Source organism: Paralichthys olivaceus, chromosome 13, assembly GCF_024713975.1.
Source record: "Paralichthys olivaceus isolate ysfri-2021 chromosome 13, ASM2471397v2, whole genome shotgun sequence".
Taxonomy (NCBI): domain Eukaryota; kingdom Metazoa; phylum Chordata; class Actinopteri; order Pleuronectiformes; family Paralichthyidae; genus Paralichthys; species Paralichthys olivaceus.
Window position 1 is genome coordinate 13477976 of NC_091105.1, and position 144179 is coordinate 13622154.

The 144179-nt window shown below is 41.4% G+C and overlaps 5 protein-coding genes across 21 annotated transcripts; 3 read left to right on the forward strand and 2 right to left on the reverse strand.

Annotated features, from left to right (window-relative positions):
- The first annotated feature begins 3657 nt into the window (after positions 1 to 3657).
- Positions 3658 to 7015, forward strand: LOC138413511 (endothelin-2). Its single transcript, XM_069537298.1, has 5 exons — positions 3658 to 3818; positions 4576 to 4732; positions 4983 to 5096; positions 5696 to 5752; positions 6346 to 7015. The coding sequence occupies exons 1-5, from the start codon at positions 3761 to 3763 to the stop codon at positions 6428 to 6430; spliced, it is 471 nt and encodes a 156-aa protein (XP_069393399.1). The 5' UTR covers positions 3658 to 3760; the 3' UTR covers positions 6431 to 7015.
- Positions 7016 to 15933: 8918 nt separating this feature from the next.
- Positions 15934 to 46512, forward strand: phactr4b (phosphatase and actin regulator 4b). 10 transcript variants are annotated; one of them, XM_069537490.1, is made up of 16 exons: positions 15934 to 15952; positions 25227 to 25321; positions 26287 to 26331; positions 33840 to 34010; positions 34822 to 34902; positions 35784 to 36305; positions 37511 to 37849; positions 39465 to 39596; positions 41169 to 41703; positions 42043 to 42341; positions 42494 to 42692; positions 43757 to 43812; positions 44200 to 44261; positions 44355 to 44492; positions 44660 to 44736; positions 44970 to 46512. In XM_069537490.1, exons 3-16 carry the CDS (start codon positions 26319 to 26321, stop codon positions 44983 to 44985), a joined length of 2640 nt encoding a protein of 879 aa, XP_069393591.1. In that variant the 5' UTR covers positions 15934 to 15952; positions 25227 to 25321; positions 26287 to 26318; the 3' UTR covers positions 44986 to 46512. The 10 variants fall into 10 exon arrangements, with proteins under 10 accessions (XP_069393591.1, XP_069393592.1, XP_069393588.1 ...); XM_069537491.1 differs by having other exon boundaries at positions 15951 to 16089; positions 25227 to 25325; XM_069537487.1 differs by having other exon boundaries at positions 15951 to 16089.
- A 1795-nt stretch (positions 46513 to 48307) lies between these two features.
- Positions 48308 to 55655, forward strand: rcc1 (regulator of chromosome condensation 1). 2 transcript variants are annotated; one of them, XM_020093481.2, is made up of 10 exons: positions 48308 to 48441; positions 49966 to 50051; positions 50303 to 50490; positions 50600 to 50779; positions 53188 to 53284; positions 53377 to 53499; positions 53652 to 53792; positions 53968 to 54087; positions 54374 to 54526; positions 54900 to 55655. In XM_020093481.2, exons 2-10 carry the CDS (start codon positions 49976 to 49978, stop codon positions 55073 to 55075), a joined length of 1254 nt encoding a protein of 417 aa, XP_019949040.2. In that variant the 5' UTR covers positions 48308 to 48441; positions 49966 to 49975; the 3' UTR covers positions 55076 to 55655. The 2 variants fall into 2 exon arrangements, with proteins under 2 accessions (XP_019949040.2, XP_019949041.2); XM_020093482.2 differs by having other exon boundaries at positions 48334 to 48471.
- Positions 55656 to 63057: 7402 nt separating this feature from the next.
- Positions 63058 to 73681, reverse strand: oprd1b (opioid receptor, delta 1b). Of its 2 annotated transcripts, XM_069537706.1 has the most exons (4): positions 73562 to 73681; positions 68397 to 68659; positions 66681 to 67036; positions 63058 to 66511 (listed from the first exon to the last, which is right to left on the reverse strand). In XM_069537706.1, the coding sequence occupies exons 2-4, from the start codon at positions 68645 to 68647 to the stop codon at positions 65982 to 65984; spliced, it is 1137 nt and encodes a 378-aa protein (XP_069393807.1). In that variant the 5' UTR covers positions 68648 to 68659; positions 73562 to 73681; the 3' UTR covers positions 63058 to 65981. The 2 variants fall into 2 exon arrangements, with proteins under 2 accessions (XP_069393807.1, XP_069393806.1); XM_069537705.1 differs by lacking the exon at positions 73562 to 73681 and having other exon boundaries at positions 68397 to 68850.
- Positions 73682 to 87157: 13476 nt separating this feature from the next.
- Positions 87158 to 95545, reverse strand: tcea3 (transcription elongation factor A (SII), 3). 6 transcript variants are annotated; one of them, XM_069537618.1, is made up of 21 exons: positions 95288 to 95512; positions 94161 to 94223; positions 93869 to 93974; positions 93653 to 93758; positions 91815 to 92318; positions 91609 to 91731; positions 91264 to 91362; positions 91098 to 91166; positions 90884 to 90994; positions 90717 to 90782; positions 90324 to 90383; positions 90137 to 90208; positions 89872 to 89940; positions 89724 to 89786; positions 89566 to 89640; positions 88754 to 88914; positions 88544 to 88605; positions 88255 to 88404; positions 87973 to 88119; positions 87634 to 87705; positions 87158 to 87522 (listed from the first exon to the last, which is right to left on the reverse strand). In XM_069537618.1, exons 1-21 carry the CDS (start codon positions 95354 to 95356, stop codon positions 87514 to 87516), a joined length of 2256 nt encoding a protein of 751 aa, XP_069393719.1. In that variant the 5' UTR covers positions 95357 to 95512; the 3' UTR covers positions 87158 to 87513. The 6 variants fall into 6 exon arrangements, with proteins under 6 accessions (XP_069393719.1, XP_019948099.1, XP_069393717.1 ...); XM_020092540.2 differs by having other exon boundaries at positions 88255 to 88409; positions 88549 to 88605; positions 90717 to 90785; XM_069537616.1 differs by having other exon boundaries at positions 90717 to 90785.
- Between the last annotated feature and the right edge of the window lie 48634 nt (positions 95546 to 144179).

Genomic DNA, 144179 nt, shown 5'->3' on the forward strand with positions numbered 1-144179 from the left:
TAAGACAATGCATGCTAAGAGAAAGAAAAGAAACTGAAACAACAAAAAAGCACTAAACCATAAAAAAATTCCATAACAGGCCTTATATTGTAATATGAGGTGATTAGCAGCTACAGAGCATTTAAAGTATATATGTCCTGTCTTAAAGAAAATTGCTTTTTTACTATTTTTTTTGTTCAATAACAAGTTGTTTTTGTAAGAATTATAAATGTGTCTTTTCTGTAATATTTCTAAGTATTGGATTCTTCAGTAAATGCACTTTAAGGTCAGATCAAATCTCTGTGGAGAGATATCGTAAAATCTATTGTGACAGAGAAGCAGTTACAAACAATTTCATGTTTCTATTGAGCTGCCACAAGTTGTCAGACCAATTGATACTCCCAAAAATTGTCTTATACGTATAACACTTCACCCTCTGAAGTTTTGATGAGTGTTACATCCATAGCACATGATTTCCATGTCACCAAAATATTATCTGACCCCTCATTGAATCATCTGTATCCATTTGCATACTTCTTTCTGTAATGTCTCACCTGTATATAAGCCTATATACAAACCAGCAATACATAATAATCATACTGAAATACTGACTTTCTTGTGTGAGCAACGATCTGTGTGTGCCTATGACCACTAGGTGTCCTCACTGAGTCAGGTCTTGATCAACAGTGCATTTCTCATCTACACTGTTAAGATGTTAGAAATAATATGTTCTTAAGTCTATAGATGTTTCCTAAGAGGACACACACACCTTTCAGAGGGAATTCATCTTATCACCTGTGACGCAACATCAACATCTAACAAAAATGTCTGTGGATTCCAGGAGCTGTAGTTACCTGTGTGAGTTCACAGTGGATTCATTCTGTAACTTGGCTTCTTGAACACACACACCTGTATAGTGCAGACAGATCATTTATCACCTCTAAAGGTTTACTCTGATTGGACAGGGATTACTCTGTAGGTATTGTACTATCTCATATTAATCATTTAGAGGCCTTTCTCTTTTTTGTCGATTTAAAGGCTCCAGTCACGTTGCAACACTTTGCAGGGCATAAAACAATATCAGCACATAAAACTCTGCTCACATAAAGTGAATACTTCCCCTTGCATCAGTGATTCTGTTTCCTCCTCACATGTCCTTGGCTCAACAATGTTTTACTGCACAGCGAGACGTGGATTATGTAAAGCTTACTCAAGCGCAGCAGGCCGAGTGTGTTGTTGTGACTCAAAGGAGCACGTTACAAAAGGAGGCAGATAGTAGTTTCAGACAGCGACTGTATACCACAAGTATTTTGCAGTGAGTGATTCTTCCCCCTCCAGAGCCCAGAACATGCTGACAGCCGCAGAGCCAGAAGGGTTTGACGAGGTTATATGTTATTAAGGAGGCATCTGAGGAGGAGACGTTGCTAATTAAAAATAAACATGTGGAGAGAAGTCAACAAAGACATTGAAGTGTAGTTGAGTAGAAAGAGACGCTCTGGCTTTTCCTTCCACGTGCATCAATGTTACTTTCTAATAATTTGTACTAAAGACGTCTGATGTGATGTAACGCCTGTGCAGAGGGACACATCTGTGCTCCTGAGGGAACTGAACTTATACCCTCTGGTGCAAGAATGTTTTGAAAAATCTAGGCGCTCATGATGCGGCGTGTGTGCACATTCCACACGTCTTCACATGTGAGGGAAGCGTTGTCGCCTACAGAAGTCTGGAAGATGTGAATTAGAAATGGAAAAATCCAAAGTGGCTGATTGTTTTCTATATGTTCAGGTGTCAGGTTTCATGGAAAATACATTAGAGGAACTCAAAGTCAACTCCTTCTGTTGATGGATTCATTACAAATGATTGTGTGGAAAATACATATTATCAGCCTTTATGTAATAACTGTGCTGCTCTTGCATTGTCTGGCTCTTTTCTTCTCATGTGTTGGCTCATGTTGCTGTAGGATGATCCTCTATTAATTTGACTTTTTCTCATCATTCTGATAGATAAAGTTCCTCTACCTGCTGTCCTGCCTTTGTATTGAGAGTATGTTAAAAATTGTCCTTAAAAGCTTAATTTACTTAACTGATTTTTCACTTTCTGGTAAAAAATATTTTTACCTTTAATCTCCCTTTGATTTAGAATTTTTGATTTTGGTTCAATTTCAATAAAAAGAGAATATATAAGTTATGTTCAGGTTAATTTTATCCATTTACCTGCCATTATGTAATCACAACAAACAAACAAAACTGACAATTTAAAGTGATTACAAATCAATCTATGATAAATATTGTTCTCCGATACTCGTCCTGCTTGACATGATTTGGACGTGAAGTCATCAAAGGTTAGAGAGTTGAAAAAAAGACATGATACTCCACATTTTCATAATCCATTGTCCAACATCTAATATCAGCTACTGTTGAATGACCACAGCAGTGAAGATAAAATGCAGGCCACTAATCTGAACATACTGTATTTACATGGGTAAAGGCTGCCATTTGGTTATCTGCATGACACTGGCATGGCTGAAACTGCACCCTGGGGACCATGTGGGTGGGACATGACTAAAGGAGCGCTGTTATCAGTGGGTAGGAAGGAGCAGTCTTATCTGTGTGTGTGTGTGTGTGTGTGTGTGTGTGTGTGTGTGTGTGTGTGTGTGTGTGTGTGTGTGTGTGTGTGTGTGTGTGTGTGTGTGTGTGTGTGCGTGTGTGTGTGAGTGTGTGTGTGTGTGTGTGTGTGTGTTTGGTCCTTCACCAGTCTAAATCAAGGCATCAGTTCAGTAAACTCTAAAATTTTGTGCGTGACAACTGATCATCAAACAAAATAACAACAAGAATGAATGTCAGAAGAGCAAAGGCCAAACATCCCCTAAATACATGTGATTCTTACAATGCAGATTATCATAATGTCCATTGTGGTAGAATGTTAGATTGATAACAATACAAACCAAATAATTCAGAGTATTTAAAATAAAACAGTATTTATTCACAATATAATAACACACCAACTGCTTTAAAATATTGATTACAGCTGCTTTAAAAGTTTATTCATTGCATGAGCATCTAACAACCAAATTGTATCATTTATCTTGAAAAGTCATAAAGAAAAGCAACATTTCTATCATTACAGTGCACTCGTTGAAACTTTATTCAGCTGTTATTGCTCAAAATAAGAGTCTATACCATACATTCCAACTTGTCACAATGTATATTAAAGGTCACGATCACATACCATAATGTTTGTCTTTGGATCAGGAGCCTAACATGTTGGTTTGATCCTTAAAATTAAAAATATCTTCATCTGGATATCAGTCATTAACCTTGATTTTGTTTTATATCATATACATTTATTTTGCACCAGAGGAGAAACCTCTGCTTTGGAATAATCCACACTGAATTGATCTCGTTGACATACCACATGTCCTCCATCACTCTTTAGAACATATTCAGGATTCATTAGCCTCATGCATTGCCAGAGGAAACAGACTATTTCTTATTCGGAGACAAACTGCAGACATAAATATTACTCAGCAGGTGTCAGCAGAGTCACTGAGAGGATACAGAGATATTCTTGGAATGTGTCCCAGGTACCAACACCCTGGGGTTTGACCGTTTGGCTCCATGGCGAGCAGTCGTGGGTGGGGCTTCCATCGTGACATCATGGGAGATAGAGGCGAGGAATACGTTTAAGAGGCAGAGCTCAGGCACCTGCAGCACATTAACAACACAGCTGTAAGAGAACAGAGAAGAGACACTCCGAGTGCTCCATCCATCTGCTGTCAGCTATGTCTGCTCACACCAGCGTTCTTCTTTTCATCTCACTCTGGGCCTCCATGCAGGATGGTGAGTCTAATTTTGAAATACTGTGGAGTGTTATGAACAAAACAGCCACTTTATATTCTTGTCTCGGAGGGTGCATGAGTTTAGGAGCAGGCTCATGAATCTATATGTCAGCCTAAAAAAACTTTCTTGGTTGTGCTGAAAGAGAATTTACAGAAGCAATTCAATTTTGGTTTCTGTTCAACATATTGTTCACAGTGGCGCACATATTGTATTTTGTTATGTTGTGTTTTGACAAGCTCAGAAGTAGACATAGGATGTATTTTAACGTAATAATAGTTCATATGATCTCAAGATGATTTTTACTCTCCCTAAATCTTGGTATGCATTCTGAAATTAATTTCTGTCATAAAAGTAGAAGGAAAATGGAAACAATTCTTTCTTGTTTTTGTTTGTTTTAATCCAAAACAATAAAGAAGAAATATAGAATTTGTTTGTGTGACTTTGATACCAACAATAATTGTTAAGAATTTTTATTATGTAAGCTTTTTTGAAGAACACAATGTGAACACTTTTCAATTAAAGGATGTGTGGCTAAGGAATGACTTAAGACTGAAGAATTGGCCCCTCTGTGTAAATTGTGGCACCTTTAAGGCCCCCGATTTAGAAAAATCCTGGATTTTATATACTGTCTCAATTCTATGTCTTTAGTATTGAAAAAGTGCAGAGTAGTTATAGTGAGACAGAGCCACTGAGGAGCTGGTTTGGTTTTATCAGGTGTTGATGTTCACGGAGCGAGTGGCTCTTTGTGTTCAAACAGGTTTGAGTCTTCCTGTAAACAAGCAGCTGAAAGAGGAGGCTGCCGATTGGATCCCAACACAAAGACTAAGGACCAGGCGCTGTGCCTGCAGCAGCCTGCTGGACTCAGAGTGCCACTACTTCTGCCACCTGGATATCATCTGGGTCAATACGCCCAGGTGAGCAAGAGAACACACACACACACACACACACACACACACACACACACACACACACACACACAGATATATTCATATTTTGGACAATCAGCCAAATCTGGGTAATAATTCAAGTCTCAGCACAAAGGTTCATTGTGCATTTAACTCAGTATCTGCAAGTCAAACAGGCTATCATTATATATAACAGCATGAAGTATCAAAGACCAAAGTCTGCAGTGTGTTTATACTGAGTCGCTCCTTCTCTCTGCAGTAAGACGACAGTTTATGGTCTCGGCAGCGCTCTGTCCCGGCGCCGGAGGTCCACTGGCCGCTGCAGCTGTGCCAAACCTGATGATCAATCCTGTACCAACTTCTGCAGTCACAGGTGAGTCATGGGGGGGTTCAAGCATTCCATGCAGAACCAAAGCCACACTGTCGAGCATTAGTCACAGGCCAATGTGAGTTAAGAGCTGTTTGCAGAGCCAGGTGTTGATGCCCTTTGAAGAGGATGAGGAGTGGTTCAGTCTGAGGACAATCAAATTTCACTGCAGTGCAAACCGTGTGTGTGGGATCCTCAAAATAATAAAGCAAGGTTCAGAACACCTGATTCTGACTGGTTGCAAAGACTAAACAGTAAATTTGACAGTGGTCTGGAGCCAAGTCAAGCATTCATGTTTCCTAAAAATGACAAACAAATAATGTCACCACAGAGAAACAGGGCATACTGTGGTGACAAGGGCTTCATGGTTAAACCTCTTCAGGAATGAAAACTGCTGAGTGGGTGGGTTCAGTTTTCTTGCAACATAGTGAGCCTGTAAAGATAAGAGTTGTTTTAGGATACTGAGAGTAAAACAGTAACTATGTTGGATGCTCTCATGCCAGTGGTGGTTTCTTTTAACTAAAACAATATCAATAAAGCATTTAGAGTGACTTTGAAGTAATTTAGGTCGATCTTTCATAACCATACAATTTACTCTTTTGCAGCCCTGAAATTAAATCTGAGAAGAGACGTCTGCTCAGCAACACACTCCGAATTCTCAGGTGAGTTTTGAATCACTCAAATGTTTATGAGTAGGACAAACATCTTGAGATAAATGATCTCGATCCCAAAGGCGTTCTTTAGAAAAAAAAATACATAAGACAAATCATAGGAAAACACTTTGAGATAAAACACCCACAAGTTCCTCAGTGATGATGAGTTATACACAATGAATATACATACATATAAAGCTTTCTGTATACGTTAACAAGGGATATGCACCTGTATATTAGGAATAAATACGAAAAAATCTTAATACACAGAATAGAAGTGGTAGATTATTACGAGAGGCAAGAGCAGGTTGTTTAAAGATAAATAAAAAGAGATTATTAAAATGAATAAAAAGAGGTTATAGATCTGAGAGAGATTTAAGTTTAATGGCTCATCACTCAATTTTTGGAGAAATATTTGTAACAAACAAAAGGTTTTTAGACTATATATTGATCTATATTGAATTTCATGTAAGAAGGATAGACGATACACTTTAAAATAAATTGATGCTGTCGAAATTGTCTTCTAGATTTAGGTGTAAACCAATCTCCTTTACATTTTAATTATGTTTTTGATCATGTGACCAATGTTTTTCGTCCCACAGAGCTTTGGCCAGCAGGCCCAAGAAAACTGCTCCGTCAAACAGAGGCGGATCTCCAGAGGCTCAGAGTCGAAAAACTAAACGCTAAACAAAAACAAAGAAGCTGTTGAGCAGCAAGTGTAGGAGAGAAAGAGTGCGGCGTGCACCTGGACACATGTCACTCCTTTGATAGAGAGAGGAGGGAAAGAAAGGGCCGCTGACAGACGTGTCTGATGCGGGAAGGCCGAAATGCCACAAAGACGTCAGTTTGTACCAGAAAACAGACGGTGGAAAACACAGCAGAGCTCTGCAGGACGCAGCATGCACACTAGAAGTGATGGATACTAATACTGTATCAGGACATGAGTGCTGTGCCTGCCTGAGTGGGACTGTCAGGTCGGCAGGAGGTGTGCAGACGGACCAGCAGCACTGATGAAACAGAGAGAAAAAGACATGCACACTGTGCATTAATGTACATACTTACATTGCATCATTCTATTATCAAATAATTCTTGTATTCATTGTTTTATAGATCACACATTTACTATTTTAGAATTTGGAAATGTATTATTGCATGGGAGACATATGAGACTGTTAAATGAATGTGGGAATTATGTGTCATCAAGAGTTACAACACCTTTAAATCTGTATCAAGCATTTATTGTTTGCGAATTAAATCTGATTCACCACAACCTTCACCTCTTTCATTCGTATCTGTCCATCAATGAAATATTTTCAGTTGTAAAGATAAACGACAATAGACTTCCATGTTATAAATCTTTAAAACAAAGACAAATTCTGTCCCTTATCGATTTTTGTTGCACACTTCAAATGCACGGCCTTCTCTGTTTGCATTGCTAAAGTGCACTGTGTAAATAGAGCGGCCACTGTAAAGAGACTGAATACAGAGAGTGATTTGAGGGAAAATGAATCCTCTTAGGGGACATGTGTGAAGTGTCAAGCAAACACATTTCTGAGTTCAAAGGAGCGGCCCGAGATGGATGAATGGTCCAGGAATTCAAGGCTCTCCAAAATAATAAGTTCACCTGGTATTCAAAGGCAGCACGGCCTGTGTTATCACAGGGATCTGTGGAAAGAATGCAGCTTTTTGTAACTTTGCTCAAGGGGAAAGAGAGAGGTGCAAAATGCCCTGTCACCCTGTGTTCCTTTCTCGCTGCTTGCACTGTACATACCGTCCACACGCACCTCAATATGCAAAGAGAAGGCGGTAGACAGGGGCTGGAGCTGAAGGAAACAATCGCTGCACAAGATTCAATGACTAATGATAAATGATGTGGTGGTGAGCTGACCTGCTTTTGTTTCGTCAGATCAAATAACTCTGATGAATGCATGAGAACACTCAAGTGTTAATGTGGCTCTAATTTCATTCTGTAGGTTTCTCTGCTCCGTTGCAGTTCATTTCATTCCTGTCATGCTTCTCTTTTTTTTAATGGAGCGACCCCCCTGCAGCCATCTTTCCAAACAGGCCCGAGCATGGACAGATACACAAATTGTTCAGATAGTGTAAGGAAGAAATCATCTCCCCCACAGGGATAAATGTAAAGCAGCTGTTACTGCATGTAGAGGAGTTCTAACACTATGATTGATTGAGAAATTGACTTTTGACTATTACACCCAGTATTAGTCATAACAGGAGAGAGGGTGTGGGAATTTGCACAATTTAGAAACTGAAACCTAATGTAGCTACACTTTACTTTAATTCCCCTATTTAGCATTTATAAAAAGCATATAAAGATTTAATAAAGGGTTTATAACACACGGAAATGTAGTTGCAAGCAGATATATGGACATTTTAGGCGAAACAGCTCAGTTATAATGTGTTATAATCAATTTATTAGATTTTTATGTATTGATTAGAAATGCTGCATAGTGAGACTCAAAATCAACAAGTCAAGTCTTAACTACTACTTGTAGAAATAAACAGTTGTTCTACTATATAAACTACACTGAAAATAATAACATAACTAAATGTCTTATTTCCCTCCTTGTTTTTTGTCCTACACAGTATTTCATTATCACACTGATTTGAATGACTGAACCTTGTCATTGAATTTAGTTGGAATTAATTATTGCCTTGAAAACAATTAATCCTTTTGATTGATATGGAAGCATGATTCACACATTTGTGTTTCAGAGGGTTCTGTAAAGTATTGATTTTTCTCATGTCAGCATACAGTATCTGAGAACATTAAAACAATGCTCAGAATCACTGACATACTGTTATTCCCATTCATGTAACTCCCCTCCTTTGATCTGTTCTTTGGTTTTAAATGGTCATCTGTCGTCACCGGAATTCATATTGACATCAACAATATAATGATTTTATTTAACTTTACTTCCAAACCTCCAGTTTCAATAGCAGCACTTAACAATAAAACTGACTATTCTGGAAAACATTTTATTGACAAAGATCACATATTAAAAAAACGTACAAATTCTGATCAATGATTAGCTGATTTATGATTCTGTCTGCACACCAGTGTGTCAGCCGGCCTTCGAGAAACCACAACACCAGAGGCAGAACTCTGTCCATGGTGCTGGAGCAGGACATATCCCAGTGACCCACTTCCCTGTTCCAACCAGGGAGTGTTTTCAGAAAATCTCTAGTCAGCTGTGAGTCAGTTCTCACCTTGTATTTACAAAGACTGACTCCCAGTGAATAAATGTTAAACCCATTGATCACTGCCAAAAATGAAATGCCAATAAATCATAATGAAATGTTATTGCAAGTTTCAGAACAATTTCCTCCAAATATCACGTTACATTGGACATTAATCTAAGTTCTGCAGTTAAAAACAAAGTCGTTTTGAAATGTAAAGTTGCACGGTAGTCTGTGAACCATATGGTGACAGTGATATCTCGTAACTATTGGTGGTAATGCACCTGCTAATAAATTAACAGAGGGGCTGTGTAACATTGCTGAGTGTATAGATTGTGTTTTTACTAACACATTTTCTACTTTATAAAATGAAAATGATGGAGTTCTAGTGTATACCTCCTTTCAACTTCACAAACCTTCTGACCAAGCTATTGTGTCCACTTCAGTCGACTCAGCTTCAAAAACAGGAAGTTCCTCTTCCCCAAACAAACAAACTCTCACCTTTTCTCCTGCTCCTTCTCCTGGATGAGTTCCCCTCTCCGCCATTGTCCAACAAACTCTATCCCCCCCTTAACTCTCCTGGGGCTTGTTGTGTTGTGTCTGGCATTGTGTCGTTTGGCGGCTCCAGTGGCCTTACGTGACTGCAGACTTGATCCGTTGGGACTGACAGTTAAAAGTTAATGTTCCAGTGACTGATAAAGGAAGAAGAAATGATCTGATAAGAAACTGAGTAGTTACTGTAAAATTAACAGGTAACACTAACTATGATGTTTCTGTTGTCACAGGAAAACCTCACTACTTCAGGTTTGGTTTGAATTTCATATAAATGATTATGATGCTATGAAAAAACTTTCAAAACAAAGATTGCATTACTTTGTTTTCACACCTTTTCTTAAAGGCCACGATATAGTGAAATACCTGATTGTGACCACAAATTATTTTTTTTTTTGATGAAAAACAGTTTTCTTTTGTTAAGTATATACAAGTTTCGTTTCCACAGCAGGAGTGGTATCACTTAAAAGTGTTGCCATTGTAATGGTCACATGGGTCATAAAGATCAACACTGAAAAGCAACCTGATTTAGGTTTGAAGACTCAAGACTGGGGCCTCTCCCCATGTCTGTGAGGGGTTTCTCCAGGTGCTCCAGCTTCCTCCCACAGTCCAAAGACAGGCAGATTGAGGTTAGGTTAATTGGAGACTCTAAATTGGCCATAGTAGTGATTGTGAGTTAGAACTGTTTAATCTGTATGTGATATACTGCTGTCCTGTCCAGGGTGGATGGACTCATTTGACAATCCAAAGATTCAACTCAGTAATGTTTAACCTGGCAGCGTCCTCTGGGTCCAGTGATTGCGATACACACTTTGAATGTTTCAAATTTGATTCCACCTCATGTTCAGACCTTTGCAGTCTTAAAGCAGAGGCCAAACAATCCCTTCATGTGTGAGAATGTGGCCATTTGGAGTCTGTGTGGAAAAATTACACAAACCAAATACATAACATGTTGAATTTACATGCACAGTACAGCAGCTTCCTGCATTAAAGGCATATTTTATCTTACAATTGACTTTCGTGTTCATCTGCTCCCCTAATCTTATCATATGAGATGCTATCATTACACACTGATGATTTATTAAGTCACAGCTCAATATCTATGAGAATAAATGCTTCAATAAATGACACTCAGTAGAGTACATACTTCCGCCAAGGCACAACAACCCCCGCACAAAACAACATTTAAATACATAGATCCAGATTTTTATTTGGATCTGCACACTCATGAATATTATTCCTCTAAAAATGTTGAAAAATTCCCCTTTTTTTAAATATAAAGAAGAGGAAAAAAATCCTGTATACTGTATTGCACCAAGTTTAATAGCAGATCAGGGATATGGGGCACATCTTTATGTGTAGGTACGTGCTCCAGGAGCAATTATTTAGTGTGAAGTTTTCTACTACAACTGATATCAGTCATGTGGTTCTTTGCATTGAAACACATAGGTTTCACCTGGCAGCGCTCCAAATATTATGTTATGCAACAAGCAGACTTAAATACATTGTAGTTGGGAGGTCATGCAGAGATTTGTTTTTCAGTGAAGCAGACAGATGGCAGACACTGGCCCTGAAATCATCTCTGATGATGCAGGTGCAGGATCAGCAACATCTGGTGCTGATGTGATATATCTAGTGTGTGTGTGTGTGTATCTGTGTGTATTTTTTCATTAGGAGGAAGTCACCATGCTCTAATTGGCATCTGTTCCTCCAAAACCCAGGTGGGGGGAGAGTGGATAATGCTCTTATGCTCTGGTATTCATAATCTCATTTATGCACATAGTGAGTGTGACACAGTTAAACAGCACCAAATCCTTTAAATAACTCATATACCATATCAGCACTGACCCTGGTGGTATATTTAGCTTCAGGTGGTCACATCACATTAGACACAACCCATACTGTTTCAACACATTCCTAAAATGCTTTAAGAGTCTGTGTTCTCATTTGCAAAAGGAATGTATGGGTCACAGTCAGTCTGCATTGATTGTTATTAGTAACAGCGTGTTCCCTCTCTTAGACGTGTTCTATATCATACATCTTGTCAGCGTCACAGAGGAAAAGAGCTCAGCAAACAAACAAGACAAATGATGATGCACAGTGTCAAGTCTACAGAATAACTACTTCCACTCATAAATTAATACAAATAATTTGGTCTCCTTGAGTCGCAGGTTGCCTTTCTGTCTATTTACAATTGTTGGTAATTGGATGACAGCGATTAATGAATCCAGAAAAAATTCAAAAGCGGCTGATCAAAGGCGACTCAGTTTGAGAAATGTGTCAAAGCAAAGACGTGGATCTGCTGTTAAAACAACCCTGATGCAGCCAGTGGTCCAATACTCCACAGCTGTTCCCCAAGAATGTGCAGTACTGCAAGAGCCCAGTGTCCTTACACAAACACACACACACACACACAGAACCTTGTATTTCTATTTTAGTGAGGACACTCATCGGAGGCATAATGCATTCCCTGGCCCCTTACCCTAACCTTAATTATCACAACTGCATGCCTAACCCTATCCTTATCCAAACCCATATTCTAACCCTGACAGCTGAGTCTCTATGACTTCACAGGGCATTACATTAACTTACATTGATTTTCTGGAGACTTGTTAGAACTAGCCTACCCATAACTTTTAACCTAATGTAACCTTAAAACATGTTATCACCTTAAAATGTAAAGCACACATGCCCTCATAATGTGACTTTGTAAACAGATATAGGTAATACCTGGACTACACACAGACACACAGACACACACACACACACAGACACACACACACACACAGACACACACACACACACACACACACACACACACACACACGGGCATACACAAGGTTAGGTCTAGTTGGGACACTGCAGTGTGAACAGATTAACCAAAAACATATCTCTAGCCTCATCGATGACCAGTTAATTTCTAACCCTGACCTGAACCACGATTCACATCTTAATCCTCAACCTCAACTATAGTACCTCAGAAATGATGTCTCATGAGGGCCTCACTTTGGTCGCCATGAGTGTAAATGTTGGAGAAGGTCCTATACTGAGGCAACAAAAACAAGTGTACACACACACGCACACACACTCACTGTATCCACTTAAACACACACGCGATCATTCGAAGACCAGCAGACATTGACGTCAAAAACATAAACCAACCCTTCGAGCGGAACAAGTGTGTGTTCTACCCTCTACTGTGCATTGCATTGATACTTTACCACCAAGGCACAGGATCATGTTTCTTTACGTAGGCGGAGACAGCTGCCTGTCCTCCACTCATGTCAACATCCAAACCACTGCACCCAACAGGCCATACTGTGCAGCACTGTGTGGGCACCAGCTGTTTTTGCCAACTGAGTGAAGAGCCATGAGTAACAAAGTATAGGACAAAGTGCAGATGCTCATAATATAACCCATGACGACTATCACTGTGATGGGGACATATATCAAAAACACATTGAAGAACACCCTCTTGAAGCAGAGTGACTTTGTTTCTGAGGAAAGGGCAGAATATGTACGTTTATGGTCATTTTATTACTCATTATCAAATTCTGTCAAAGATATCAGCCATGCTTTCGCAATATCTTTTGATAAAAGAACATAAAAAAAATCACTGTATAACCATTACCCCTCATATCCTGCATTTGGCATTTTCTTCTTCTATTAATTATTGAACTCTATCAAGGGGGTTTCACCTGTGTCTCTTTGTCAATTGTTCCAGCAGCATTATACACTCGTGTAGTGATGGGGCCTGAAAGGAAACCATAAAAAAGTTTGTGCTGATAATGAAGAAAGGGAGGATGTAGGATTTCTTCAACTTTCTTAAACGATGTTTTATGACAATTACATAATTTAGGTCATCAGACCACCTCCTTATTTATTTTTTATACCTACTATGAGAACTAGGCAAGTGTGTGTATTGTAGGATTGTTCAACCTAAGCAGATATGTATATTAAGTCAGAGTATCTTATCCCAAGCTGCATTTGATTCTCCTCATCTCAGTTATTATTTGAATATGTTTTATCTTTTCAGACTTCTGGTGTTACGGTGATGTCTGTTTTCTCTATTTACAAAGTTGTTTTTTATCAAACAAGAACTGTAATCATCATGAAGCAATCGTTAGATATCTACGTACCTAGTACCATCCCAGATATATGTGGTACCTTGAGGGCCTGGGTTTTATCTGCTACGGCTTTGTATCTCAGACATAAGGCAATTGTGGATTACTGGTGTCTGATAAACTTTTGAACCAGGAAGATTAAAGATATGCTGCTGTTTGAATATGGCATCAGCTTGTTTTTGTTCCATCAAATGCTTCCTTGTGTGTTATGATATCTGAAAAAACCTTGTTGTTATTATGCAGCTGGTTATTTTCATCGTGAAAATAATTCCCAAATCCAGATTCTATAATTGCACAGAGAAAGTATGGTTTTGGAGCTAAATCCCTCCTTCCTCTGATATCAACTTGCTGTCACTCTAGTTGACCAGTAGGTGGCCCCTGACTACCATAAACTCAAACTACAGGAGGCTACAGAGTCATTGAGCTAAAAAGTTCAGCCTGATGACGTCATTGATCCATGAGCCATGAGCCATATATTATACACACAACATTACCTCAAGTCTAATTTACATCTGTGAGAAACTATAATTTAGAATATTCAATATCCATTTTTTTGGGCTTAAAGTAAAAAAAAGCTGCTCACAGAATCAACAATCAAACATTTTACCAATAATGCTATCAATAAGACTTTCAGTGTTGAGTATCAGAGGTTTCATTCACCGGTGCCATGACACACTCCTCTTACCCAGTTTCAAACACTTGACATGGCACATTGAAAATACACAACAATCTCTGCAAGTATAGTTTTCTAAAAGAACTAACAATATATAAAGATTTTTTTAATTGTTGTGACTTTGAATTTTAAGAGAGGAACAGCTGCTGGAGTAACTGCAGATTTAACTGGTGTATTAGAAACAACAGTGTCAATATGTGGAGGCTTTGACAGGGAAATCTTTGGTGATGTGTGAGTAATGATTCAGAAACTTGACGTGAAAAGAAAACACAGTGTGACAATCTTTGATATCATTTTCTGTTCATGTACATTTGTAGCCGCCCTAGAGCTTTGGAGAAGTTTATCGTATTTATCACTGAAGTGCTCCCCTTAAAGACTCATGTTCTCCTGGGATTTTGAATGTCCTTAAGTTGTTTATGTCCACATTATAGCATTTTATTGTATTCTATTTTATGATTGTCCATGTTATTTTAATTTTTTGTATGCTATTTGCTATTGTGGTTTCATTTTACATAAAAATAAACTTTGCCTGACTGGACTTTGAAATCAAAAGGTTTTCTTGATTTATTTATTTCAAAGTTAATTTATTTCCACATGCGTTAACTTTAACTTTCCTGATTGTTTGAAACAGGTTTTTGTTCTTTATAAACCTCAATAAGAGGCTTTGATCAGACCCTCTTTATTTTCCCATTTATATCTAAAGACGTTGGTTAGAAGTTGGGAATTCAGGCTCCTTCTGGAATAAACTTTACATAACCTTTAAATACCCGCTCTGTGTCATTATTCATCTTTTTCAAGAATGTTTTGTTTTCTCATTTCAAACCCAATTGCTGGTGTTTTTCAGTGATGATGTCACTGCTACATTCCTTATTTTTTGACTTTATCAGTCTAAAGTTTTACATTTAGTCTTTTTGTTTCTTTCTGTCCACACTTTATTTTCTTGTTTATTTGTTTTCTAACTGTTGTCATCTATATTATTGTCTCTTTTACTGTTTAGTTTGAAAACATCTGTGACCCCATCGAAAACAAGATGAATCATATCAGGGGGGTTTATCTCATGACAGTAAACGTTTTACTACAATCTTTTATGTCCCTTTATTGTTAATAATTGAACACTATTAATTCATAAAACTGAAAAAGTTGTACATTGATGCCACTATGTGCTTTTCTATATGTGCAAAAGTGAATCCACTGAGACCTAGTAATATAAAAATCATGTGGAGAAATATTTTAAAGAAAATATAGCAACAATTTGAGCTGCATCTTTGAATGTGACCCTGTTCAAACATCATTTATGACTGTGATTTATGACTTTATCAATAGTGTCACGTGGGATGAATCATGATAACAAACCCATCACTATCTGGAAGATATCTTTTTTATTGCTCATTGATTCAATAATAAATTTAAAAAAACATTCTATACAATCTACATCATCAGAAGCTGCATAACAGAACGGCGTGCACTCCCCACCCCTCACCCCCAACACCCCCCACCCCTCCTCCTGCGCACCCCTGATCAATGCACTGCAAAGCCTGATGGGTATTGAAGTCTTCACCACACAAAGAGGGGCCGTGTTTGCAGCGCCCACAAAGGGGCTGCAGCTTCAACAGAGAACTACCGGTACCGAGATGCCCGCGGACCCGGTGATGTTGGTTTCCGGTAAGTGCGTAAAAATGTGTTTGGAGCCCGGCGCTGCCGGACGGAGAAGAGAGTGATGAGAGGAGAGGAGGAGATGACCGGGCTGCTATTCTTACATCTGCTGTATCAGATCTGAGAGGAGGAGGCAGAGGAGGAGGGTAAGTCAGAGGGGAGGAGGGGTGAGCTCATGTGGGAGAGAGAACCAGAGTTTGGAGGGAAGGAGATCCGTGCGCACACAATGCGCTGAAGTTGCGCTCTAACTTGGCTGCTGCAGGGAGCAGATATCACCACTGATGTGCACGGTTACGATGCTGTGTCTGAATATGTTGGATCCTCCGCTGATCCTCTGCTGCGTGTTTCTGCTGCATGTGTCTGCGGAATCACTGCAGCTGCTTCTCCACCTGGAAACTCCATTTTCCACGGATGCTCTGCAGCAGCAGAGGCGTCCACGCACAACAAAGGATGCGTGTGACATCCGGGATGTAGCTGGTGTGTGTCGATGTTTGCACCTCCAGGCTATATGTCGATTTTCCTCTACTAGTGCGTGTTACATGTCATTATGCGAACGTATTCTCCAAACCTTTACACGAACCAGCTGCTCTGTACATGTCATGTGATCTGTAGTTGTCAGATGATGATGCTGATTGCATCTGAAAAAACTATGAGTTTCTGTACATGTTGAATTTGTACTTTTGAATGATCCTACCAGAGGCGGATCCAGGGAAGGACAGGATGCACTGGCCCCATCTGATTGGCCCCTGAAGTGCCCCTGTCCTATCAGTAGTCTTTTGTTAGTCACTTACTAACAAGACTAACATTAAATAGGACAATTTGTTAAGATTTTTTATTTTCCAAGCTTTTTTAAAGTACACAATGTGCTTGAACAGAGAACAATGTTCAATATATTCATATATGTATATATATCTATATGTTTATATATGACTACTTTTTAGTTTAAAATTGCATCAGCTCTGCAACAGATTTGTCTGGCATCCATACCACTCCGGAGTTTTTGAGATGCTAAAACAGAGAAGTTTAGAAAAGCTGCTATGGCTGCGTTTTAGTCTGGACGGGCAGAAACTGACATGTTTGGAAACAATGATGTTGACACTCTCTTACTTATTGGGTTTTCTCACCCACGTCGTACCCTTTGCTGATTCATCAAGGTCCTATCGTGACCCCTTTCCAAAAGAAGACAACCAGCATTAGCCTCGCTGACCAGTGTAAAAATGCAACATGGATAATCAAGTACAAGCTATTGTGCAGTTAAAGTCTACATTTTACGGTTATACAACTGCTTACGTGAGGAGGAGACTGTTATTCAAGTAATTCCTGTGTACACATGCCCATACCTTCCAGTTTACACTGGTACAAGCATGCCTAGTGTACGTGAGTTGTCATGTGAAGGTGTGTTAGTATGGACTAAATATGTATGGAGCGGGATTAAAACTGATATGGAGCCAAAATGGTTGTATTAACAGAGATTGTTAAAGTTTGAAAATGATGTGGCCATATAATTAGCATCCTTATCTGACGACAGATGGGACCTCTATACGTTTATGGTCCCTGATTTATAAAAATCCTTGAACTCCCACTGAATACTGCTATTTGAATTGAAGTTTTAGAGCTTTATTTTTAGGTGTAGAGTTTTTCACATGCCTTCATTTAAAGAAAGCCACTAAAACCATCTGCTGGAAAGTAATAACTATCTAATTAGGCATGAACTTTGTGGTTTTAAATGCGTGCAGCTAGGTTGTGTGACCCATCAGCAACAATGATAGAGCCATGTATAGGAAACACCATTTTATTTACTTTAGGAGACCACTCCAGATTTGTCTTAAATCTGCATCTCTACAAAGCTGCTTTCACACATGCACAGAACTCAAGATAATCTTCTGACATTCCCCAGAGTTTCTCCTGCCAGCCCATTAGGAAAAACTCCTCCGGAGGATTCACTGCAGGCGACTGGGCTTGTTGATGATGGTTTTAACATGCGACGGATGCAAAACTGAAAAAAAGCCTTTTAAGAGTACAATTATCCCAGGGTGAAAAGCAGTGCTATACACGTAGAAGATATCGACGTAGATGTCAACTTGAAAGATTTGAGAGCTTTTCGTGGGCCGACACTAGTGTTGTTATCCTGTGAACCAAAACTGGTGATTGCAGTAGAATTTTGCATATGTAGCCCATTCACACATGCAAATATTTCAGAGGGGAACCTTTGCCTCCTGCTCAGTTCCAAGGGAGGTGATTAAAACATTCACCACCTATGGTGAGTCAAATCGCAGGGTGGCTTTGCATAGAGTTCAACTCGTTGAACTTTGACCTTCGTGCTGGCTTCACGTTTACGTTTGTGTTACCGTACCTCATATGTTACATCCTGCCACTGCCTGCTGCACCATCCCTCACATGCAACACTGGAAAACGACTGTGTTGTTGTGAACACAGAGAATCCCCTGCTGCGTTGTTCATGTGTGAAAGGCGAGAAAGTGCGAACCCAGTCCTCTTGAGTTCGTGTCTGAAAGCAGCTCGTGTGTGGCAGCCATTTCATCCCAGGATTTGTTGAATGTGGGAGAAAAGTTAAGAAATGTCGGTAGTTTAACTAATTGAACAAAATGTTAGAATGTATTTCAACTCGTGCCTATACAACGAAAAGCAGAGTTATTATTATCATCATCAATTTATAATAACAATAATAATCATCACCGTCACAATAAACAGAGAAATTGATAATCCCGCTCATATTCTTTTCCTTAGCTGTACGTTTGACCGTGCTTTTATTTTGAAATTTGTAACCGGAAGGTGTCTTGTCCACCGAGGCTGACTTTACGGGGGTCTCCCGTTCACTCAGAAGCATCTTGAGTCTGTCCGGAGGTAGAGAGACATAGAGACACACAGTGACAGAGAGAGAGAGAGGTCTCCTGCACCGGGACTATAACGACTCTTTTATTCTGGAGCTCTTCTCGCCGTAGGTTCGAGTCCAGCTCGCAGGTAAATGTTGTCTCACCTCAGCGCAGAGCGGGCGGAGTCACAGTAAATCAGTGTGATCCGGGCGGTACCGTTAATATAAACCAGCGCTCCTTCTAGATCTAATAATTAGGACGTGTAGGGTTGTTGGGGCAAAGATGGAAGACGTGATTGTCTCTGATCCGCCTGCTCCTCTTCTCTCTGCGCCTGCATGGCTCTGCTGCTGAAGTGTCAAAAGAGAGATGGTGAACGTTTCTTATTCATTATAAGAGAATATCATTTTTTAATTGAAGATGCTATAGAGATAAACAGTCATTCATTTAGTGTCAATTAAAGAGCAGTTTCTGTGATGAAGCTTTTCAACAGGCAAAACAAGTCAAAGGCAAAAATTATATTTCTTATATTCACATTATAAATTATTATGATTTATTTTTGAATCAGCAGAAAATCATATTTGATGAACATGTGATAATTCAGTAAAAGTGTCAGTTAAAGAGCAATTTCTGTCTGAAAACCGATGAGAGCTCTTTATCCAACAGGCATCAAAAGTGTTCATCTCTTATTAATATCTCATCTCTTTTTTATTGTTGTTTCGTGTTTATTCTATTAACACTAATTATCTTGTATCCCCTCCTATACCATAACTTGTATTTCTTCTGCTTCCATCAGCCCCAGCATGGGCCGGTGGTGTAACCCCCCCCCCCCCCCCGAAGTTAATTTTCTCCTCTGGTTAAAAAGGGCAAATAAAAACGCTGCCTCACGTTTCCTCTTCCCATTGGAAGCCTCCCCCTCCTCTTTAATGGGCCATTAGGAGGCAACCAGGATGGTTAAGCTGTCAGCCGGGCCTGATTGATTTGGTCAGACCACAGATGAGACTGATCTGCGCCTGAGATTCCTCCGGTGCTCTCTGCCTAAACCGTTCCTCCTCCACCCCCCACCCTCCCTCAGGCGGGGGAGGTCAGAGGTGGGCATCCTTGCTTCCTCAGAGCTGGAGGTGCTGAATGTAAAGCGTGTGGTGTGGTGAGGTGAAGCTGCACTGTGTTGCAGTGCAGTCCTGCTCACACAGGTGGTGGAAGAGAAAAAGTTTAGCAAAGGCGAGGAGGAGCGTGTTTTGGGCTCCTTTTTTGTAAAAGTGGGCCACTGGTCCCTGCGGTGAGTGGTGCTTTTCTGGGGCAGGCTCGGTGATGACGATCACCCGGCCCGGATTGGAGACACACACCCTCGTCCGTCCATTTCTGAGAGTGGGTGCAGAAACTGTGCAGCTCGGATACAAACGGCACAAAGCAAACTAACAGTGCTCGTCTGACTTCTGAATCTCTCAGTGGGTCCTCTCTGGAGCAGGCAAGTATGGTTCAGCTCCGTCCACTCAGTAAATCACCATTTGTCTTCGTAAGAACTTTAATTGTAAGGAAGTCAGTTTCAGACAGAGCTCTCGAGTGTTGGTTGATGATTTTTTATCCACTTCCTTGGCAGCTTTCTGTGCCCAAATCCAGGCGCTAGCCTGAGTCAGGAGCGAACTGCTATTTAAAGATGGCATAACCCAGCCAGCTGCTGCCGTTTCCACTCCCGTTGTAATTGAATCAGCGCTAGTTGTGCTGTGCCAGTGCGGAGGGTGTGTTTGCGCGTCCCACAGAAGATTATACAGTCGGGACTTGTCGGCGGACTGTAACGGCCACTCTCACGTACCTGATTGGTGGCTCCTATTCCTGGTGAGTGCTAGTCTGTGTGACAGGAAGCCGGGAAAGGAGAGAACATTCCAGCCGGTATCATCCGTCCTCAAACTATCATCCAGGAGGATGTGGGATCTTTATGTGAGTTTCTAACAAGGTGGTTTGTGCTGATTGTAGAGTTGTGACGAGACAATAGTATGTGTAGTGACGGCTGAAACTGAGGTTACTTATGGCTTTGTCTCTACGTTGAAGCTCTAACCTGGTGTTTTGGTTTTTAATGGCTTGTGTTTGCTCAGGACAATGAAGGTGACAGAGGTCCTGCACAGTTTGGACAGACTCATCACTACCGTATTGACCCGCTCCGCTCTGCAGGGAGAGGGTTAACAACTCAAAAAGGGAACTAGGCCATCAACGTCCTTTTTTCACGGGCACATTCTGAGACTGGCTGCGAGCCTGACACTAACAGCAAGTCAAACAGAGCAATATTTGATTGTGGAATGCATCTGCTCTAGCCAGCTCTTCTTTTTTTCTTCTCCTTCCCCTCCCCTTTTGACCATGTGTGTTGTAGTTGACATGCAGCGAGGCAAGCAAGTGTTGCGCATACATAACGTGTGACGCTGCGGCTGAAGCGGTGGAAAATTCTCTGTGTTTGCAGCTCTGCCCCCTCGCTGCCTCAGAAATCTGCTCGTATATACCTTTTAGACGCTGAAGATATTTTCTCCTCCCGCTCGGCTCGATTATTTTTCAGTCATGCAGCCAAGGCTGTGGCGGGAGTGTAAAAAAATTCATCTCCAACCACATACATCTGACTCCTCTCAGCGGTGCAAGGGTTTTCCTCCAGTCGGTTTATTCTTGCACAAAAAATGACAACGCTTTAAAGGCCATTTCTATGTGGCTGTAGGCAGCTTTGTTGACCCAAGTGTCGTTATTCATGCTTCTTCTTTTGATAGGGAAGTTCACCTTTGACCCTGCCAGTAAATTGCCCTGCAAGAGGAACATAGAAGAATACAGAAAAGCTGAAAATGATTGTACGGTTAGGAAATCATTTCTGAGTTTTACACGCCTGGCTTGTGTATGACAATGCTGTACAAAAACACATGTGACAGATGGCGGGATATTGATCACATCAACAGTTCAGTGATGGGGCCTCCCTTGGCTTCAACTTTGAAACCATCACAGAGTCTACAGGGCTGCTGCTCTTGTCTCCTATCTCTTATCTCTTGGAAACAACATTAGCCTGCAAGACGCTGCAGTTAGTTCGACTTTAATTCACTGTAATGTCAGATGATACATATGGAGCTCTGGCAGAAGGATTACTTAGTGATGAAATCCATCAGAGAGAGAGGAACTGGAGGAATTCAGTGGTGTCGTTAATGGTTGGGGTTTGGGTCACTTATTTATTTTTTACTGGTGCATTAAACAGCATTTTCTTTTTTCTCACAAATCTCTGCTTGTTTTTCAACTGCACCAAAAGATCTGGTTTTCATTGTGTGGCATTTTATTGTAAACAATGGATCATTTGCTGTCCAGTGTGTAATGATGCTGGTGAGCGTAGAATTTAGAGCTGCAACTAGTAATTATTTTAATTAAATTGTCTTTCATTTGATTTATTTTTATTAAGGGATTCATATTTTCTGTAAATGAATAGTAAGTAAGAGTACAGTCAAATCCATACAATTCCCTTGAGCCTAAAGCCTAGTTTATGCTTCTGCGTCACGTCGACGCCGTACCTACGCCGTAGGTCGTTGAGCATTCGAAGTTCTGCGTCGAGGGAACGCGTTGCTCTGCAATTCACCGCCATGCCGCTAGGGGGTGTGGCGGTGTGTTTGTGTGGTTATAGCCGAATCCTCGCTTTTTCTTCCGTAAAGTAAACAACAGTAAACAATGGCGACTGAGGTGGAGCAGCTGTATTTGTTGTTGGAGCTCATCAATATTGAAGAACAAATGCTTATATTGCAAATGTTGAAGCGCAAGCTACAAAGAAAACGTTTGCGGAGTTGGTTTTTACGACGAGGAAGAAAGACCGGAAAAGCAACTGCCGGAACTTACGTTCTGAGCGGACCAATCACAGCGCTTACGGTCCCCGTCGACGTCCGCGTAGTTAGGATTTTTGGGAGGCGCACGTCAAGCTACGGCGTGCTACGGCGTCGACGTGACGCAGAAGCATAAACTAGGCTTAAGTTGCTAAACAATCATTTTACAGTGATGTAAAAGCTTAGACTGTAAAAAGATTGACAACCCCCTGGTGGCTGGTATAGGTATAGCTCAGGTCAGTATAGTAATGATCCTAAACCCAGTGTCCTCCATCTCAGTGGTTAAGTTAAAGTATGGCGAACAGGTTTAAAATAGTAATTAGGTGCTTTAAAAATAGTGTCATTATAGACAGCTAAGACTGATTCTTGATTGGTCGAGTGCGTATATAGGCGGGACCTTCACACCAAGGTTCACTGCTGCGTAGACTCCAGCTCCAAATGACAAGACCACAAGAACAAGACGGCAGCACACTTATCTAGGATATTTTGGCCTAATGTTTGTGCAAGTGGAGATGTATTGTCAACAGAAAGACAGCAGATATGATAACTGTACATTTCGTCATTTGACAGATGCTTTTATCCAAAGCGACTAAAGGACAAGAATTTCAAAAAGGGTATCAACTAAGGGAATCAGCTAGAGCAGGAAATAATGCTTATTTTCATTAATTGTCTTTATTGATTATCTTTAAGTTGTAATGAGACATCTTTACATGTCCTGTTTTTTATTCTCATCAGCAGTCACAAAACAAGCAGACAGACATTTAGTTTCAAATCATGAATGGCAAAGAAATGCCAAGAAAATCTTTAGTTTTCTTAAAAATAACGAAAACATTTATAATAACTGCAGTCAACTGATTAATAAATGAGTTTGAGGTTTCAACACTACAAGAAATGGCTCATTCACTGCTTTCAGTTGTCTTTCCATCCGACCTCATTAAAATTCATAACCCTTCTTTTTCTTTAGAAATGAGCAGAGCAGATATTGATATTTCCATCCTTTAAAATGAAGTAGGTCCAATATGTGCTGCATGAATTAAAGTCTGAAAGTTTCTCTGTTTCTTTTATGAGAACCTTTCTGTGTTCCATTCTAAGATGGGCACTGGAAGTTCTGCTCATAAAAGCGTCTGTCTGTTGGTGCCAACCTCGGTCTCGTCTCTGAACTGAGTCAAATCACAGCTGACTCTGTTTCCTCCTGCCCGGCTGCTGTCTGCCCCGGGGCTCTCAGTCTGCCCTGACTTTCTGACACTGCCGTCCAAACACAGGAAAATCATCTGCCTCCGTTTTAACCTGTAGTCAATTAATTTAAGTATTTGTGAGGAGCATTTAACCGATCTTTGGTTCCTGCAACATAGCCTAGTTCCACTTTAATCCCAAATGAAAACTCCTTATCTTATAATCCTTATTTATTGAAAAACCAGATATGGTGCATTTGTATGGTGTTTCTCCACATCTAACACAAGCAAAGTTCACCCATAGCTTCTCTATGCAGCACTTTTTCTATACACACCTTCATATACTGTCGACACAGCCTTCAGGGGCAATTTGGGGTTCAGCTTCTTGCAGTTGTTACAATTGTCCAATAGTTGTCAGTTGTGGTGGTAGATTCTGCACGGTTAAGAGTTACAGTTGTCCTGATTTAGTTTGAAAGAGTAAAGGTAGAGGTGATGCAGAAAAAGATGTAGCATGAACTCTGTCCTCATACCTGTAAAATAATGACATCACCAGTTTACTTTGAAGGAGATTGAATCAAAGCTGCGGGTCAATATCACATCAGCATGTTTCCAATGAATTCCTTTATTATTTCTCAGTAGTAAACCCAGTTTCTAAGGAATTTTCTTTACCAGAATAGTCGATATAACTGAAGTAATAAATAAATGATCCACTTCAGATTTTTAAAAGGTTTAGTCTGTGGTTATGAAGTGATGCAGTTAATTATGTTGCTGAAGTGTTTCGAGGAGAGTGCTTCAACGTTTTTCAGTAGTTCAGCACCAGCATGATGTCCTTTATTGTCCCTCAAGAAATGAAATATCGTTACACCAGACCTGTTCAAGGTAGTGACACTTAAAAGAAGTAGCGAGTGTGTTCACGTTAGTTTCCGAAGGTTTGATTTTGTCCCTCTGGCTGTGACACCCATACACAGCGCAGTCGTAACACGGCGGCTCTGCTACATGACAGATAGAGAGGCTGGAGGGTTTTGTTAGCATCTTAAACTGAGGCTTGATGTCATCATTGTGCTGCAGGCTTTTATAGCCCATTTACACCTTGTAGTATGCGCTATAAAAACAATAATAATAATACATTGCATTTATATAGCTCATTTCAAAATTCTCAAAGATGCTTTACATATTGAAGGATAAAATAAGGAAACAGTCAATATCTTTAAAACAAAGAAACAGATGAGAATGACTCATTCACTGCATCGTACATGTCACACTTGACTTGGTTTAAATGGGGTCTTAGTCTTCAAGCCAAGACCTTATCATTGAGATATGTTGGTGGGTTTTATTTCAGCAGGGATTCATCCAGGTTTCTGGGAATCCATGGTTCCCCATTACCCTTTAATCTTCTTCTTGGCAGTGCTCATGACTAACTATGAGCTCATCTCTTTTTGTTTTTCTTCTCTAGAGGGGTCAAGATGGAGGGAGCTGCCGTCATCAGGAGACCTGAATGAGTACTGCTATACCGCTACCACCCCCGCCCCATCCATGACTTTCTACTGTGTATGTATGCACTTTAAATATATATAAATATATATATAGATAGATATACTTCCAAAAACCTTTCCTGGTGCTATGGTTATTTATGATTTCAGAATAGGGATGGTCGATACAACTATATCAACAACTGTCACAATATCATTTTCATCAGTTGCAACATAACAAAAGTCCAAATATATATGGATAGTATCTTATGCATTGTATGGTTGCTGTGGTAGCCAGTGTTACCGGTGTTAGATAGTGTTCAGGCACATACTGATTACATAGACTTTTTTATAGTCTGGCACTGCAGTTATAAAGCTGTAAAGTCAAAGCTAAACTCACTCAGGAGCAAAAATCTGTCTTATAATAATGCGACATTTATAGTGATAATTATCGATACCGACTGATATGAACATTTTTATTCTTGATTTCATTTTTGGTCATATTGTCGAGCCTTCTGTCCCAAACCCTGACTGTAAAATTACCTTTACTCAAGTCAAAAAAAAAACATGTGCATCACTTACATCTCTCTATTACAATCTCTCTCTCATAACCACAGTCGTGAATTTATCGAAATTGACATAAACTGTATAAGTTATTCCAATTATCAGCTAGTGTCAAAAGGCCAATGGAGCAGTTAATCTAGTATAATAAGAAAATGGGATTTCTTCAGCTAAATAATAAAATGACCAGTGTGGTTTGACTTTTAATTTAACTTGAGAATTCCTGGGTTTATCTTTGAATGGTTCACATGCTTTTATACATGGGGAAGATTAATTAGGGTTTTCAAGGAATTTTGAAAACATTAAGCAGTAAATATCTCAACTCGGCACCACAGAGTTGATGTTTTTTTCTTTTTGAAGCATTACTTGCAAAAAAGAGCCTCAGTAAAAACCAACTGACCACTGCGACTCCACTGGTTTAACAGAAAGTGTCTCCACTCTCACTCTGAACTGGTGCTGATTTCTCAAACTGTTGTTTTTCAGGAACCGTCGACTTGTGTGCCTCAAACTCTGTAATGGAAAATCGTGGTGAGTACCAAGTTGCTCGTTGTGGTTTGTTAAGTGCAGTGTTAATGCTGCGGGCAGAGCTGTAGATCCACTCATCTCGCTGTACATTTCACTGTGTTTATGAGAGCTCTGTCTGGCCTCGCACGGTTTATGAGCCACTCAGGACTACAGCCATACACATATCTTCTCAATCCTGAGTCTGACTGAGGATCAGTTTCCCCCACTTGCCGCTCGGCTTAGCGTGTGTGTATATATAAATGTTTTTTAATCATTTTTTTAATGATTGACGTTTTTATATAACTGTAAAATATCAAGCCGCAATTGCATTTCTTTGTCTTACGGACTTGAAAACGACATCTTTTAATATATTGACCATCTGTATCAGAAATGTCTTACTACCTATTATAGGCATTAATAACCCATATTGGTCTGGCTCTAGTTTCTGGTTAAAACCACCTGCAGCTCCTCAGTGAGAAAGTTTCCTTTTGTAAAAATGTATCTGCCAAAATGTGTTTTACGTTAAGCCATTCATTGTGGTTGTCACTATCACTCACAATACTTCCTGTGGCTTCTTCACAATAAAAGCCTTACACAATGCTAAACACTACAAAGCTGTGAAAAACATCTACATCTACTTCAACATGTTGTAAAAGTGTGGGAATTGCACCAGCAGAATGTGGCAAGTGTGTGAATGTACCACTTATCTGCTTTGCTACCAAAAACCGGCGATGACTGGCAGCTCTACAGCTCGCTGTCACACTTTTTGATCCATTATATTTATTGTATTTTAATAAAATGTCCTTGAACAACATACTTAAGAAATAACTGATTGTTCTCTCTCAGGTCCGTACTCACTTCATCCTTTGATGCTTTAGCACAATCAGAAAATGCCCGTATACATATTAAAACTCTCAGCCTATACAGAAATATGTATCATTCTGTATTGATAAAACATGTTTGAAAAAGGCTTGATTTTCTGCCATGAGTGAGACTCATGTCTGGCATGGCCGCGTATGTGCACATACGTTCATGTGCACCTGGCTCAGCTTGTCTGCCTGCTGAAGTGGCCTGGCCCAGTCTCTTATCCAGGTCAGGCCAACAGGTTCTGGACTCATGTGGATTGGCTCCGCTCTCTTTGGAAGGCGGCCCGATTTGAAGGCTGTATGTGGGGCAAGGGGAAGAGGAAAAGGAACGCTGCCGAACCCACAAGCACACACAAGCTCTCCGTCTTTGTAAACAGATTGAGATGCAGCCAAATGCTCGGAAAACTCTGATCTATCCAGGCGTAATGACAAAGCTTGATTCTGTGGATTCCTCTGAAGCAGAGTCTGACAAGGATTTCTGAAGAAGCTCAAGACCGCAAAAAAAAAGCTTTTATTCAGGGGTCCAGGACACACACTGCTGGTCTCGCTTTTAGTTTCTTGCTTTGCCGTTTTAAATAGGGTCAGCTTTCCTTGGCAAACATGTTTCAAAGTCATGCTAATGATACCAAACACCCCTCATATTGTGATAAGCGGCTTGGAGATGTGCATAAAATGATGTCTGGAGGCATGAAGGGATGTGAGCAGCATGATAAACACTGAAAAACACTAGTGGTACTAATATTGACGTGCATACAGGACATAGAAACGCCAGATTGACTTGTGATCCTTCTTTTCTCTTTTTAAGTTGTCATCGTAGCAGCTGTATTGCTGCGGTTGATCCATGTTTGTTGTTCACGCTGACATGTAGCGATGGGGAAGCATCTCAGCCACACTTGACCTTTATGCTGCTCAGACAAAAGGTCACTTCTCCGATCTCGTGTACTATTTCTCCTGATTGAGGCTGTTGATTGAAATCTCTCCAGTTATTTTTCTCTATCCTTCACAATCTTCACTTATTTAAGAGTGAATTCTTTAGATGCCATCTATAGATCTATCATCTGTTCTCCTTGTCAGCTCTAAGAAGAGAATAGATGCTGTTAACAGTGTGTTAGACACAAAAGGTTTCAGTCCAAACAATGTGGTCTCAGTTCTGGTTTTTAGTCTGCTTTTTTTCAGAGGTGGTTTTGTCCTTCTATTGTTTTTCTCGTTTGGCCTGAATCATTGTTGTGATCATGTAACCCTGTGTTCTCCAGAGACCGCGCCATCATAGCACGCATCACATCATACATATATTATTGGACGTGCACATTGCACCACATGCCGCAGTAAACGCATGAAATTGAAAACATACTGTATCTCGTCTTTCTCCCTGGAATGGTAGGCATCCCTCTCTCTGTGAACGCTGACCTGTGCTGTGAGCCAAGGAGGGAGGGTCGGGGAGAGAGGGGGAGCGGGAGTCCTGCTCCTAGAGAGGGAGGGAAGGTCTTAAGGAGATTGCGAGAGGGAGGGACCGAGGAAGGTCTGAAGTGAAAAGCGTAGAAGAAGGACAGACGAGAGGAGAGGAGAAGAAGAAAGACAGGAGATCGGGGGACAGTGTAGAAGGAGGAGGAGGGCAGGTGTTGCTGCTGATCCGCCCAGTGTAGTGTGCACATATTTGGGTGCAGGACAGGTCGAGGCCCCACAGGGGCTGGATCATGGGACAGAGCCTTCGTGTGGAGACTCCAGCTCAGGACCCACAGAAACACAACGATGGCGGTGAGTTTCTGGACTCACTCTTGCACGTATTGTGTACTGTGCACACTTATGCATTCCATTCTTATTAATTGTTAGCTTTTCGGGGCATTTTAACTTAAAGGAGAAATCAGGTTTTGGAGATTATATAATCAACTTTGCACAGTCTCCTCTCCCACACTCTACCCCCTTCACTTTCACCACCACAAGGAATGTTAAATCACCAGGATCACGTGGATGAATCTCAGCTGTGTTTTCACACTCTCGTGCTCTTATTTTCTTATCTTAATGCACAGGAAGGTGGATTTAGATGTTGATATATATTTTATATAAGGTAATTTGTGGATCAGTTTGGATCCACTTAAGTATTCCCCCTTTTAATTATTACAGTTTCAAGTTGTAAACAGACCCGATTCATCTTTGATCAGAGGTCATCACTTTGAACATGCAGAAAGTAGTGAATTCAAAATGTTTTTACATTAAGTAACATACTATAATTGGATTTATTTGACTTAGTGGTCAATGATTGACTGATTTTCGGCCTACAAGATTCCACAAGAACCAATCACTCAGATTATAAATACTCTGTACAGTCAATTAAATGGATTAAATTTCATAATCTGCCTAAGATTAAGGTTATAATAGGATGTGTTTCCCAACCATTGCACCCCATGGAAGCAGGTTTCTTATGTAAGTGATCGGGATTGGGACGGCATGGCTCGCATATTGGATAAAAGCCGGGGTCCTTTTTAAAACAACAGTTTTCTTTGACCACGTGCTCACCTGACCACGCAGCCGGGACTCACTGAGTCATGAGGTCAGAGGTGAATCTGGCCTCTCTGGGACGTGCACGAGAGGGTGAAAGGTGGGCGTGGCTTCAGGATGAGGCTACGTCAGAGGAACACACGAGCACAGTGTCACACACACCCCTGTGTTTCCTGACTGGTATGCCTTATCTTGGCAGGCCTCCTGATTACAGAGCATGACTCCTGGAAATCTGGTTGTGGAATTGTTCTGAATGGAAACTTGTTTCATCATCAGTGAGAATATGATTCAGTCTCTGAGGTGTTTCAGTGTTGTACCCTTCAGCACCATGTTTCCACAAGCTGTACAGTTGACTGTGTTATTGAGGGGAAGAGGCTGTCTTTGTTCTCGGTCACAGTATCAGGGTGGAGTGCTGTTTCCTCCCTGTGTTTCCAGCCCCCCCCCCCCCCCCCCCCCCACTTCCATAAGCCCTGTACTTTTTCCACTCTTTTCTAGTTTTTTTTTTTTTTTTTACCCCTTTCCCACAGTCACACACAGCTGTAGTGCCACCACACACCAGACCTCCTCTCACCACAGCTGAAACAATGACATGTTGGAGAGCGTGTATCTGTGAAGAATTGTTTTCAGTGGATCCACAGCTCTGTTGAACGTGATAATTGAGTTGGATGCACTGTACTTAGTGACTGTGTGTGTGTCTGTCGGATGATTGACATGTTTTACAATCGGACAACCCTGGCTAATGTACAAATCTTCTGAGGATACGTCCAGTCATCTTTTCAAGCGGACGCCTGCTGCATGGGCCGAGCCTGCTGCGATCATCATCTCTGCAGTGCCTCTCGGAGCGTGCGGGCCTGGCACAGTCGGCTCTTATCCTGCTTCACTGGCTTCAGCTGAGCCGCAGTCTGCTGTGTGAGAACCTCAGACTCTGGATCGCCGGGAAGCTGTTTTAAAGCAACGTTTAATCTGGATGTTATGGCAGCTGGTCTGAATCCTCAGATCTATACGTTGCCAAGATAAGCTGGATTTCCATGGTGCGGACTTGTTTCTTGAACCCGGACCCTTTCTGTTGTCGTTTCCTGCAACTCGAACCCTTCTGGGATTTCTCTTCCTTGTTGATTTGATTGTTGGGATTTACTGTATACAGGACAGTTGGTTATTTGGGGTTGACAAATGCTCCCTGCTTCCCCATGGCATGCTGCTTCAAGTCCCACCACCATGCAAGCTGGACGCTTAACACCCCCCTTCCAGGTAGATGAGTGGTTTTTGAAACTTTTCAGGTATTTCAGAGAAAAACTGGAAGCGCTGCATGAACTTGTGTATTGGAGGTTTTAGAGACGGTCGGGTTTTTAAACACTATGTAAACATTTAGGTCAAATTTGACCCTGCCTGCAGCTCTGAGGTAGTCATGTGCAGAAGCGGTAAAAGACTCAGTCCTGCAGCTGCAAAAATAGATTTGAATCCAGTGTCAGCTGCCATCCACCAGGCTGAAAAGTCCCCCAGCGAGATACTGTAACCCTGCCCACTCTAACTTCCTCTGTGTGAGTCAAACAAAGAGTCAGGACCAGGAATGATTATGTGTTCCTGTGTTCTTTATTGCACTGCTAAATAAGCTGTATCAGTATTGTAAGCACTGTGTGAAGACAATATTGTGGAGAAGACGTGTGTGTGTGTGTGTGTGTGTGTGTGTGTGTGTGTGTGTGTGTGTGTGTGTGTGTGTGTGTGTGTGTGTGTGTGTGTGTGTGTGTGTGTGTTCCAGGTATTGTTGCTTTTGTGAGGACCTAGGTCTGTGAGGTTGGGTTGAAGTTCAGGTTTATGTTAAGATTAGTTTAGGTTGAAAACCTGACTGAAAAACAAATGAATATATATGGATGAGATAATACAATGTTTAATATTTGTGAACATCATATTACATATATGCATAACATCACATATACAGTATATAACATTTTCATGTCCTCCTCTCAGACATGATTTCATGCAGGAGGAGCACAGGTGAACAACTATCTGGTGTGAATCAGTTGTTAGGTTCAGTGTCTTATTGCCTCCTCCTCCTCAGTCCCAGACACCGTCTGATTTTTTTCCAGATTGAACATTTCTTCTTTTTGGGCGTCTCGTCAGACACCTCAGCCTCCACAGGTTCTGGAGCAGGGAGAGCATCAGAGAGGGACTCTTCCTGCTTCTTCTGCTTCTCCTGCTCTTCCTCCCCCTCTTTCTCCTCTTGCTTCTCCTCCTTTTCATTCTGCCACTCCTGATGCTTGACATCCTCTCTCTTCTCCAGTGAGAGTTGAGAAGTCATTTCCTCCACTTCTTTCTGCAGAAGCATTTTCTCCTCTGCAACATTTTTGTGGAGACATCTCATCTCTTCCATGATCCTTGTACGGACGAGGTTCTGCTCAGCCTGGAAGATGTCCATCTGAGACCTAACTGTTTTCTCAAACTCAGCCGTCATGTTGGTGACCTGCTGTTTGGCTCGGAGTTCGTCAGCTAAAAACTTTTCACTGATGTCCTTGTTTGAAGCTCTCAGTTTCTCCACCTCATCCAGGAGAGCCTTAGTTTTGCTCCTCTCAGCCAGCAGATCAACAGCCAACCTCTGCTGGTTGATTGTATGAGATTCATTCTCTCTCTCCATCAGTGAGAGTTGAGATGTCAGCTCCTCCACTTCTTTCTGCAGAAGCATTTTCTCCTCTGCAGCTTTTTTGCGGAGACATCTCATCTCCTCCATGATCCGTGTACGGATGAGGTTCTGCTCAGCCTGGAAGGTGTCCATCTGAGACCTAACTCCTTTCTCAAGCTCAGCCCTCATGTGGGTGACCTGCTGCTTGGCTCGGAGGTTGTCAACTTCATACTTTTCAATGACCTCTTTGTTTGAAGCTCTCAGTTTCTCCAGTTCATGTATGAGAGCCTCATTTTTGCTCCTCTCAGCCTGCAGCTCCACAGCAAACCTCTGCTGGTTGAATCTTTGAGCCTCCTGCAGCTCCTTGTAACATCTGTGGAGGTCGGTCTCCTGGTTCTGCTTGGTGGTCTCAGTGAGGATCTCTGCGGTGCTGAGGGCCTCCTTGTATTCGTCCCAAACCTCAGACTGGTGCATTTTGTCATTGAAGTCACCCTCCTCAGGCTGCCATGTATCTTCATCCCTGTCACAGTTGTTTTGTTCCCGAGGATGCACTTTGGCCAACTTTGCATTGGCCTCATCTAGCGCCTCGCAAAGAGTGAGTCTCAACTGTCGTTGTTGGCGACCACGGGCCCTCTCCTTGTCCAACAGTCAGCGTTCAGGTTTATGTTAAGATTAGTTTAGGTTGAAAACCTGACTGAAAAACAAATGAACTGTTACTAAATGAAGCAATATATATGGATGAGATAATACAATGTTTAATATTTGTGAACATCATATTACATATATGCATAACATCACATATACAGTATATAACATTTTCATGTCCTCCTCTTTTTTCATGTGTGTTTAATCTGACCCTTCTCTCCCTCCACTGGTAAATATTATGTCTGCAGAACACAGCAACTGCAGCCTGGAGAAAAAGAGCTAATGTTTGAAACTCTGAGCTCAGCACCCTGTCTGTTGGCCTGTCAATTACATAACCAGGAATAAGCAACCACCCCTGCCAATTTAATGTAGTACTTCAGGTCAGAATGGCGTCTTATAATGATCAGGGTTTTTTAAAAGGTTCTGCTACACACTTGTTAGCCGTATGCATGTAACGTGACTGACAGTTTTTTCCTCCCGCTGTGTGATTGCATTTGTGTGTGTATGTGTGTGTGCCTCCTCTCCTCTTTGAGCTGAATGGCTGATAAGGCACTAGTCTCCATCCAGCCAAGGAATGTGAGCACTTGACAGAGAGAGTGAGAGAGAAGGAGAGAGCTAGATCGTGGCTTGACGCCAGCGTCAGACCTCTCCTGTTAACTGTGGATATGTGGAGGAGTCCATGAGCTCTCAGCATCACCCTGCTAAAGCACACTCAATCCCAGAGAACTGATGTCTAAAGATAATAACAGCCGTAATGAGCATGGCACCTCTTTTCAAAGGCGGCAGATGAGCTCAGTTAGAACAGAAAGGCCTCCGTCAGACTATTGTGACAGCCAATGGATCTATGCTCTTTCTTCCCAGGCTCCTGTGTCTCTATTTGAAAATGTTTATAATGTTCTCTCTTTCTTTAGATGATGAAGCTGAGCAGCACCACGGCACAATGGTGGGAGAGGGGGGCAGCACGGTGGACAGCACCCCTCCCCCAAAGCGTAAGGGCAAGTTCTCTACCCTTGGCAAAATCTTCAAGCCGTGGAAGTGGCGGAAGAAGAAAAGCAGCGACAAGTTCCAGGAAACTTCGGAAGGTTTGTGATTTGAACCCATTCTTCACCTCACCTCGACTCATATCAGTTACATTCAGCTTTCAAGGAATTCTGTCCTTGATGCTTGTGTTCCCACCTGAATGTTACAGGCCTCTTTGTTTCTCTGCAAAAACTCTTCAACTGTCGTAAAAGAATTTTACATATAAAAGGCCTTAATAAGTATTTCAACGTCTTTCTACTTCTGATTTCAGTACCACCAATTTCAATGCGAAAATGTCTGTATTCCGCCAGACCAAAGAATAATTATTAGTTCTGGTATGCATTGGGCCATCAGTGTGTTTCTGGTCAAGTTTATAAATTTAACTAATACCTTCCTTTTCAGCTGCTGGCTCGTTCATGAACTTAGGGTTAATGCAAGTTTAAATATAAGTGGCTTGAGAATGACGAGATCTTGTGGTGGTTAAAGCCAGTTCCTGTAAGAGCTTATGAAAAGAGCACTGTGTGTCGAAATTTTTTCCAACTTTGAACAATGGGGATCAAGTTGGTGAAGTCTAACACATAATGTGTTTATAATAAAGGATATTTCACTATTGGTGTGTATTTGTATTTCAAGTCAGTCTTAACTGTACTTTCAAGTGGTATTGGAAAGGTCTTTTAAAGTATTACTAAACATGTGTATAGTTGTAGACTACCTGTATATTCACACTTCAGTAAAACTAAGTTGCTGATAAAACATCTCTAAACTTCCATTTTTGAATTGTGGAGCATGAGGTCACACGTGATTTTAACTTTTATTTTTCCTTGTGGAGATCTTGAAACTTTGCATGTAACTGAAATTCTTTATGTGTGACAGAGCTGGAGAGAAAGATGTCGACGAGGCGCACGCGGCAGGAGCTCATAGAGCAGGGCGTGCTGAAAGAGGTCCCGGACAACGGTAAGAGCGCTCCTGTGATACATCTGATCTCTCTGCACAACAGCTTCGCATCTTGACACTAGCAGCAGCAGCAGCCCTGAGGCTGTCACACCCACACAGACAGTACAGTTAAGTCATCAGTACATTATGGCAGGAACACTGTTCAGCACCAGTCTCAGACATGTTACTTTAAAAAAGGTACATTTACTTTCACCTTCATTACAGTAATGTAATATCTGTTTAAAATGGCATGCAACTCTCCAGAGCTGAGGGAAAGTGGAACGAATTGTGCCCTGCAGCAAAACAGCTTTGAGAGGGTGTGTGCATGTGTTCTGCAGCCGGCCCCGCTGTCGCAGGAGCCTATTTATTAAATCTACAGCTGCTCCTTCATCACACCAACAAACACAGACTCTGTCTACAGGGCTGGAGTTCAGGGCATCTTTCTTTTTTACCAGGGTACAGGCCTGGTGCTTATCACATTATCTCAGGGCCCAAATAATCAGCTTGTTAGACAGAAACCAAAATGTGTTCAGTTTGAATGAAGATAAACCAGTGGCTACAAATCCTCATATTCTTCAAGTGAATATGTCTTTTTCACTAAACAAAACCCAAAACATGAACCAGTCAGCATCAAAATTGTTCCTAATTTTTTGTCAATCAAATAGTGGATTAATCCACTAATCTTAATGTGAATCAGATCTAGGTTCAGTGAGGGAATGAAGAGTAAAAATCATGAATATTCTACATCATCGAACATGATGCTGCCAATGTTAAACATGAATATTTTAGTGAGTGGAGGTTTAGTGTCTCATTTCCAACTTAGTGAGTGAGAATAGTGTTGGATCCACTCAGTTTTATATTTGTTCACCAAAGACTTATGTTCTTTTGTCCAAACTTTCAAGACACAGATACACACAACCTTAAGCAGCCCTATGTGAAAAACGGCCACACTCTGCCTGTGAGTGCCGGGGTTGGAGGTGGAGGCGCGGGAGTCGTCAGCAGCGCCAGGAGCCCATGCAACCAGGGCAAACTCCCCCCTGAGTCAGACTTTAGGATGAACCAGGCCTGGCTCGCCCAGCCGGACGACCGCAGGGTCCGCCCTCCCTCCTCAGACGGAGATCGCCGGGGAGCTCCATGTTCGAGGGGTACAGGACTGCATGAGGACGTGCGTAGAGGTGTAGGGATGGGTCCACGTGTGCACGTTGAGGGCGAGTGGAAGCCTAACATGGTCTGGCAGGGCCAGATTCACGGACAGATGGAGGAGTGCAGACGTGGAGGCCGACTTCATCCTGATGACGGGCAGAGGAGGCCTGGGCTGCAGAAGGCCCCCTCGGAGGACGGCAGGCGGAGCAAGCCTGTGGAAGCGGACTGGAAACCAGCTCTCCCTCGACATGCATCAGCTGAGGAGGGAAGGGCCCACAGAGGTGAGTCACCTGAGATCTTCCACCAACTGCTGTGATCATAACATCCCTGTATGTTGCATGTTACTTAATGAATAAGCGTAGGTAATAAGTGTGTCTTCAGTCCATGTATTTTTTTCTCTCTCTCTTGCTGTCACTTTCCTGCTTGTGTGCTGTCCTCCCAGATATAGACAGGCTCCTGGCGGCTCCCAAGGGCCCTGCTCCAGCTCCGCTTCTTATTCAGGCACATGAGGGAATAGCTCGTCCTCTCTTCTCCTCTCCTAATTAATGTGTCACGATCGCTAAACCCATTATTGCCCTTTACTGCTAACACTGTCACTTCACTGATAATTGGTGAAGAGCCACAGCTCACTGACTCCACTGAGCACTGAGAAATAATAGTGTTTTGTGCTCTTTTCAGACTTTAAATTGTCCATTATGTCTGACACATGACCCACTGTCATATTGAAAACACCATATTTTCTCCTGTGCATCGCTTCTTTGCTCTTTTCTTTCTCTCTCTCACTCTCATGTTTTTCTTATTTCCTTCTCTGATGCTGCTTTTCTCTCCCACTCTCTTTCTATCTTTATCCTGCTCTCTGTCCTCCTTTTCTATCTCTACCTCTGTCCTCGCTGATGTTCAGACTCACTTCCTCCTCCCCTCTTGATTGTTTCCTCTTTGGCCATGTGACGTCACCATGTTAAAGGCTTGGCTGTAAATAAATAACCCTAAATTTCAGAGCTGCAGCTTTGAGGAATGGCGTGGGAGCAGCAAAAGCAGCTGTAGCAGTGGAGGCAGCGTGGGGGCCGCCCGGGGGTGTGGTGCAGTGGGGTGGGCAGAGGGAGGGTGGGTCTTTGGTGGTAATTGCAGCCGCCTACTCTGTTTATCTTCACAGCTGATCCCTAGATAAAACAATTCTCAAACAAGTGCTATCACAGAGATCACTTGGAGTGGTGAAGCGGCAGAAATTGGCTTAGTGCTCTGTGCAGGAGTTGAAACATTTATAAAGATGTTTTTCATAATGAGATGTGGCTAATTCAACAAAGAAAAAGATAAACACACTCTTTGTAAATGCTTGCTGTATAGAGCATTTTATATGCACTACAGTTGGACACTGATTTATAAGTGTCCCTGGCATTTTTGTTTAATTTCTCAATCTCAGTCGATTGCTTAGCTGTAGTTTTGAAATAATTAAACTAGAATAAACTTGTTTAAAACTGTGTTTCAGAGTCAGAGTGCCATTTTGTCCCTGATGCTGAAGCCCTGCGGAACACCCTGCGTGAACCTCTGCCACCCAAACAGCCAGTCATGGCTCCAAAGTGGCTGATGAGCTCCACCCCTGAACCCGACAGCGAAGGTTCGCCCCGCACCCCGTGCAACCACCCTGCATCCCAGTACTCCTCTCCCGCCGCCCCCCCGGCTGCAGCACCCAAGCCCGTGCGGTGCGTCTCCTCTGCCGGTGTGTCCACTCAGCAGTCTGCGGCACCAGCCTCCACCTCTCAGGGCACCAAGCAGCCGCCTCTGCCTCCGCCCAAGCCTGTGAACAGGAACAACACCGCCATGCTCGGTAGGTTCTGGGTAGGATGGAGGGAGTGTACCATGCATCAGCAGTCACAAATGTGCATTAAGAACACAACACTGAAATGTCTGCTCAGTTAACTTGGCATTTTCCCACTGGTGAGTTCAGTGTGTACATTTATGAGTCAGTGCACAAGCGATGGTGAAGAGAAGCCTTCAACAGACACATTCACACACACATTCTGGTAATGATGTTATCTGAACAGCTTGTGCAGCTTTCCCCAGCTAATTACTTATGACGCCTGGACTGTTCTAGCTGCCACTTTTCCAGCATTTTGGACTCTGAAGATAACAGGGACTCTTGTGACTGCGGGCCACTGCTCACACAGACGCAGTGTAGTGGTTGTTGTTGTTGTTTACTGTGGGCCTGTCTCATCTGGGATCTTGACTTAATTGCCACTCGGCAAAGCTTTCTTAGTTTTATCTTATCAGCAGAGCCAATGACTTTGGAACCGTACAAGTTGTGATTGCATTATGCAAAGTTTATTTTGGTAATGATATGAAGTGTGAGGGGTTTTCTATGTCTCCCGTGTTTATCAGTCATGTAGTCAAATGTGGAAAAGAGAAGACCTGTTTGTGGTCTCTTGAAGTTATTTTGGTTATTTGCATTCAGAGCACGTATAAATAGAAAGCAGCGCAACTCACTTGGAAATTAACAGCAGTTTTAGCCTCACAAAATTTGGCCTGTTAAGAGTAGGCCAACCAGAAATGGAACAAAAACCTGTTGATGCTCTTGTTGTGAGTTTATTGTAGCCGTCCTATAAAGTCGAACTGCAGCTGTTTTCAGACATGAAAGGTTGCAGACATTTTCTGGACTTTACCTTTCATATTGCAGAACTATGCTGCTGGAGATTTTCAGTCAGAGATGTAGGTAAAACCAACCGAAATCACCAAAAGCCCTTCTTAGTGTATGACACCTCTTTTTTATCCTCTTTAGATATTTGTATTGTTTCTGTTTTTCCTGCTTTGAGTCCGTCATGTGTTGGAAACATTATCAACGTAGAACGTACCCTCTTTTGCTTGTGGTGAATTCTCTGGACATAATCCTGCTTCTCAAACTGGCTCACCTGGACTTTCTCTGCAGTTTTTACCAAGGGGCTGTTGGGAAAAACTCCAGAGATGTCCACAGCAACTGACTCATGTCTGAAAGCAACTTAAATGTTTTTGAGTTAATATTCTGACAATTTGGAGATACTTTTGCATCCTTGTTGAGAAATTGAACACCGCTCTCAGATCTGTCTGTTAAATATAAAGCTAAAACCTTGAGACACTTTGGTTTTGTACATATATCCCATCAGACGGTCTCCCCCTCCTCCCAGTCCTAAGACATAAGCTCCTCCTGGTTGTATCATTATATTTAACACACATACATGAGCGTTGTGTTAATCTTCTAATCCAACTCTCAGCACCAAAAGAAATAAGCATATTTCCCACAATGTGGAACTATTCCTTTGCTAGTAGAAAACAAGTTCAAGTATGGATAAAATTGCCGTGAATAAATGACAAAACGAGCATTTAGCATTTAGCATAAGTACCCCAGAGTAGACCATGTACCCTCATTCATTAAACACACCAGCTGAAGGCCTCCGTCTCCTCCCTGTTAGTCTCCGCCCTGCAGGGGGGAGAGAACGCTCAGCTTCCTCTCTACTGGTCCTGCTGGAAGCGAGAGTGCGACTATGACGTCTACCTATCCCTGCCCGTCTACCTGTGCCGACGGGCTGGAGGCCTGCGCTCAGGTAAAAAGAGGCCCTCTGGTTACCTCTGCTGCCAGGGTGCCCGTGTGTGGAATGCCCTCCTTCAGCGCCTGCGTTCTTCATCTTGTCGTGTCCTTTTTAAGTCGCCACCACATTTCCCGCCCATTCAGATGCCTTTATCCTGCTGATTGGCCTTGATTGCTTCTCTTTGGGTGTGGTATATAAGAGTCGCATGAACATTAACGAGCTGATAATGAGTGCGCTGGGTGCTTTGTGAGTAAGGGAGACAACATCTCTGTGTGTGTGAGTGTTTTCAGTCCTGTTCTCTCCTGTTTGGCATGTGAATGAGGAAGAGGCTTTTGCGGGCTCCAGCTGTGGCCTGCAGTGCATCCAGTGAATTTTACAGCGCTAATCCACTCAGCTTCTGCTCAACAGGGATGGATGGATGAATCCGTCTGGATGAGTGGAAGATGTGAAAGGGTCCTAACATCAGGGCTGGACTTAATTTAGAGAAGAAGATGTAAACTAGTTCAGTGAAGTCCACTGCATGGCAACACTGATCTCTTCTTACACCTCTATAGCACGGCTGTGGCTCTTAAGATGAATGTTTTAAGAATTTTAAGGCAAATATCCAAATGTGCATGCAAATTGACTGAAGGTTTGTGTATGAGCTTTTTGTTTAGGAGCTTTCTGCACCAATAAGAGAAACAGCAGGTTTAGAAGCTGGCTGTGTAGAGCATGTAGAGACTGAATCTCTGTGACCCGAAGCACATGCTGCACACTAGTTTGTGCATTCATGTTGAAACGATCATGTGATCCAACTCACTGTATGTGCTCAATGATGCTCGGTCAGACATGTAATCCCAGTATTTATATTTGTTCATGTGTGTTCTGTCATGGTGGGTACATCATACATGTATGGCTGATGTATTATGGGTCTCGTTTTCCTATCTTCATTTGAGAGCAGGAATTATTGATTTCACACACACAGAACGCTTTAACTCAAAACCCTGCGCTTGCACTCAAATAGCCCCTGCTTAGATTTCTTGCGCTCCAGCTTCAGCTCTTATCCTGCTGATGCTGCTTATGTAAACACGTGAAATGTCTGTAGAGGTGGTGTAGTGGTGACAATTGAAATTGTCCCGTCCTCATTGTGAGTGCATTGTGTTCCTGCAACTTAAAAAACATACTTGTGTTGCTTGAATCTGCTGCTCCATGTAAACCAGGATAGATCTGCTGGACTCGCCGTTATTCCCTCAAACACACCGACAGGAAGCAGGTGTGATAACAAAGCCATGGAGAGCAGGAGTGCATGAACCCAGTTAATGTAACCGCACATACAAGACTCACAAACATGTAAAGCCAACGCACTCAAACTGAGGGCGGGACAGTTTTATTTGTCAACACTACAGGCTTTTGAGTGAAAGTGTTTCAAAATCTGAATGTGAAAACAATCAGCAAGTCCTGCTCCTGAATAAAGAAATGAAAAAAACCTTCAAAATGTATGTGGAAAACTAGAGTGTACTGTTAAAGCTCCTGGTAGCAGCTCACTCTCTAATCTTCCACTTTTTACCTTTGTGATTGGATGAATTAACTGAATTAATTCATTTGCAGGTGACTTCACTCAAGCCACCGGGGGTGCTAGTCTTGTGCCGGCCAAGCCGTCTCCGCCCATGCCCCCCAAGAGGACCACCCCAGTCACCAAACGCACCCCAGAGGAGTCTTCAGCTTCAAGCCATCCAATCAACCCCTCGCCTCTCTCTCTGGACGACCACAGCAGCCTCTCCGTGGGCTTTCAGCTGCCTCCCCCACCTCCCTCTCCTCCCCTCCCAACTCACATCCCACCCTCTCCGCCCCGCCAACACATCCACACTCACCACCTCCACCATCAGCACTCCTACCCCCACCCGCTGCCCCAACCCATACCAATGCTGTTTGACCCGCCAAGCCCGATCAACGAGTCTCCCCAGCGGCCGGCTCCCATCCCGCTGCACATCATGATCCAGAGAGCCTTGTCCAGTCCTGGCCCAGCTCAACCTCATCCAGACGGGTCACAGCGTGCTCACGCACTGCTTTTTGAAACCCCTCCAGAATACCAAGGAGGAGAACGTAGTCGCCCCTTGCCCGTCAGCATCCAACCACTAAAGCTGTGAGTCCCTCTGCACATTATAAAAGCAGAACTGTTCTGTTGAAACCAAATTATATGTTAGTACAAGAAAAGGCAAGGTTAGCAGGCAAAAGACAGAAATATTTCTGTAGTATTTATATCTACAAGAGAGCTGGCTTTGTATGTGACCTCGAGTGGCCTTAACGTCCATTTTGAAGCCTTGTGCATGTTTTATTTGATTCAGTTTAAATCTGGAGAATAGCATATCTTCATCAATGCAAGTCAACTACAGCTTAAAGGTTGAGAGGAGAATGTGTCTCCAAGTACATGCTTTATCTTTTTCTAATATGTATATATTTATTTGTTTTCTCTTTCCATTAGATCTGAAGATGATTACTCAGAGGAGGAAGAGTTAGAGGAGGAAGATGATGAAGAAGAGGAAGAATACGATGGGGAGATCCCCCAACCGGAGCTGGAGCCGCGAAGTCGGCGATGCTTGGTTGGTGATGCTGGGGTTGGTGGTATCCCAGGAGGAAACAGCAGTGAAGAGGAGGAAGAAGACGAAGAAGAGGATGACGATGAAGAGTATAACATGCACAGGGAGGACAGCGATTCAGACGGTCCTGTGCTTCATAAAGATGAAGACTCGGATGATGACGAAGAGGACGAGCCCCCTCTAAGTGAGCACAACCTAAGATTATGAAAACGTTTAAACATAATTTTTTTATAATTTGCCCTCCGGGGACAAATACAGTTGATTTAAATTTGAATTTGACTGTACCTTCAGTGATTTGTAAACCCGATTAAATCTGTCTGCTTGGATTTTATCCAGGTGCCCTCGCCAGCAGGGTGAAAAGGAAGGACACCCTGGCTCTGAAGCTGAGCAACCGTCCCTCTGCTCCAAACAGGGAGCGGTTTACACAGGATAGGAGCTGCCGAGACGACCTGCCCCCAGGACAGACCGGTCTCACCTGGCAGAGCAGGGAGCAGTGGGAGGCCATACGCACACAGATCGGCACTGCACTCACAAGGTAGTGCGACACACAGGATTTACACTGTGGATTAAAAATCCACTCTGCTACCAGAAACAACAATCTCCCAGCTACACACTGAAAATTGAGGGTTTGAGGAAGAGTTGGATTATGCAGTCGCATACACTGCTTTCAGACACCAACTGAACTCCAGGTATTTTCCTGAAATTTTAGGAGGGGCTGTATGTGAGAATGAAAATGTCACAGTCCATTGCTCCAGAAATATTTCCTGCCAACGCCCGAGTAAAACATGCAGGATATGTCTGATTGAGCCCATGTGAGAATACAGCAGAAAAATGTCCAGAAAATTCACATATTGCGAGCGTCTGGACATTTCAAACACACATGACGGATGCAAAACTGGAAAAATTCATAAAGAAATCTCGAAATAAGACATCAATTTGGAGAGACGACGAGAATCGAGGGCCAACATGAATGTTGATTTGCTATAAAGAAAAAACAGTTGATTTTAAATCCTGCCTCCAGGTGCAACCCCTCACGTGAATGTTCTGGGCATTTTCCTGTTGTTGTGAACATGTCTGACTCGGACAATCGCCTGCTGCGTTTATCATATGTGAAAGTCAACCCTTTCTGGACAATTTCCGGAGTTCATGTCTGAAAACAGCTGTCAACATAAATGTTTATTTTTAAGTCATTTTCTTTGTGGGGAATTTTCATCTTTTATTTGATTTTAATTTAACTTTAATGACAGCGATTGCCTCCCCAGGGGCAAATGTTCCACCAAAATAAATTACCCCCTGCTTGACACTGTTTTCCATCCTGGACTCTGTGGCGCCCGAGTCGATTTAAGAAATTAAAACGAGCAATAGCGTTTTCTTTTCCCTACAGCAGAAACCGTTCTCCGGTGCTGACACACGACATCATGTCTTACTTGTGTTCATGTTCCATCACCTTTTTTATCCTTGAAAATGATGAAGAGTGAATGTGCATTTCCTGAAGAAAGCAGGTGATCGTTTCTTAGATCTTTGTCCTACTTATTGCCTGAACGACAAAGTGATGGAACAGTGTAAAAATAGTGCTGCTCTTCTTTTTTTTTTATTCAGACGACTGAGCCAGAGACCCACAGCTGAGGAGCTGGAGCAAAGAAACATCCTTCAGCGTCAGTATCAAGTCTTTCCTTCCTTTTCTCCTTTTTTATTCATTACTAAATCTAACGATGCCACCACTGAAATTTAAATCAATAACTCCTTAATAGAGACATGAACAAAAACCACATCTCAGTTCAATAGTGATTCATAATTTTAGTAAAATAAAGCCAGCTTTAAAATTCTTGAGCCATCTGAATGTTTGTGAAAATCCGATCTACACACACCGATGACAAGAGTTTACACTTGAAAAGATTTGTCTGAAACATGGATCACACTTAAGATGTCTAATTTTGGAAACAGCTTTACTCTACTTTTCCTGCATATCAAACCAGGCTTTCAAACCTGAGTCTAAATAAAGCTCTTCTGATTTTTTTTCACCTCCTTCATTCTTTCTTCAGCCAAAAACCAGGCTGACAGACAAGCGGAGGTTCGTGAGATCAAGCGGCGATTGACCAGGAAGGTGAGGCCTCGTATCCTGCAAAGACATCCAAGTGTCAAAGCATCATGTATTTTCAGAATATGAAACTGAAACATAAACTCATGTTTATTGCAGCTGAGTCAAAGACCCACAGTCGCAGAACTACAGGCAAGAAAAATCCTGCGGTTTCACGAGTACGTGGAAGTTACAGACGCCCAAGACTACGACCGGAGAGCAGAAAAGCCGTGGACGAAGCTGACGCCTGCTGACAAGGTACGCATTCAAAAGGTCTTCTCCAACGACCCAGTAGACGCACCCAACTACAGTCCATATAAATAAAACTGCTCAACATCATATTAACTTAGCAACATGAAGGTGAGGATGTCTTTCCCTTAAAATTAATTTTATCTGACAATCTCTTTCCTGTTGTTTTTGTCTAGGCGGCGATCCGGAAGGAGCTCAACGATTATAAGAGCACTGAAATGGAGGTTCATGAAGAGAGCAGAATTTACACGAGGTAGCAGTTGGTTCATTCAACAACACTCCTGGTTGATTTGGTGACACCTGCGTTCCCAGTGCAGTTTAACACTACATTAAATACACCTTGTTACTACAGGCTGCACCAAATGTCACACACAAATTTGGAACATAAATAGCAACAAAACCAGAGTGTGATCTAAAGAATTATTCCTTTAAAAAGAAAGTGATCTTTTGTTTATACCTCATGTTCTCTCTCTTTGTTTCGATCAGGTTTCATCGGCCTTAGCGTCTCCCCCCTCTGTGGATGATGAAGCACTTACGAGCTCAGTGGCAGGAGGCTGCTTCCTATGCAGACTGACGGCCCTTTATGTTTCCTGAATGTACTGTACAGATAATCAGGGAAAGCCTGGAACTGACTCTGAACAAGAATGCTTGGCGCTTGCCCTCCATCGCCCTCTCACTACATTGCTTTTTCACTAAACCGAGGTGGTGGAGGGCGCCGGGCCAGATGCAGTATTTCTCCCAGACGGCAGGGGGAACCACGTGCCAATGAGGCGGCGAAGTGGTGGCGGACCTACAGGGCTTACTCTCATTCTGCTGTTCTGTGGTACCCCTCAGGGACTCGGAGCTAGTTACAACCTTTAACGCGGCCTCATTCTGTGTTGCCTTTTTTTCTCCTTTACCGCATATGGAAAAGCTAATTCATCCTGTTAATGTAATAACATACAATAATAACAGTAATAATAATGATGACGACGTATAATTCTCCACACAGTAATAATAGACAATAGAGACGAATGGCGGGTGCAGGCTGGAGGATGAAGACTGGGAGATTCTGTTGTATGACTGGACATCTCTGGGATATTGTATGTGTTTTATATTAACTGTGTACAGACTGCTATTGTGATACCTTAGAATGAAACCTGGAGAGATCTAATTACAAAAATAATCTGGAATGCACAAGATATTTTATATCGTAATTTGATCACATGAGTAGTGACAGCTTTTATTTGTTTTTATTCGGCTTGCCTGTATTTATGGTTGTGACGTGAGGTGGCCATTTAAGCGTCAATCTAGATTTAGAAAAAGTTGCAAATCGGGAGCCTGTTTTTATTTTTTTATTTTTTTGTTCGTGCCAATATACCCAATGCCCAAAGGACTATAGGATGCTGGTTTTCATATCACTTGATTTCTGCAATCCACTGCATGAGCCAACGCCGAATCCAGCGCACTGGATCTGGATGATCTCTCTTCATTTATACGTTTTTTTAATGAGTTTTTGTACTTCCCTTTAAAGATCAAACATGCAATGCATTCTGTAGCCATTCTGAATAAGGTCATGCTAGTAGTGTCTATACTAAGAGTTTAAATGTAAGTTGCTGTGAGTGTAGATCAGGGATTTATCAAAAAATCTGAAAATGTATAAACGGTCAACAGGGAGTCACTTTGGCTGGAGCCTTCTGGAAACGCAGAAGTGTTTTTATCTCGTATTGTCGTCTGGCCAGTAGCTTACAGGGTTCTCTATGCTGTGTACAGGTTGAAATACCGTAGGATTAACTGATGCTTGTGTATATCTTGTCTTCCTTTTAATTTGAAAAGAAATTTTAAATATAAAAGTTATTATAGGTTGCTATTTTTTTAAGCACAGAATATTAGTTAATGATTAAATGCAACAAGAATGGGAATATGAAGGTGTACCTTTCCTGTAAAACTAAGGTCATTTTTAATTGAATGTGGAATTGTATGGACAGACAGGTCTTTCTTTTAAATTGTAAATAGCTGCCTCTGGATCAAATTAAATCTCTTGCAATTCCTTGAACTGTCTGTCTTTGACTCTGCCTAACATCAAATGATCTATCTTACCTGTTGACCTTTGGGGGACAATTTAAACTAACTTCCCTTGCTAGGGGCCACTCAATCAAAATGATAACAGAAGACCTGGTTTGATGATGCCATGAAGCAGTGTGGGATCATGGGACTTGTGTTCACCACCATTGCCCTTTTCAGACATGAATTCCAGAAACTGTCCTGAAAATTGGGTCAGCTCACATCGGCACAGCTCTCAAAACTTGTTGACTTTTCAATTTGATATTTTTATCAGTATCTTCTATGTGAATGGAAAAAATTCTGAATTTTTAATTTTATCTGCATCATCATACATTTTTCTCTGAGAAAAACACAAAATCTGAAGAAGAAAAGATGATGTTGAAGGCATGGATACTGTATATGTGGCTGGGATGTTTTAACTTTGCGTCATTCCTTTTACTCTGCTGAGGATTATGTGCAGTACTACTTAATGGTGTTTATCTCTGATACTGATGCATACCCTAAATTTTGTATTGTATGAAACAAAACAAAGATTGAGGTTTACATATAAACAATAATAGATAATATTAAAACCCTATACAGATAATATATCATGATGAAAACATGATTTTTACTACATTACTGATGCTGTTGAAGTAAAGGGGGAAGTGGGCTGATAACATGGAAACCACACATCTGAGGCTCTGTCTTACTGATGGTATTTGGAACACATTCATTTCAGGTATCTCATATTTCCTCTACATGACTGCAGTGACACCTAGTGGCAGGTAACTGTTAAGTCGATTATCTTGAGAAACAGACCTGGATATATGGCTTTAGATGCAATATGCATAATGAAGGTGTATATCTGAAACTTCTGGTATAAACCAGAGGTTTAAAGTAATACATGTCATAAAGAGTGAAGGCACAATTTTATCAGTAATGCCATGATGAGGCAAGATAGGAGGGTGATGGAGTAGTGCAGCAGCAGAATGGATTTGTCTCTTATTACTTCTTCCAGACTCTTTTTCTAGTACTTTAACCTCTGAACACTTCTTCCACACTGGTTTATACTACTTTTACTTCAGAGCATGATATGAGAACTGCTTCCACACTGGTATATAGTTCTTTTACTTCAGTAAATGGTATCAGTAATTCCTCCTCACAGGATCACAGTACTTTTACTTCAGTACATGATATCAGTAATTCCTCCTCACAGGATCAGAGTAGTTTTACTTCAGTACATGGTATCAGTAATTCCTCCTCACAGGATCACAGTACTTTTACTTCAGTACATGATATCAGTAATTCCTCCTCACAGGATCACAGTACTTTTACTTCAGTACATGATATCAGTATTTGCTCCTCACAGGATCACAGTACTTTTACTTCAGTACATGATATCAGTAATTCCTCCTCACAGGATCACAGTACTTTTACTTCAGTACATGGTATCAGTATTTCCTCCTTACAGGATCACAGTACTTTTACTTCAGTACATGGTATCAGTATTTGCTCCTCACAGGATCACAGTACTTTTACTTCAGTACATGATATCAGTAATTCCTCCTCACAGGATCACAGTACTTTTACTTCAGTACATGGTATCAGTATTTCCTCCTTACAGGATCACAGTACTTTTACTTCAGTACATGGTATCAGTATTTGCTCCTCACAGGATCACAGTACTTTTACTTCAGTACATGATATCAGTATTTGCTCCTCACAGGATCACAGTACTTTTACTTCAGTGCATGATATCAGTATTTGCTCCTCACAGGATCACAGTACTTTCACTATCGTTCCCTTGGTCTGAGGGCTCCTGTCTCTTTAAGGTCCCACATGTTGTGACGTCACGCGCTTGGAGCGTGCTGAAGACCGGGAACAGACGGAGCTCGTTGACTTCCAGCAAACTACAGACTTCTGCTTCTCTCAGGTTCGTGCGTCACCAGCTCATAAACACCTGGTAAATACTCATCCAGTGATCAGTGCTACTTCATCCACGTGTTGGCGGTTCATTCAACACACTGTGTCATCGTGGCTCATTCATTTAGTGTCATGTTAGCGCCGTTAGCTCGTTAGCTAGCTCACGTTCCGTGTGTGGACTAGTTGTACATGGACGCGAGGCTGCTAACATTGAGTGTGTGCCAGCAAACTCGAGTTGTGTACGTGTTATGTTTACTCTGTGTTAGCAGCCACACGTGTCACGTTCATTTGCGAAGAAGAGTTAGACTGAATAGCAGCAGCCTGATGCTAACGCTCGGGAACATGGTGCATGTTAGCAAGGACACATGGGGACAGGCAGCGGTGGCTCAGGGTGCTTATTTTAAACTGTGCGTCCAGGCTAAATGTCAACGCAGCGACACCTCCCTCCAAACGTGGCGGTTCGAGCGCAGTTTGGATCGTAGCACAAGTGTCCACTTCCATGCCAGCTATGCTGCTACAGTTGCCTGTAGTGATGGAGCCTCACACGGTGCCAGCCATTCAAACGAGCCTCTGACAGCTGTTCACCTCAACAGCTTCTGCTCAGTCAAAATACAGATTCATCCATTCAAGCGTTTGTCCACTTGTGTCCTTGTGAGTTTATGAGGATGTCCATTACTTGACGTAGGTTACAGCTGCATTCAAGGCCACACGACGTTGTTGTTCAAAAAATATTTGAAGTGGTGCATTAGTTTTTATCTTTCTTATTAACTTTGATGAGATAATGTTGTTAAATCTTTCTCCCTAACAGTTCAGAATATTTGGATGTCATCACAAGTTGACGGTTTTAATGATCAGATACTCTGATTAACTTTAAACTGTAAAATAGCACCTTAGTAAAAACTACCATTCAAAACTTCCAGGGACTTTTTTTCAGACTGCTCATTTTGTTTTACAAATCCTGAAAGTTAGGGGTTGTCAAGTAAACCTCATGTTTTATATGATAGAACCAGTAAAATTACATGTTTGCTTTGATAAATCAATCATCAAAATGTTGAAAAGTTTGATAAGTTCTCTCTGGATTAATTTTTTTGGAGCACTAATTCACTTTGTTTGTGCAGAGGCTTCGACTTGTCACATCAGAAAAAGCACAGTTACAGTAATCATTCATGGTGGTTCTGTTCTCCTGTATACATGTTGAAATATCCGCTATGAAAAGTACGTATTCTGTGCATCAATGAGCAGTATTTCTGCTGCTCCACAGGCCACACCTGTTAAAGACCAGACTGTCACTAGCTGCCAATACATTACAGATCATCTTTTACTTTTCGCCTGCAAACTGACATGTGTTGAAAGCATCTATTGCTTCCCCCCCCCCAGTGTTTGTTTAGACTAAGCCATAGACATTATCATGAAGTTATGTTTTATTTGAGACTTCAGTGTGGCTTTTAATACCACCAGCATCCCAGCTCAGTGACTCATACCCATCTTTCATTATTAAAATCTTACACCAATATTTTCAAATGTTTTTCAAAAGTGTTTCTGTCATGCCTGCAAAAAAGACCGCCACCAAGAGGAGGTCCGAGGCTGTTGTGGAGGATGTAGATGCCAAGAAAGCAAAAGGCAAGTTCATTTCTCTTTTAATAATGACACGATAATGGCTTGAGTTGACCCATGACAACAAAACTGTGTCTTTTGTGTGTCTTTATAAATAGTTAACTTGAGACTACAGCTTAGATTCAGTTTAAAATACTACAGGTGTATTTTTGTACATGAAGAATCAAATAAAATGTTAAGACAATAATATTTACCGTACTGGCAATGATCATCATCTCACCAACAATTTATTGTGTATGTGTGTGTATTTGTACCAGTTTCCCACAGGAGTCATGGTAAGGAGGCAGGACAGGTTCTCGTCCTGGGCCAGGGGGACGTTGGACAGTTGGGTTTAGGGGAGAACGTCATCGAGAGAAAGAAACCTGCCCTTGTGACCTTGCCAGACAAAACTGTGCAAGTGATAGCCGGAGGCATGCACACAGTGTGTCTCAGCGACACTGGCCATGTAAGTGAACTGAATCCTTTGTTTCTTTTTAAATTGTTTTCTTCTAACATCGTTACTACATGTCTTTAGTTTCCCAACTAAACAGATTTGTTGTTTCTTGTCCCCTCAGGTCTACACGTTTGGCTGTAATGACGAAGGGGCACTTGGTCGTGACACAACAGAGGAGGGGTCTGAGATGGTTCCAGAAAAGGTGGCACTGGATGAGAAGGTGGTGCAGGTGTCGGCAGGTGATAGCCACACAGCCGCACTCACAGAGGATGGAACAGTTTACATCTGGGGCTCTTTCAGGGTGAGTTTGCTTCTGTTTTCAGCCACATACACATGAGTGTGTATGTTTGTGTGAGTATTTCCTTCGTAACATTTTTAACACACAGAAACTCTAGCTCTGGATGTAATCTAGTATTTTGGCCTGCATGCCTTCACAATGTAGAATTATTAGCTGTTGGTACAATCATGTTTCAAATGCTTATTTGAATCTTAAATTTTGTACCAAATGAAAAGGTGTTTTTTTAGTCCTCAATCGTATTCAAGCTATTTAGTCAGTGTCATAAAAGCCTTTTCTCTATTACTTTCCTCCCTGTTAATGTTTTGATTGTTTTTAGGTAATTTGTTCTATCCCAGTTGTATTATGAGGCTCATTTCCTTTTAGCCCCATTTGATTTGAGATCCAACATAAAATATAATTTAAAAGCTATTCACAATTACTCTTGACTGGAATTCAAGCAAATCACAGAACATCCCGCTGATAAAATAAATTTATTTAAACACTCAAAGGCTCATTAACACAGAGCTCAAGTCAGAACAAAATAATATTTCCCACGGTTTGTTAATCTCGACTCTGTACAATGTCAACAATACAGCAAACGTAGTTGTGTTTTTATTCACTCTTCCTGCTGGCACCAAGAAAAATAAGGATTACTGTTTGATCTAACCCGATAAAATCTTTTTGTTTTGCTTTCTTTCTTTCTCTGATTTCCAACTCATTGTTTTTCCAACATTAAGGTTATTTTATACAAACATATATTCTCTACCTTTTCATTTTACCAGTATGTTTCTTTTTCCTTTTTGTCCACCATTGTAACTCATGAAAGAAAAAAGTGAATGCATTCTGCTATAGTTACAAGAGTTTTCATAAAGGCAGCCCTCACAGTTTCCTCTCTAAGCACTTATCACTCCTGCTGCCACAGTACTCATCAGTTTGTCATTATTAATACGCAATGGCGCACTGGCAATTACCGCTCTATTACCTCTGGCTACCTTCTACATCCCCACTTGATTTTTGATGGTGCTGATGTTAGATGTGTGAAACAATATGTAACCACTGCTTCAAAAAATATCCCATGTTTTTATTGTTATTTCGGATCTCATTAATATGTTGAATGTTTTCTTTATGGTTATTTCACATCCCAATAACTAATTTATGTACTTGAACAATTTGGGAAATTTAATTTTGCACTGTTTTAACTCTGTAGTATCTCTTTATCTGTTTACCTATGGAGAAAGTCCAGTTTTTTTATTGTTATCATCAATAGAACTCAAGTCAATTATCAATTAGAACTAAGGTATAGCTTGCCAAATACAAAATCATCCAAAGTCCCAAGTCACAAATAAAACATGATTGAAATGGTACTGAAACGGGTCCAACGCAGTCAAAGTAAGGTTAGGATAGTTATGCCTTTTAGAAAAGTTTGTGAGTAAGCATAGATAAACCAGCCAACAACACCCAGCTACAGGTCAAACGTATCTGCTGCTTCATGTTTAGCTGCTTCATGTTTGCTCAGAGTCCTCGTTAATTAAAGGTTGAGTGTGTAAGATTTAGGTGTAAGGGATCTGTTGGCAGAAATTGAATATAAAATTGTGTTCAAAAAAATGTTTTCACTAGGGTGTTTCATCAAAATTGTAAGAATTGTTGTTTTTTTTACCCTAGAATTAGCCCTTTATATTTAAATACTTTATATATACAGGGACCCGATCCTTTCTATGGATGCCGCCATGTTTTATTTACAGTAGCCCAACCTTGACAAACTAAACACCACTTGAGTTTTTATAACAACTGAAGGCTGCCACAGGTTATCCTTCATGTTTAGAAGGGGAGAGGGAGGTGAGTGGTATTCAGCTGCAACATGTAGCGTCACCACTAGATGTCACTAAATTACTACACACGAACCTTTAAGACAAGATATTCACTTAAATGTTTAGTGGGTAGAATTTAGCGACATGAAAACTCAAAAGGTTTTAGTTTGTACAGTTTCGACGACAGTAAAAAAACATTGTGGCCTCCGCAGACAGGACCCTCCTCCATTTAAATCTAAAGTTTCTAAATATAAAGGGCCCATTCTATGGTAAAGAAAACAACAATTCATATATTTATAATTAGACACCAATGAAAACATCACTGGGATTATTTTATGTTCAATTTCTGCCAAAAATCCCTTTCACATAAATCTTACACACTGAACCCTTAAGATATACCTGCAACCAACCAGCACCTGGTCTGAAATACTGGCTGTGCATAGGGAGCTATGTAAACAGGCACTAAAGTGTAAAGGTTGTATGTGATTACAGAATACATAGTCAGATTTCCCTCAACACAAATTGCATTAATGCACTACTCATCTACCTCCACTACGACTGATGCTCTACCACATGGATTGGATATTTTGAATGGAATCATTAATGTGCTGGAGTTTCTCTCAGGATAACAATGGCGTTATTGGTCTCCTGGAACCCATGAAAACGTCTCCTGTTCCAGTCAAAGTCCCCATGTCGGAGACTGTAGTGAAAATTGCTTCAGGTAAGAGACATTTCACTTGAACATATATTTCTTTATTTGTTAGCTTCATATTCATTTCTAATAGTGTTTCTGTGTAATTTGTGCTTTAACAGGTAATGATCACTTGGTGCTGCTGACACTCGAGGGAAATCTTTACACATCAGGCACAGCCGAGCAGGGGCAGCTGGGAAGAGTGCCGGAGCATTTCTCAAACAGAGGAGGCAGGAAAGGCCTCGGTACGTAACACAAGTCTCTAGTGTTTTAATAGAATGAAAATCAAATATTTAACAGTGACATTTCGCTCTAGTTTGTTATTACAGACTATACATGTCTTGTGTGTAGTGTGAATTACTGTAGTGTGCTTGCTGACTGTGTCCTGTGATTTCAGAACGGCTGCTGGTACCACAGATGGTAAAAATCAAAGGGAAAGTTCACTTCGTTGATGCCTTCTGCGGCGCATACTTCACCTTCGCTGTATCTAAAGAAGGGCATGTGTATGGATTTGGCCTCTCCAACTACCACCAGCTCGGTCAGTATAGCGCATCAGTGTATTGTCCTCTCATAATGTGCAAGAAGTTTAACTGCAGAGGCATCTGACATGACTTCATGTTAATTAAGAAGTCAGTTCTCACACTCTGATTTAATTACATCAGATGATATGAGGTCATTGTTGTCCTTACACCATTTTTTATCCATCTGACCAGGCACTAAAAGCACAAAGATGTGTTTTGTCCCTGTGAAACTCACATGCTTCAAGAACTCTTCCATCTCCTGGGTTGACTTCTCTGGAGGACAACATCACACCATCTGCCTTGATACTGAAGGTAAACTGACCACATCTGATCCAGATTTCTAAGGTGTGGCTTTTAACATTTTAAATCTGCCATGATGTGATCACAAATCTGATATGTGTACTTATCTTGTTCAAGTATTAGATTTAACAATACAAATCATATCAGAGGTCAAGGCGGTTTAAAAAGAGAGGTAATATATAAAACAGAATATCCGCTATTGTAAGGGAATGTAAGAAGTAAAGTCTAATGTGTCAAAATTAAATTAAATCATCAGTAGAAAAGGTTTGTTTTGTTAAAACAAATGTAACTCTTTCAGGAAAGGTTTATAGCCTGGGGAGAGCAGAGTACGGTCGTCTTGGTCTGGGCGAAGGGGCTGAAGAGAAGAGTGAGCCCACACCTGTGATGGGGATGGAGCTGGCGAGCGCTGTGACATGTGGGGCGTCTGTCAGCTACGCCGTTGCCAGGGAAGGTGAGAAATGATGCAAATGCCGTTGAACAGCAGTCAACAGCAACAAGTCCTCCTGTGTGTTTTGAAACAGTGGCAGGTTTTCTGATTGGTCATTTCCTTGGTTAAATGAGAATAGTGTTGGGCATAATTGGGCCCAATTTTCCATAAAACCATCCCCAGTGAACGATTCTCCAGGTTTTACACAGAAAAAAGAGCTTTCTCCTTCTGACTTTGCTATTTACAGACGCCCATCATTAATCACTTGTTTTCAAAATACTGTTTTTCAAGGAAAGATTGAGGTGTAGTTTCACATGGTTACGGCAAAGTCTCTTCATTGCTGGTTTATATGAATTATATTTTCCCAACTGTATTTTGTTGGATTTGCTTCCTCTAGGATCTGTGTATGCCTGGGGCATGGGCACCAACCTGCAGCTTGGCACGGGAGAGGAGGATGACGAGTGGAGCCCTGTAAAAATGACAGGCAAGCAACTGGAGAACCGTATAGTACTCATGGCCTCCAGTGGAGGGCAGCACACAGTCCTTTTAGTCAAAGACATGCAGGAGAGCTGATGTTCTTCTGTGGCAGAGAAATGATGAGGGATCCTTTGATCTGATCCAAGGTGGGGCTGTGCTTATTTGTAGGGAGGGCGTTAATCTGTATGTGACTTTTTTGTGCTGAGCCGAGGGGAGAGGCTCAGCCGCTTTTACCAGTACTCTGCTCTACGTAGCTGGGGGGGGGTGTTTGGATGATCAAGACAAATGAGAGACTATTTTTTTAAATCCAGTTTTTGATGTTCACTTTGAATTCATTATAAATCATCGGAATGACTGTCAGGTGGCATATGTGATGTTTGTGAATGTGACTGCATGTACATAAAGGAAATGAGAGTGCAGAGGTTTTAATGATTCCCCCACACAATTGTCTTTTTAATGTCTTTTGTTTTCTTATGTTCAAAGCAATAATTCAGTTGACCTTGGTTCAGACACGACATTTCTACTCAATGGGTTTAATATGTGAGACTACTGTTCCTTTTACCTACAGTGCAAACAAAATGCTTGTGGCTATTTGGACTTCTGGAAACATGTCTTAATGTATTCTGCATTTTGTTGGTTTCCCAGTCTGAAAATAAAGATAACAATTTAAAATGTATACGCACACAACTTTTTAACTTTTCCCCTTCAGCTTTTAAAAACTGTCACCATTTCCATTACTGACATCTACCAGGCTAAATGAAAGCACTGTCCTTTCTGTCTTGGTTGTGCAACAGCAAACTCACTTCCTTTGTGCCAAAGCCTTAACTTTCCCAGGAGATTCTGTACCCTGCGGCAGACAGATTTGCATTCAAAGTGATGCTCTAAGGGAAGTATTCTATACTCTGATGGTGTCATTATTCTTTAGCAGTTGCATCATATAATCATAATTCATAGTGATGAGTTTAAAGGGATAGTACTCACCACTATGCCAATGGAGGGCTGGGTGAAGTGTTTGAGGCCACTCAACACTTTCGGAGTTTCAGGGGTAAACAGCATTGCAGCCAAATCCAATACAATTGAAGTCAGTGGTGACTGATTCTTCAAATGTATAAAAACAGTAAATGTCTCCAACCTAATCCTGTGGTTTCATCCTAGTGTCCATAAGCCCCGACATTCAAATTAGACTAGAAACAAGGTCATTTACCTGTTTTTTTTTTTTTTTTTTTTTTTAAGCCTAAATGTCCTCTGATATCCTCCAGTGCCACGTTTGCATGTGGATCACTGCGGACATTTAGGCTAAAACTTGTCAGTGACCTTGTTTCCAGTTGGATTATGATTGTCAGGGTTTGCCATCACTTGGATGACACCACACGAGCAGTATGTAGGCATTTTCTTTTTTTTCAGTTTGAAGAAGTGATCCCCAGTTACTTTAATTGTATTGGGTTTGGCTGCAACGCTGTTTGCCCCTGAAACTCCAGAAGTGTTTAGTGGACTCAAACACTTCACCCATCCCTCCATCAGCATAGTGGTGAGTACATAATGAGTACATTTTCCTTTTTTGGTGAAGTATCTTCTTATTAGCTATATTTTAACTGAATTGTTTTGTATTTTTGTTTAGAAACATGGATCATTGTAAATATTCACTGTTGTTCGCTCCTCAGATGACTCAAAAATAATACTTAAGATTTAGTACCTTAAAGAAAAAAACTTAATATTGGGTCCTCCTGAATGTTGGAACTATTGCTGCAGGGACGGAGTAAAAAGTGGAAATTGCATTTCTGTCCAATCTGGTTATAAACACCCTTCATCTTTGCGACTAAACAAATTCAGTTTAGTGAGACAGTTATATCCACAGTACTCATCATCAGCAACACTTCTCCTGCATATGGCCACAGCTGCCCAACAGCAGCTTCACCTCGTTTTCCTAATGCCTCTTATGGAAGCAAACACCACATCCTTGCACATGTAGTCATGAATTTAAATCAGAAACACTCAAGAATGCAAATCACAAGACAAGTACATGCATCAAAGCTACATGCCTTTGTGTTTAATCCAGGGGGAAATGTACATGGTCCTTGAGTGTGTCATCTTGCTTTCATGACAAATGATGAAGTATATTAGGGTTGAATCCTGTGAAAAGCCCTCTCGGCGAAAAAGCTTCTCAAAAAGCTTTGAAATGCTAAAGTATCTTTCACAAGCAGTTAATAAATCACTGTGAACTCTTGTTTCTATTGCTTTGCTGTTTCTTCTGCATCAGGGAAGAAATATGAGGAATACATTTGCTCTGTTGTTATGATTGGCTAAATCGTGAGTGGCTAAAAGGCTTTATTAGAAAAAACAAGATTTATGATTGCGCTTAGCTGTTTCTCAAGGTTTCTGTTCTACCACGTGGGTGTTTACTCTTCAATAGAAAATTATTCTGAGTATTGAATTAACGTCAGCTTTCTCTTTTGCAGCTAGAATTTGTATTAAAAATGCTTTTCTAATAATGTTTGATGTCTTAACATCTATTCATACATACGGTTTTCGCGATTATGATATCTGGTGCCTTGAGGATTTGGTTGTACAATAATTCTATTTCGGTGCTCAAAGTTGTGAATTTATATCAATCTATGTATTCCTACAAATCAATTTAATACATTTCATTGAACACATTTGTAAGGGTTCAGTACTGGCACCCACGACCAATGCAGACCCTTAACACTCATCTTACATAATTATAACTGTGAAAGAAAACCATACAGTTTGGTTTGGTAATGGCTCATAAGAAGAGAAGAAAAGAGGATTTTGTTCTATTCTTTGGAGTTTTGAATAGAAATAACAGTAAACTTTTGAACAATACCCTTATATTTTTTTCTTTTGAAATTTCACCTCAGTTATGAACTGTTACAATGTGAAGCTATGTAAAATATTTAGTCACATTATGATTAAAAAAACCTTGAGACACTGCCTTTACTGAATGTGTCTGAATTTCAAAACAATCATTTTGTTTTTGGACACCTTTATTGAATCCTCCAGACTGTTACATTTCTTAAGTGTAGTTGTTTCATTGCTCGGTTCTGCACCTTCCAGACTTTCAGACCTATAGCTGGATTCTTCTTTTTTTTTCTTTTTTTTACCTGTGCTAACATGATTGAACTGATTTAAGCTGTGAGGTAAAAGTGTCTGTTAACAGCCTCACAGATGTTAAGGACGGAGCATTCGACAGTCTCATAATGCTTAGAAACTTCCTCCATTCCCAGGAGAAAGGATGCATTCACAGAGGAGTTTGTTCAAGACATCCTGTGATTAATTCTTTTCACTCGTAGAAACTTTTAACAGGATTTTCAGAATGCATGTAGGCTCTAATCTTCCTCTTGAAAAAAAATAATCACAGAGGAGACCGAGGAGTCTCTGGCACCTGCTCTGCCACACATTCACTCATAATGGAGAGAGCTAAATTAATCACTTCTATTGGCTGCTCCACCACGCTTTCACAAGCTTTTGTTTTTGGTGACTCCGTCCTTGCGTTTTTACACGACACTGCTGTAACAGGCTTGTGTCAGGCTGCGGGGGGGCATTCAGCGGCGTCGTGCTACTATAAATCATAATCTCACAGTGGAACACATTTTGCCTCATTTAGCTCTGTCTTCATTGGGATGCTGCAGCTCTTATTCCCTTGTTGTTGTTTTTTAATTAACTTGTCATTGTACATTTTATTGAGCGCTGCCTCTCAAGTATGTCTTCATGAAGACATCTAGAGTGTTATGAGGATGTGAATGCTCCGGAGAGATTTCACTCAGGGTTGTCAAGTGGGAACCTGTTGAATATGACACAGCAGGAAGGATTCGTCCAGTGAATTTCATTTTTTTTTTCAAGCTCCGTCCAGTAGTTTTCAGCGTAATGCTTCTCAGTGAAAGCCAAAGTCGTTTTCAACATGACCTCTCATGGAGGTCGATTCAACACAATACCTGCCAAACACTTGACATTCATTTACTGTTCTGGTAATGCATTTATTCCACTCATCTCTTTCACCATGTAGATTATAAAATGTGTGCATTGTTGAATCGCCTGTGTTTTGCAGGTGGAGATTGACATTTGACAAATCTCTGTAACATAGCCTTCAAACACATTGTTCTTTCTTGTGCCATCACCCTCCCTGTGTTTTAAAGTCTGCATGAAATTGACATAAAGAAGCTCTCCTTTGCAGCAGTCGCACAACAAGAACACATGCCCCCTGCCTGCTCCTGAAGCATTAAGTGTTGTATGAAATGCTAAATGTTGCCATGGCAGAGCAGCTGTTGAAGCCTCTTGAAAAGCTTGAAAACTGGAGAATTGTATACTTTGTGAAAATATTTTCTGTCAGCGTGTGCACAGGAAACCAAATAAGGTATTATTAACAAATTAATATCTGTCTTGCTGTTAAGCTGCTGGTTCTCCATCGCCCACAGACCTTGCTCTGTCATTGCTGGAGATTGCCTTGATAGATTGGGCTTGTCCAGTGGTTTAAGAGCTTCTTGTGAGCCCTGCAGTGGAGGACCAGCAGCTGTGCAGGGACTGGTGAGAATTAAGGGCCCATCTTCTTATATGTTCATGTTTACAGATCTATTATGTTGACTGAAAGACACCAAGCATTAAAGCCTGTTAATGTAGCACCATGGGGGGGTGTCTCATCCCATTAATGGACTCTTCCTGTTATTTACTTGACACGCCTGTGTGATATTGATCCAGTGCTAATTACTCACAGAAGTCTGTGTAACAACTGAAATGAAATGATCTTATAAATCACCTGTATGGATGGCAGCTTGAAAGATGCTGTAATGTAGAAATGTCTGCCTGTATAGACTTTTAGGGACTGTTCATAAATAGGTAGCATGGGCCTACACCTAACTAGTTTGGTCCAGATCTGTGGACTCTTCAGTTAATTCTGAACCACATAAGTGTGAAAGTTCCCTCAGACCACTGTCCCGACCAATGGGTCAAAATTTAATCAAAGCTGATCTGAATTAAATTGAACTGTGATTCGCAGTGTGAAAACACTTTTTTCGGATACTTCAGTCTATCCAGAGGCGAAGTACAGTGGACTAAACATCAGGAGCACTGGGAAATTGTTGTTTTGGTCTGCCTTTAACTGTCAGCTTGACCGGCAATAATATAGTAAGCAGGAATGAGTTGACAGACCTCTCAAATCCACTTATCTGAGATATACCGGCGTAATCACATCTCACAGTCTCATAACAGCCAAAGATATTACAGCACCCTCTAAAATCTTTATAGCATCTGTGAACCCGCTTCTGAGAAAATTAGACAAGTCGCCCGTGAAATGGAAGACTGTGCTCCGAAGAAAAGGAAAGGTGGAGCAGATAGGGAGAGAATTAAGAAGAGAAAAGCTCCTGCCCCAGATGCAGCTAAATACTGCAAAAATAATAATGACTTTAGTTGTATAGCACTTGTTAACAATGTGACAAAGTTCTTGACTAAATCCATGGTTAAAAATTATATATATAAATTATTTACATATAAATTAAATTATATATAAATTAATTCAAATAAGTTACATGTTAACCAGGAAGGGACAATTTAGCATACCTTGAAAACTCAATGTTCAACATATAGTACTTCAGTCCCAAATGTATGTATTTTGTAATTTGGATTACTTTGCTCTCCAATTAACATAGTGACCACATTTATAACTAGTCTGGTAACCGTTACATCAACAAATACAGGGTAGGGTTAGCCTAGAGCTCTGGTGGTGGACAGGTCATCCTGGAAAGGGTTTCCTGGAATAGAGTCAAATTCCCTGCCTTAATTATTGTCCCTGTCTGTCCCTGGCAAAGTCTCAGTTTTCACCTCTGGCAATATAATGTTTGAACGAGGAGGATGTTAAATTGGTGCATTCTAACTAGTGTTGAGTACTGTGCCTGAACTTGGTGATGCTGGTAGTAATTCCATAATGATATTACAGAGGCAACTTAACAGATTTGAATTTATTTTCTCATTCAAATGACTACTCGCTCAGTGGACAACATGCTGATGTCATCCACAAACCAATGTCAAGTAGATGCCGCCCACATAGCTGGTGACGTTCTTTCATCATGCATAATAACTGAATAGTTGTTCAGACCTCTTATACCTCAAATGCAGGGGGGCTTTATTTGAGTCAGGCCTTTTACTTCTCACTTGATATGAGGCTTTATAGACTTTAAATGAAGCAAGCCTCATTTAACACTTCCTGTTATTTCAAATTAAGAGCCCTCTGGCATGACAGCGGACAGAAACCATTTTATTTCAGTTCAGTGCTATGATGGCATGTGTCATGTTAGTAGCATCTAATTTTGCCTCTAGCCATTAGCCTCAAGCAAAGACTATCAGAGAAAATTTAGGAGCCCCCCACCCCTTACGACTCAGGTGGCAGATGGGGCCCAGTTTGAATCCCATCCTTGCTCCTCAGCAGGGAATCCCCAAGTACTTGGTCTCTTCCTTTCTACACTTCTCGCCTTTTTACAAAAACATTGAGGAAACTCAATGACAATTTATCACAGAGAACAACAGGCTAAATCCAAGTGGATTATCTAAATCTCTGCATTATCATTAACTGATTCGTTTTTGGACCTTCCGTTTGGGATTGTTTAACTCTGGCAGGGTGTGCACTGGCAGACAAGATGCTGTGCTGCCTGACGTGCAGTATGATGGTGTCTATTGTTATATTGACAGAGTTGCATAGTTGCAGAACTGTGTGTTGGAGATACGACAAATCTGTCTTTGCTGTGCTAGTGAGGAGCAAGACTTCTCCCTCCATTTCCTCACTGTAGATCTCTTCACATCTCCTTCACAGATACATGAGCAGGAGAACAAGTGTAATCCAGATGAAAACAGAAAGACAATCTTGCTTCAAAACTATTGGACTCTCTAAGCTTTTAATGCCAGAAAGGGAAAACAAGCATTGCAACAGTGAGAGTTGTTATTGATGCTTCAGCGAGATTGTCTCTGTTCTCCCTCTGTTAATTTGTTTGAGTGCATGTGCAACCATTGGCTGGGGTTAGATGGAAGCTTTTAATAATGTTGTTGTCACACACTGGAACTGCTCTACAGTATCTGTGTGTGTTTGTGTGTTGATAGCATATAGGATCAAAAAAATCCTGGCACATGTGCATTCAAGCTCTAAAGAGGAAAAAGAGATAAAGGTCAAATCTGATCGTGTAGGAGCACATATCACACTTGAGTTTTCAGACATGACAGTATAGTGCTGTAGATCCATCTGCTCTGTTGAATTCACATGTTAAAAAGACCAGAAAGCCGTTTAGTTGAGTCAGGAGCCAGCTCATGTTTGACTAAATTATTCATTTTGTTGCTTTTTCATTTGTCTTTTACACAGCGAACATGTAGGCATGTATATTTCATCGAGCTCATGCTACAGCTTTGCTCTGTAGCATAGAGTAAATCTACAGATCTCACACACACAGAAGCCAAACCCCTTACCATCACAAATGGCACTTTCTGTCTGCTCCTGCCTGACGATAGCTTTGCAATGTCTAATATAAGGAGTTTCTGAGGTGTTTGCATGTGAGCCCGCATTGGCATTGACATTAAGAATGTTTCATCCAAGTGTTAACTCCATCTAAAATAATGTCACAATGGGTATCGACCGATCCTGACTGCACTCGACTGGCACTCTAATGCAACCCAAGTGTGCACAATCCTGATTCAATGAAAAATCATTCCTTCAAAAAAGATAATACAATGTTTTTTAGTTTTTTTTCTCCAAGGTGAGTTTAAAAAACTGAGTGAAGTCTGGTTTTGTGTTTAGTCAGGGGGTGTGTGCCTGCGTGATTTTGAGGACAAGGCTGGTGATATGCATTTAACTTAGTGTGGATAGAAAAAAGCTTATTGTGTTTGTGGGTGGGTGGGTGTGGCTAAAGTCTGATATAATGTACCTGTTTTTATATAAAGTTTATGAATGTACCCCTCTGTCCATTTGCATGAGAAACACATTAGTGAGATACGCTTTGTACTTTATAATCAAGAAGCAATAGTTTTTTTCAGTGGATCCCTCTCACACTGTGCCACCAAATCCACTGCTACAAATAAAGCAGCCCCTATAGGATGTACTGTTTATTTTTAAATTCAATATATACTGTGTTTCCGTCTCAATATAAGCCACCTTGGCTCTCTTCAAAGGCACTATATAAATCCAAGTTTTTATTTTCATTATTATCAGGATGTCTTGAAATAATGAATATATACATATCACCAGCCTTATCAATTGATTTCTATATTGTTAAATGAGTTACACCTCCATGCAGGGTAACTGTTGTCTAGAAACCCTAACATCATCCCTGACTTATTTTATGCTGTGCTTTCATTTGTCCACTCATATTTACACACTCATTTTAGATGCATTTCATTAACCTCTGTCACCCCCAGCGTTCTGCAACCACCAGGGGTTTCCAGGTCAAAGGCCGCTGAGCCGTGTCAATGTTACCAATCTGTAATCCATGTGTCATCATACCAACTAATTACATGTGTAACTCCCATGAGGCCTCACTTACAGAGCATGAGGGTAATTATTACAGCACCTGTAAGAACGATCACAGCAAACAAATCGTTTGTTTCAGAACAGAGTTACCGACAGGTTGTAGTATTTCAAGATCAAAGCAATTTAAAGATACAATTTATGCTCCAAAAGGGACAAAAAGCAGTTACATCTATACAATAAGATACTTTTTGTATACTGTATTTGCTGCAACCACAACAAAAATTACAAATTTATCAAGAAGCACTTTTCTCTACAAAACAATTCACTTTTTTTGCAAAGAGAACCAAACAGAAAGCTGAATAAGGCATTACGGTACAGATTTCCATTCAGCAGAAAAACATTTATAAATAATGTATTTACAGGGATAATTGTAAACAAAAGGTCAGACACAGTCCAGACAGGAACTATTCATTTGTTTTGAAAATTATGAATGCTTTTACTAATATGAATAGCACTTCATGAAAATACATAGTTAAATAACATTCGACTCTACTAATTAATTACAAGTGAAGCTTAAAGATAAAACAGCTTAAGCACACGTAAAAAACACATTACCACTTAATATGCTGTTACATAACAATATTATACTAGATACAGTATATACTGTAGAGCTCTACCCTTTTTAAATGAACCTGCATCTCTGAAGGGGCGACATCACTGCCATCCTATGACTGATCTCATAAAATGTGCAAATAAATGTCCACAAAAGTGTCCAACAATCATCAGAGGAAAATTACCAGTTGACATGAATATTAATGCAACTTATCTCCATGGCAATTTGGGGTCATTCAGTCATGTCACCATAAGTTGAAACTACTGTGTCTGTTTTTCTTTCATTTGAATGTTTGATTGTACAAAAACGAACAAACGGAGCAACCAAACTGCTAGAGAAGTGAAATGGTGAGTCAGCTGAACCCCAGAGTTAATAGTGAATATACACTGGAGGTCCCAGTCAAACTGCTTAATCATGACTACTGTATTTTGATTTTATGTTTTATTTTACAAGCATCTTTAACGATGCAGCAAAATTTCATATAGAGTATTCATATAGAATTTGACCTCACAGACAGATCTGTAATATGTGCACGCCCTTTGTCTGTACCAGTCACAATATGCAGCCAGAAAGAATTAGGACAGAGATGCATATTTCATTGTGTTGCCTCTGTACTCTACAGTGCACTGGATGAGAAATTAAACACTTTGAGGTTGAAGTCCCAAATCAAATTCAACTTTAAAGCTGATATAAAAGCATTTTATATGGATTCAACAATGGTGAAAAAAGCTGCTTGTAATAATAAACCCGTATTATCTCTAGACTCTGATCTGTGGAGCATTATAGTGTCTTTAAGTGCATTGATTTGTTTTTTGGGGGCCTGATACTTCAATCTTTCGGTAAATTCTCACCTCAAGTGATGTAGTTTTCAGCCATTAGATGGTTTCAAAAAGGCTCTAAAAACCCACTGCATCCTCCAGTCCGCCTACTTCAGGGAATAAAAACAATTTTACCAGCTAAGTAACTACTAACTTATTTATTTAGCCGTAATTCTGGTGCTGATGCTCTGCCAGTCCTATACTGCAGCCATTCTCACCTCCTGCTGCGACAGGGATGTTCACTCAGTCATTCAGGTTTCCATCGAGTGAAAAACATGATCTGTGGGGCTGAGGTCAGGTGACTGACTCAACCAATCACAGGCCACTGTTTGGCTATAAACAGACTCAGGTGGCCTCGACTGTGTGTTTAAGATCAATGTCCTCCCTGTGCAATCTGATCATAGTGGGACTGTGTACTCTACGAGCCCTTCATTGTTCACCTAACATGGATGAAGACCTACACACAATGTTAAAGCTAAAGTTAATTAGTGTATAATTAATTAAAATTAGAATCGTCTTTTTGTTATGGTTGAGTGAGACCACGGAGTTGGCACTGCCCTGTTTCTACAGTGGCCCAGAATGGACAAACTAACACTGGCTCCAAAGAGGGTCTTCCATGTACTTATGTTGGCTGATGGTCTCTGTAGGTTCTCCAACACAGTTGTAATGGGAGGTGGTGAGGTACTGGAGGGAAACTCAGCTGTTCGCACTCTGCGGTGTCACCATTGGGAATCCACCTTCTTCTATTAATTCATTATTTGAACAAAGTAAAGCAAAATTAGTAAAAAAACGTATAACTCCAAATACTGTGTGTGTGTGTGCATGTGTGTGCTTTCTATACACTCTTAGATTGTATTTACATTCATATCCATTTCCTTATGTGCAGGCACACACGTTTGTGATCGTCCTGAAAGACAATCCATTAGGGTTTATGTCTCATGAATGCATGTTGGACACGGGCATTTCATTACATGAATTCAAACACGCAATCAATAATTTGTCTTCATGCCTGCTGTGTACATATCTGCAGGCTCATACTCCTGTAGTGGAAATCTGTGTGACCTCAGTGTGGAGGTCGTCATGATCTGTCCCCCTTGCCCTCTGACCCATGCCTAGTCAGGCCACCGGTCTCTCTGTCACTGCAGGGGCACAAACGGAGGCAGGCTCCCGTGTGCTGTTGCGCGCTCTGGAGAAGCTGCTCTGCTCCAGGCGTGTGCGATAGGGCAAGCAGAAGTCCCTGAAGCACCTTTTGAAGTTTTCGTCCAAGAAGGCGTACAGCACAGGGTTGAGACTGCTGTTGGTGTAGCCCAGAGCAATGCACAAGTGCCAGCTGGCCACTACCAGGAGGTTCTTGTGGTCAATATCCACCATTGTCTTGACAATGATGAAGATGTGGATGGGGGTCCAGCAGATGATGAAGGCTGCCACGACCACCAGGACCATGCGGGTGATCCGCCGCAGGTTCCTGTCTTTCTCTTTGGAACCGGAGAGGATGCGGACGCTCTTGAGCCGAAGGATCATTAGACCGTAGCAGATGGTGATGACCATGACGGGTACGATGAAGGCGAAGATGAACACACATATTTTCATCACTGTGTCCCAGTACCACTCAGGTTTGGGAAATCTGATTGTGCAGGCGGTGGTTCCTGAGGATTTAAACAGTTAGAGGTTTAATAGAGAGCCATGTGGAGAAGCTAATTCAAGCTCAAATGTTTTCTCTGTTACTGATTGAAAACGTAGGTGCCAAAAACCCTGTTGGGAGAAGTGAAGTTTTTATACACTATTGACAGTCCTGCCACAGTAAAAGCCCCTCACCTTTATCCGTCACCTTGGTAACAGCAGCGATCATCACAGGTACTCCGACGGCGGAGGAGAGGATCCAGATGCAGACGTTGATAAGCTTGGCCTTGGCGGGCGTGCGGAAGTCTAGGGCCCTCACCGGATGACAAACAGCAATGTAGCGGTCCACGCTCATCATGGTGAGTGTGAAGATGCTGGTGAACATGTTGTAGTAGTCGATGGCGATGACCACTTTGCACAGCAGCTCCCCGAAGGGCCAAGTGCTCATCAGGTACTTGGCGCTTTGGAAGGGGAGTGTGCTGGTGGCAAGGGCATCGGCGAGAGCCAGGTTGAAGATGTAGATGTTGGTAGCTGTCTTCATTTTGGTGTACCTGTTTTTTTGGAAGAGAAAACAACTGAACTGGGCTTTTCTGATTGATTCTTTCTCACATTTGACTAGAGCTGTTGATAGTTGGAGGGAACTGAGTTTATTTCAAGGTCTGCTGGCTGCTGTGTGCCAAAGAAGAAGCCTTGAGTTTCACGAAGCTATTTCAAGGTTAGAAGCCAATTTATTATTTGATCTAATCAGTTTCCCGTCTCAAACCAATTATTCACCATTTCCCCATGATATGATATTGAGATTGAAAGAGCTTTTTAGATGATTAATGTTTTTATTGCACTACACTGAATGCGTGAGGGTTCCTATCCTCTGCCAAAGTGGCTGTAAGCCTCCATTAAACTGCACTTATATCTAATGAATCAATTCCAACTAAAAAATCCTACAAAACCCCTCCTTAATTCCAGATTCACTGAATTTTTTTTTCCCTTTTGCATCCAGCCTTGTCTGAATGCCAGCTGAACAGTTGTCTGTCTGTTTGAAGATGGTTTCCTCCACATCCATGCACAGTGGTCGGACACATTTAATTAAACTGCAGCAACAGGCTGTTAAAAGGATGAGGAAAGACAAAGGGATGTTTTTATAGTTTCTCCTAATCCTCCACATGAAGAGATTATTACACGCCATGCACGGATCTTTACCAGGCAAGAGTGAGGCCATAATGTCTTTTTATATTCACTTACTGTTTGATTGTTGGGAAATTATTCTTAAACGCATCAATCCAGGAATTAAAGAGGCAGCTCAGGGTGATGATGACAGTTGAGGTTCAACCGTTTCCTCACTACTGATTTATCAGCATCAAACCGTCAAGACACAAATCATCAATATATTTACACATGATTAATTTGTTCATGCCATCTTTTTGTAATACAAGTTCATCATCTGAGTTTACTACATCATTCCTGACAGGTGCAATGAAGGAGGCTAATTTCAAGCTGGAGAGCTGCACCGCCCTCCTCTCAAATGTGTAGGAGGTGTGTGCGTGCGCGTGTGTGTGTGTGTGTGTGTGTGGGGGGGGGGGGGGTCGTGTGTGTTTGCGTGTGGGTGCGTGTGGGTGTGTTGGAGAGTGGCTCTCAGACGCACTGGAACTATGGTGACCAATTATAAGGACAATCATAACATTTGTATTTATAGACGTGTAGTTGTATTGTATAACGTTTTTTCCAGAAGTGAGTTTGTAGGGTACTTATAGGTGAGGTAGAGTATTTCTCTCCTGCACCAAATGCTGTTCAATTTGTGCCAGTTTTCCCTGATCAGCATGTTTCCAGCAGCAAATCCTACTTGACAATGTAAATAACTTGTCTCTTATTTATTCGAATTAGTTTATGTTTCTTAGTGGTTCTCCTGTCTCTTACCTGACCACCCCGTACATTACGAGCACGTTTCCCAGCAGTCCCACCACACAGATGAGAGAGTACAGAGCCGTGATGCACACGGCGATGATGAGACTTGAAGTGGCCCTGGCTGCAGCCTCGTTGGTCCGGTTGCTCCTGGCCGGCAGCAGCAGCACCTCCTCGGAGAATGTGACATTGATTGGAGTTACTGACACCGAGTAGCGCTCGCTGAAATCCCCCAGGTCGTCGGGGAGAAGGGTGGGGAACTCCATTATTTGATTTCTCTACAAAAAATAAGTGAGATTTTAGAGTGGGAAGTCAGAGATTTCCAAAGCAGGCGCACGAGAGCGCAAGGAAACTGGAAGTAATGTTGAGAGAGATGAGGCGACCAGCCGTTTGCTCTCTCTCTCTCTCTCTCTCTCTCTCTCTCTCTCTCTCTCTCTCTCTCTCTCACTCCCTCTCTCTCTCTGCGTGCGTGTTTATGTGCGCTCTGCCGCTCGCTCCCTTCGGCAAAGCGCAGTGGCGCGCAATGGAGGATGTGTAGAGACCGTTTTCCTGTACACTCCCCCCTAAAGGGAAACCATTTGTCAACGTGCTTTAATTAAGATGTAGCACAGAACAATGCTTCACCACTTCCTCTGTGTTTTTTATTCTCATCATTGGCCTGGATTCAAGAAAATAGGAACAGGCTCTTGCTCCACCTGCTACCCAACTCCTCATCAATGTCAATCAGACCCAAAGAGTCCAAGGATCTCTCCTGGTTGTATCTTTACAGCTCAATTAAACTCGCCTGCAGGCATCGAGCCATTCCTCTGCCCGTTCGCCCTTGAGGTACCTCCGCTCCCACTCCCCATGGCCTGTGGCCTGTGTAAGCACAGCTCCAATAGACAGCTGACTGTTATCAGGAGCCAGCCACCTCCATGAAATTACCTCACTGAGACACAGGAGAGATGCTCTTGCCAGCCAGTAATGAAAAATTCCATCCAAACGTGCAGGAGCTGATGCAAACCTTTTCAAACGTCCTCTGGGAGGCGTGAATGAAGATTTTTGGCCATTAAGTTATCATTTATCAAACGTCTTGGACAGGTCACATGACTTGATTCATGTTATTTGTCATTGTTATGTCATCCTAATCAGAAATCAGCCATTAATGCACGATATGGTGACCAGCTAATGGAATATTAATCACAGTTCTTAATACAAAACATCTATTACATAAAACAATTGAACCTATTATGACAACTTAATTTGCTGATAACGGAAATATGGTCTAAAGGATTTTGTTAATGTTAATATTCACCACAAAACAGTTGTTAAATATAGGCTTTGATACATTTCAACAGTACAATAGTGATAATATATGTTATGTTACTTTTTAGATCTAAATCAATGAATATACGTTTTACATTGATTTGGTTGTCATAGGCCTATACAATTCAATCAGCAATTTAAAAACGAGTATGTGTGATGTATCATTTTAATCCTAAATGTTCATGTATTCAATATGTATATGATGTAGAAAAGTTTTCTTCTGGTACAAACAGAGTAACATTCAATGATCTTTTACAACTAACTTTCACCTCCTGCCAGTTTGAGGGTTAAGTCGGGGGTTGACGGCTCACAGCCGAGTGTATGAATCCTGAAGTGAATCCTATACGATTTGTCATGTCACCCTTTATATTTGCTGTCCGAGTAATTGTGTTGGTATTGATTACATCTGCATGAGAAAACACATTGATGCCGGCACACAGACATGCAGGCTCCTTCATTTGAGAACCCTGTTTATCGTGTGGGATGCTATTTAATCAATGCTGTTTATATTTGGCCACAGCTCTCCTCGCAAAGATTGATTCTTATCAAGCCTGCATAAGAAAGATTCACTGTTACAATTCAATGAAACACCACTTCTGTTTTTTTGAATGGGTTGAAGCATTTAATTATTATTTCCAATATTATTCACTGCTTGACCTTCTCAGTTCACACCCACCATGTCATGTAAATCCTTGATTACACAAACTCTAAAGCAGAGCAGGTGTGCCTTTTTAAATTTTCATCAAAGCTCTTGTTTCTCTGTCTTTCTTTCTCTCCGACCCATTAGTGCGAACATCAGAAATCATTAGGAACAAGCAGCTGCATGGGATCATGTGTTTGCTGAAACTGTGGCGCCTGCACTTACTTGTCTGCAACATGTTTGAGAGCATCTCTCAGGGGGTGAGTGTTTATTTGAACGCAAGACAGATTGAAACCCTCCCGTGGCCGCATTTAGTGTTCATGACTGTACTCGTCTTAATGCACTCTGCAAAGTGACCTTTACAAAATCTGCCTTTAACCAACCACCATCAGCGCCACACAAAGCAGGGACATTGAGAAGAATGGAGGCAGCTTGGCAAACAAAAGCTCAGAAGCCTCCCTCTTTACTGTTCCTTCTAAAGATAGATCATGTGCGTCCTACTAACGTGAAGAGCAGTAATTAAAATTATCAGGCTCGTTTTGGGAGTTTAGCGAGCTCATTTCTCCTTCAACACCAGGGGTTACTAGTGAGCATAACCGTCAAAATGATGCTGAGTAGCAGTGGCACAGGCAGATTATGACTCTATGAACGGCAATATGAGTCTGTTGGTTGTTCAGCTGTTCCATCGCTTTTGTCCAGACTGAAATATCTCAACACCTGTCAAATGGATTCCTATTGAATTTCATACAAATAGTAATGGTCCCCAGAGGATAGATCCTGGTGGTTGTGGTGATCCTCTGACCTTTCCTCTGAGGCTGACCGCCGATGATAGGATTAAACTTAAAGAGGAGGAATCCTACTCACTAAGGTGATCCTCTGACTTTTCCAAATTTTTCACATACACAAAAAAATTCTATATAAATTAATACAAAATTCTGTAGCAATAACAATGATTCCATGGACCTAATGACATTTGAGATCCTGTTAGTCTTGTTTTGAAAGAATCAAGGATGGAAAAACGCCAACGGTTTGTGGTTATGAAGGACAAGTGTACTGCTGGAACATAATAAAGAATATAGTAGCAGTGTCATTTCAGTCCTTTAGATTATTTTAAAGATGAGATCAAACCGTGGCAGAGAAATAGAAGCAAAGGAAATATCTTCAAAAGGTCAGAGTGTAACATGTGGTTATGTAAGTGCAATAATTCTTTCTATTACGGAAAGTCTGAAAGTTTTTTTTTTCACCAAACAACAGTCTCTGGTGAATATGTAAGGGACTGTATAACATGTGGCAGGGACGCAGCAGAGTGGGGGGGTCATGAGACTGACACCTCCCTTCACATATGTTTCATTTAATTCAGACCACCACACATCCTGAGGAGTTGGCAGTAAATTCTTGTCTGGACAGTTACCTTAGCCTGTACAATGTACCTACACAGCTCTGATCATACCACTCAATCACAGCAAGAATAGCCCAAGAACAGCTCACCCCTCCTGGTGTGAAATGACTAACAAAACACTTCAGGAAGTAAATTGACCAAGTTTAATATCTGTTACAGCTGTATGACACCTGCCTCTGCTGCAGGCACCATGGTGATGTGCAGGGTTACACAAGCTGGCTCTCCATCCCCTCTGATGAAGGGGACTAAAAATTCTGTAATGTATGAGTGCTGGGTAGGTGCTCTGTGTAATGCTCTGTGCAGGCTGAGTGTATATGATGAGCCACGTCTCTCGTTTTTCACAATTTTGAGATGCGGTGGTAATGTGTCATAAAAGAGGGAGAGATGTGCCTGGACGTACGGTAGCCGACACAAACAAAACGCGGCTGTTGTTGTTGTGTTTATGTTTCCTCCACTCCCCTCAGGGAGGATCGCTTATGATTAATCTGTACGGGCTCGGCATGATTACTCGCATCACTCTTCAGCCCAATGGAAACCTTGGGAAGCATTACGCTGCCTCTCTGAACACATCATGTTCGTGGCAGGGAAAACCGAGTATAAACACTTTAAAGTGGGCTTGATGTTGGGATTTTGCATAAAGATGGAGTGATGATGAAGATGCATGTTTAATGATGACACAGGACAAGACGGCTGCTGATGATTGATTCAATGTCAATTAATCATTTTAATAGGCTGCCCTGGCGCCTTCAATCGATTGAATTGTCGTACTTGTTGCACTCGCAGTCGTCTTGTATTTTATATGCTACCACTAATGTGTTTCATGTCTGCTATAAGAAAAAGGTAGTATATCTTGATATTTCATTTCTCTGCTTTGCAGGTATCAGTCTGCAAAGATGTCTTTAGATCACAGAGAAAGTGTAAGAAAACCCATTAACCAAGGCTTTGTACTGTTTCAGAGTTTGTGTCATCTTTGTGCCTCTCATTGTCTGAGGGGGGCAACAACATGTCCACGCTGCAGCTTCATTTTAACTGTCTGCAGCTGATGAGCTTCTGCTCTCTGTCACACTGCATCGTTATCAACCACACATCAAGCCACATATAGAATAATCAGCCTGACCTTCTCAACCTGCAGGTGTGAACTTGTGCTAACTTCTGTCTTGTAAACAGGCAAGAGCACTTATTACTTTCTACAAATGCATCGATAGTGAGGCTTGCAGGACACTGAGCAGACGACCCAAGTGTCATTGTGACACCAAGAAAAGATAACATTATATCTGACCACAGGAAGGAAAAGTGTCTACAGGCTTTCTTCAGTGGTCCATTGTCTGTGCAGTAATCCTCTAGGCTCAGGGCGTCTGCATTATTTACTGTTCACATTCCACATGAATGCACATAACATATCTCAGTGTGATCAGCGAAAAAGAGTCATTACAGGGAAAAGAGTGGAGCACATCAGGGTCCCTTTCCTTAACAGCTCTGAGCGACAGTGCAGCAGCAAAGTGATTCATTTTTTCACTGTATTATATGTCAAAACTAACAGGCTGTCTTTTTATGGTGTGTGTGTGTGTGTGTGTGTGTGTGTGTGTGTGTGTGTGTGTGTGTGTGTGTGTGTGTGTGTGTGTGTGTGTGTGTGTGTGTGTGTGTGTGTGTGTGTGTGCGTGCAGAAACAAATGTACACTTTATGGGTCAACGACTGCAATTGTACATAATAGTTTCTTGTGGTTTGTTTGTAGACCAGACCTGTGTTGCCACACTGATATACTGACAATGTGAACACTGCAGATCAGATACAGATACAAAATGTAATACTGGAATGGGTGTGTGTTAATAACTTACTGCACTCTCAGAGACGTTTTGCTCTCCTCCTCGATCAGGTTCATCATGTCTTCACCAGACTTTGATGACGGGAGCTGATTGTTCTCCTGAACTTTCAGCAGCTGAGTCATAACTGCAGTCTGCACAACAGACAATAGGCCAAACGTCTTTATGTGTAAATCTTTGTTTTTTTGTATAAATAAAGGACACAGTTTATTTTAGTGACTTCATTTTGATGCAGACTGGAAACTACAGTGGGTCTTACTCACCTGTCCCGTGTAGGAGATGGTGTGCCAGCAGCACTTCTTAGACTTCTCATAACATGGCGTTTGAAACAATTCCTGTAATGAAATAAGATAATGTCATTCTACAGTTTCATATTCAGAGTTTAAACTACATCTTTAAATGTTTACAGTCTGGAAGAAGTGTTCACGCATACCTGTGTGTGTGTGTGTGTGTGTGTGTGTGTGTGTGTGTGTGTGTGTGTGTGTGTGTGTGTGTGTGTGTGTGTGTGCGTGCGCATGCATGTGCGTGCGTGCGTGTGTGGGCACTGTCAGAAGAGCACAGCCATTAACCGTGGTGGCAGAGGCTCACAGAGATAAACAAGAACAAAGCTTTTGAAACAGCATGTTGTTGTAGGTTTTTTTTTTCTTTACATCTGAAAGCTGGAATGTAATGGCGAATTATGTGTGGGTACGTGTTGACAAGTCACACATGTCTTGCTGTGTGCTTACACTGTCATATGCAGAACACAACAATTTAAATATTTAATTTACTAAAATTTTTTTTCAATTTCTCATTTTTTATTCTATTTAATTTGTATAGCACAAAATCTGAACATACATTCAGTATGTATGACTGTATTTAAAGATGGATGACATGACCTCCAAAAGTGAAGCAAAGCATCTTGATTGCCACCTAGTGGCTGGCTGCAGTATAGGTCATAAACCCTGCCTCCTCCATGTTTGTGGATGGCACTCTGACTAAAAAGTCAAATAAATGTTACCAAAAGACAGTTTCATATCAGAGTGGTCTTTAAATCGTACTCGTAAGAAACACACTGTTGGTATGATGTCACATCTATAGGGATTGTCAGAAAATTATTATTTGGTGATGGATGGTCAGTGAAGGTAGTGTATTTTAGTCAGAAGATGTGGGGGAGGATGTACCTTTCCCGTCTAGGATATGTTGGGTTAAATATTTAGCCATTTTCTTTTTTAATAAATAATAACTTAAATAGAAAACAGGTTTCAGCCCCTAACTGGACAGAGAAAGGTTGGCTGGAGAGAGCAACTTTTACATGAGCAGTGAGTAAACTACTGAGTTGAGTTCTGCTGGAATATTGGTATTTGTGCATCAGGTTTATGTTTTATGGGATATTCTTCTTTACAGTTGGGGAAGAGGTGAATACATACCTGGAAAGATACTTACAAACAAAAGTAACATCTTACAAAATACAGAATTTATGTAGAGTTGGTTGACTGGTTTATAAGAAATTAATTAGACACAGTAACAGTTCATCATTACAGACAATACTCAACGCATCAGTGCCTCTGATTGAAAATTTACTGATGCTTACCATATCCATTTAGTGCCTTTTTTTTTTCTTCATAAAATCATCCGCGAGGTAATAAATCATTCATAATGTAAACTTCTCCCTGATTGCAGTGCCACTCATTTAAAACTGAAGACCTCCCTGAGGGTATGATAGCTGTGACTGACAGATATCTTCACTCTGTGGTGACAGTGGAATAAAAATCTCAACCTCCTTCCACAAGACATTTTTTTGTCAGCTGTTTTTTTTTCTTTTTTTCTGTCACAGTGGTATTCTGCAATAACGGGCAGAGGTTCCCCAGCTTCACTTGACAATTAGTTACGCAAGACAAATTTGTCTGGGTCTGGGACTTGATTAGTTTTCTGATTTCCATCTGTGGGGAGGCAGCCAGCGCAGTTTCGATATGATGAGACAGAGGCAGCGTGCACTAATTGAAAATGTTTCTAAGTGTTACACACACTGGCAGAGAGGGTTAGAAGTGAGGCTATAGTAAGGCTAATGTGTCCTATTCATTGTGTCTGTTTGAGGAGAAACTGTGATCAAATGAAAGCGACACAAATTGTAAAGACACACTGCAGCCTTCTATACGGAAATGCTGAGATAATACTTTTTCAAAAAAAATGTACGTCAAAGTCTGATGTCCTATTGTCATCCACTGGGGTGTCATTATATGTGCGATGGCAGAGCATTTGTCCTTCACCCACACAAATGTGATCTATGTTACTGCAAAAAATCAATATTAAAGAGTCTGCTTTTTATATGTAAAGTATGCTCATGGGGAGCCACTCAAAATTTGGTTTGAAATTGATTATTCAAAAATTTTGGTGTTAGTCGTTGTTTCTAAGGAGTTTACATTTTCATCTTTTTTTTTATGTGTCTGTCTGTTAGTAAGCAGGATTTTGCAAAAACTACTTGACGGATTCCGAAAAAACCTGATTCAGAATGGGCGGTGAAAGAAGCTATATAAGCTATTTGGTGCAGATCAAGATCAGGGGGCAGAGCTTGGAATATCTTTCCTCAGGTACATGGATGTTGAAAAAATGAGGCATTTCAAGGGGAATGACTGGCATTTGTAACCTCAGATCCAAAGTGAATAAACGAAGAGACAGAAAGAGGCTTGCAAAGAAAATACACAAACACTGTTATTACTTAAACAGAAACACTAAAACACCACCCCCTCTGAGAAAATGATTGGGGCTAAAGGCTTATGTAATACTGCAAAAAGGCTCAGATCAGATCTAATTATAATCATGACCACTGGAGTGGCAGATCATCCTCAGCAGCTTGCTGTGACTCGCTAAAAAGAAACCCGCTAAAAGAATAAAATTGGATTTAATTCTCATAGCTGCAAATTGCACTGATGCCAGCCTTATTTTCAAAGTGTAGAGGAATCAGTACAAGCTGGAGGTTAAGGTCTCCAACCGTTTTCCATACCTCACAAAGACATGAGCTTAGGTACATCGTCATTTAAATCATCAGCCACACCATAGAGTGTATAGGTATAAGTACGTGCAATGGGTTTTAATTTTAGTTTGGTTTTAATTATTTATTTAATGCAACAACAACAAAAACAGGGGAAATCTGATGATTGACGGATTGGAATCCAAATATTTAAGTGAATTGAGCTGTGTTCTTTTTGTTGGTGCAGTGCTGTGTTCTTGTGACTATTATTGCTTCCATTATTGTTTTGTATTTTATCATTATAATTTTTTTCAAACTTGACCTAGCACCCCAGATTTAAATGTGAAACCTGCTACAATATAGAGTCTATGGTCCATGCTTGTGTTTTTTTAAGTGCGGATATAGTGGCTGATATTATACATTCTTTTGCAAAAGATCCTGGAATTGTCCACGGTACTTATCTTGGCAGAAGCTTTATGTTTCAAACGTTTATGAGGCCGTTTTAGTGATCCACTAAGTGACAGTAGATTATAACGTGTGTGCAGCTAACAGATCGATGTGGCAACATCTGTGCAGGAGCCACTGAATAGAGCGGAGTGAAATGTGCATATGAATCAAGATGGAGAGGGACAAATATTGACTGGGCCATCTGAGCAACAGAAGGATGGACTAAATGAGTGTTATGAGGAAGACTGAGAGAGGAAAATGAGGAGGAAGCCACGAACAGAAAAAAAACAGCAATGACAGGAGTGTTTAAAAGCCGATATTTGAAAATGATTGAAAGAAAGGTGCGTTAATGCCAGCTGGAAAAGAGAGAATAAAAGATGCAAGTTAGAGAAACTCAGCGATCAGTGTGACAAAAAAGAAAAAAAATGAAGATGGCAAAATGTGGTTGTCAAGGAAACAGTGGCTCCAATCTCTATATGAATTGTCCCTGAAAGAGCAGAAGAGACCAGAGAGGTCTGCTACCCTCACTGTGACACCCAGAGGATGCTCATACATGCTGAGATGTTTGCATGAGCATTCACCTGACAAGGACGCTGTATGACGTGAACATGAGGTGGGTGGAAACTGCAGTGACACTGAAAGACACCTGAGAGCTTTGTCAACTAAATAAGGGAACATTATAGGTTTATAAGTTTGTCTGTCGCCCAGAAGGACACTTTGCTTTTAAATGGAAGCAGTACAGTAAAAAGAGAGAGCAGGGCTGCTCTCAGTCTGTGGGTTAGTGTCTGTGTGAGTGCTCATTTATATCTGTCAGAGTCTGCTGGACTGTTCACCCTTCATTTGAGTTGGGTTTAAACAAATTAAAGACTACTTCATACATTTAGAGGTGAGAGCAGAGGGGCAAAGTATGATATACAAGTTCTGTAAAATCAATATGGAATGTCAACTATACTACTAAGAAAATAAAAAGTCAGATGCAGGGAGTGAACTGATAATCTGACTTTATATTGTCTGTACAAGACGAGGCTACAAAATCAAACATGAGGTTCAAAGGTTCCCTGCAATTATGTGTAATTACCTGGTCTCTGAGATTTGTCAGGGATTTTTCTTTTAAAAACAGAATTGCATTTGTAATTTTTTTGGTAAATTACTTTCTCGTGCTTTGTTCCCACCTGCACATGAACGTGATATTTTGGGTGCAGTTTCACAAAAGCAGTTTGGAAAATGAGCATCTGCTCCTGGTTGCAGCCGAACTGGAGAGTTAGAAGTAATTCAGCTAAATTAGTAAATTACAGGCACAAGGTTTGTAAAGGTTTTATATGTTGTATCTAATTTCTGAGACTTTAAAGTTAATAAATAATTGACAAAAGCCAGAGTCTGGGATCGGGGATAAGGGCACGCACTTAACCAATCATTAAAACCTGTTTTTATATCATCAAACAACATTAAAAAAACAAACTGAAAATGAGCACTGAACATATATCATTGTGATATAAAGCTGCCTGTTCACAGCATACTTGTTCCCATTTGACATATCTAGACTGTCTCGCTGTCTCCCTGTTTGCAGTCTTAGTACTAGGATTAACATTTCGTGAGTGATCTAAACTAACCCTTTATGTATTTTATAAAATGTCAAACTACTTTGGAAAAGGATGATAGAAAGTGGGAGCCTTCTCTGTAGTGAAAGTCTAAATAGATGCTACGACCAAAGCACAGAACATTATTTTAATGTTAGTGTCTTGGTGATGCACGGTGTGAACTTACTTTTCTAAAAATCACTCTTATGATTATGACACTGTTGCAGTTTCCAGGATTCCTGCAAATTTTCATGATGGTGATGATTCTAAAAAGAAAATAGGAGATGGTGGAGAGTCATTGTAGCATTGATGATACCAGGGGGATGGTATGACATGGTATGATATGAATGTATATGCTAACACTATTCCTAGGTGTAAGAACAGAGCTGAAATTGAGCCTTGGCTCCCTCCTGTGATCGACTGAAACTGAGCTAATGAGCTGAAAAGGAGGCAGTGACCTTCACCAGTCAGGAGGGCGCTTGGGGGTGAAGGTATTACAAATCTAATAGATTTTAGCGAGTAAATTTCAGGCCTTCACTGCTGGTGCAGCAGACTTCAACTCATTGCGGTGTAAGATTGTCACTTGATGATTGCAGTCAAGTTAGAAGCTTCTGATGGCCGTCTAAAGACCAGGGCATTATTCAGCCTGGACAATAACCTGACAATGTTTCACTTGGCTTAATGCCTGTGAACAAACAGGTAGTGCAGCAACAGGTGCTTAAGAGGTTCCATTCTGTCTCCATCTTAAGTGCTCAGCTCCAAAACAGGACTGGCTCACATCAATAAATTTAAAGATAATTTCCAACTGTGAAGAAATGGTCTCATTCAAGAGTCATCTGTCTTTCAGTCGGAGAGCCTGCAGGATTATGAAGGGTGCAAAGCGGGAGGAGAGGATTAAACTTAATGAATGTGTGATGCAGGGAGCAATTCCCAGGACTGAATTGGCATATCGCTGGGTTACACTCTGAAGAGCCGAGAGCGGAGCTATATGATCGAGTTTGTGCATTGACAGAACCTCCCAGGGTGCTAAACATTAGATAATAAGATGAAAGTTTGATGATGAGCGTGGGGAAACTGGGTTGTTGCAGCATCAAACTGTGACATGATACAGAAAGGAGGGATTAAGTTTTATTTTTTATTTGGATAATGTCAGCAGGAAAGAAATGTTGAATGACATTGAATAAAATGAACAGGGAGATGTCTCAGATAGAAATAGAACAAACATAAAAAAGCAAAATAGCCTATATATGAAATAAATGAACAAGATGTTATTGAGGATGTAAACATTTGTATACTACATCAAGAGAAGGCCCACACTGCTGCAACACAGCGATGGAAACAGGTGAATGAAGGACTCCAAAGCAGGATTTAATAGCAGGCAATAGAGCGGCTAATTGCATTCCAAGCTTCCTGTTTTCCTTCAAACACTAATGTTGGAAGTCAAGCGTTCAATGGGAAAAGGCTTACTGCAAACCAAACCCCTCATTAGAACCTTTTTGAGAGTGTTGTTAGCCAGAAATCACGTTGCAGCGAGATTAGTCAGCCAAGATAACAATGAGCATGAACACTGTGGCTGCCTCCTCTCACGCTGGCTCCAGTTCTCCTGCTGGTCTCCACAATATCATTAGGACGACAAGGGACAGTGTTTTCCCAGGTACCTCTGAGCAGATCACAGTGTTTGTTGCCGAGATGCATCAACTGAATGTTAGGAAGGAGCCATAAACAAAGTTGTACTACCTCTGTTATTTCAGCAAGATGTGCATGTTTGAAAATGACTGTGCTGTTTGTGTCCTTGTAAACCCATTAGATCGAGTTTCTTCTTGTCCTTGGAGAACTGTGAAAATCAAAAGATACAAGGACATCCCAAGGTTTCCTTTGAATGTGATGTGTCAGAACAGATAAAGAAAAAATGATTGTTGGCTGAACTTCTGAGGAAATCTGTTACTATTATGATGTTGCTGTAGACATCTTCTGTGTGCTGCTGACTGTCGAAGTCTGTTTCCCGAGAGTGAAACAAAAGGAGAGAAACCCAAAATTTCTGGCCAAAGTTTTATAACGACGTCCTTTTGAATCACTTTTGTACTTTTACAGACTTTTAAATAACAGAACCGTTAGCGGTTTATTGACTTCACATCCTTCCTCCTGCTCCCCCGAACAGCAGCTATTGAACACAGCCCTGTCTCTATTTATTCACCCTCTCAAGACTCAACAAGGGTCATTGAATAATTTCAAGCACAAGAGGAGAATGGAACTTAATTTCCATGAGAATGGCTTCAGCCTCATCACACATGATAATAGTGTTGATAAGAACTACCTGAAATGGACATGACATTTTGGGCATCGTGCAGCCATAATTTACATATTCATATTAAGATTGCTGCTTATTTGCTGGTCTGATTTAAGGTTCTAATCAAACAGCTGCACCTGGAGAGACGACTTCACCCTGACAGGCTGACAAAGAATTATCGAACAGGTAAATGGACTGCATTTATCCAACACTTTTCTCCTTTTATCCCACCACTCAGAGCCCTTTACACTACAAGGCCACATTCACCCATTCACTTAAATATTAATACAGTGCTTTTCTATACAAAGCCTACTCTGCTTTTTTTTTTATCTTACTCACAAACCTATTTGGTAAATCGGATTCTGTATCTTGCCCAAGCTCTTCAACATGCAGAAAAACCAGGAATCAAAACAATTTTTTTTTGTCTTTCAGCCATGCCAACAATGTGGCTATATGGTAACATTGGTCTGTCGGTCAAACAGTGAGGTTCTGTGAGGCTGTGCTAAGTGTTCAGAGCTAAATGTTATGCTTTACTAATATGACACACAAGGACAATGGTAACATGCTGATGTTTACTGTGTGTAATATTTACGATGTTCAGCTGACGGTCTATCAGTTTTGTATTTAGTCCACTGACTGAAAGATGGATAATGCGTCTCAACCTTATCCCATTATAGAGAAATTAAGCCAAAGTATCCTGGATATGTATCCTGCCATATTGGTACATTTACAGCTAGAGTCTGCACAATAGTGGTGAGAGGGTGGAGCTGTGGTAGCGAGGTCTCCCTGATACAAGTCAATCAAGAGTCAGTCTTAACTGTCAATTATGATGATTTTTATAGCATCAAATAACAAATTAAAACCAAACTTATAGAAATTTTGCACTTGGGCATACATCAGTTAGATAAGAATTAGCTGGAATGACGAAACTGTCTTTGACAGAAATCTATTTGAGTTGTATGTTTAATTTGGTCCATGTCCCAACCGCTAATATGGAGGAGGCAGGATTTATGAGCTATACTGCAGCCAGCCACAACTCTGGCTTGACTTCTGGGGAGCGGTCATGTTCTCCATCTTTATAAAGAGTCTGAGGTTGACCCCTTGGTTCAGAAACAACAATTTGATTTCGAACAATTCACCATTAACCAGCCACTAGCATGGTTGTAGCCTCTTGTTTGATGGTGTCCAGTCATACATTACATCTTTAATCAACCCTTATGTCAGCAGACAGGCAGACTGTGTTGTCAAGCTTATTGCATTCAGGTTTATTGATTTCTTGCTGAGTTATATGTTACGTCTGTCTCCCTGTCTCCTTGTTTTCCTGTATGTCTCTGAAATCCTTGGAAGTCTCTACATGTTTCTGTCAAACAGCAGCTGGTATCGTCCCTGAGCCTCCACAGACCCAGACATTTGTTTATTCGACCTGGTCAGGTTGAAAATAGTTGGAACAGTGGGAATTTACAAAACTGCGCCAATAAGAATAATAAGAGGTCAACATGTCATTATATCCCAATGCGTGCATTAAAAGCGAAAGGAGTGTGGAGCTGTCAGTCAAAGATGTGTAGAAGCTTTAATTCCTCAGATATTTGTGCAATAACAACTTTAAGCTCTGCAGACCACACATTTACATTCGGTACGACTACAGACAGCTTGCCTGAAGGGTTGGACCTTTTTTGATGAGGAGAGTTTTCCTCACATCCTGCCTTCACAGAGCAAGCAGGCAGATATATTTGTGTTTTGTCAACTCATTTCTAATTTGTGTCTCTAGGAGCCCTGACTTAACTCAGCTCCGCTCAGGTGTAGTACAGCACCAACCACGCAGAAGCCAAACGGAGTCCCACAGCTTGTGCTCAAATGCTCTCCAGCAGAGCACCGTGCCCCTGCCTGGTGCAGGTCATTTCACCCAGAATTACGCAACCATGCATATTTTATCTGCTTCTATTTGAAAGTCACTCCCCTGGTTCCCTGTCTTGACAAACACGACTTGCTCCAAACATGACAAGGTGCATAATCCTCAAGATATCAAAGACTCTCCTTCTGGTCAGCCAATCATTTATTTGTAGTCAAGATGTCCACACTGGACAGTCAGATAAAAGGGAATGTGAGTGAGAAGAACAACAGGTGTCACAGCACATTCCAAAACTCTCCCGAGCAGAGTTTCTCTCAAGATTTAAGAGCAGCCGCAGCTCCTGGCTCATATCCATCATCAGGCATCAGAATCAGCATCAGATTTACTGTCACTTTCATTCTATACACTCAGTTTACATGAGAGCGAAATACCACACACCAAAGATCAAAAACACTTACACTTTTTTTGTAAGATCAGACTTTGCAGTAGCAGATCAGCGGATCAACCAGTTGGCTTGGGGATTTAGCTGTTGCTACATAAATAACTTAAAGTAAGCAAAGAGACGTGTGCCCATCCACAGCCTGAAAGCTGTCGACATCAAATGCACTTCATCCCCACTGCTCGTGAGCAAAAGGCAGTGAAACAGCCTTTGAAGGTAAAAGGCAGGAGGCTGAGCGCGAGGCAGATAGCTCCATAAGAGTCCTGAGTTATATCATCTATTCCCACTCTTCCTCACTGCATTTTCTTTGCAACTTAAAAAGTCTCCGTGGTGACGCTTTCCTCAGCCACAGCAGCAGTAAAGGTGAACATTTTGTTCCCACTCGCAGGGTTATTAAAGAAGCCTCAAAACACAAATATAGTAGAAATGCTCCTTTTTCTACTGCTACACCAAAAGACTGATGAAATCTATTCCAAGACCAGAGCAAAAATGGTTTTAGTTTATAAAGCAAGCGATGCAATGCTTTTTTTGATCTCTGTTATATTTGGGAGAAGATAACCTGACGCATACACCCAAAACACAGAGTCTTTCAAAGTTTAATTTTAGAGCTTTCAGAGGATCAGACATTTGAAGAGGTTGAGAGACTCGAGTGCAGTGACGACACATTTTCAAAAGGGAGAAGAAAGGTTGGATGCTTTAGAAGGTGCAGATGTTCTAGATTGCTGATGTTTTATATGGGGATAATGTTTCTTCGGAACAGGCTGGTATCACACATTTCTTAAGTCGTGAACAAAAAAAGAAATCGCACAACCTTATTGCAGGGCTCAAACTCGGGGTGTTTGCCTTTGTGAGCACTTTCTCTGCTTGGAGAAAAAAAGAAGCCACATCTCTTTTCCAAATTTCCTGTTTTATGCAGCTTCACCTCTCAGAATTACATTGCCTGTTACTCTGTCAGTAACATTGGTCCACCTTTTGTTCCATCCCTCCTTTATCTATACCACTTATCCCTCTGTCACTTATTTAGCTGACACCAATCTGCATGTCTTTGGACTGTGGGAGAAAGCTACTCAGAGAAAACCCACACATACACAGATAAGACATGTAAACACACACAGAGGAGACTAAGCAAAGATTAAAACTGGGAATCCTCTTGCTGCTCATAGGGCAATAGAGCACTGCACCGTTGGGCTGCCCTCCACCTTTTGTTGTGAGTCACAACTCAGTTTGTGCTGTCTAAGGTTGCATGAGAACACACCTTTGCGCTTGTGTGTGCAACAAAAACAAAAAATGTTTCAGGTTGATACAGGGGAAAACCCTGAAAAACACTGCAAATTCGGGCATTTACTGACATTTACCCAGCCACATGGCTATAGACGCTTTGTCTTGCTAAATGATTAAATGATTAAAATTACAACATATTAACAAATGTAAGTACACATCATGAAATAGTCCCAAACCTTTATACTGTTCAAAACACAGTAATAGTTGTCTGGTAAAGGGTTTGGTATGATTAATGACATGACCAGGATCATGTGATGTATAGATAAATGCTGCATGCCTAACAAGTCTCATTTGTTTCCATTTATAGAAAGTCTGAATGCAGCAACAACAGGAGGTTGGAAGGTTACAGGAAAACATTTCAGACAGAGGAGACTTCAACAAGCAGGCAAACCAATACACCTTTAACAATCTAACACATCACAACAGATATGAATATAATCACAGTAAAGATATTTCAATTGTATAAATTTTTTCACATTAAACTAATCAATTGTGTTGATATAAGTCATCAAATTTAATTTGAACAAGCTTAATTTATTTATTTTGCCATCAATCAACATCATATTTTAAGTTGTAAACAATTTGCTTTTTTTATAGTGTATTATGCAGCACTGGACCTGCCATTTAAACATAACTGACACCAGAATGGTGCTCAGAGAGTACATACCTCTGCCAGTCCCCTTATGCATTTAAATTCATTAGACCAAGATTTTTATTTGGATCTGCACCAAATTGCACACACATAAATATCAGTTCCCTTAATATGTCTGTTTTTTCCATTAAGATCTATGAATTTTTCGGTGAGAAATCAATGAAAAGGTAAATTTAAAAAAACTTACTATCTCACAGTGCTAGTTCAGGAAAGTGAAACAAAATTTCACAATCCGCCCCTGATCAGCCACAAAAATGTATAAGGTGTGTCCTGGCAACAGGTTTGGTAGAAATCCATCTTGTAGTTTTTGAGTAATCTTACAAACAAACAAACCAACAAAATGAACAGCGGTGAAAACATATATTGGCGGAGGTATAAATAAGGTTTGTGTTGAAACATTTCAGCTACGTCTCTTTTCCTCTGACAGAGATATAAGTTCTGCAGTGTGGTGAATTACATTCACATGGACAGGGCCTGTACATGGCTGACACTGATGGATTGGCACATATGTTCTCAAGAGAGAGAGCAGAACATATAGACATAGTTTACATCTGTCTTTGATTTATTTGACATGACATGTCACACCGTGCATGAATAGACTTGTACTATACGTCATTTGGGAATAAATGACAGTATTGTTGTTTTGTGTTGCAGATATTTGTGTTATCGCATTCACTGGGTGTTTACCTGACATTTATGTCAACCTCCAGTGATGAATATTGAGCATCGATACTAGTTCAAATCAAAATACATTATACGAAATGTTGTGTTGCCATAAGGGTTTTCTTCTGATCTGCTGCATGATGGATTCATCTTAACATGTCAACCTTCTGCTGACAGCTTATTGAAGATGAACGTAAAGATGGTATTAAATATTTACCAAAGAAACAAAACTGGGGGACCACTGCATACAATGATATTTATAAATCTTAATGCAGGTTTCACAGACCTGTGTTTTCTTCTTCTGTGACTGAATGTAAATTAAAGGTCAGGGTGCTTGCATTGTTGTAAATGTCATCTCTCAATGCAGTGACCCAATCAGGCCGACTGCCTCCAATCGGAACAATCCAACATTGGCACATAAGTAGACAGAACAGCAGAGCCTGCATGTGTTGTGTATTATCACAGTCTGATGAGGCTCCAAATAAGACTAGATGGGCTAACAGATTTTCAAAAACCTATTAACTTTGCAAAGAATTGAAAGATTATTCATTTGGAATAGAGTTTGGAAATTATTACCAGTCCAACATCTTTTATTTTCTCATATCAAGATTCACAACTTTAATAAATTATTACAGAGGGAAATTCTGGCCTTTGCACAGATTATTAAACTTACTACTTACATGTGTGGAAATGTCCAAACTAAAGGGCCAGTTGATGGAGTGACTATACAGATACAGTATCTGTTGACATTTCAGTGTGGATGCTCTCTGCGTTCTTCCTGCATATCAACGTCAACAGTGGACATTTAAATGGTGGAAATGATGCAGAAAAAGTAAATGAATGTGCTGTCAGCTCACAGGAAACCAGATGGTGGATACTGAGCCAGAGCGCTGCAGGGAAAATGTTCCCTTTCTGTTATTACCACAGGAATAAAGACCATATTTCTCAAATAACCACTAAATGTTACAAATGAACCATATACAGTAATTTCTCTAGAAACCGTACATTGATTGAAAGCAATCTGCACTTTGCTCAACACTTGAAAATATTTTCATAGCAAATTCATATGCTTTTAAGCACAAAGTTTGTTTTGTTGATCGCTTCTGAAAGACTGAAAGCTTGTGACATAAATCATCACTTGTAGACAGGCTTCACCAGAACTGGCACGAAGAAGTGTCTAATTTGTGCTCTATAACCTCTGGAAAGAAAAATGACAGTCTGTGCTGCCAGTGTCTTTAGGTATGAGTTGTTGCCATCTGCTGTTTGTTTTCAGTGGTGCAACAGACAAACATTATATATATTAATATATGTGATATTATTATAATATATAATATATTATATTATAACATTAAATTAAATAATATGCCAAATAAATCAAAGGATGATGCTGGTGAAATGTGCTGCATTAGTGATGCTGCATAAGACTGTCAAATGTGTTTTATTAAACAGTTATAAAGCTATCACACTGGTGGTTTATGCAGTTTATTGGCATTTCATATTTACAAAGTGAACAGCCGTAATACGAGATAGCAAAATAACTGTTTTACAATGGCCTTCTGTCATGATAGCACCATGATAATGATTTAAGTCTCCTCCAACTGGGTTGATTTACTTGACTCATGCTCAGTCTTCAAATTCACATGAAGCAAAGCCCTTATTCTCAGCACATGCTCGTAAATGTCAAAATTTCCAGTAAAAATCGTACGAATACTACTGTTTTCAAATCACTAGCTGCAAAAAATGTAGAAACGCTCCCATTATAGAAAATATCTAGATCAATATGCACCAAAAAAAAAAAACACGTGGCTTCACCTGGAAGGCATCAGCAGAACTGGAATTTAGAAAAAAATTAATTAATTAATCAAAAGATTGTTTTAGAAAAATATTTAAAAAACATAAAAAGATATGAGTTATGGGGAACATGGATGAGGAAAAGACTCACCTTCCAGCGGTTTCCACATTCATTACAGAGGACAAATGTGGTCATCGGCTCATCAGCGCTGCGTGTCTGCACCTAAACACACACAGCAGTCATTACGGTGCAACGACGCAACTCACGCAACCTAGAGTAGATGTGAATCAACCTGAAGTAAAATCCTTCTCTCCTAATTACCTGATAAAGGAATATTTACTCCAGCTTAATGGAATAATGACACATACTTACAGATCTGTTAACAGGTTTCCATGTTTATCATGTAGTGCTGTATCGCTCTAATGTCTTGTATAATGTCATTGTCTCCTGCACACTACCCTTCTCACTGTGTGTGTATCATTAGTTTACCTGGTTGTAGGTGCAGTTCTTCTTCCTGCACTTGCCGCACTGCAGCAGGTCGGTGGTGGTGCCACCAGTTTTGGCCATCTGGTGCTCCCTGATGGCCTCCTGAGTGAGAACGTTCCTCAGCTGCTTCAGCTCGTCACTGGCCATTTCCTGCAAAACGACAACATCATGCGAGCAGAGAGGACGGTGTGAAGTCAAGTGAACATGCGGTGAAATGCAGACTGATGCACAAACACGATTCTGAGCATCATGAAAGCATAATGATCAAGCTGCAGTGGTGTGTACCTCAGCAGACATAGTGGCGATGCGGCTTAACTCAATGTTCCGTGCCAGTACGTTTTTGCGAAGCCCCGGGTTCTTGGGATCCTTCAAGTTGCTGATGCGGCTGCGGACTCTGTTCTTATATTTCATATCAGTGGCCTTTATCTCCTGGTAGATATGTGCAAACACGCAGTCAAGGTTGAATTAAATCCACTGTGTGGAGTGTGTGATAATTATAACAAATGATATCTGTTTCATTTGGATCATCACTGAATGAACCATCCACAGCAGCAAACAATTAACTGCATTGAAGGATATGATCTTCAATCTCGACTGCCATGCTGTCACAGTTTGCTCCGAAATCCTTGTAGTCGTCTATGAAGAAAAAAAGAATTCCACTTAATCTGCACACATGAAGTATATACTTGTGCAGTTTATTACTGCTCAATACCTGTGTGTTGTCTATGTTTGAATAATGCTGTTGTGTGTAACTGTCAGTTATAAAGTGTAGCATTAGCCTCACTGTCTGTGCGCAGGGCAGCCGCCAGCATCTCAATGCATTTATCCCTGACGGAGTCTCCAGTAGACAGGTGGGGGGACAGCGGACCCCCGGCAGAGCTGAAGCTGGGTGACATGGGGCTGGTGGGGGTGGTGGGACTTTTAGGGGTGTCGAGTTTTCCCTTTCTGCAAAAAAGGAAATGTTGAAAAAAAACATAAAGTGGTATTTTAAATATTTAATTTTTCCATTTCAGCTGCTCATATTTTTTACTTTTTTGATCTACTAACATGTTTTTTTTTTTACATTACATCTTTCTAGATGGTTGTCGAAAAGAAAGAAAACAACATAATTATTACCATCATGTAAAAGATATATGTTCAGCATATTATCTCGCATATACCTATTTTTACACCCACCAGCCATTACAGTCTAAATTTCCCTCTTTTAGCTCTGTTTGTGGTCTCTTTCCACTCAAATCAAATCTCTCACTCGTTTGCTGCTACAGCTCCCATATATTCACCAGCTAGTTGATAACTCTGGCTGCTGTTTAGTGTCAGGCAGGTGGAACACTGTAGTTATATTAGAGCTTTTTCACCAGAACCATCTGGATGTTGCTGCTGCTGCTGGGAACAAAGCTGATGAGAGCAGTGCGACCGGACTCATCAGGGTGTGAAACCAAAAAAACTGAAAAACTCGAAATGCTCAGATGAGAAAAAAAAAACACTGTCGTATCATCTGTGGGACACTTTTGCTTCAGCTAGATTGAATATTAAATATTCATGAGGAGCATTGTCATGAATTGAAATTAACCTTTAATAATGATCATGTTGAGATACCTCTCAATGCTGTCAGTCGAGGGCTTCCTCTGTGGAGGTCCAGGCTGAGAGGTCTTAGAGCCCTGAGACTCTCTCCTAGGAGACACAGCCAAAATTATTATATTTATATTAAATTCCTCTCGCATATTCATTAGTTTGGTGATAACGATATAATTTACCTTTCCCCTGTTAGCTTCTTTGCTGGTAGTGAGCTGCTTTTCTTTGAATCAGTGGACTCGCTTCTATGTGATGAAATTCTTTCAGTAAATCTGGTTTTATTGACATTTGTTTTTTAGTGTGACTTAGATTGAAATAAATGAGTTCTACCTTTCTGGTTTGGAGTCGACTGAATGGCGTTTCACAGGTTGGCCAGGCTTCGAGTCACAGGAGTCTTTCCTGCAACCAAAGAAAAATAGAATTGGGACATTGACACCATTTTTACACATACATATTACAATATATATGATTATGGGATCAAGTTATTTATTTGTGTATCTTTATTTTAAAGTTTAAAAAGATAAAATACACACTTATTAAGATTATGCGATTATGTTATATATTTATTTAGCTATATTTTCCTGCTCCTGCAAACCTGTGTTTTTCTTTTTTGACATCCAAACTGGGCCTTTTAGGAGGCGGTGGTTTAGACTCAGACGAATCTTTCCTGACAAGAGGAAACATTTGTGTTTGATTTTGAAAAGAAGGGCAGACATATATACGATATAAGGCAACCTCTTCATGCAGTGAAGACCAACGAAGGTTAGTTTCAAGAGGCCAACCTTTCTCTCTTGGCTTCATCGGAGTGTTTGTTAGACACTTTGCTATTTGATGAGTCTTTCCTGCAAAAAGAAAACAGCCTTTGTACCAACAGAAAAACAGATGCTATGTGACAAACTATCCAGAGGCCTCCCAAATACTTGACACAATACAAAAGCAATGGCAGAATAATGGAAAAAACAAACATAGCTCAATTATAAACATGAAAAAGCTTTATTCTTTTAGGTCCTGTTGTCCCATGTTCTAACTGAGGGGTTTTCTACATCTAAAACTATTCTGATGTATCACTGATATATTTCTCAGATTACAGTCTGATATAAGTGATGATCCTCCAGACACAACTGGATTTTTTTCTTCAAGTGTGAATGAGAGATAATAATTCCCAGATCTCGGACCTGTCTTTCTTCACATTATCTGACGTCTTCTTCTGTGAAGGAGGTTTCGAGTCCGGCGTCTCCTTCCTGCTGCAGCAAATAACACAAGGCCTCAATGCAGCGCAGAACTTTCCAACATGAAATCACAGGGTAGCAGACACTGTAATAAGAACTCATCTGATCCAGACCTCTCTCTCTCCTTTTTCCTGTCCAGCGAGGGACGCTTCGGAGGAGGCGGCGGGGGGTGCAGGTGAAGAGGCAGCGGAGGAAGAGGAGCGTTGGGGTCAGGGGGCTCTTTTCTAAATTAGAAAGAGACATTAGTGCTGAGCTGAATCACCCAAGGGTGGGGGGGGCAGGCAATGTCAATGTGATGCGACGCAGAGTGGCCATGCAGACCCTGACCTCGGGGGAGGAGGATGAAGGTGGAAAGGCAGTGGAGCTATTGGCGCATTTGGGTCCAGTGGAAATTTCCTGACGTGAAAAACCATCTGTTTGAGAATCCAATAAAACCTCACACTTGTCTGCACTCAAACATCGCAAACATGCACCAGAGCATGCTTTGCCTGACCTCTCCTTCTTCACTTCAAGCAGAGGTCGCTGCTTCACCGGCGGAGAAACGGGTCGAGGAGGACGAGGATGTCGGGAGGAAGGGTCTTTACCGTCCTTCCTGGACAAATGTCACAACAGGACAGATCAGAGCGCTGCACCGCAAGAGTTCCCAAAGAACTGTTGCGTGCTCAAGACACACCTGAATGCCTCATCACAGCATGCACCATGCACAGCGGGTGTCCTGTTAGCCCGTCAGTCTGGTTGTGAAACTGCATGAATAAATGTCAGTGCATATGAGTAACTCAGCAACTGTTATGTCATGCAGTATTAGCAGGAGTCTCTGCAGCGATGTTAGAGCGCTGACCTGTCTTTCTTCGCATCCACAGAGGGACGTTTGATCGGGAGAGGAGGCCGAGGAGGCCGAGCAGGTCGAGGAGGAGAGGGGAAGCGGGTGGGATACAGAATGTTGCCGTCCAAGACTCCTCTCCTGAAATGAATAATTCAGCCTGAAGCTCTGCAGGGTTTTTTCTGACGTGAAATCATCAGTGTTTGAGCCACACTTGTGCTCACCTTTCAAATATCGGCCTGTGAACATCAGCAGGTTTCTCTCTCTGGGGTTCGCTCGGCGGTCTCTCTCGTTGCGGCGCGTACGGCGGCCTCTCGTGTTGGTTTTCTTCTCTGTGCTTCTTAGGCTCCTCGTGGTGTTTTTCCTTTTTCACTTCTTCCATTTGTCTCATCTTTTTTGATTCCTCCAACGACCTTTCCTTCCTTGGTTCTGGCTTGTGTCTTTCACTCTGCAGGTCTTGTATTTGTTTCTGTTTCTTGTTATCCAGCTCCAGTTGAGGATCCTCCACAGCTGTTTGTTTCTTGGCTTCTTCTAAATGCTTTTTTTTTCTGATTTCTTGTGGATGTTTCTCATTTTGGGGCTCCTCCAGGTGCTTTTTGTCCTTGAGGTCATCCACGTGTCTCTTTTTGTTTTTGTGCTCGTCGTTATGTTTCTCTTTCATGTTTTTATCTGTGTGTTTTTTGTCAGGATTTGAGTCATGCTTCAGTTTGACATCCAGTCTCCTGTGACTAACAGAAACAAAGGAAGCATCGTTTTTTTTTACCACTGTTCACGAGACAGCAAACATTTACCAGTTTCAATTACGTCAAGGTTATTGTTCTAATTTAACCCAGGCCACATTTAAACAGGAACTTTATGTCCCACTATCCACATCCCTTTTAATAAAATACATATATGATGCAGAAAACCTTCATCAGCTTAACCAATGATAACATTGGTGTTATTTGTCAGTAATTATTTACGTACTATCAAAATGGGCTGCTGCAAACTGTGTAATTATCTATTACAGTGAGAAAAATTAACTCGTATCTGCAACAATGTTAAATACATGATGTTCACACATATTACATTAGTTTGGCTATGCAAAGGTGAACCAGTAAGGACACAGTCACCTGCATTATGACATTACAACGAGATTTGGCCCCTCCGCCAAGAAGGTTATGTTTTCACCCCTGTATGTTTGCTTGTCAGTAAGATTATGCAAAAACTACCAGACAGTTTACCACAAAACTTGGTGGAAGGATGCACTATGAGTGAGGGAAGGTGTTGTGAATCTGGATCAGAGGACGGATCCTGGAACTTTTAATCACTTTTCTTGTGAGAAATTGTGAGATAGGCCACTTTGGGATATTTTAACCGATTTGCAAGCTAATAATTCATGAATTTTGTTAAAAAAAATTTTTTTAGATTGGATGTAAGGGGAATGTTGGGCCTTGGCTGAGGTATGTGCTCGCTGCCATTCTAGTTTACTAACATTTTGGTCTCTTAAAGTTTATCCCAACTTTTTCCTTCATCCACTGATCACAGTAATACCAGAGCCCATAAACACTTTGTTTAAATTCACTTTGCTGTTATAACTGATTTATAAATTAGATGGTTATGATCCGATCAGACAGAACTGTCCTCAGTGCTGAATATTGTTTATCATAAATAAATCATAAATCTTTGTTTTTATTTTCTATGAATCCCAGGTTATTTTTGTGGTGTTATATTTTTTTCATTGTAGATCAATTGCAGTAACAATTATATCAGTCCATCTACAGCTGTCAAATGGAATGAAAAACTGTACTTAATGATGTAATGCTAGCTAAATGGTAAAGAGATGAAAATGGAGATTTAAAAGCTCAAATGACAAAGGAACAAACAAATGTCTTTACATTATTATATATATGATATTCTCAGGCAATAAGTATAACTGACATTTTCCTTCACATTTTAATGTCTTGAGTGGACAAAGTTGTTGTTGTGTGAGAAGTTGCTATTTTTTTGAGGTGCAAACTTTGTGTAATAGTGAGTGGAACCAAAAGCAGTGTGGTTGTGCAGCATCCATGAAAGTACTGACCTACTCTGTGTCTCGGCGGGTGAGCTGTTTGGAGACAGGGTTGTTTTGCTGGAGTCCAGTCCGTTCTTTATTTCAGCCACTTTCTCAGAGTGAGAGTGGCCCGAGTCTGTGTGAGATACAAGAGAATCCCATCAGCAAATCACTCCTGCCAACGTACTTACACAGACAACTGCTCAATAAACCATGAGTGTAAATCATTTAAAAAGTCAAGAGTACCCAGAAGTCTTTTCCAGTCTTTAATGAGGACCTTGGCCAAGGCAATGACTTCCTCATCTGTGCAGTGCTTCCTGATCCCGTTCACAGACATGCCAATCCTCGTTTCCTAAAACAAATACACACATATAAATCTACAGTGTGAACTGTTTTGATCATGCACTTACGTCATTTACCGTGTCAGTTATCATTGCATTGCTTCTAATTACTTCATTGGCTGAAAAACAATATTTAAACTGTACTTTTTATCTAATATACAACTTTGAATAAATATAATTTATATAGATTAGTTTACCTGGAGTAGTTTGAGAGTCATGTTGAAACCTTTCAGTTCTTTCAGCAGGTCCATGGCACCGTCCTGCATAAACAGAATCATTTACACTTTCAATCTTTCAATCTTTAACCCTTATATCCCCATAAAAGGTCTTCTCCCTGAAACTGCAAGAAAAAACTGTAAACATTATTTTTCATTTTTAATGAATTCATAAATCATCAGTCTTGGTCATAAATACCAAATGTTCCTTGATTTTCAGTATTTAAATTTCTTTTAAGTAATTCCATGTTTTTCATATCAACAACACTGTGATTTTAAGATTTATTTTGGAGGGTTACCACAGTCTGGCCTATGTTGCTGATAAGCAACAACATTGACTTTTGCATTAATATATTTTTTCTCATTAATAAAAAAACTTCCCTCCCAGCATCTTAAGGAGAAAATGTGTGCGTGGATATGAGACAAATACAGATTGGACATGGATGCTAACATGCATTCCAAAAAAGGAACTATACAAAATGAAAAACAGAATCAGTTTCTCTTCTGTATTTTAAAGTTTTCAACCGGATTTTAGACACATGAACATAAAAGTCAAAGAATGTGTCAAAACAGGTTTTACATAAGCTTCTCCACGACTGTTGGCTTTGCTCTGATAATTCACTGACTCTGTGGTTTAACTGTGCAGCAGCGCCATGAAAACAACGTCCCGTGTGCAGATTCAGACAAAACACAAACGCCCCCCCCCCCCCACCCACCCACACACACACACGACCTTGACAGCAGGCCGCGTTGTTTATTTTGCGTTAGTGTGTTTTAGTTTCTGTTTAATGTTTCAACCGGTCGAAAAATCTCAAAAAGCAAGAGCAGGCTGGAAAAACTTGACCCACTGAGCTCTGCAGAAAACCGACACGTCCAGCGAGGGAAATGTATGCGCCAAACACCTGTTGACCATTTGTTACAGTGGAGTCAGGCTCACACACAACAACTGTGCAGATAGTGCAAACACACAGAGTCGAAACCAAATCAAACGTATCTCCTGATCCTGCGGGAAAACGCTTCACTTTTCCCACAAAACACTCGCGGGCCTGCGGCACAGCACGAGGTGGCAGGACAACGCGCCACCTGTGGGTGTCAAAATAAAGCCTCACCGTGTTATTTCTAGACACCATCTTGTCCAGTTTCTTTGCAATCCGGGTGAGATCTTCCTCTCGCGTCATCGCTGCATTTAATCCACTATGAACGAGTCAACAATGGGGATTCGATGCTAGTTTATAAACCGATAAGTATGAGGGGGTTTTTTGGGGGGAAAAATGGATCCGCCGCAGTTCGGACTTTACGCACGGCGCACTCCATTCAGCCCAGAGGCGTGTCCTGCTGCAGGATCCCAGCTGACCACCAACACACATGACAACAACTAAATATAGACACCGTAGTAGACACATGGGACAACACGCATTTCTCCACCTGCAGGAGTTTGATTAAAACAATATTTTAAACTACATAAGGGGATAATGATGTCAGACTTTGAGCCCACTTTATGTCAATGTGGTTTGGCTGCATTATATCACCAGTTTAGTGTGCGTGTGCGTGTCATCTCACCCCACCTCAAACGGGGTCACTGTGTAATGATTAATCATTTTTATGCCATCCAGTGTTGTGCACCAGATCCAACTGCTGCTGTGGCAAAGACTAAACCTAACCTTGACTCAGTTTATTATATATTTATTTTATCACCTCATTCACTTAAACTAATAATGGGGGGAATTTATCCTGCAGAGTTTTTGCAGACACGATTCTGTAAAAACCACTTCCAGGATTAACAGTAGTTTGCCGTTAGAGGGCGCTGTAATGTCAGAGCATGGCCCCTGACCAGATCAGATCATGTTCTGACATGTTCCTCTACCAGGACTGTGGGATAGTGAGCTGGGATTTCGCTGAGGAGCTCAGGTTAACACCGGACACATATGGAGTCAAAATGCAAGTTCCAAAATGCACTTGGGCACAAGTTCTTGAAAAGTCAGCAATACAATCACTTCTAAATTGTACTGAAAGCCAGTGAAGAGAAAGATTATGTGAAGAGTCAGGTAATTTATGTTGACTATGTTGGCTCAGGCAGGTGAAGAGAGAATTGCAATACAGTGTGTGTTAGTGTTAAAGTGTGAATGCTGAGATAGTAGAGGCCTTATTTTCCAAGAATTGCAGAGACACCCAGTGGCTGAGATGAGACCAAATCATCCTGACTGGAGATTATTGAAAATGACTTGAGAATCACTGGTATTCACAGTTGTCCTCTGAGTCCTGTGGTGCACAGTTAACTGAGGCCGGTTAAACAAATTCTGAAGGGATGAACTTTGTTGAGATTCCTCAAGCAAGTGGTTTCTACAAGATCCATCATAACCCTGTAAAAATGTGTTTATGTCTCAACTATGACAACTTCTTAGAAGCAATCACACACTGTTTTCATGGTAAGTCTTTCCCTGAGGAAACAAGCTGCTAGAAGCTCAAAAGGGCATGAAGGTTGTCTTCCCACAATCCACCATGGGCTGAGCCCCTCTGCCATTCAGAGACGTCCCTGCTGCTGGTCGTCTCCTCCGCTGTGGGAAACACGAGCATGTGAGATGCAAGTTGCAACAGTTTGGTTTTGAAGTCAGATCAAATATCAGCGGGATAAAGGCTTTAATTGGTTTAAATTTCTCTGTCTAGAAATGCACTCGTACCCAACAGTTTATGTGGACACAGTTTATGTAGACAGCAAAGCTCTCTAACATAATTGTATATCATTACAGAACAGTATTGTCTGGAAAAGTTAAATGTCTGCCCTCAAGATAAAGTGCAAGTGTTCCGGATTTCTTTTATACAACAGTGTGTTCAAATTTATAGCCCTGAAATATAAAATACGGCCCATTATTCTAAGACTGTGTGTTTGTGGAGCAGGGATTTGAAGATAACTGTGTTAACAACTGCAGGTGAAAGTAGCCTACAGGCTCAGTGCTTGTCTTGAGCAAGGAAGACTATTATCTCTTTACATCAGTGTTACACAACAGGCTGAGAGTGTGAGCCGTCCCTGCCCCTGCCTAAGGACAGCAGCAGTGTGTCTGGCAGGTGGAGACGGTGTCAGCCGGCTCAAGAAGTGGGGCAGCTCGACGTGAGGTAAAAGAGGAAGCAGGCCAAGAGGAAGAACTAGTCAAGATCAGCTCGCAACATCCTTTTATGCCGTGCACTAAACCCTGTGGTTTGAGGCTGAGGAAGAGAAAAGCAGAGGATAAAGAGAAAAGAGCTGGCGTCCTACTGAAACCTCTGACCCCTTTCCCAGACGCTTAGATTGAGAGAACTGTATGATCTCTTCTTTCACAAGAACTGTGCGTACACCTTGTACCACTATGCCTTGTAATCACACCTACAAATGAGGCCAATGCTGTAAATATTTAGAATTAGTGACCTCCCCTTCATCTAGTCCCATCAAGTAGCAGAATTAATATTTGTGCTGAATGTTACTTGACGTGACTATTTATGTTGCTTTATATTTCGCCATCACAGAGACATACTATATTATGTTATCAGTATTTGTAATAGATTAAACTACCAGCAGCATTGTGCTGTTGTAGCTGGTCACCTCAGCCAACTCAAATATAATTCTAAAATGTTATTCAGATGTGTGTGAAGTGAAGCTACAGACAGCAGCCACTTACTTAGCTTAGCTCAAACAAGCGGAGTCAGCTGGAAAAAACACTATTTTTCACAGATTGATTTAGATTACAGATCCACTGATGAATCCAAAGATCCACAGTACTGGCAGACAGATTTTCTCACAGCTATATTGAGACAGGTTAGCTCTTTTCCCTGTTTCACGATAAGTGAAGCTGAACTAATGTGTCAAGTTAAGGTTATGAATGAATGACTCTGAATTGTAACTTTGACTGCTATGATTTTGTGTTGTGATATTGTGGTGTTACAGGCCACGTGTATACTGTGGTATTTATCATGTGACTTCTTCTGCTTCCACTGCTGCGGTGGAGATGTAGAAAAAAAAAACATTGAGGCAGCTGCGATGTGAATTTTACACAAAGGATTGAGAGTAGGTCCCTGTTTGTGAATCTCCCCTCACTCTAAAATTTATTCTGGCTCTGCATGGTTACATAATGGCATCCATGTGCATTCCCATACACTGCACTGAAGTGCCCTGAGCCGCTGCATGCTGCTGGGTTCCACAGTCTATCATTAGCCTTCGGGGTCTGACCGCATCAAGTCCCATCTTGTCTTTGCTGGTGAACGCAGTAGAAAGTTGAAAGCGCACCAAGCCGGTCGAGATGGAGGAGAATGGTCCTGCACCCCCATGTTGTACAGTGCACCCCCTCATGTTTTCACAGACAAAGACTTACCACAGATCCAGCAGGAAACATCCACAAGTACACTTTCCTCATCGTGCACCTCGCCCAGGACTGCTGTCTCTGCCTGTCACAGACCAGAGACGCCAGGACCGAGCAATTATGGCAATTTTTGGATGACATCAGACCAGAAAATGAATGATTTCATTTAGCTGTCAAATTTTTTTTCTGGATCTGGTGGAGGATGCAGAACCTGTAATAAAGAATGTCAAAACAGAGTGGGAGAATTGTTTAGACGTTCACATCTGCATTTGGCTGGAAGGTAATCCTCGCCTGGTTTGTCTGTTAATAATGACCACTGTTCAGCACTGGCACTCGCAAAAAATAGGCTCGATCTCCTGGAGAGGTTGGACCACCCAAAGACTTTAAGCACATCCTTGTACCTTCAGCTGTCTCTACTTTACTGGTAGACAGACACACACACACACACACACACACACACACACACACACACACACACACATACATACCACATCCAAAACTGTTTTGGTGGTGCCACTGTTTTAGGCTACCTTTGACCAAAATAACTGGTGGTGCCACTGTTATAAGAAATCCAACCAAAATATCTAAATGACTAACCAAACCAAATTTGAATTATGCCCTGCAAGTGATGTTTAACCCAGTTCCTGGCTGCAAAAAGTATTTTTTTATTTACTGAAGATCTTGGAGAATTGACACAGAGAGAAAATGGTTCATCCTTGAGCTGCACAGCAAATATCCCCAAATGCCTTTAAAGGCAGAAATGGCTGGAAAGGGAAATGTAAAATGTTGTACTATAACTTATGCACAACCATCAATTACACACTGGCAACACCGGACAGACACTGAGTCATTTGTATAGTGCGTCTGCAAAAAGATCTTGTGGTTCTTCCTAAGGCTGCGATTTGATCCCTGTGCTCTCTTCGTTACAGCTTTGAGCTTTGTCTTTGTGCTGACAAACAAGTGCATAGCCCCTTTGCTTTGAGACGGAAGGGTGAAAAATATCCTTTGAAATTATGAAGCAAACACATCTGTAATGAATTGAGGAGAAGCTTGACATTTTTTTGTAATTTTGAGTTTGGGTACAATCGAGCCAGACTGTGTTTGTCTCCTCACTTAAAAAAAGGATTCAGTAATTGCACTCATTGCTAAATTATCCAGACACATCACACAAAACTGTCAGTTCAAGCTGCACTGACAAAGCAGAGTTCCTACACTGACAGGCCAAATTGCGTTACTGTGTAAATCCCCTCTTACTCTCATTTCCTTTTCAACTGCCCACTAATCCAATTAGAGCACCATAGCTCAAACCCTGCAACGTCTACTTTTCCTCCCTGTATTAGCAGCTTCTGCAGAGCTTTCTGTTTTAATGAGATGCTGCACAGGTTAGATGTTTACCTACAGGAACTGCAGTAAATTAAGACCAGTAGGAATTGAACCCTATGCAATATGATCCAGTAAGTGATAGTCAGTGTGCAAAAACATGTAAAGCCACAAATGCCACAGTTTTGTAAGCGTATTCTTAATTTTGGATTTTTACTATATTATATTTATATATGTATTTCATTACATTAGATGTCATTTAGCTGACCCTGTCCTACTCCTCAGCCGCAGCTGTATTCAATGAGTTCAGTTAATAACCATGGTGAGTACTACCAGTCTGTCAAAGCAGCTGTATGATGGTCTGAGAAAATATGACATGATCTCATCAGGAGCTCTTACAAAAACAATGTTTTTTAAACTAAAGACATATGCACTTTGGAAGGCACGGGCCTTTGTCATTCATTGACCATCACACAAAAAGACACTGGTAAAGTTGCATTGTGGGAATTGTAGTATCCATTGTTTTTGGAGGTTGACTCATAGAGACATAAAATTTGGATATCTTGGCTTCTGCAGCCTTAATAAATGAAATCTGTCTCTCACAAGTTAGTAAACATCATGGCAGTACGCTTTTAAACAACATTTTACAACTATAATCCAATCAGGGGTGTGGTCCCAGGAGACCCTCTTACAGCATAGCAACAAAATGAGATGTGAACAAATTGTCTCTGAGCTTTGGTTAAGAAGTGTTAAAGATTAGATACATTTTGTCTGCTGCAGACGTGCACTACCTCGGTGAGGCTCTGGGTTTCTCTCCGTCTTCTGTCTATTCATTTTCTGTAACCTGTGACTGATTATTACTTCATTGTTTTCTGAATATGCATAGTTTCCCCCGGCTGTAGGAAATGTCCTGTCAGCAATTGTTCCTTTTTTTGAACCTCAGATCTGTTCGATCAAAACATTGCACAGTGGATAAACTATTATTGGAACAAAACATAGTGTGCTCATTCTACTTTTTATCATTACAACTCCAGGGGGAAATCCGAATATAACGTTTTGGATTTGGTCCCTTTGTGACCGTTTCTCCCCTCAGCTGGATCCATGTGAAAGAAACTTAAAACAGTGAAAGAGAGAAAATCAATCTATGGTAAAAAAAGAAATAACAAAAAAACTATGAGGGACTATCCAAACATCTTTCAGCTGTTTTTGTTTCAAGTTTGTGGTGGATTTATTACAACCACATGAGACTGCAACAGCCCAAAGGAAACTGGTAATCCTGTCCAAGAGCTTTCAACAAAAAAAAACTCTTGATGGCCTTGGAGGTCACACCAAGGTCACATAAGCAGACCTGTTGATGCCTGGATGATATCATGAGCAGTAGGTCTCTGCTGATGACGCTAAGATATATATCAATCCCTGTGCATGTGTAGATGTTAGTAAATGCATGCTTGAGGTGTGTTCCTGTGTCTGTTTGGAGAGGTGGTCTCGGGATGATGTGTATATTTGTTTCTGTTTCGGTTCACTGACAGCACACACAGACTCTCTCTGTCTATGTGGACTCCAGGAAGTTAAGAAGTCTCAGAGCAGAGGAGGTTTTCTCCGCTGAGCACAGGACGGCCTTGTCTTCATAAGCTCAGAATTCCTGCGAGCAGATCACATGACGACAATGTATGCTTTAAAGTTTTCATTTGTGCTGTTACGACATCAAGATGTTTTATGTTGTATTTATTTCTGTTTACTTTATTGTTTAATGATGCTTTGAGCAGATGGTATTCAACCCGAAATATTTAAAAAACTAATCAACTGACATTCGGTACATCTGCATATCCTCAGGAGGAGATGGACAAGCAAGAGGAAAAACAAAAAGATTATGAATCCATGTGGGAAAGCAAAGTTATCCAATTAATGTTTGGGCCCAGAGAGCTGCAGAAATCCGGTTATTGAGTTACATCACTTGGATGAAGGCCATAGGTTACTGTCGGCTGCTTGGTACACTTCAGCTGGACCTCTCTGTCTGAGGAGCTGATGTGGAGTCTTTTTCTCTTGTTGCATTTGTTGTTTTTTAGTCATTGAAAAGCCAGACAGACCAGACAAGTCTAGTCTATACAATATACAATCTATACAGCACAATGTATACAAAAACAAGCGTTGATCAAAGCCCTTAACAGAGGAATCTGATACTGTATCTACTTGAGAAATCAAACACAAAAATGTGGGTCTTAAAATAAAAATGGGCCTATTTGAGGGAGGGCAGTGTAGGCTAACATGGTTTATTCAGGGTATGGATGACTGACTTAACTCCCATATAAAGGGATTTACAGTAGTAATAAAAGCATGTAAGTCCAGATCTCCAAATCCGAGCAGCATTTCATTTAATCTGTTGGCCTAATGTGGAAAAAGCTACTAAATTTATTTGTCTGATTTCAAGAAGGAGAACCAAGAACAGAGGTCAGAGCACCTCATGTTAAAGGAAATACAGTATCATATCGTCAGCATGTAGGCATGGAATGGGTTTTTGTATTTTCTAAAAATGTTGACAATATCACAGAATGATTAATACAAATAAAATGGGACCGAAAATAAAGCCTTGGGGCACACCACAAGAGACAGCACCAGGATGAGGTCACATTTCTTTGGCAGAAACTGGCAGACAAAAATTAAGAACTTAATTTCATTTATTCTGTCATTTCCTCATTAAAATGAAGACAGCTAGAGAAAATATTGCAGGGGAAAATAGAGAGCTCAGTGCACACAGGCTGACTAAAACAACTAGACAAATGAAACTAAAGCCTCATGTGCTCTGTGCCCTCACTGTAAGATTTCCAACTTTGATCATTTTATTCTCTGGAAAAGTTGAAACTTGTATCTGATGCGGGTTGACACAAGTGGATGGAGCAGGTTGTTCCAAATCCGCGCTTTAAGGTCTTCCAGTCAGTCAGGATAAAACCAGTTATTAATATATTAGCCAAAAAACACAACAGACGGACCAAAGTCAACACACCATGCTGAAGAGCTTAAATATGTAATTATTTTAGGAATAAGAAAATGCCGCCTCAGCTGGGTATTGAAATAAAAGCTAATGATAAGTTACTGTAGCCATCACAAGCAAGAAAATAGTTTTTTTAATTATTATTTTTGCCTAAACCTGTTGGTTTACAGCCAAAATGAGTTCATTGCTCAGTTTTATACCTTGCCATAGAAAGGGACTGACAGTACAAGAATTAAATTATCAACAAAACAGCTGGAATACAAAATAATAATTACGTAATCAAATTTCGCTTCCTCTGACTGTTTGACAGCCTCGTTTAATGCTTGGAAATGTATTCAAGAAATCAATCGGAAAATCCATTGTGTTTGTGTTGGGGCCCGGAAAAGTTTTCATCTTGGGAAATATCGTTTAATGCCATCAGAAATATATTTACCATGGTTACACATTTGGTCTGGTTTGATTATCCAATTATTTACTTTTAGACTTCATTGAAATGAGTTATGTGATTCTTAAAAAAGCACCTGGAAACAGTTTTTCTCTTGATAGTCGCTGCCAGTTGTGAAATTTATGGCCTGCAGTGAACAGATGCCTTTTTATATTTTAATAGGAGTTGTGGTGCTAAATTCCCAGACAGAGATCTGTCATTAGTGTATATAATAAAGTTTAAAAATGTGTTTGTGCTGAGGAGTAATTTAGAATTTCATAACAAGACACTGGCATACAGTGTACAGTTCAAATGTAACAAAGAAGAAAGAAATATAAACTTTGAACCTGCCATGATCTTTCTAGACAGTTCCCTGATAGTTGATGTTGATACACATTGCAGAGGGACATGGTTTGGCAAATAAAGCACATGTTTCAGAGGGGGACTGTGCGCGCTGGTAGAAAGAATCGTTGATTTATGTGTTTTGATGAGGCTTCATTTTCCATTAGATATCAGGTTAGATCTCGGTTTGACAGAAATGTTGGTTTTGAGAGGGGAAATCTCCATCCTCCAAAGTTCTCCAATGACCTTGGAGCAACATCAAGACACAGAGCGTTTAATGATTTTGCTCAGATTAATATCCGCACAAAGCCATGGAATTATTACAACCATATTGAATAGATGTGCTTGGTGAACTGGTAGCCAATGACCTCACAGTCCCTCGTAGTGGGAGGCAGATTGTGGGGTTGAGTGGTCAGACGGCGGCTGCAGCGGGGGTGTCGAGCAGATCTGAGCTATGTGGAAAACTTGAAAATGTGGAACAATGATTTTTACTGGGCCCTGAGTAAACAAACCCACATCAGATCAGACCCATGGGCCTCCCCCATGAGTCACCCTTCTCTCGAAAAACATGTAGATCCTCAACAGTCCTCTGTCCACCAGTGTTGATGAAGAGTACAACCAAGTCCTTCTCTCCGTTACGCTTCATGTTCCAGGAATGCAGGAAGGGGGACATCAGTGAAAAGGGCCTTGATGATGGACTCCACATGACGTCCAACTGCACAGGAGGAGACCAGAGGAGGATTTCACATGGCCCCATGAACATCGCTTCAACATATGTATAAATTCAAAGCTCGAGAGACATGTCGAGTGTAGTTATGGCTACAAAGCTATGATTGAAAAATTACTGTTCGCACCAATGATCAATTCCATGACAGTTGGGTAAATGTGTGAGCTAAGGAAGATCATGTGAAGTGATCAAAAGTTCCAGAACTATTAGCAGAACCATGTGGTTTCATTATTTTGAACTTTTAGTCTCCTCTATTTTACCTCTGAACCAATGTTAGATAGCAATATGACTTATTTGGCATGGCAGCAGTGTAGAGTTTATGCATGCGTGTCTGTGTGAGTGCACCATGGTAAAATAGCAGACAATAGTTTGATCTTTGTGACAGAGAGCAGGGCGTGGAGCTGTTATGGCACCATAAAATATATTTTATAGTGAAAAGAGGCAGATGTTATTTTGTGCTTTCAAATCTGTTTGATCCCAGCTGACAGAACATATTTTTTTTTATATTTTTGAAGCAGATATGTATCATAGAATTTATATTAATGAAAAAAAGTCCATCTGGTGCTACTACGATGAGAAGAACAAACAGATGAAAACACTGAATTGTTCCTCGTTTATGTCCACACACTTGAGATTATGAGATTTCCGATTAGAATTTCATCTGTGATTTCAGTAAATAAAACCCATGGGACTCACACTGACAGTGATGATGCTGCACATGAAATGTGACAGTTCCACCTCGGACGTTATGGTGTTTGGATGGTCTAGATGGAGTGGGGGATCGGTCTGGGCACTGCCCCTCTCGGTGGGTAAACTCCACACACTGCAGCCATTCAGTTGGCCCGGCTCGCTGGATAAAGTTAGGATTGTTTGTCAGTGGGCTGTAATGCCAGGAATGCTCAGTGCTGGCTCTCTCTCCCCCCTCCCTTGTGTGTGTGAGTGTCTCTCACACGTTATTTTGCCACTCCAACAGCAGCAGTTTGGTGCTGTGGTGACACCCCCACGCTCCCTGAACTCCAAAGTGAAATAACAGATTCTATTTCTCTCCGGCAAGCTATTTTGGTACCCTGGAGCACACACACACACACACACACACACACACACACACACACACACACACACACACACACACACACACACACACACACACACAGTCATCCACCACCTCAAATTTCCCCTCCCTCTTCCTCCCACCGCCCCAGCAGAGACTGTCCTGTCTATTCTGCTCCGGCGATTTCGAGCATGTTCCATCCGGCCATCATGACATCACTTTCTAAATGGGAACACACAAACATTCACAGCTTGACTCTAACCAATATCCAGCTGCATGTGGGTCCTGCTGAGCTCCACTAACAGGCTACGTTTCATGGGATTTTAATAGAGATTAATGAGGTTCCATGTTACACTCAAATAAAAAATAAATACATCATTATAATGCACTTATGAACATGACTTTTTATCATTAACTAGATGGTCTAATAAATATTTAAAAAATCTGAAATTTTTGACTAGTTATTTTACTGTTTCATAGTTTAATCACTTATTCTTAATAATACATTTTCTGTGTAAAATCTTACTGCCTATGTACATTAGTGTGTTGTCACTTGTGTCTCCTGAAGAAACATCCTCTCAGGACAGGTTAGGGTTAGGGGTTGGGTTAGGATAAGGGATGATAGGGTTAGGGGTTAGGGTTAGGGTTAGGATACAGGATGATAACCACACTGAGGTGGGCCCTTCTTGAATAACTTTTGTTCTGAAGGTCGTAGAGACTTTAAAGTAGGCTCCGTCTGTACTAAAACAGGTATTCCCGATCAATTACTACCACACCCAAGTCTATAGGACCTTCAGAAGGGGTCGAATGGTGAAATTGGGTGAAAGCTCATAAAAATTGAAAAGTTTTTGTTCTGAAGGTCATAGAGACTTGAAAGTACTCTCCGCCTATACTAATTGGGGTATTCCCGGTCGGTTGGTACCATCCCCAAGTCTCTAGGACATTGGGAAGTGTTTGAGCCCTTTCAGTGTAATGATGAAATAATCGTGAATTTCGTGTGGAGTCCAATATGGACTGTGTAGAAAATGTGTAGGAGCATGTTTCAGAGCATTTGGAGTTGCTTGGTAACACTTGAGTGTGTGACTTTTTGAAATCCTAACCCTAAAATTCTACAATTAGGGTTAGGGTTAGAATAAGGGTTAGGGTTGCTAGGGTTAGGGTTATGGTTGCAATTAGGGTTAGGGTTACAATAAGGGTTAGGGTTAGGGTTGGGTTTACAATAGGGGTTAGGGTTGCTGGGGTTAGGGTTAAGGCTAGGGTTAGGGTTAGGGTTAGGGTTAGGGTTGCAATTAGGGTTAGGGTTGTGATTAGGGTTAGGGTTGCTATTAGGGTTAGGGTTAGGGATGAATACCCATTGGAGCTCAAGATATTCTTCAATAACTTTTTTTCTGTAGGTCATAGAGACTTGGAAGTTGGTTCCATCTCAACTAATGTGCCTATGCCCGATCCATTGGTACCACCCCCGAGCTTCTACGACCTTTGGAAGTGGTAGGGTTAGGGTTGTGATTAGTGTTTGATTTTTTGGTTGTGATTAGGGTTAGGGTTAGGGCTGAAAACCTATAGGAGTTCAAGATATTGTTCAATAACTTTTTTTCTGAAGGTCATAGAGACTTGGAAGTTGGTTCCATCTCCACTAATGTGGCTCTGCCCGATCCATTGGGACCATCCCCGAGCTTCTACGACCTTCGGAAATGGTGAAACCACCAAATCTATTAAAAAAAAGTACAAGATATTTTTGAATAACTTTTCTTCTGAAAGTCCTAGAGACTTGTGCATTTCATGATTAATAAAGGGTGGCCTGCCACACAACCACACCGAATTTCAGCACGTTTCGAGCAAGCAGCGCGGAGTTATTCCAATTAATCCCTAATATGGGTTAGGGTTGCAATTAGGGTTAGGGTTAGGGTTGCAATTAGGGTTAGGGTTAGGGATGAATACCCATTGGAGCTCAAGATATTCTTCAATAACTTTTTTTCTGTAGGTCATAGAGACTTGGAAGTTGGTTCCATCTCCACTAATGTGCCTATGCCCGATCCATTGGTACCACCCCCGAGCTTCTACGACCTTTGGAAGGGGTAGGGTTAGGGTTGTGATTAGTGTTTGATTTTTTGGTTGTGATTAGGGTTAGGGTTAGGGCTGAAAACCTATAGGAGTTCAAGATATTGTTCAATAACTTTTTTTCTGAAGGTCATAGAGACTTGGAAGTTGGTTCCATCTCCACTAATGTGGCTCTGCCCGATCCATTGGGACCATCCCCAAGCTTCTACAACCTTCGTAAATGGTGAAACCACCAAATCTATAAAAAAAAAGTACAAGATATTTTTGAATAACTTTTCTTCTGAAAGTCCTAGAGACTTGTGCATTTCATGATTAATAAAGGGTGGCCTGCCACACAACCACACCAAATTTCAGCACGTTTCGAGCAAGCAGCGTGGAGTTATTCCAATTAATCCCTAATATGGGTTAGGGTTGCAATTAGGGTTAGGGTTAGGGTTGCAATTAGGGTTAGGGTTAGGGTTGTGATTAGGGTTAGGGTTAGGGTTGCTATTAGGGCTAGGGATGAATACCCATTGGAGCTCAAGATATTCTTCAATAACTTTTTTTCTGTAGGTCATACAGACTTGGAAGTTGGTTCCATCTCCACTAATGTGCCTATGCCCGATCCATTGGTACCACCCCCGAGCTTCTACGACCTTTGGAAGTGGTAGGGTTAGGGTTGTGATTAGTGTTTGATTTTTTGGTTGTGATTAGGGTTAGGGTTAGGGCTGAAAACCTATAGGAGTTCAAGATATTGTTCAATAACTTTTTTTCTGAAGGTCATAGAGACTTGGAAGTTGGTTCCATCTCCACTAATGTGGCTCTGCCCGATCCATTGGGACCATCCCCGAGCTTCTACTACCTTCGGAAATGGTGAAAACACCAAATCTATAAAAAAAAAGTACAAGATATTTTTGAATAACTTTTCTTCTGAAAGTCCTAGAGACTTGTGCATTTCATGATTAATAAAGGGTGGCCTGCCACACAACCACACCGAATTTCAGAATGTTTCGAGCAAGCAGCGCGGAGTTATTCCAATTAATCCCTAATATGGGTTAGGGTTGCAATTAGGGTTAGGGTTGTGATTAGGGTTAGGGTTAGGGTTGCTATTAGGGTTAGGGTTAGGGATGAATACCCATTGGAGCTCAAGATATTTTTCAATAACTTTTTTTCTGTAGGTCATAGAGACTTGGAAGTTGGTTCCATCTCCACAAATGTGCCTATGCCCGATCCATTGGTACCACCCCCGAGCTTCTACAACCTTTGGAAGGGGTAGGGTTAGGGTTGTGATTAGTGTTTGATTTTTTGGTTGTGATTAGGGTTAGGGTTAGGGCTGAAAACCTATAGGAGTTCAAGATATTGTTCAATAACTTTTTTTCTGAAGGTCATAGAGACTTGGAAGTTGGTTCCATCTCCACTAATGTGGCTCTGCCCGATCCATTGGGACCATCCCTGAGCTTCTACGACCTTCAGAAATGGTGAAACCACCAAATCTATAAAAAAAAAGTACAAGATATTTTTGAATAACTTTTCTTCTGAAAGTCCTAGAGACTTGTGCATTTCATGATTAATAAAGGGTGGCCTGCCACACAACCACACCGAATTTCGGCACGTTTCGAGCAAGCAGCGCGGAGTTATTCCAATTAATCCCTAATATGGGTTAGGGTTGCAATTAGGGTTAGGGTTAGTGTTGCAATTAGGTTTAGGGTTAGGGTTGTGATTAGGGTTAGGGTTAGGGTTGCTATTAGGGTTAGGGTTAGGGATGAATACCCATTGGAGCTCAAGATATTCTTCAATAACTTTTTTTCTGTAGGTCATAGAGACTTGGAAGTTGGTTCCATCTCCACTAATGTGCCTATGCCTGATCCATTGGTACCACCCCCGAGCTTCTACAACCTTTGGAAGGGGTAGGGTTAGGGTTGTGATTAGTGTTTGATTTTTTGGTTGTGATTAGGGTTAGGGTTAGGGCTGAAAACCTATAGGAGTTCAAGATATTGTTCAATAACTTTTTTTCTGAAGGTCATAGAGACTTGGAAGTTGGTTCCATCTCCACTAATGTGGCTCTGCCCGATCCATTGGGACCATCCCCGAGCTTCTACGACCTTCAGAAATGGTGAAACCACCAAATCTATAAAAAAAAAGTACAAGATATTTTTGAATAACTTTTCTTCTGAAAGTCCTAGAGACTTGTGCATTTCATGATTAATAAAGGGTGGCCTGCCACACAACCACACCGAATTTCAGCACGTTTCGAGCAAGCAGCGCGGAGTTATTCCAATTAATCCCTAATATGGGTTAGGGTTGCAATTAGGGTTAGGGTTAGGGTTGCAATTAGGGTTAGGGTTAGGGTTGCTATTAGGGTTAGGGTTAGGGATGAATACCCATTGGAGCTCAAGATATTCTTCAATAACTTTTTTTCTGTAGGTCATAGAGACTTGGAAGTTGGTTCCATCTCCACTAATGTGCCTATGCCCGATCCATTGGTACCACCCCCGAGCTTCTACGACCTTTGGAAGTGGTAGGGTTAGGGTTGTGATTAGTGTTTGATTTTTTGGTTGTGATTAGGGTTAGGGTTAGGGCTGAAAACCTATAGGAGTTCAAGATATTGTTCAATAACTTTTTTTCTGAAGGTCATAGAGACTTGGAAGTTGGTTCCATCTCCACTAATGTGGCTCTGCCCGATCCATTGGGACCATCCCCGAGCTTCTACGACCTTCGGAAATGGTGAAACCACCAAATCTATAAAAAAAAAGTACAAGATATTTTTGAATAACTTTTCTTCTGAAAGTCCCAGAGACTTGTGCATTTCATGATTAATAAAGGGTGGCCTGCCACACAACCACACTGAATTTCAGCACGTTTCGAGCAAGCAGCGCGGAGTTATTCCAATTAATCCCCAATATGGGTTAGGGTTGCAATTAGGGTTAGGGTTAAGGTTGCAATTAGGGTTAGGGTTAGGGTTGCTATTAGGGTTGTGATTAGGGATGAATACCCATTGGAGCTCAAGATATTCTTCAATAACTTTTTTTCTGTAGGTCATAGAGACTTGGAAGTTGGTTCCATCTCCACTAATGTGCCTATGCCCGATCCATTGGTACCACCCCCGAGCTTCTACGACCTTTGGAAGGGGTAGGGTTAGGGTTGTGATTAGTGTTTGATTTTTTGGTTGTGATTAGGGTTAGGGTTAGGGCTGAAAACCTATAGGAGTTCAAGATATTGTTCAATAACTTTTTTTCTGAAGGTCATAGAGACTTGGAAGTTGGTTCCATCTCCACTAATGTGGCTCTGCCCGATCCATTGGGACCATCCCCAAGCTTCTACGACCTTCGGAAATGGTGAAACCACCAAATCTATAAAAAAAAAGTACACGATATTTTTGAATAACTTTTCTTCTGAAAGTCCCAAAGACTTGTGCATTTCATGATTAATAAAGGGTGGCCTGCCACACAACCACACCGAATTTCAGCACGTTTCGAGCAAGCAGCGCGGAGTTATTCCAATTAATCCCTAATATGGGTTAGGGTTGCAATTAGGGTTAGGGTTAGTGTTGCAATTAGGGTTAGGGTTAGGGTTGCTATTAGGGTTAGGGTTAGGGATGAATACCCATTGGAGCTCAAGATATTCTTCAATAACTTTTTTTCTGTAGGTCATAGAGACTTGGAAGTTGGTTCCATCTCCACTAATGTGCCTATGCCCGATCCATTGGTACCACCCCCGAGCTTCTACGACCTTTGGAAGTGGTAGGGTTAGGGTTGTGATTAGTGTTTGATTTTTTGGTTGTGATTAGGGTTAGGGTTAGGGCTGAAAACCTATAGGAGTTCAAGATATTGTTCAATAACTTTTTTTCTGAAGGTCATAGAGACTTGGAAGTTGGTTCCATCTCCACTAATGTGGCTCTGCCCGATCCATTGGGACCATCCCCGAGCTTCTACGACCTTCGGAAATGGTGAAACCACCAAATCTATTAAAAAAAAGTACAAGATATTTTTGAATAACTTTTCTTCTGAAAGTCCTAGAGACTTGTGCATTTCATGATTAATAAAGGGTGGCCTGCCACACAACCACACCGAATTTCAGCACGTTTCGAGCAAGCAGCGCGGAGTTATTCCAATTAATCCCTAATATGGGTTAGGGTTGCAATTAGGGTTAGGGTTAGGGTTGCAATTAGGGTTAGGGTTGTGATTAGGGTTAGGGTTAGGGTTGCTATTAGGGTTAGGGTTAGGGATGAATACCCATTGGAGCTCAAGATATTCTTCAATAACTTTTTTTCTGTAGGTCATAGAGACTTGGAAGTTGGTTCCATCTCCACTAATGTGCCTATGCCCGATCCATTGGTACCACCCCCGAGCTTCTACGACCTTTGGAAGGGGTAGGGTTAGGGTTGTGATTAGTGTTTGATTTTTTGGTTGTGATTAGGGTTAGGGTTAGGGCTGAAAACCTATAGGAGTTCAAGATATTGTTCAATAACTTTTTTTCTGAAGGTCATAGAGACTTGGAAGTTGGTTCCATCTCCACTAATGTGGCTCTGCCCGATCCATTGGGACCATCCCCAAGCTTCTACGACCTTCGGAAATGGTGAAACCACCAAATCTATAAAAAAAAAGTACACGATATTTTTGAATAACTTTTCTTCTGAAAGTCCCAAAGACTTGTGCATTTCATGATTAATAAAGGGTGGCCTGCCACACAACCACACCGAATTTCAGCACGTTTCGAGCAAGCAGCGCGGAGTTATTCCAATTAATCCCTAATATGGGTTAGGGTTGCAATTAGGGTTAGGGTTAGTGTTGCAATTAGGGTTAGGGTTAGGGTTGCTATTAGGGTTAGGGTTAGGGATGAATACCCATTGGAGCTCAAGATATTCTTCAATAACTTTTTTTCTGTAGGTCATAGAGACTTGGAAGTTGGTTCCATCTCCACTAATGTGCCTATGCCCGATCCATTGGTACCACCCCCGAGCTTCTACGACCTTTGGAAGTGGTAGGGTTAGGGTTGTGATTAGTGTTTGATTTTTTGGTTGTGATTAGGGTTAGGGTTAGGGCTGAAAACCTATAGGAGTTCAAGATATTGTTCAATAACTTTTTTTCTGAAGGTCATAGAGACTTGGAAGTTGGTTCCATCTCCACTAATGTGGCTCTGCCCGATCCATTGGGACCATCCCCGAGCTTCTACGACCTTCGGAAATGGTGAAACCACCAAATCTATTAAAAAAAAGTACAAGATATTTTTGAATAACTTTTCTTCTGAAAGTCCTAGAGACTTGTGCATTTCATGATTAATAAAGGGTGGCCTGCCACACAACCACACCGAATTTCAGCACGTTTCGAGCAAGCAGCGCGGAGTTATTCCAATTAATCCCTAATATGGGTTAGGGTTGCAATTAGGGTTAGGGTTAGGGTTGCAATTAGGGTTAGGGTTGTGATTAGGGTTAGGGTTAGGGTTGCTATTAGGGTTAGGGTTAGGGATGAATACCCATTGGAGCTCAAGATATTCTTCAATAACTTTTTTTCTGTAGGTCATAGAGACTTGGAAGTTGGTTCCATCTCCACTAATGTGCCTATGCCCGATCCATTGGTACCACCCCCGAGCTTCTACGACCTTTGGAAGGGGTAGGGTTAGGGTTGTGATTAGTGTTTGATTTTTTGGTTGTGATTAGGGTTAGGGTTAGGGCTGAAACCCTATAGGAGTTCAAGATATTGTTCAATAACTTTTTTTCTGAAGGTCATAGAGACTTGGAAGTTGGTTCCATCTCCACTAATGTGGCTCTGCCCGATCCATTGGGACCATCCCCGAGCTTCTACGACCTTCGGAAATGGTGAAACCACCAAATCTATAAAAAAAAAGTACAAGATATTTTTGAATAACTTTTCTTCTGAAAGTCCCAGAGACTTGTGCATTTCATGATTAATAAAGGGTGGCCTGCCACACAACCACACCGAATTTCAGCACGTTTCGAGCAAGCAGCGCGGAGTTATTCCAATTAATCCCTAATATGGGTTAGGGTTGCAATTAGGGTTAGGGTTAGGGTTGCAATTAGGGTTAGGGTTAGGGTTGCTATTAGGGTTAGGGTTAGGGATGAATACCCATTGGAGCTCAAGATATTCTTCAATAACTTTTTTTCTGTAGGTCATAGAGACTTGGAAGTTGGTTCCATCTCCACTAATGTGCCTATGCCCGATCCATTGGTACCACCCCCGAGCTTCTACGACCTTTGGAAGGGGTAGGGTTAGGGTTGTGATTAGTGTTTGATTTTTTGGTTGTGATTAGGGTTAGGGTTAGGGCTGAAAACCTATAGGAGTTCAAGATATTGTTCAATAACTTTTTTTCTGAAGGTCATAGAGACTTGGAAGTTGGTTCCATCTCCACTAATGTGGCTCTGCCCGATCCATTGGGACCATCCCCAAGCTTCTACGACCTTCGGAAATGGTGAAACCACCAAATCTATAAAAAAAAAGTACACGATATTTTTGAATAACTTTTCTTCTGAAAGTCCCAAAGACTTGTGCATTTCATGATTAATAAAGGGTGGCCTGCCACACAACCACACCGAATTTCAGCACGTTTCGAGCAAGCAACGCGGAGTTATTCCAATTAATCCCTAATATGGGTTAGGGTTGCAATTAGGGTTAGGGTTAGTGTTGCAATTAGGGTTAGGGTTAGGGTTGCTATTAGGGTTAGGGTTAGGGATGAATACCCATTGGAGCTCAAGATATTCTTCAATAACTTTTTTTCTGTAGGTCATAGAGACTTGGAAGTTGGTTCCATCTCCACTAATGTGCCTATGCCCGATCCATTGGTACCACCCCCGAGCTTCTACGACCTTTGGAAGGGGTAGGGTTAGGGTTGTGATTAGTGTTTGATTTTTTGGTTGTGATTAGGGTTAGGGTTAGGGCTGAAACCCTATAGGAGTTCAAGATATTGTTCAATAACTTTTTTTCTGAAGGTCATAGAGACTTGGAAGTTGGTTCCATCTCCACTAATGTGGCTCTGCCCGATCCATTGGGACCATCCCCGAGCTTCTACGACCTTCGGAAATGGTGAAACCACCAAATCTATAAAAAAAAAGTACAAGATATTTTTGAATAACTTTTCTTCTGAAAGTCCCAGAGACTTGTGCATTTCATGATTAATAAAGGGTGGCCTGCCACACAACCACACCGAATTTCAGCACGTTTCGAGCAAGCAGCGCGGAGTTATTCCAATTAATCCCTAATATGGGTTAGGGTTGCAATTAGGGTTAGGGTTAGGGTTGCAATTAGGGTTAGGGTTAGGGTTGCTATTAGGGTTAGGGTTAGGGATGAATACCCATTGGAGCTCAAGATATTCTTCAATAACTTTTTTTCTGTAGGTCATAGAGACTTGGAAGTTGGTTCCATCTCCACTAATGTGCCTATGCCCGATCCATTGGTACCACCCCCGAGCTTCTACGACCTTTGGAAGGGGTAGGGTTAGGGTTGTGATTAGTGTTTGATTTTTTGGTTGTGATTAGGGTTAGGGTTAGGGCTGAAAACCTATAGGAGTTCAAGATATTGTTCAATAACTTTTTTTCTGAAGGTCATAGAGACTTGGAAGTTGGTTCCATCTCCACTAATGTGGCTCTGCCCGATCCATTGGGACCATCCCCAAGCTTCTACGACCTTCGGAAATGGTGAAACCACCAAATCTATAAAAAAAAAGTACACGATATTTTTGAATAACTTTTCTTCTGAAAGTCCCAAAGACTTGTGCATTTCATGATTAATAAAGGGTGGCCTGCCACACAACCACACCGAATTTCAGCACGTTTCGAGCAAGCAACGCGGAGTTATTCCAATTAATCCCTAATATGGGTTAGGGTTGCAATTAGGGTTAGGGTTAGTGTTGCAATTAGGGTTAGGGTTAGGGTTGCTATTAGGGTTAGGGTTAGGGATGAATACCCATTGGAGCTCAAGATATTCTTCAATAACTTTTTTTCTGTAGGTCATAGAGACTTGGAAGTTGGTTCCATCTCCACTAATGTGCCTATGCCCGATCCATTGGTACCACCCCCGAGCTTCTACGACCTTTGGAAGTGGTAGGGTTAGGGTTGTGATTAGTGTTTGATTTTTTGGTTGTGATTAGGGTTAGGGTTAGGGCTGAAAACCTATAGGAGTTCAAGATATTGTTCAATAACTTTTTTTCTGAAGGTCATAGAGACTTGGAAGTTGGTTCCATCTCCACTAATGTGGCTCTGCCCGATCCATTGGGACCATCCCCGAGCTTCTACGACCTTCGGAAATGGTGAAACCACCAAATCTATTAAAAAAAAGTACAAGATATTTTTGAATAACTTTTCTTCTGAAAGTCCTAGAGACTTGTGCATTTCATGATTAATAAAGGGTGGCCTGCCACACAACCACACCGAATTTCAGCACGTTTCGAGCAAGCAGCGCGGAGTTATTCCAATTAATCCCTAATATGGGTTAGGGTTGCAATTAGGGTTAGGGTTAGGGTTGCAATTAGGGTTAGGGTTAGGGTTGCTATTAGGGTTAGGGTTAGGGATGAATACCCATTGGAGCTCAAGATATTCTTCAATAACTTTTTTTCTGTAGGTCATAGAGACTTGGAAGTTGGTTCCATCTCCACTAATGTGCCTATGCCCGATCCATTGGTACCACCCCCGAGCTTCTACGACCTTTGGAAGTGGTAGGGTTAGGGTTGTGATTAGTGTTTGATTTTTTGGTTGTGATTAGGGTTAGGGTTAGGGCTGAAAACCTATAGGAGTTCAAGATATTGTTCAATAACTTTTTTTCTGAAGGTCATAGAGACTTGGAAGTTGGTTCCATCTCCACTAATGTGGCTCTGCCCGATCCATTGGGACCATCCCCAAGCTTCTACGACCTTCGGAAATGGTGAAACCACCAAATCTATTAAAAAAAAGTACACGATATTTTTGAATAACTTTTCTTCTGAAAGTCCCAAAGACTTGTGCATTTCATGATTAATAAAGGGTGGCCTGCCACACAACCACACCGAATTTCAGCACGTTTCGAGCAAGCAGCGCGGAGTTATTCCAATTAATCCCTAATATGGGTTAGGGTTGCAATTAGGGTTAGGGTTAGTGTTGCAATTAGGGTTAGGGTTAGGGTTGCTATTAGGGTTAGGGTTAGGGATGAATACCCATTGGAGCTCAAGATATTCTTCAATAACTTTTTTTCTGTAGGTCATAGAGACTTGGAAGTTGGTTCCATCTCCACTAATGTGCCTATGCCCGATCCATTGGTACCACCCCCGAGCTTCTACGACCTTTGGAAGTGGTAGGGTTAGGGTTGTGATTAGTGTTTGATTTTTTGGTTGTGATTAGGGTTAGGGTTAGGGCTGAAAACCTATAGGAGTTCAAGATATTGTTCAATAACTTTTTTTCTGAAGGTCATAGAGACTTGGAAGTTGGTTCCATCTCCACTAATGTGGCTCTGCCCGATCCATTGGGACCATCCCCGAGCTTCTACGACCTTCGGAAATGGTGAAACCACCAAATCTATTAAAAAAAAGTACAAGATATTTTTGAATAACTTTTCTTCTGAAGGTCCTAGAGACTTGTGCATTTCATGATTAATAAAGGGTGGCCTGCCACACAACCACACCGAATTTCAGCATGTTTCGAGCAAGCAGCGCGGAGTTATTCCAATTAATCCCTAATATGGGTTAGGGTTGCAATTAGGGTTAGGGTTAGGGTTGCAATTAGGGTTAGGGTTAGGGTTGCTATTAGGGTTAGGGTTAGGGATGAATACCCATTGGAGCTCAAGATATTCTTCAATAACTTTTTTTCTGTAGGTCATAGAGACTTGGAAGTTGGTTCCATCTCCACTAATGTGCCTATGCCCGATCCATTGGTACCACCCCCGAGCTTCTACGACCTTTGGAAGTGGTAGGGTTAGGGTTGTGATTAGTGTTTGATTTTTTGGTTGTGATTAGGGTTAGGGTTAGGGCTGAAAACCTATAGGAGTTCAAGATATTGTTCAATAACTTTTTTTCTGAAGGTCATAGAGACTTGGAAGTTGGTTCCATCTCCACTAATGTGGCTCTGCCCGATCCATTGGGACCATCCCCGAGCTTCTACGACCTTCGGAAATGGTGAAACCACCAAATCTATTAAAAAAAAGTACAAGATATTTTTGAATAACTTTTCTTCTGAAAGTCCTAGAGACTTGTGCATTTCATGATTAATAAAGGGTGGCCTGCCACACAACCACACCGAATTTCAGCACGTTTCGAGCAAGCAGCGCGGAGTTATTCCAATTAATCCCTAATATGGGTTAGGGTTGCAATTAGGGTTAGGGTTAGGGTTGCAATTAGGGTTAGGGTTGTGATTAGGGTTAGGGTTAGGGTTGCTATTAGGGTTAGGGTTAGGGATGAATACCCATTGGAGCTCAAGATATTCTTCAATAACTTTTTTTCTGTAGGTCATAGAGACTTGGAAGTTGGTTCCATCTCCACTAATGTGCCTATGCCCGATCCATTGGTACCACCCCCGAGCTTCTACGACCTTTGGAAGGGGTAGGGTTAGGGTTGTGATTAGTGTTTGATTTTTTGGTTGTGATTAGGGTTAGGGTTAGGGCTGAAACCCTATAGGAGTTCAAGATATTGTTCAATAACTTTTTTTCTGAAGGTCATAGAGACTTGGAAGTTGGTTCCATCTCCACTAATGTGGCTCTGCCCGATCCATTGGGACCATCCCCGAGCTTCTACGACCTTCGGAAATGGTGAAACCACCAAATCTATAAAAAAAAAGTACAAGATATTTTTGAATAACTTTTCTTCTGAAAGTCCCAGAGACTTGTGCATTTCATGATTAATAAAGGGTGGCCTGCCACACAACCACACCGAATTTCAGCACGTTTCGAGCAAGCAGCGCGGAGTTATTCCAATTAATCCCTAATATGGGTTAGGGTTGCAATTAGGGTTAGGGTTAGGGTTGCAATTAGGGTTAGGGTTAGGGTTGCTATTAGGGTTAGGGTTAGGGATGAATACCCATTGGAGCTCAAGATATTCTTCAATAACTTTTTTTCTGTAGGTCATAGAGACTTGGAAGTTGGTTCCATCTCCACTAATGTGCCTATGCCCGATCCATTGGTACCACCCCCGAGCTTCTACGACCTTTGGAAGGGGTAGGGTTAGGGTTGTGATTAGTGTTTGATTTTTTGGTTGTGATTAGGGTTAGGGTTAGGGCTGAAAACCTATAGGAGTTCAAGATATTGTTCAATAACTTTTTTTCTGAAGGTCATAGAGACTTGGAAGTTGGTTCCATCTCCACTAATGTGGCTCTGCCCGATCCATTGGGACCATCCCCAAGCTTCTACGACCTTCGGAAATGGTGAAACCACCAAATCTATAAAAAAAAAGTACACGATATTTTTGAATAACTTTTCTTCTGAAAGTCCCAAAGACTTGTGCATTTCATGATTAATAAAGGGTGGCCTGCCACACAACCACACCGAATTTCAGCACGTTTCGAGAAAGCAACGCGGAGTTATTCCAATTAATCCCTAATATGGGTTAGGGTTGCAATTAGGGTTAGGGTTAGTGTTGCAATTAGGGTTAGGGTTAGGGTTGCTATTAGGGTTAGGGTTAGGGATGAATACCCATTGGAGCTCAAGATATTCTTCAATAACTTTTTTTCTGTAGGTCATAGAGACTTGGAAGTTGGTTCCATCTCCACTAATGTGCCTATGCCCGATCCATTGGTACCACCCCCGAGCTTCTACGACCTTTGGAAGTGGTAGGGTTAGGGTTGTGATTAGTGTTTGATTTTTTGGTTGTGATTAGGGTTAGGGTTAGGGCTGAAAACCTATAGGAGTTCAAGATATTGTTCAATAACTTTTTTTCTGAAGGTCATAGAGACTTGGAAGTTGGTTCCATCTCCACTAATGTGGCTCTGCCCGATCCATTGGGACCATCCCCGAGCTTCTACGACCTTCGGAAATGGTGAAACCACCAAATCTATTAAAAAAAAGTACAAGATATTTTTGAATAACTTTTCTTCTGAAAGTCCTAGAGACTTGTGCATTTCATGATTAATAAAGGGTGGCCTGCCACACAACCACACCGAATTTCAGCACGTTTCGAGCAAGCAGCGCGGAGTTATTCCAATTAATCCCTAATATGGGTTAGGGTTGCAATTAGGGTTAGGGTTAGGGTTGCAATTAGGGTTAGGGTTGTGATTAGGGTTAGGGTTAGGGTTGCTATTAGGGTTAGGGTTAGGGATGAATACCCATTGGAGCTCAAGATATTCTTCAATAACTTTTTTTCTGTAGGTCATAGAGACTTGGAAGTTGGTTCCATCTCCACTAATGTGCCTATGCCCGATCCATTGGTACCACCCCCGAGCTTCTACGACCTTTGGAAGGGGTAGGGTTAGGGTTGTGATTAGTGTTTGATTTTTTGGTTGTGATTAGGGTTAGGGTTAGGGCTGAAACCCTATAGGAGTTCAAGATATTGTTCAATAACTTTTTTTCTGAAGGTCATAGAGACTTGGAAGTTGGTTCCATCTCCACTAATGTGGCTCTGCCCGATCCATTGGGACCATCCCCGAGCTTCTACGACCTTCAGAAATGGTGAAACCACCAAATCTATAAAAAAAAAGTACAAGATATTTTTGAATAACTTTTCTTCTGAAAGTCCCAGAGACTTGTGCATTTCATGATTAATAAAGGGTGGCCTGCCACACAACCACACCGAATTTCAGCATGTTTCGAGCAAGCAGCGCGGAGTTATTCCAATTAATCCCTAATATGGGTTAGGGTTGCAATTAGGGTTAGGGTTAGGGTTGCAATTAGGGTTAGGGTTAGGGTTGCTATTAGGGTTAGGGTTAGGGATGAATACCCATTGGAGCTCAAGATATTCTTCAATAACTTTTTTTCTGTAGGTCATAGAGACTTGGAAGTTGGTTCCATCTCCACTAATGTGCCTATGCCCGATCCATTGGTACCACCCCCGAGCTTCTACGACCTTTGGAAGTGGTAGGGTTAGGGTTGTGATTAGTGTTTGATTTTTTGGTTGTGATTAGGGTTAGGGTTAGGGCTGAAAACCTATAGGAGTTCAAGATATTGTTCAATAACTTTTTTTCTGAAGGTCATAGAGACTTGGAAGTTGGTTCCATCTCCACTAATGTGGCTCTGCCCGATCCATTGGGACCATCCCCGAGCTTCTACGACCTTCGGAAATGGTGAAACCACCAAATCTATTAAAAAAAAGTACAAGATATTTTTGAATAACTTTTCTTCTGAAAGTCCTAGAGACTTGTGCATTTCATGATTAATAAAGGGTGGCCTGCCACACAACCACACCGAATTTCAGCACGTTTCGAGCAAGCAGCGCGGAGTTATTCCAATTAATCCCTAATATGGGTTAGGGTTGCAATTAGGGTTAGGGTTAGGGTTGCAATTAGGGTTAGGGTTGTGATTAGGGTTAGGGTTAGGGTTGCTATTAGGGTTAGGGTTAGGGATGAATACCCATTGGAGCTCAAGATATTCTTCAATAACTTTTTTTCTGTAGGTCATAGAGACTTGGAAGTTGGTTCCATCTCCACTAATGTGCCTATGCCCGATCCATTGGTACCACCCCCGAGCTTCTACGACCTTTGGAAGGGGTAGGGTTAGGGTTGTGATTAGTGTTTGATTTTTTGGTTGTGATTAGGGTTAGGGTTAGGGCTGAAACCCTATAGGAGTTCAAGATATTGTTCAATAACTTTTTTTCTGAAGGTCATAGAGACTTGGAAGTTGGTTCCATCTCCACTAATGTGGCTCTGCCCGATCCATTGGGACCATCCCCGAGCTTCTACGACCTTCGGAAATGGTGAAACCACCAAATCTATAAAAAAAAAGTACAAGATATTTTTGAATAACTTTTCTTCTGAAAGTCCCAGAGACTTGTGCATTTCATGATTAATAAAGGGTGGCCTGCCACACAACCACACCGAATTTCAGCACGTTTCGAGCAAGCAGCGCGGAGTTATTCCAATTAATCCCTAATATGGGTTAGGGTTGCAATTAGGGTTAGGGTTAGGGTTGCAATTAGGGTTAGGGTTAGGGTTGCTATTAGGGTTAGGGTTAGGGATGAATACCCATTGGAGCTCAAGATATTCTTCAATAACTTTTTTTCTGTAGGTCATAGAGACTTGGAAGTTGGTTCCATCTCCACTAATGTGCCTATGCCCGATCCATTGGTACCACCCCCAAGCTTCTACGACCTTTGGAAGGGGTAGGGTTAGGGTTGTGATTAGTGTTTGATTTTTTGGTTGTGATTAGGGTTAGGGTTAGGGCTGAAAACCTATAGGAGTTCAAGATATTGTTCAATAACTTTTTTTCTGAAGGTCATAGAGACTTGGAAGTTGGTTCCATCTCCACTAATGTGGCTCTGCCCGATCCATTGGGACCATCCCCGAGCTTCTACGACATTCGGAAGGGGTAGGGTTAGGGTTGTGATTAGTGTTTGATTTTTTGGTTGTGATTAGGGTTAGGGTTAGGGCTGAAAACCTATAGGAGTTCAAGATATTGTTCAATAACTTTTTTTCTGAAGGTCATAGAGACTTGGAAGTTGGTTCCATCTCCACTAATGTGGCTCTGCCCGATCCATTGGGACCATCCCAAAGCTTCTACGACCTTCGGAAATGGTGAAACCACCAAATCTATTAAAAAAAAGTACAAGATATTTTTGAATAACTTTTCTTCTGAAAGTCCTAGAGACTTGTGCATTTCATGATTAATAAAGGGTGGCCTGCCACACAACCACACCGAATTTCAGCACGTTTCAAGCAAGCAGCACGGAGTTATTCCAATTAATCCCTAATATGGGTTAGGGTTGCAATTAGGGTTAGGGTTAGGGTTGCTATTAGGGTTAGGGTTAGGGATGAATACCCATTAGAGCTCAAGATATTCTTCAATAACTTTTTTTCTGTAGGTCATAGAGACTTGGAAGTTGGTTCCATCTCCACTAATGTGCCTATGCCCGATCCATTGGTACCACCCCCGAGCTTCTACGACCTTTGGAAGTGGTAGGGTTAGGGTTGTGATTAGTGTTTGATTTTTTGGTTGTGATTAGGGTTAGGGTTAGGGCTGAAAACCTATAGGAGTTCAAGATATTGTTCAATAACTTTTTTTCTGAAGGTCATAGAGACTTGGAAGTTGGTTCCATCTCCACTAATGTGGCTCTGCCCGATCCATTGGGACCATCCCCGAGCTTCTACGACCTTCGGAAATGGTGAAACCACCAAATCTATTAAAAAAAAGTACAAGATATTTTTGAATAACTTTTCTTCTGAAAGTCCCAGAGACTTGTGCATTTCATGATTAATAAAGGGTGGCCTGCCACACAACCACACCGAATTTCAGCACGTTTCGAGCAAGCAGCGCGGAGTTATTCCAATTAATCCCTAATATGGGTTAGGGTTGCAATTAGGGTTAGGGTTAGGGTTGCAATTAGGGTTAGGGTTAGGGTTGCTATTAGGGTTAGGGTTAGGGATGAATACCCATTGGAGCTCAAGATATTCTTCAATAACTTTTTTTCTGTAGGTCATAGAGATTTGGAAGTTGGTTCCATCTCCACTAATGTGCCTATGCCCGATCCATTGGTACCACCCCCAAGCTTCTACGACCTTTGGAAGGGGTAGGGTTAGGGTTGTGATTAGTGTTTGATTTTTTGGTTGTGATTAGGGTTAGGGTTAGGGCTGAAACCCTATAGGAGTTCAAGATATTGTTCAATAACTTTTTTTCTGAAGGTCATAGAGACTTGGAAGTTGGTTCCATCTCCACTAATGTGGCTCTGCCCGATCCATTGGGACCATCCCCGAGCTTCTACGACCTTCGGAAATGGTGAAACCACCAAATCTATTAAAAAAAAGTACAAGATATTTTTGAATAACTTTTCTTCTGAAAGTCCTAGAGACTTGTGCATTTCATGATTAATAAAGGGTGGCCTGCCACACAACCACACCGAATTTCAGCATGTTTCGAGCAAGCAGCGCAGAGTTATTCCAATTAATCCCTAATATGGGTTAGGGTTGCAATTAGGGTTAGGGTTAGGGTTGCAATTAGGGTTAGGGTTGTGATTAGGGTTAGGGTTAGGGTTGCTATTAGGGTTAGGGTTAGGGATGAATACCCATTGGAGCTCAAGATATTCTTCAATAACTTTTTTTCTGTAGGTCATAGAGACTTGGAAGTTGGTTCCATCTCCACTAATGTGCCTATGCCCGATCCATTGGTACCACCCCCAAGCTTCTACGACCTTTGGAAGTGGTAGGGTTAGGGTTGTGATTAGTGTTTGATTTTTTGGTTGTGATTAGGGTTAGGGTTAGGGCTGAAAACCTATAGGAGTTCAAGATATTGTTCAATAACTTTTTTTCTGAAGGTCATAGAGACTTGGAAGTTGGTTCCATCTCCACTAATGTGGCTCTGCCCGATCCATTGGGACCATCCCCGAGCTTCTACGACCTTCGGAAATGGTGAAACCACCAAATCTATTAAAAAAAAGTACAAGATATTTTTGAATAACTTTTCTTCTGAAAGTCCTAGAGACTTGTGCATTTCATGATTAATAAAGGGTGGCCTGCCACACAACCACACCGAATTTCAGCATGTTTCGAGCAAGCAGCGCGGAGTTATTCCAATTAATCCCTAATATGGGTTAGGGTTGCAATTAGGGTTAGGGTTAGGGTTGCAATTAGGGTTAGGGTTGTGATTAGGGTTAGGGTTAGGGTTGCTATTAGGGTTAGGGTTAGGGATGAATACCCATTGGAGCTCAAGATATTCTTCAATAACTTTTTTTCTGTAGGTCATAGAGACTTGGAAGTTGGTTCCATCTCCACTAATGTGCCTATGTCCGATCCATTGGTACCACCCCCGAGCTTCTACGACCTTTGGAAGTGGTAGGGTTAGGGTTGTGATTAGTGTTTGATTTTTTGGTTGTGATTAGGGTTAGGGTTAGGGCTGAAAACCTATAGGAGTTCAAGATATTGTTCAATAACTTTTTTTCTGAAGGTCATAGAGACTTGGAAGTTGGTTCCATCTCCACTAATGTGGCTCTGCCCGATCCATTGGGACCATCCCCGAGCTTCTACGACCTTCGGAAATGGTGAAACCACCAAATCTATTAAAAAAAAGTACAAGATATTTTTGAATAACTTTTCTTCTGAAAGTCCCAGAGACTTGTGCATTTCATGATTAATAAAGGGTGGCCTGCCACACAACCACACCGAATTTCAGCACGTTTCGAGCAAGCAGCGCGGAGTTATTCCAATTAATCCCTAATATGGGTTAGGGTTGCAATTAGGGTTAGGGTTAGGGTTGCAATTAGGGTTAGGGTTAGGGTTGCTATTAGGGTTAGGGTTAGGGATGAATACCCATTGGAGCTCAAGATATTCTTCAATAACTTTTTTTCTGTAGGTCATAGAGACTTGGAAGTTGGTTCCATCTCCACTAATGTGCCTATGCCCGATCCATTGGTACCACCCCCAAGCTTCTACGACCTTTGGAAGGGGTAGGGTTAGGGTTGTGATTAGTGTTTGATTTTTTGGTTGTGATTAGGGTTAGGGTTAGGGCTGAAACCCTATAGGAGTTCAAGATATTGTTCAATAACTTTTTTTCTGAAGGTCATAGAGACTTGGAAGTTGGTTCCATCTCCACTAATGTGGCTCTGCCCGATCCATTGGGACCATCCCCGAGCTTCTACGACCTTCGGAAATGGTGAAACCACCAAATCTATTAAAAAAAAGTACAAGATATTTTTGAATAACTTTTCTTCTGAAAGTCCTAGAGACTTGTGCATTTCATGATTAATAAAGGGTGGCCTGCCACACAACCACACCGAATTTCAGCATGTTTCGAGCAAGCAGCGCAGAGTTATTCCAATTAATCCCTAATATGGGTTAGGGTTGCAATTAGGGTTAGGGTTAGGGTTGCAATTAGGGTTAGGGTTGTGATTAGGGTTAGGGTTAGGGTTGCTATTAGGGTTAGGGTTAGGGATGAATACCCATTGGAGCTCAAGATATTCTTCAATAACTTTTTTTCTGTAGGTCATAGAGACTTGGAAGTTGGTTCCATCTCCACTAATGTGCCTATGCCCGATCCATTGGTACCACCCCCAAGCTTCTACGACCTTTGGAAGGGGTAGGGTTAGGGTTGTGATTAGTGTTTGATTTTTTGGTTGTGATTAGGGTTAGGGTTAGGGCTGAAAACCTATAGGAGTTCAAGATATTGTTCAATAACTTTTTTTCTGAAGGTCATAGAGACTTGGAAGTTGGTTCCATCTCCACTAATGTGGCTCTGCCCGATCCATTGGGACCATCCCCGAGCTTCTACGACCTTCGGAAATGGTGAAACCACCAAATCTATTAAAAAAAAGTACAAGATATTTTTGAATAACTTTTCTTCTGAAAGTCCTAGAGACTTGTGCATTTCATGATTAATAAAGGGTGGCCTGCCACACAACCACACCGAATTTCAGCATGTTTCGAGCAAGCAGCGCGGAGTTATTCCAATTAATCCCTAATATGGGTTAGGGTTGCAATTAGGGTTAGGGTTAGGGTTGCAATTAGGGTTAGGGTTGTGATTAGGGTTAGGGTTAGGGTTGCTATTAGGGTTAGGGTTAGGGATGAATACCCATTGGAGCTCAAGATATTCTTCAATAACTTTTTTTCTGTAGGTCATAGAGACTTGGAAGTTGGTTCCATCTCCACTAATGTGCCTATGCCCGATCCATTGGTACCACCCCCGAGCTTCTACGACCTTTGGAAGGGGTAGGGTTAGGGTTGTGATTAGTGTTTGATTTTTTGGTTGTGATTAGGGTTAGGGTTAGGGCTGAAAACCTATAGGAGTTCAAGATATTGTTCAATAACTTTTTTTCTGAAGGTCATAGAGACTTGGAAGTTGGTTCCATCTCCACTAATGTGGCTCTGCACGATTCATTGGGACCATCCCCGAGCTTCTACGACCTTCGGAAATGGTGAAACCACCAAATCTATTAAAAAAAAGTACAAGATATTTTTGAATAACTTTTCTTCTGAAGGTCCCAGAGACTTGTGCATTTCATGATTAATAAAGGGTGGCCTGCCACACAACCACACCGAATTTCAGCACGTTTCGAGCAAGCAGCGCGGAGTTATTCCAATTAATCCCTAATATGGGTTAGGGTTGCAATTAGGGTTAGGGTTAGGGTTGCAATTAGGGTTAGGGTTAGGGTTGCTATTAGGGTTAGGGTTAGGGATGAATACCCATTGGAGCTCAAGATATTCTTCAATAACTTTTTTTCTGTAGGTCATAGAGACTTGGAAGTTGGTTCCATCTCCACTAATGTGCCTATGCCCGATCCATTGGTACCACCCCCGAGCTTCTACGACCTTTGGAAGGGGTAGGGTTAGGGTTGTGATTAGTGTTTGATTTTTTGGTTGTGATTAGGGTTAGGGTTAGGGCTGAAAACCTATAGGAGTTCAAGATATTGTTCAATAACTTTTTTTCTGAAGGTCATAGAGACTTGGAAGTTGGTTCCATCTCCACTAATGTGGCTCTGCCCGATCCATTGGGACCATCCCCGAGCTTCTACGACCTTCGGAAATGGTGAAACCACCAAATCTATTAAAAAAAAGTACAAGATATTTTTGAATAACTTTTCTTCTGAAAGTCCTAGAGACTTGTGCATTTCATGATTAATAAAGGGTGGCCTGCCACACAACCACACCGAATTTCAGCATGTTTCGAGCAAGCAGCGCAGAGTTATTCCAATTAATCCCTAATATGGGTTAGGGTTGCAATTAGGGTTAGGGTTAGGGTTGCAATTAGGGTTAGGGTTGTGATTAGGGTTAGGGTTAGGGTTGCTATTAGGGTTAGGGTTAGGGATGAATACCCATTGGAGCTCAAGATATTCTTCAATAACTTTTTTTCTGTAGGTCATAGAGACTTGGAAGTTGGTTCCATCTCCACTAATGTGCCTATGCCCGATCCATTGGTACCACCCCCGAGCTTCTACGACCTTTGGAAGGGGTAGGGTTAGGGTTGTGATTAGTGTTTGATTTTTTGGTTGTGATTAGGGTTAGGGTTAGGGCTGAAAACCTATAGGAGTTCAAGATATTGTTCAATAACTTTTTTTCTGAAGGTCATAGAGACTTGGAAGTTGGTTCCATCTCCACTAATGTGGCTCTGCCCGATCCATTGGGACCATCCCCGAGCTTCTACGACCTTCGGAAATGGTGAAACCACCAAATCTATTAAAAAAAAGTACAAGATATTTTTGAATAACTTTTCTTCTGAAAGTCCTAGAGACTTGTGCATTTCATGATTAATAAAGGGTGGCCTGCCACACAACCACACCGAATTTCAGCATGTTTCGAGCAAGCAGCGCGGAGTTATTCCAATTAATCCCTAATATGGGTTAGGGTTGCAATTAGGGTTAGGGTTAGGGTTGCAATTAGGGTTAGGGTTGTGATTAGGGTTAGGGTTAGGGTTGCTATTAGGGTTAGGGTTAGGGATGAATACCCATTGGAGCTCAAGATATTCTTCAATAACTTTTTTTCTGTAGGTCATAGAGACTTGGAAGTTGGTTCCATCTCCACTAATGTGCCTATGTCCGATCCATTGGTACCACCCCCGAGCTTCTACGACCTTTGGAAGGGGTAGGGTTAGGGTTGTGATTAGTGTTTGATTTTTTGGTTGTGATTAGGGTTAGGGTTAGGGCTGAAAACCTATAGGAGTTCAAGATATTGTTCAATAACTTTTTTTCTGAAGGTCATAAAGACTTGGAAGTTGGTTACATCTCCACTAATGTGGCTCTGCCCGATCCATTGGGACCATCCCCGAGCTTCTACGACCTTCGGAAATGGTGAAACCACCAAATCTATTAAAAAAAAGTACAAGATATTTTTGAATAACTTTTCTTCTGAAAGTCCCAGAGACTTGTGCATTTCATGATTAATAAAGGGTGGCCTGCCACACAACCACACCGAATTTCAGCACGTTTCGAGCAAGCAGCGCGGAGTTATTCCAATTAATCCCTAATATGGGTTAGGGTTGCAATTAGGGTTAGGGTTAGGGTTGCAATTAGGGTTAGGGTTAGGGTTGCTATTAGGGTTAGGGTTAGGGATGAATACCCATTGGAGCTCAAGATATTCTTCAATAACTTTTTTTCTGTAGGTCATAGAGACTTGGAAGTTGGTTCCATCTCCACTAATGTGCCTATGCCCGATCCATTGGTACCACCCCCGAGCTTCTACGACCTTTGGAAGGGGTAGGGTTAGGGTTGTGATTAGTGTTTGATTTTTTGGTTGTGATTAGGGTTAGGGTTAGGGCTGAAAACCTATAGGAGTTCAAGATATTGTTCAATAACTTTTTTTCTGAAGGTCATAGAGACTTGGAAGTTGGTTCCATCTCCACTAATGTGGCTCTGCCCGATCCATTGGGACCATCCCCGAGCTTCTACGACCTTCGGAAATGGTGAAACCACCAAATCTATTAAAAAAAAGTACAAGATATTTTTGAATAACTTTTCTTCTGAAAGTCCTAGAGACTTGTGCATTTCATGATTAATAAAGGGTGGCCTGCCACACAACCACACCGAATTTCAGCATGTTTCGAGCAAGCAGCGTGGAGTTATTCCAATTAATCCCTAATATGGGTTAGGGTTGCAATTAGGGTTAGGGTTAGGGTTGCAATTAGGGTTAGGGTTGTGATTAGGGTTAGGGTTAGGGTTGCTATTAGGGTTAGGGTTAGGGATGAATACCCATTGGAGCTCAAGATATTCTTCAATAACTTTTTTTCTGTAGGTCATAGAGACTTGGAAGTTGGTTCCATCTCCACTAATGTGCCTATGCCCGATCCATTGGTACCACCCCCGAGCTTCTACGACCTTTGGAAGGGGTAGGGTTAGGGTTGTGATTAGTGTTTGATTTTTTGGTTGTGATTAGGGTTAGGGTTAGGGCTGAAAACCTATAGGAGTTCAAGATATTGTTCAATAACTTTTTTTCTGAAGGTCATAGAGACTTGGAAGTTGGTTCCATCTCCACTAATGTGGCTCTGCCCGATCCATTGGGACCATCCCCGAGCTTCTACGACCTTCGGAAATGGTGAAACCACCAAATCTATTAAAAAAAAGTACAAGATATTTTTGAATAACTTTTCTTCTGAAAGTCCTAGAGACTTGTGCATTTCATGATTAATAAAGGGTGGCCTGCCACACAACCACACCGAATTTCAGCATGTTTCGAGCAAGCAGCGCGGAGTTATTCCAATTAATCCCTAATATGGGTTAGGGTTGCAATTAGGGTTAGGGTTAGGGTTGCAATTAGGGTTAGGGTTGTGATTAGGGTTAGGGTTAGGGTTGCTATTAGGGTTAGGGTTAGGGATGAATACCCATTGGAGCTCAAGATATTCTTCAATAACTTTTTTTCTGTAGGTCATAGAGACTTGGAAGTTGGTTCCATCTCCACTAATGTGCCTATGTCCGATCCATTGGTACCACCCCCGAGCTTCTACGACCTTTGGAAGGGGTAGGGTTAGGGTTGTGATTAGTGTTTGATTTTTTGGTTGTGATTAGGGTTAGGGTTAGGGCTGAAAACCTATAGGAGTTCAAGATATTGTTCAATAACTTTTTTTCTGAAGGTCATAAAGACTTGGAAGTTGGTTACATCTCCACTAATGTGGCTCTGCCCGATCCATTGGGACCATCCCCGAGCTTCTACGACCTTCGGAAATGGTGAAACCACCAAATCTATTAAAAAAAAGTACAAGATATTTTTGAATAACTTTTCTTCTGAAAGTCCCAGAGACTTGTGCATTTCATGATTAATAAAGGGTGGCCTGCCACACAACCACACCGAATTTCAGCACGTTTCGAGCAAGCAGCGCGGAGTTATTCCAATTAATCCCTAATATGGGTTAGGGTTGCAATTAGGGTTAGGGTTAGGGTTGCAATTAGGGTTAGGGTTAGGGTTGCTATTAGGGTTAGGGTTAGGGATGAATACCCATTGGAGCTCAAGATATTCTTCAATAACTTTTTTTCTGTAGGTCATAGAGACTTGGAAGTTGGTTCCATCTCCACTAATGTGCCTATGCCCGATCCATTGGTACCACCCCCGAGCTTCTACGACCTTTGGAAGGGGTAGGGTTAGGGTTGTGATTAGTGTTTGATTTTTTGGTTGTGATTAGGGTTAGGGTTAGGGCTGAAAACCTATAGGAGTTCAAGATATTGTTCAATAACTTTTTTTCTGAAGGTCATAGAGACTTGGAAGTTGGTTCCATCTCCACTAATGTGGCTCTGCCCGATCCATTGGGACCATCCCCGAGCTTCTACGACCTTCGGAAATGGTGAAACCACCAAATCTATTAAAAAAAAGTACAAGATATTTTTGAATAACTTTTCTTCTGAAAGTCCTAGAGACTTGTGCATTTCATGATTAATAAAGGGTGGCCTGCCACACAACCACACCGAATTTCAGCATGTTTCGAGCAAGCAGCGTGGAGTTATTCCAATTAATCCCTAATATGGGTTAGGGTTGCAATTAGGGTTAGGGTTAGGGTTGCAATTAGGGTTAGGGTTGTGATTAGGGTTAGGGTTAGGGTTGCTATTAGGGTTAGGGTTAGGGATGAATACCCATTGGAGCTCAAGATATTCTTCAATAACTTTTTTTCTGTAGGTCATAGAGACTTGGAAGTTGGTTCCATCTCCACTAATGTGCCTATGCCCGATCCATTGGTACCACCCCCGAGCTTCTACGACCTTTGGAAGGGGTAGGGTTAGGGTTGTGATTAGTGTTTGATTTTTTGGTTGTGATTAGGGTTAGGGTTAGGGCTGAAAACCTATAGGAGTTCAAGATATTGTTCAATAACTTTTTTTCTGAAGGTCATAGAGACTTGGAAGTTGGTTCCATCTCCACTAATGTGGCTCTGCCCGATCCATTGGGACCATCCCCGAGCTTCTACGACCTTCGGAAATGGTGAAACCACCAAATCTATTAAAAAAAAGTACAAGATATTTTTGAATAACTTTTCTTCTGAAAGTCCTAGAGACTTGTGCATTTCATGATTAATAAAGGGTGGCCTGCCACACAACCACACCGAATTTCAGCATGTTTCGAGCAAGCAGCGCGGAGTTATTCCAATTAATCCCTAATATGGGTTAGGGTTGCAATTAGGGTTAGGGTTAGGGTTGCAATTAGGGTTAGGGTTAGGGTTGCTATTAGGGTTAGGGTTAGGGATGAATACCCATTGGAGCTCAAGATATTCTTCAATAACTTTTTTTCTGTAGGTCATAGAGACTTGGAAGTTGGTTCCATCTCCACTAATGTGCCTATGCCCGATCCATTGGTACCACCCCCGAGCTTCTACGACCTTTGGAAGGGGTAGGGTTAGGGTTGTGATTAGTGTTTGATTTTTTGGTTGTGATTAGGGTTAGGGTTAGGGCTGAAAACCTATAGGAGTTCAAGATATTGTTCAATAACGTTTTTTCTGAAGGTCATAGAGACTTGGAAGTTGGTTCCATCTCCACTAATGTGGCTCTGCCCGATCCATTGGGACCATCCCCGAGCTTCTACGACCTTCGGAAATGGTGAAACCACTAAATCTATAAAAAAAAAGTACAAGATATTTTTGAATAACTTTTCTTCTGAAAGTCCTAGAGACTTGTGCATTTCATGATTAATAAAGGGTGGCCTGCCACACAACCACACCGAATTTCAGCATGTTTCGAGCAAGCAGCGCGGAGTTATTCCAATTAATCCCTAATATGGGTTAGGGTTGCAATTAGGGTTAGGGTTAGGGTTGCAATTAGGGTTAGGGTTGTGATTAGGGTTAGGGTTAGGGTTGCTATTAGGGTTAGGGTTAGGGATGAATACCCATTGGAGCTCAAGATATTCTTCAATAACTTTTTTTCTGTAGGTCATAGAGACTTGGAAGTTGGTTCCATCTCCACTAATGTGCCTATGCCCGATCCATTGGTACCACCCCCGAGCTTCTACGACCTTTGGAAGGGGTAGGGTTAGGGTTGTGATTAGTGTTTGATTTTTTGGTTGTGATTAGGGTTAGGGTTAGGGCTGAAAACCTATAGGAGTTCAAGATATTGTTCAATAACTTTTTTTCTGAAGGTCATAGAGACTTGGAAGTTGGTTCCATCTCCACTAATGTGGCTCTGCCCGATCCATTGGGACCATCCCCGAGCTTCTACGACCTTCGGAAATGGTGAAACCACCAAATCTATTTAAAAAAAGTACAAGATATTTTTGAATAACTTTTCTTCTGAAAGTCCTAGAGACTTGTGCATTTCATGATTAATAAAGGGTGGCCTGCCACACAACCACACCGAATTTCAGCATGTTTCGAGCAAGCAGCGCGGAGTTATTCCAATTAATCCCTAATATGGGTTAGGGTTGCAATTAGGGTTAGGGTTAGGGTTGCAATTAGGGTTAGGGTTAGGGTTGCTATTAGGGTTAGGGTTAGGGATGAATACCCATTGGAGCTCAAGATATTCTTCAATAACTTTTTTTCTGTAGGTCATAGAGACTTGGAAGTTGGTTCCATCTCCACTAATGTGCCTATGCCCGATCCATTGGTACCACCCCCGAGCTTCTACGACCTTTGGAAGGGGTAGGGTTAGGGTTGTGATTAGTGTTTGATTTTTTGGTTGTGATTAGGGTTAGGGTTAGGGCTGAAAACCTATAGGAGTTCAAGATATTGTTCAATAACTTTTTTTCTGAAGGTCATAGAGACTTGGAAGTTGGTTCCATCTCCACTAATGTGGCTCTGCCCGATCCATTGGGACCATCCCCGAGCTTCTACGACCTTCGGAAATGGTGAAACCACTAAATCTATAAAAAAAAAGTACAAGATATTTTTGAATAACTTTTCTTCTGAAAGTCCTAGAGACTTGTGCATTTCATGATTAATAAAGGGTGGCCTGCCACACAACCACACCGAATTTCAGCATGTTTCGAGCAAGCAGCGCGGAGTTATTCCAATTAATCCCTAATATGGGTTAGGGTTGCAATTAGGGTTAGGGTTAGGGTTGCAATTAGGGTTAGGGTTGTGATTAGGGTTAGGGTTAGGGTTGCTATTAGGGTTAGGGTTAGGGATGAATACCCATTGGAGCTCAAGATATTCTTCAATAACTTTTTTTCTGTAGGTCATAGAGACTTGGAAGTTGGTTCCATCTCCACTAATGTGGCTCTGCCCGATCCATTGGGACCATCCCCGAGCTTCTACGACCTTCGGAAATGGTGAAACCACTAAATCTATAAAAAAAAAGTACAAGATATTTTTGAATAACTTTTCTTCTGAAAGTCCTAGAGACTTGTGCATTTCATGATTAATAAAGGGTGGCCTGCCACACAACCACACCGAATTTCAGCATGTTTCGAGCAAGCAGCGCGGAGTTATTCCAATTAATCCCTAATATGGGTTAGGGTTGCAATTAGGGTTAGGGTTAGGGTTGCAATTAGGGTTAGGGTTGTGATTAGGGTTAGGGTTAGGGTTGCTATTAGGGTTAGGGTTAGGGATGAATACCCATTGGAGCTCAAGATATTCTTCAATAACTTTTTTTCTGTAGGTCATAGAGACTTGGAAGTTGGTTCCATCTCCACTAATGTGGCTCTGCCCGATCCATTGGGACCATCCCCGAGCTTCTACGACCTTCGGAAATGGTGAAACCACTAAATCTATAAAAAAAAAGTACAAGATATTTTTGAATAACTTTTCTTCTGAAAGTCCTAGAGACTTGTGCATTTCATGATTAATAAAGGGTGGCCTGCCACACAACCACACCGAATTTCAGCATGTTTCGAGCAAGCAGCGCGGAGTTATTCCAATTAATCCCTAATATGGGTTAGGGTTGCAATTAGGGTTAGGGTTAGGGTTGCAATTAGGGTTAGGGTTGTGATTAGGGTTAGGGTTAGGGTTGCTATTAGGGTTAGGGTTAGGGATGAATACCCATTGGAGCTCAAGATATTCTTCAATAACTTTTTTTCTGTAGGTCATAGAGACTTGGAAGTTGGTTCCATCTCCACTAATGTGCCTATGCCCGATCCATTGGTACCACCCCCAAGCTTCTACGACCTTTGGAAGGGGTAGGGTTAGGGTTGTGATTAGTGTTTGATTTTTTGGTTGTGATTAGGGTTAGGGTTAGGGCTGAAACCCTATAGGAGTTCAAGATATTGTTCAATAACTTTTTTTCTGAAGGTCATAGAGACTTGGAAGTTGGTTCCATCTCCACTAATGTGGCTCTGCCCGATCCATTGGGACCATCCCCGAGCTTCTACGACCTTCGGAAATGGTGAAACCACCAAATCTATTAAAAAAAAGTACAAGATATTTTTGAATAACTTTTCTTCTGAAAGTCCTAGAGACTTGTGCATTTCATGATTAATAAAGGGTGGCCTGCCACACAACCACACCGAATTTCAGCATGTTTCGAGCAAGCAGCGCAGAGTTATTCCAATTAATCCCTAATATGGGTTAGGGTTGCAATTAGGGTTAGGGTTAGGGTTGCAATTAGGGTTAGGGTTGTGATTAGGGTTAGGGTTAGGGTTGCTATTAGGGTTAGGGTTAGGGATGAATACCCATTGGAGCTCAAGATATTCTTCAATAACTTTTTTTCTGTAGGTCATAGAGACTTGGAAGTTGGTTCCATCTCCACTAATGTGCCTATGCCCGATCCATTGGTACCACCCCCAAGCTTCTACGACCTTTGGAAGGGGTAGGGTTAGGGTTGTGATTAGTGTTTGATTTTTTGGTTGTGATTAGGGTTAGGGTTAGGGCTGAAAACCTATAGGAGTTCAAGATATTGTTCAATAACTTTTTTTCTGAAGGTCATAGAGACTTGGAAGTTGGTTCCATCTCCACTAATGTGGCTCTGCCCGATCCATTGGGACCATCCCCGAGCTTCTACGACCTTCGGAAATGGTGAAACCACCAAATCTATTAAAAAAAAGTACAAGATATTTTTGAATAACTTTTCTTCTGAAAGTCCTAGAGACTTGTGCATTTCATGATTAATAAAGGGTGGCCTGCCACACAACCACACCGAATTTCAGCATGTTTCGAGCAAGCAGCGCGGAGTTATTCCAATTAATCCCTAATATGGGTTAGGGTTGCAATTAGGGTTAGGGTTAGGGTTGCAATTAGGGTTAGGGTTGTGATTAGGGTTAGGGTTAGGGTTGCTATTAGGGTTAGGGTTAGGGATGAATACCCATTGGAGCTCAAGATATTCTTCAATAACTTTTTTTCTGTAGGTCATAGAGACTTGGAAGTTGGTTCCATCTCCACTAATGTGCCTATGCCCGATCCATTGGTACCACCCCCGAGCTTCTACGACCTTTGGAAGGGGTAGGGTTAGGGTTGTGATTAGTGTTTGATTTTTTGGTTGTGATTAGGGTTAGGGTTAGGGCTGAAAACCTATAGGAGTTCAAGATATTGTTCAATAACTTTTTTTCTGAAGGTCATAGAGACTTGGAAGTTGGTTCCATCTCCACTAATGTGGCTCTGCCCGATTCATTGGGACCATCCCCGAGCTTCTACGACCTTCGGAAATGGTGAAACCACCAAATCTGTTAAAAAAAAGTACAAGATATTTTTGAATAACTTTTCTTCTGAAGGTCCCAGAGACTTGTGCATTTCATGATTAATAAAGGGTGGCCTGCCACACAACCACACCGAATTTCAGCACGTTTCGAGCAAGCAGCGCGGAGTTATTCCAATTAATCCCTAATATGGGTTAGGGTTGCAATTAGGGTTAGGGTTAGGGTTGCAATTAGGGTTAGGGTTAGGGTTGCTATTAGGGTTAGGGTTAGGGATGAATACCCATTGGAGCTCAAGATATTCTTCAATAACTTTTTTTCTGTAGGTCATAGAGACTTGGAAGTTGGTTCCATCTCCACTAATGTGCCTATGCCCGATCCATTGGTACCACCCCCGAGCTTCTACGACCTTTGGAAGGGGTAGGGTTAGGGTTGTGATTAGTGTTTGATTTTTTGGTTGTGATTAGGGTTAGGGTTAGGGCTGAAAACCTATAGGAGTTCAAGATATTGTTCAATAACTTTTTTTCTGAAGGTCATAGAGACTTGGAAGTTGGTTCCATCTCCACTAATGTGGCTCTGCCCGATTCATTGGGACCATCCCCGAGCTTCTACGACCTTCGGAAATGGTGAAACCACCAAATCTATTAAAAAAAAGTACAAGATATTTTTGAATAACTTTTCTTCTGAAGGTCCCAGAGACTTGTGCATTTCATGATTAATAAAGGGTGGCCTGCCACACAACCACACCGAATTTCAGCACGTTTCGAGCAAGCAGCGCGGAGTTATTCCAATTAATCCCTAATATGGGTTAGGGTTGCAATTAGGGTTAGGGTTAGGGTTGCAATTAGGGTTAGGGTTAGGGTTGCTATTAGGGTTAGGGTTAGGGATGAATACCCATTGGAGCTCAAGATATTCTTCAATAACTTTTTTTCTGTAGGTCATAGAGACTTGGAAGTTGGTTCCATCTCCACTAATGTGCCTATGCCCGATCCATTGGTACCACCCCCAAGCTTCTACGACCTTTGGAAGGGGTAGGGTTAGGGTTGTGATTAGTGTTTGATTTTTTGGTTGTGATTAGGGTTAGGGTTAGGGCTGAAAACCTATAGGAGTTCAAGATATTGTTCAATAACTTTTTTTCTGAAGGTCATAGAGACTTGGAAGTTGGTTCCATCTCCACTAATGTGGCTCTGCCCGATCCATTGGGACCATCCCCGAGCTTCTACGACCTTCGGAAATGGTGAAACCACCAAATCTATTAAAAAAAAGTACAAGATATTTTTGAATAACTTTTCTTCTGAAAGTCCTAGAGACTTGTGCATTTCATGATTAATAAAGGGTGGCCTGCCACACAACCACACCGAATTTCAGCATGTTTCGAGCAAGCAGCGCAGAGTTATTCCAATTAATCCCTAATATGGGTTAGGGTTGCAATTAGGGTTAGGGTTAGGGTTGCAATTAGGGTTAGGGTTGTGATTAGGGTTAGGGTTAGGGTTGCTATTAGGGTTAGGGTTAGGGATGAATACCCATTGGAGCTCAAGATATTCTTCAATAACTTTTTTTCTGTAGGTCATAGAGACTTGGAAGTTGGTTCCATCTCCACTAATGTGCCTATGCCCGATCCATTGGTACCACCCCCAAGCTTCTACGACCTTTGGAAGGGGTAGGGTTAGGGTTGTGATTAGTGTTTGATTTTTTGGTTGTGATTAGGGTTAGGGTTAGGGCTGAAAACCTATAGGAGTTCAAGATATTGTTCAATAACTTTTTTTCTGAAGGTCATAGAGACTTGGAAGTTGGTTCCATCTCCACTAATGTGGCTCTGCCCGATCCATTGGGACCATCCCCGAGCTTCTACGACCTTCGGAAATGGTGAAACCACCAAATCTATTAAAAAAAAGTACAAGATATTTTTGAATAACTTTTCTTCTGAAAGTCCTAGAGACTTGTGCATTTCATGATTAATAAAGGGTGGCCTGCCACACAACCACACCGAATTTCAGCATGTTTCGAGCAAGCAGCGCGGAGTTATTCCAATTAATCCCTAATATGGGTTAGGGTTGCAATTAGGGTTAGGGTTAGGGTTGCAATTAGGGTTAGGGTTGTGATTAGGGTTAGGGTTAGGGTTGCTATTAGGGTTAGGGTTAGGGATGAATACCCATTGGAGCTCAAGATATTCTTCAATAACTTTTTTTCTGTAGGTCATAGAGACTTGGAAGTTGGTTCCATCTCCACTAATGTGCCTATGCCCGATCCATTGGTACCACCCCCGAGCTTCTACGACCTTTGGAAGGGGTAGGGTTAGGGTTGTGATTAGTGTTTGATTTTTTGGTTGTGATTAGGGTTAGGGTTAGGGCTGAAAACCTATAGGAGTTCAAGATATTGTTCAATAACTTTTTTTCTGAAGGTCATAGAGACTTGGAAGTTGGTTCCATCTCCACTAATGTGGCTCTGCCCGATTCATTGGGACCATCCCCGAGCTTCTACGACCTTCGGAAATGGTGAAACCACCAAATCTGTTAAAAAAAAGTACAAGATATTTTTGAATAACTTTTCTTCTGAAGGTCCCAGAGACTTGTGCATTTCATGATTAATAAAGGGTGGCCTGCCACACAACCACACCGAATTTCAGCACGTTTCGAGCAAGCAGCGCGGAGTTATTCCAATTAATCCCTAATATGGGTTAGGGTTGCAATTAGGGTTAGGGTTAGGGTTGCAATTAGGGTTAGGGTTAGGGTTGCTATTAGGGTTAGGGTTAGGGATGAATACCCATTGGAGCTCAAGATATTCTTCAATAACTTTTTTTCTGTAGGTCATAGAGACTTGGAAGTTGGTTCCATCTCCACTAATGTGCCTATGCCCGATCCATTGGTACCACCCCCAAGCTTCTACGACCTTTGGAAGGGGTAGGGTTAGGGTTGTGATTAGTGTTTGATTTTTTGGTTGTGATTAGGGTTAGGGTTAGGGCTGAAAACCTATAGGAGTTCAAGATATTGTTCAATAACTTTTTTTCTGAAGGTCATAGAGACTTGGAAGTTGGTTCCATCTCCACTAATGTGGCTCTGCCCGATCCATTGGGACCATCCCCGAGCTTCTACGACCTTCGGAAATGGTGAAACCACCAAATCTATTAAAAAAAAGTACAAGATATTTTTGAATAACTTTTCTTCTGAAAGTCCTAGAGACTTGTGCATTTCATGATTAATAAAGGGTGGCCTGCCACACAACCACACCGAATTTCAGCATGTTTCGAGCAAGCAGCGCAGAGTTATTCCAATTAATCCCTAATATGGGTTAGGGTTGCAATTAGGGTTAGGGTTAGGGTTGCAATTAGGGTTAGGGTTGTGATTAGGGTTAGGGTTAGGGTTGCTATTAGGGTTAGGGTTAGGGATGAATACCCATTGGAGCTCAAGATATTCTTCAATAACTTTTTTTCTGTAGGTCATAGAGACTTGGAAGTTGGTTCCATCTCCACTAATGTGCCTATGCCCGATCCATTGGTACCACCCCCAAGCTTCTACGACCTTTGGAAGGGGTAGGGTTAGGGTTGTGATTAGTGTTTGATTTTTTGGTTGTGATTAGGGTTAGGGTTAGGGCTGAAAACCTATAGGAGTTCAAGATATTGTTCAATAACTTTTTTTCTGAAGGTCATAGAGACTTGGAAGTTGGTTCCATCTCCACTAATGTGGCTCTGCCCGATCCATTGGGACCATCCCCGAGCTTCTACGACCTTCGGAAATGGTGAAACCACCAAATCTATTAAAAAAAAGTACAAGATATTTTTGAATAACTTTTCTTCTGAAAGTCCTAGAGACTTGTGCATTTCATGATTAATAAAGGGTGGCCTGCCACACAACCACACCGAATTTCAGCATGTTTCGAGCAAGCAGCGCGGAGTTATTCCAATTAATCCCTAATATGGGTTAGGGTTGCAATTAGGGTTAGGGTTAGGGTTGCAATTAGGGTTAGGGTTGTGATTAGGGTTAGGGTTAGGGTTGCTATTAGGGTTAGGGTTAGGGATGAATACCCATTGGAGCTCAAGATATTCTTCAATAACTTTTTTTCTGTAGGTCATAGAGACTTGGAAGTTGGTTCCATCTCCACTAATGTGCCTATGCCCGATCCATTGGTACCACCCCCGAGCTTCTACGACCTTTGGAAGGGGTAGGGTTAGGGTTGTGATTAGTGTTTGATTTTTTGGTTGTGATTAGGGTTAGGGTTAGGGCTGAAAACCTATAGGAGTTCAAGATATTGTTCAATAACTTTTTTTCTGAAGGTCATAGAGACTTGGAAGTTGGTTCCATCTCCACTAATGTGGCTCTGCCCGATTCATTGGGACCATCCCCGAGCTTCTACGACCTTCGGAAATGGTGAAACCACCAAATCTGTTAAAAAAAAGTACAAGATATTTTTGAATAACTTTTCTTCTGAAGGTCCCAGAGACTTGTGCATTTCATGATTAATAAAGGGTGGCCTGCCACACAACCACACCGAATTTCAGCACGTTTCGAGCAAGCAGCGCGGAGTTATTCCAATTAATCCCTAATATGGGTTAGGGTTGCAATTAGGGTTAGGGTTAGGGTTGCAATTAGGGTTAGGGTTAGGGTTGCTATTAGGGTTAGGGTTAGGGATGAATACCCATTGGAGCTCAAGATATTCTTCAATAACTTTTTTTCTGTAGGTCATAGAGACTTGGAAGTTGGTTCCATCTCCACTAATGTGCCTATGCCCGATCCATTGGTACCACCCCCGAGCTTCTACGACCTTTGGAAGGGGTAGGGTTAGGGTTGTGATTAGTGTTTGATTTTTTGGTTGTGATTAGGGTTAGGGTTAGGGCTGAAAACCTATAGGAGTTCAAGATATTGTTCAATAACTTTTTTTCTGAAGGTCATAGAGACTTGGAAGTTGGTTCCATCTCCACTAATGTGGCTCTGCCCGATTCATTGGGACCATCCCCGAGCTTCTACGACCTTCGGAAATGGTGAAACCACCAAATCTATTAAAAAAAAGTACAAGATATTTTTGAATAACTTTTCTTCTGAAGGTCCCAGAGACTTGTGCATTTCATGATTAATAAAGGGTGGCCTGCCACACAACCACACCGAATTTCAGCACGTTTCGAGCAAGCAGCGCGGAGTTATTCCAATTAATCCCTAATATGGGTTAGGGTTGCAATTAGGGTTAGGGTTAGGGTTGCAATTAGGGTTAGGGTTAGGGTTGCTATTAGGGTTAGGGTTAGGGATGAATACCCATTGGAGCTCAAGATATTCTTCAATAACTTTTTTTCTGTAGGTCATAGAGACTTGGAAGTTGGTTCCATCTCCACTAATGTGCCTATGCCCGATCCATTGGTACCACCCCCGAGCTTCTACGACCTTTGGAAGGGGTAGGGTTAGGGTTGTGATTAGTGTTTGATTTTTTGGTTGTGATTAGGGTTAGGGTTAGGGCTGAAAACCTATAGGAGTTCAAGATATTGTTCAATAACTTTTTTTCTGAAGGTCATAGAGACTTGGAAGTTGGTTCCATCTCCACTAATGTGGCTCTGCCCGATCCATTGGGACCATCCCCGAGCTTCTACGACCTTCGGAAATGGTGAAACCACCAAATCTATTAAAAAAAAGTACAAGATATTTTTGAATAACTTTTCTTCTGAAAGTCCTAGAGACTTGTGCATTTCATGATTAATAAAGGGTGGCCTGCCACACAACCACACCGAATTTCAGCATGTTTCGAGCAAGCAGCGCAGAGTTATTCCAATTAATCCCTAATATGGGTTAGGGTTGCAATTAGGGTTAGGGTTAGGGTTGCAATTAGGGTTAGGGTTGTGATTAGGGTTAGGGTTAGGGTTGCTATTAGGGTTAGGGTTAGGGATGAATACCCATTGGAGCTCAAGATATTCTTCAATAACTTTTTTTCTGTAGGTCATAGAGACTTGGAAGTTGGTTCCATCTCCACTAATGTGCCTATGTCCGATCCATTGGTACCACCCCCGAGCTTCTACGACCTTTGGAAGGGGTAGGGTTAGGGTTGTGATTAGTGTTTGATTTTTTGGTTGTGATTAGGGTTAGGGTTAGGGCTGAAAACCTATAGGAGTTCAAGATATTGTTCAATAACTTTTTTTCTGAAGGTCATAAAGACTTGGAAGTTGGTTACATCTCCACTAATGTGGCTCTGCCCGATCCATTGGGACCATCCCCGAGCTTCTACGACCTTCGGAAATGGTGAAACCACCAAATCTATTAAAAAAAAGTACAAGATATTTTTGAATAACTTTTCTTCTGAAAGTCCCAGAGACTTGTGCATTTCATGATTAATAAAGGGTGGCCTGCCACACAACCACACCGAATTTCAGCACGTTTCGAGCAAGCAGCGCGGAGTTATTCCAATTAATCCCTAATATGGGTTAGGGTTGCAATTAGGGTTAGGGTTAGGGTTGCTATTAGGGTTAGGGTTAGGGATGAATACCCATTGGAGCTCAAGATATTCTTCAATAACTTTTTTTCTGTAGGTCATAGAGACTTGGAAGTTGGTTCCATCTCCACTAATGTGCCTATGCCCGATCCATTGGTACCACCCCCGAGCTTCTACGACCTTTGGAAGGGGTAGGGTTAGGGTTGTGATTAGTGTTTGATTTTTTGGTTGTGATTAGGGTTAGGGTTAGGGCTGAAAACCTATAGGAGTTCAAGATATTGTTCAATAACTTTTTTTCTGAAGGTCATAGAGACTTGGAAGTTGGTTCCATCTCCACTAATGTGGCTCTGCCCGATCCATTGGGTCCATCCCCGAGCTTCTACGACCTTCGGAAATGGTGAAACCACCAAATCTATTAAAAAAAAGTACAAGATATTTTTGAATAACTTTTCTTCTGAAAGTCCTAGAGACTTGTGCATTTCATGATTAATAAAGGGTGGCCTGCCACACAACCACACCGAATTTCAGCATGTTTCGAGCAAGCAGCGCAGAGTTATTCCAATTAATCCCTAATATGGGTTAGGGTTGCAATTAGGGTTAGGGTTAGGGTTGCAATTAGGGTTAGGGTTGTGATTAGGGTTAGGGTTAGGGTTGCTATTAGGGTTAGGGTTAGGGATGAATACCCATTGGAGCTCAAGATATTCTTCAATAACTTTTTTTCTGTAGGTCATAGAGACTTGGAAGTTGGTTCCATCTCCACTAATGTGCCTATGTCCGATCCATTGGTACCACCCCCGAGCTTCTACGACCTTTGGAAGGGGTAGGGTTAGGGTTGTGATTAGTGTTTGATTTTTTGGTTGTGATTAGGGTTAGGGTTAGGGCTGAAAACCTATAGGAGTTCAAGATATTGTTCAATAACTTTTTTTCTGAAGGTCATAAAGACTTGGAAGTTGGTTACATCTCCACTAATGTGGCTCTGCCCGATCCATTGGGACCATCCCCGAGCTTCTACGACCTTCGGAAATGGTGAAACCACCAAATCTATTAAAAAAAAGTACAAGATATTTTTGAATAACTTTTCTTCTGAAAGTCCCAGAGACTTGTGCATTTCATGATTAATAAAGGGTGGCCTGCCACACAACCACACCGAATTTCAGCACGTTTCGAGCAAGCAGCGCGGAGTTATTCCAATTAATCCCTAATATGGGTTAGGGTTGCAATTAGGGTTAGGGTTAGGGTTGCTATTAGGGTTAGGGTTAGGGATGAATACCCATTGGAGCTCAAGATATTCTTCAATAACTTTTTTTCTGTAGGTCATAGAGACTTGGAAGTTGGTTCCATCTCCACTAATGTGCCTATGCCCGATCCATTGGTACCACCCCCGAGCTTCTACGACCTTTGGAAGGGGTAGGGTTAGGGTTGTGATTAGTGTTTGATTTTTTGGTTGTGATTAGGGTTAGGGTTAGGGCTGAAAACCTATAGGAGTTCAAGATATTGTTCAATAACTTTTTTTCTGAAGGTCATAGAGACTTGGAAGTTGGTTCCATCTCCACTAATGTGGCTCTGCCCGATCCATTGGGACCATCCCCGAGCTTCTACGACCTTCGGAAATGGTGAAACCACCAAATCTATTAAAAAAAAGTACAAGATATTTTTGAATAACTTTTCTTCTGAAAGTCCTAGAGACTTGTGCATTTCATGATTAATAAAGGGTGGCCTGCCACACAACCACACCGAATTTCAGCATGTTTCGAGCAAGCAGCGTGGAGTTATTCCAATTAATCCCTAATATGGGTTAGGGTTGCAATTAGGGTTAGGGTTAGGGTTGCAATTAGGGTTAGGGTTGTGATTAGGGTTAGGGTTAGGGTTGCTATTAG

Excerpts from the sequence above, each read along its gene's own strand:
- phactr4b (XM_069537483.1), top strand. The coding sequence starts at position 28,868 with ATGGGACAGAGCCTTCGTGTGGAGACTCCAGCTCAGGACCCACAGAAA. Across the intron at positions 37,850-39,464 it reads GAACAACACCGCCATGCTCG|TCTCCGCCCTGCAGGGGGGA; the intron begins GTAGGTTCTGGG and ends CCTCCCTGTTAG. Across the intron at positions 44,493-44,659 it reads AGCTGACGCCTGCTGACAAG|GCGGCGATCCGGAAGGAGCT; the intron begins GTACGCATTCAA and ends GTTTTTGTCTAG.
- tcea3 (XM_020092540.2), bottom strand. The coding sequence starts at position 95,356 with ATGACGCGAGAGGAAGATCTCACCCGGATTGCAAAGAAACTGGACAAG. Across the intron at positions 92,319-93,652 it reads CCCGCCGAGACACAGAGTAG|TCACAGGAGACTGGATGTCA; the intron begins GTCAGTACTTTC and ends TGTTTCTGTTAG. Across the intron at positions 87,706-87,972 it reads AGAACTGCACCTACAACCAG|GTGCAGACACGCAGCGCTGA; the intron begins GTAAACTAATGA and ends GTGTGTGTTTAG.
- oprd1b (XM_069537706.1), bottom strand. The coding sequence starts at position 68,647 with ATGGAGTTCCCCACCCTTCTCCCCGACGACCTGGGGGATTTCAGCGAG. Across the intron at positions 67,037-68,396 it reads GTAATGTACGGGGTGGTCAG|GTACACCAAAATGAAGACAG; the intron begins GTAAGAGACAGG and ends CCAAAAAAACAG. Across the intron at positions 66,512-66,680 it reads TACCAAGGTGACGGATAAAG|GAACCACCGCCTGCACAATC; the intron begins GTGAGGGGCTTT and ends TTAAATCCTCAG.
- LOC138413511 (XM_069537298.1), top strand. The coding sequence starts at position 3,761 with ATGTCTGCTCACACCAGCGTTCTTCTTTTCATCTCACTCTGGGCCTCC. Across the intron at positions 3,819-4,575 it reads CTGGGCCTCCATGCAGGATG|GTTTGAGTCTTCCTGTAAAC; the intron begins GTGAGTCTAATT and ends GTGTTCAAACAG. Across the intron at positions 4,733-4,982 it reads ATCTGGGTCAATACGCCCAG|TAAGACGACAGTTTATGGTC; the intron begins GTGAGCAAGAGA and ends TTCTCTCTGCAG.
- rcc1 (XM_020093481.2), top strand. The coding sequence starts at position 49,976 with ATGCCTGCAAAAAAGACCGCCACCAAGAGGAGGTCCGAGGCTGTTGTG. Across the intron at positions 50,491-50,599 it reads GTCTCAGCGACACTGGCCAT|GTCTACACGTTTGGCTGTAA; the intron begins GTAAGTGAACTG and ends TTGTCCCCTCAG. Across the intron at positions 54,527-54,899 it reads CTACGCCGTTGCCAGGGAAG|GATCTGTGTATGCCTGGGGC; the intron begins GTGAGAAATGAT and ends TGCTTCCTCTAG.